Here is a 144,179-nt window from a genome sequence, read left to right as displayed (position 1 = left end):
CCTTATTGCCAGGTGTTGGGAGGGGTGCTAGCAGCGGAATGGAAAGGTCAAGGTCGGGTTGGTCAAAGCACAAGCCCAGGGATAATGGCTGGGGCGGGGGATGGGGTGGGGGAGGAGGGAAGGCAATCAAGACAGATTGTTAGGTCTACTCTTAATATGTAAAATGAATACCAGCCCAAAACAGCTTCAGGCTCCTTGGCTTATGAATCGGGCAACTGTCCACAGCTCCCTTTCCACAGATGTGTAACAGTTCTAGAGCATCTCTGCAGTGTTTCTCCAACATGCCCTTGTATAAAGGGAGGGGTTTGTATCTCGTCTGTTTTGCCGGCCTCAACCCCACTTACTACAATTTCAGAAACTGTTTTATCCTCAAGGGAGAATCATGATATTTCAGACATGCTAATGTATGTTGCACCTTTAAAGTTTGAAGAGGGGATACCGACAATGTTAGTGGTCTAAAATGAAGTCGTTGGTTCAAACAGGAATGAAGTAATTAGTTCAAACAGGAAGGAAAACAATCTACCAAGACAATGTGTGCTTCAGCTTGTTCCAGCACCAGTCTTCTGTTGATTTTGTGGTGTGTTCACTGCAAGCACAACAAACTGTTGCAACCAACAGCTTTTGCACCCGTTATCTTTTCTGCTTTCAGTACAAGCGTATTAACACCACTAAATACTGTATAGCAGTTGCACCCAGCTTTTAATGCTTTCTTCAGAGCCATAGTTTTGTGTCATCTCTCAAGCAGATCACAGTTTTGTCTCTATACCGTGTCATTTCAAGATACCAGTTACTGGTATTTTTGAAAAATCAGACATTGAATGGCTATTTCATCTTGGTTCATTCATAATCCTTCAAAGAAAATTAGTGCCTGGGAAATTGCCAGTGTGAATCTTCTCTTCTGTACCAATTTCAAATTACTGCTCCCTTTACAGACAGTATATAAGATTTTAACAAACATTTATGAAACCTGTGCTATAAGGTTGATTGACTGCTCCACTATGATAGAAAGCTGTGATGTCTGTGCTGTGGTGGTAAGACTCCACCTTATCACAAAGTTGTTCAGGGTCCATCTTCTACAGGATCCCTGCCACTCACAATATGGCCCCTTGTAATTGTGTGCACTTTTGGCTCTGTATACACACGCATTTCAAAACATTACATGCCTGTCTTCCTCCACTGCCACCTGCAGAGTCTGATTCCTGCTCATGCTTCTGTCCCAGATGAACTCTTAACTTTCAACATAATGTATTTGAGACAGCAATGCTTTTTAAAGTTTTTAGCCTTTGTCACTCATACCATCAACCCTCTCAATTACTGATGGCATTTTACATTATTTTCAGTTGCTTGTTTATTCTCTTTTTGCTTTGATTGTATGATTTATTGACAGCCTCAAAAGAAGCTGAGAAAATCTGAGCTGGCTTTGAAACTAATATACTACACTTGAAAGCAGAGCCAAAAGGTAAATCAAATTTTACAGCCTGTCACATTTATAATGAACTAGTTCTAAGGCTGACATTAATGAAGTTGTTTATTAATATGTTATTAATGAACAACATTTCATAGGTAAAAAAATCCCTTTACTTTTATGAGTTACTCAAATAATAAAAGCTTTCTTCCTGCTTAGAGGACAAACAGCTGCAATCCCATTTGAAATCTGCAGTTGTATTTACTTCTTGCCTGGGAAAAACAACTGCAGGCACAAGGTCTGATGTAGAGTAAATCAGATATAAATGATTTTCAGTGCTATAAACTGGATGTAGTTGGAGGGCTGTCACCAGGGTTGTACATATAAAATACAAAAATATCACAAATAATCCTCTAGAGACATACTATTGTTATTATAATCTGTGATCCTCAGTTCTCGTCCCACTTACACTGTTGTAAACTACAGGCAGGATTCATTTTGGCTAGTATTATCCATTCTAAGCTAGTCCTTTCAACTACTTCTAGTGCCAGTGATGAGGGATAGGCATCTCAAATGCAACTCATTCTACGCCAAAGCAGAGTGGAGGAATTGCGCTCAGAAGTACAGACAGCTCCACTCACTGCACAAGATAGTGAAGTGAATTCTATGGTAAGATGGTAAAGCTGAAAGAATGGACTTCTGCTGGCGGTGCTGAGAATAAAATCTTGTCTTGGCTCTTTCACTGATCTTTAGGAAAAATATGCAATACTTTTTCTTTTTTTTTTTTTAATGAGAAGGAAGGTCACAGGACTCCAATCTTATTTCTAAAATAAATTCTGATAATAAAGTGAACTCCACTTGCTCCAGTTAATGTTAGTCCTGTTACATTATGTTAGAGCTGGTTTACTCCCAGGAAATTACAAACTGGATTTGGTTAGCATATTATGTGTGGACAGTTGAATTCTCTGTGCCGAAAATGCTAGTTCAAAATTGTCACTACAACTTCCCTGAAGTATCAGAATAGTTTTCCAGCAGATAATTTATGCTACCCAAGTATAAATAAATTTTATTAACCTAAGCCACCCCAGCAAAAATAGCAATACAAATGCAATTGTCATATTAAGTTTTCATTGTTTAATAGAAAAATACCAAGATAGGATAAAGCATTTCAAATGTACATAAAAAACAAGTTAGGAAAAAAGTAATTCTACAATATAAGATGACTACATTTAACAAAACAGATACTTGATCCACTTGGGAATAGATCATCTATCATCTATTAAGCTTATAGTCACAGATCATCTATTTTCTCAGACCTTCAAGCTGACACGAGTTTCACCAGGAGGTATCTTTTACTGAAGACTTTTGTACAGTGAGATAGTAAGATTCTCCAGCATTGAGGAGAAGCTCTAGATACCTCTGTTTTACAAATTACTTTAGCATATTCTGATCTTTAACCCTGGCAAGAATCCATGCTAGATTGGGGCATTAGAGCAGATTATTCTCTGGAATCTTTCTTACTTCATTCAGTCTTTGGATGCAAAAGGAAGCTGCAAACAGAAGTGTCTGATGTCTATTTTCATTGTTCATTCAGTGGTTAATTAATAGTAATTTGCCTCTATCTTCCTTCTTCTGGTTACCAGATACAGGAGTTATTCAGACCGCAGTCCAAAAAGCTGGTTAGGTCCTTTTAGAACCTTTTTAAAAGTTCAGGGAGTGCCTCCACCATTTAATCAGTGGCGTCACTGGAAGAAGAAACACTCCACAGAGCAGAGTTGGTGATACAAAATTTTGCTATCACGGAATGAAGGCAAATAGAATTGGAAACAAAAGGGAGGAGCTAAAAAGGCCTGCCCGTGCAAATGTTGCTGCATGTCCACCAACTCATGCCCTAATTTTTCACCTTTTACAGATTGTCCAGAGTATTAGAGACAACGCTGAGGTAACATCCTCACCACTATGTCAGTCCCATGCCTATAAAGATGGTAAGGTAGGAGATGCTGCACATACATAGTTGTATGTATCCTGGCAGATTTTTCACACACTCAGAAAATAGTGTAAGTTTCAATTATCTTCAACAGTTTGCATAAACATATTTTACGTTTGATTTTATCATCTTTTGTTGTTCTGTGGAAGAGTCATGCACCATCTTAGCTGTCGTTTGGCTTCCCTAACAGAGGCCAATGAGCCAAAATTAGTTAACACCTTAGCTCTTCATAAAATCAGCAACAAACAGACCTCCAACTAACTAACTAACTAATGTAACTGTTGAAAGTGGCTTCACAGATAGGCAGAAGTTTTGCAGACTTGTATGTATACAAACAGCTGTTGTTTCAGTAGCTAACACATCACCAATTCCTCTGCATGTAACAAAGCCTCTGGCTGCCGACTCTGAGTGGCATTTTAGCAGCAATGAGGGCATCGATGTAGCTTTCATATTTCGCTGCTCTAATACAAAAAGGAAATAATTTAAATCCCAGCCTTTCACAACTGCTTCTGTAGTACTAGACTACATTTTGGTAAATTGGATGTCTTTTAGATTACAGTGATCACAAAGACAGACAATTTGGATACACTCTCAGTGATGTGTTGGCTTACTTCACTGGCATATAGTGCCTGCTCTTAAATCCACATGACAGTCGTGTTAAATTAGTTTAGCTGGAAAGGGCTGCTACTGGGCTAAATTAAGTTAGACTTTGACCCTTAAAGCATTAAATGTCTATCACATAACTGCAATAAAAACTAACACATCACTAATTTTAGTATAAAGAATGATAATAATGGAAAAAGTATAAAACAAGTAACTCTGCCAATGGAAATTAATTTGCATGCATTAATTCAGCTCTGCTGTTTAGCTTTTCAGAGTCTTGTTTCAGAACTGTGCTGGCAGTACAGAGTAAATGCGATTTTGCACTGTAAGACATTTATGCAAATACTACATTCAAATTTACCTCTAGCAGCATTCCATGTATTTCCTTAAGAAACCCACCCTGGACATGAAAATAAATGACAAATGGTGTGCAGTTAGTTTCCATTAACAACCCAACTGGTAAATAAAGTAATAAGCAATCAATTTTTTCTCTGATCAGTGTCATTTATAATGAAAGCATCTTGCAGAGCCATCTTATATACTTAACAGAATTCGTCCTCTAAATTAAAGGTTACAGCTCTTGAGCAGTCTTGATTTTCTGTGTTTCACTCAAGGGTATTACAACGCCATAGAGACCACAAAAGCTTTACTATTTTCGTCACTATAATGTATAGTAATTCGTTGTGGACTTCAATAATAATATATCAGCCAATTTTTTGTTTGATTTTTTTAATTTACTGCAATTCTGAACTAAAATTATATTAGTAATATAGAGTTTATTATATAATTGGTCAATATGTATAATTAATATAATAAATGTATTGATGTATTAATAGATTATATGTCATATAATCATATAAATAATAAATGCAAGTATATGTAATTATCTAAATATAATTATTAATAAAATCATATTCTAATTGTGTTATGAACATAATGTAAACATTGAAACACATTCAAAAACTATTGTATTACCAGAGAGCACCAACAAGGTTAAGAAAACTATGGAAGAGCTGTCTCTGATCATCAGAATGACACTAAAGGAAAATTGAATATTAGAACTAAACAGCACAGGCCAAAGCATCTGCAGGAAAAGCAGACTAGTAGCCATTCGTTTGATTATTACCCACTTGGGTGAGATTTATAAACTCTGCTTTCACAAGTCACATCATTCAAACTCTGTAAACATTTTCCTTCCTACTGTACTGCTGTGTCATGGCTAAGTCTGGAACAATTTTATTGTTGCATATTTTGAACAGAACCTCTCATAAATTACTTCGTTTGCTAAAAATATTGACCAGCATTTACAGTATACTGCATAAGCAGATGAATGACCTCCTGAGTACTTGTGACAAAAATCAATTAAAAATTTCTGAGTTGCAGCAACCAAATGGGCAAAGCTGAGACAACATCTGGACTACTAGAAGTCATAGGCAAACCCCGTAATCTCAGTGTGCAAAAATATTATAAGAAAAATCTCAGATGATCTCAATGAACTTGAAAAAACCCTTCCTGTTCTAGAATAGGCTTACTGGAGTACAAAATCAATGCCTGGGAGAAGAGCCAGAGATTTATGCAACCGTTGCATTTGAAACTGCACAACAATTAGGGTTAACAGCTTTGTGTATTTTGGAACCCATCCACTTCACCATAGCCAGAACATTGTGGAGATCAAGGACAGGAGAGGGTGATTTTTACCCGTCCTACCATTATTGGACAGAAGGAAGATTTTAGGAGCTGCAGCACTGGCTGGGTGCCTTTAATCAGACTCATTTCCAGTACACTACCCTTATATTTGGAGGTGGAATTGCACTGCATCAGTTTAAAAAAAAATATGCACTAAATAAATATACATTGCAAAAGGCCTGTTAAGTTCTAGGATACCCGAGACCTCTCAGCATGCTGAAACCAGGATAATTCTACCTTAATCACAAAGGCATTCCTTAGCTTCAAGCAGATAAGAGGTATGCTGACTAGAACTCCATTTAAATGGTTGATTCAATGTCTTTCTTGTGCAAGAGGTCTTCTGCAGCTCCATGCAAAAAGAGCAGCTGAAGCGCTCACCTTGTGTGTTTTTGTTAGAAAGGGTCATAGCTTTTAAGTTTCCTGGAATTCAAGTATGGTCACTTTTGCCTCTCTGTCCAAGGCCTGTTTGTATAATTTAAGGGATGCTGGACTAGCCCAAGCCCTCGCATGATGCAGCTGAGTCTGTCAAGAGCAAAGACCCAACGGCCTGGAGTATGGCTAATGGGCTGAATACGTGCAGCCTGAGAGCAGCCTGGATGACACACGCTCTGGGGGGCCGAGCATGCATTCACATGGTGGGAGGGGCTCTGGAGGCAGTGGGCTTCACCGAGGCAGAAGGGAGATGCTTGCCAGTATTTCAGGGCAGCCGTGAGGCAGCCAGAATACTGGGAGTTGGGATTGAGTGACTTGGGTGCTGTAGTCCATGAGAACAAAGCTTCTGAAAACGGTAGAGCAGGAAGGAATAAGACCAAACAAGAAATGGTAGTGAACTACTGGCCTTAGAACCAGAAAAGCCTAACATTGCAGATTCTAACAGGATATGAATTAAAATACTTCAGCGCGATTCAGGACCAAGAAAAGGAAACTGTGGCTGTAATTACTGTACTACCTGCTTGCATAGGTAAACAAGAAAAGCTGGCCAGATACAATGGTTTTTCTTCACTAAATGTTTTCTGATCAACTTCCACTTGCATTATTAAATGATGCATTATTACCTTCCATATCTTAAACAAAGGTAACTTTTACAGCTTGCTCATGCATACAATTGTAGACCTTAATTTCAGAATTATTACATCATCCGGTCCATTTTTCCACATAACATAAGCTGTAAAAAATTATGCTTTTGGGATCAAATAAGAATGGCATAAAATACGTACCCAGCCTGGATGTGAAGTCATCGAGAGGCGAAGGTCAGTCGGGGGACTGTGTGTATGCTCCCCCAGCTCCTGGTGGTTTGGCTGCTTGGGCTCCAGGCTGTTCTGTGGTGCAGCTGTCCAGACTTGAATCAGAACTGTAAGAACCCTTGGTAGTAGGTCACCCTTCTTCTCTCAAGAGATGCTTTTAAGATGAGACTCTTGCCCTTGGTCTCTGCCTAAGCTACACAGCAGCTCCACCGTGCCTAGCATGTACCAATGATCCAGACCTTGACTTGCTGTCCTGACTTTCAGGCTTGACCTCAGACCTGATTCACCACTTTGGACTTGGCGAGTGATCTGGACTGTTGGATGAACCCACCCTACTATGGGACTGCACCCCTTGTCATTGAGGTAACTGCCCTTCCCTGCCCTGTGTCACACCTCGCTCCCCTTCCTTTACTGGGCAGCTCATGTTGGTGCTTCCTGACCAGATCTTCTATTACTTCCTTGGGATTTTGCTCCAACAGGTCATCACCACTGCTAAACAAAATCAAAGAAATACACTCTTTTCTAACTAGTAACTGCTCACTTTTGCTGTTTTTCCCACTGAACTGAAGAACATCAATACCCTCTCACCATGAAGGAAGGGATTATATGTTTTGATCAAATCACCCTTTGATTGCCTGTTGAGATATAAACCAAGTTCTTGAATTTGTGCACTCTCAGACATTTTCTTTTATCTCTCAAAGAATTTACAAGCTTTTTCTACGTCGCTGGCTTTTTAACATGCTTTTAAAACATTATGAGCAGAGCTACACATCCTATTTCAGTATGCTATATACAGTACATCACACAGAGATCCTATTCTGTGTCCCATTACCTATTTCCATAAATCCTCTTTGCTCCGGTATATCAAGATTGCACATTCAGGTGCTTGTCCACTAAGGTGCCTAATCCTATTCACAGCAAACTGCTTTTGAGGATATGCTTCCTCTTCCTCTTCTTCTCCAGCTCCCACCCTGCTTCTGCAAGTTGTAATTTGCCCTCCTTGTTCTTAGGCCGAATTTAATGAAACCCAGATTATGTGACAGTGTAGGTTTCTCTCCCTGATGAGAGGGGGGAACTCGTCCTGTCCCTGTGTCATCTGCAAGGTTTGTGATCTGCGCACTGGGAATAGTGCAGCGCCCCACTGGAACATGTCTATTCAGTGATTCCAAAACAACAGCTATATTAGCTGTATTAGTGTATATTCATGATCTTGATATCGCGCAGTTACCCTCCCAATTATTTCATCGGCTATGTACTTGCCTAATGCTGTAGAAAACTAATTTCTAGTCCAAACAAAGTCTAATATCTAAAGAAAGACATGTCTATTAAATATATAGAATTACTTTTATCAAATTTGTCATCTCAGCAAAAATGAAGATCCATTTTGCTTAGCAAGGATGCTTTCCAAATCTCCTTACATTGATCCCTTCTCTTTTAACTCTTGTAAGCGTAATGCTATATCAGTTTTCCCCCTGTTATTTTGCCTAGGATCAATGTCAATCCAACAAACCTAATCAATCAAAAAGGGTAGATGAGATGTCCTAAGGCCTGACCACCATTAACACCCCATCTTTCTTTAATTTCCACCAGTATTCTCCGACATATTAGCATAAGCAATGCAAAATTCAGCTGAAATATCTCTGTGGGAAGTTACTTAGATCTGATCCATGAAAAGGTGACCATAAAGACAGCTCAATTCCACATCCTTTGGCTTCTAAAAGAGATCAGGGATTTTAATGATACCAGCAGCCCAGAGGAGCACTGGAGAGGGCGTACAGTGCAATGAGACACACACTGCTGTTGACTGGGACTGATCATATAGGCTTTATGTAGTTGAAAGGCTGGCATTTAAGTCTTCAGCCCCAAAGTGCTGAATGTACAAAGCCTGTAAGACAATGACTTCAGATAATCATTACACACCTTGTGTCTGCACCACTGACACCACCGAGCTTGGGCACAGTCTTCAAACGCTATAGGTAGGAGACTGCCAAAGACTGTGCCCCCTTCCCTGCATACATAATGAACTTAGCACACAAAGATAAATGGCTTGTGTGGTGTGGTGAAAAGATCTGGGGGTAACTCATGAGAGTTTTTTCTTCTTCATGCCAGAGATGATGGAAATGGTGTAGCTGCACTTGCTCCTCATCCATGGCATAGCAGAAAAGTACCTTACCTACTGGGTAGAGACAGGGTTAATAGAGTTATCCACATCTTTTGCCCAATATGACTTAGATTTTCACTCTTAATCATAATGAAAAATACATTTAAGTGTTTCTTCATAATGTCAGAAGCTCAGCCTATTTCCTCCACCCATCATCCTTCCAGAATCCCTTCCACTTTATCAAAACACCCACACATTTAAGCTTCAGAGTGATTTATTTCTTAATATTTCTTTCAGGATCTTTAATCTACATTTCTGGACCAATGCCAGTATCAGTTGTCTCTCTAAGGAAATGAATTTAAGTCATATCCCATCTTGTCCTCCTGCTTTTATTTCTCTATCATACTTTTCAGATACGTGTATTCATTTGGGACTGTTTTGAGAGCTCAGTGCTCTCTGAATTTAAATCTAACTATTGTTCATCTTTTCCCAGTCTTGTAACTGCAGCTATTCCCACAACAGCCTTTAAGAGTTAATAAAAAAACCCCAGCCATTTAAAATTGCAAAATTCACATTGAACATTATCCTAGTGTTTGTTAGTCTCAGCCTAAAATCATGTTTTATAGTAGATGAAGTATTCTTAATTACTGTCAACAATATCCTGTGCCTCTGAGCTGGGATGGGTAGATCCACTTTTACTATGAAAGGCAAAAGACTCGAGATGGCACCTGCTGCTCCGCTGGCTGGCTGGCTGGCAGCGTAAGCTGTCTCTAATAATGGCAAACATTTGCCCCAAAACCAGTCTGGAGCTGATTGGCCAACCTTTTTTCCCAGAAGGGGGCTCAGAAAGGGAAGGTACCTTGTTCTCTGGCTTGATGAAGCTAACGAGCTTTATCCTCACCTTTTATGAAGGGAGAGAATGGAGAGCAGCACATGGCCTGCGTTAATCCCAGCCCAGCTGCTGGGATTAACTTCATCACACTAGAGATTGAGCCAAGAAATATAATTATTGATTTACATGTAGGATACCACTGTGAGCAGGAAAACAAATGATTCAGTGTGTCTGTCAGCATTAGTCTTACTAAAATTGTTGGATTAATTCATTTTTTACCTCTGCCCTCTCAGAGATGACCAATTCCTTTTCCAGCCCAAAAAAGAAGATAATTGTTCTAGGAAGAAAAAGAAAAAAATCAGCTTCTGTTTGTACTTGCAATTTGAGGGGGGAAACGGGGGGGGAAAGGAATTATACAAATGGAACAAGCGTATCTCCCTTTTTATTTAATGCTTCAGAGCCAGCTAGGTCTCATTTCCAAGTCACCCACAATAATTTCACATGAACTGGATTTTGAGGGGGAAAGACTATTTGTGAGGAACAGGGAAAGAAAGCTTGCTTGTGTTTACAGAGATTATCCTCAAGCTTTATTTGTACAAAGAGGGAAAGGGCTATTAGAGACATGTGCTGCCTTTACCTTCCAGTCAGAAGCAGCAAGGGCCACAACCGGCTGTCCTTCCACACACCCTGGTTCCCCCATGTTCTGCTAGCAGGCACTCACCTGACTCTGCTGTTTTTAGCTTTTGCTATAAGATATATATAAGCTGTATATAGCCCCAGCCACTCAAAGGCATGTCCGTTCTCCTCAGCAGCGTCTGCTCATTTACTAAAAGTAAGCCTCCTGCAAATCCTGCTCCTCAATAGGCAAGCGAGTGCTCCAGAAGAGAATTCAGCTTCGATGTTCACTGGCAGCACAGTTCTTGAGCAGCGAGGATGCGATTGTCATTTAACCCTGCCTGCCTTTAGCCTCTCGCCTCCTCCCTGCTGCCAGTCCTCTGGGCTTCAGGGAAGGGTCTGAAGGGGACCTGGACAAATTGACACTTCCTTTCCTTAAATCTTTTCCCATTAGGCTTTAGCAATACACATATATTTGCACATAGGTTATTACTGAAGGAAGCATATATATTTGTTTCTGTCTCAGTGTCTAACTCATTAATATTTTAAGCCTTAATTCTGTAACAATACAAGTTTTCTTTAAGGCAGAAATGGCATCACAGCAATATTGCATATGGTTAAAAACTCAGTACAGGAATCTGTATCAAAAAATATGACCCTCTAACTTTAACTGGGTCCCCTTGGGTTGAGGCCAAGAATGAGGAGTTTGAGCTGAAGTGCATCATTCAGAGTTACAAGAAAGTGAAAATTATTTACCTAGCGCACATCCTAACAGTTGCATGAAAGACTGCATAGGTTTGGGGTTTTTTTTAGCACAGACTAGACCATAAGCCTCTTGCACGTTAGTGAGCACTTACACACAGTGAGTGGTAGAATTAGGAACATGTCTGTTTTCATGAAGATTACTCACAAAAGTACTGGTTAAGAGCAACAGCCTACCCAGCCTCTCCTTGAAAGACAGCGAAAGCCCTAGGAGGCAGCAGGCATCATAAAGCCCTGAAGCTCTTTTAGTAGAGGAACAAGTAGGTCCTTTGTTCTCCTCCAGACCTTTCCCTTCTCATGGACAATCTAAGAGTTCATGTCCCATCTGAACTTCCACGATGTTTCCAATACTATAGTTTCACCAGTTACGTCTTCCCCTGAATGAGAAATCATTTGAATAAATCTTACTCATTTAAGCATCAGTAGGGTAGTTGAATATAAAGTATCTAACTTATGATTGCCTTAGTCTGCATGCAATGTAAATAAAAAACTGTAGGTTCCACTTTCTTCAGATAAATACCACCCCTTAAAATAAAAGGATAGGTACAAGTTGCATTGTGTTTTGGTATGGATATTCACAGGATTAGGAACTTGGAATGTCATGGCTGTAGGACCATGCACAGTCCATGTGGAGGCTACACCTTTCTCCATGCCTCAGAGGACCATGAGTCAGCCAAGAGCAGTGATGGATTTCCCTCCTTTCTCCTGAAGTAAACAGGCCAAAGGGCTTCTGTGTGAGTCTTGTGTGTTGTAGTGGAGCAAGATCACCCACCCAGCCTCAGATCTGTTGGCAGAGCCATATTAAAAAGACTTGAAAATGTGTCCATTGAATCGTGGGGTCCCCCCCATTTCTCTGAATTCTAAAAGCTCCTCACAGTCAGTTTTTATGCTAACCAGGTGCAAGGGGACCCAAAGAAGAGTATATGGAAACTCTTTCCCATGAAGCATCGTGGCAGGCCTGCCTTTTGCAGCGACAGTTGCCCATTTTCATCCAGAGTTTCTCTCCCCATTTCATACTTGCTCCCCTCCTGCTGATTCCCTTTCTTCCCACTTTGCCAGCGAGTCTGTTCTGCTGGTCCTTCCACAGGAGTCGTGGTCCCTCCTGCCTCCCTGCCGTAAGGTCCAGCGTGACCAAAGCTCAGCAGCTGGGAGGAGGTAAACAGGCAGCCTCTCTCCCTGCTGCCCACGGACATGGCTTTGCCATAGGTATGCAACATGCTATATTCCCATGTTGAAGCATAGGCAAGTTAAAAATAATTCTGTCATGGGAATACTTGTACTCATACTGGTGTTCTCCATTTTCGTAGCCATGTAGCACAAGATTAAAATTTATCAAGACTTTTACAACTGCCAAAATCTTTCAGACACCTTTCCCTTCCTTTGCCATAAAGGAGGGGAGGAAACCTACACATGGGTGTAATCAGGCTATACAGGTACAGTAAACCACGTAGTACAGAGGTAGCCACTGGTCTACGCAAGCTGTTCTGAAATGGCTTACAAATGACATTTGTCAGGGTTTGGGGCCAGCTCTTGCCTTAGCTGCAAAGGATTTTAAATGAGTTATCTCTCTAAAAGAAATATGAAGTGTTCTTTTCAGATACACATTCAAGAACCTGTTTTTTTTCCGTATTTCACAAGAGCTGCCTGAGTATTTGTACTTTCAAGCTTTCCAACATCTTGGCCTTGAGTGAGCCATAATTTATAAAGATCTAGTTCAGTGCTGGCAAGGAAGGGGAAAGGACGCTGGAAACCAAGGGCTGCAACCCTGAGAGCTGGAAGTATTTGCCTGATGGTTTGCCACCGATTGCTTATCTTAAACATTAGATTTCCTTCACTAAGTGAATAGAAAATCATTTAAGGCATTACAGCAAGGTGTTAAATATATCACTGACGCTCTTCTCTTTAATAACCGTCCTTCCCTTTAAAATGACGGCCTACTGCCCAATAATTTAGCATAGTGCTGCTCTTCAGTGCAAGTGTGGGATTTACCAGCCCATCCTCCCATTTCCCTGGTGAGAGAGCTCCACATCGTGGGAGGAACGTGCACAGTGAACAACAAAAATAAGTGATGCTGAGAAGAGAAAGCATTACACAAAATTTACTCTGCTATTTCACTGATCAGTTTCTCATGGTGGGAGTGTCAGATGAAAACTTGGACCTCTCTTTTTCAAAGAGGATAGACTTATGATGACAACATTGTCTTACTCCACTCTTCCCAAACATGTCAATCCTGTTACAAAAAGATACAGCACAGAAATGGGGAAAGGGAGAGTCATCCTAGGTCAACCAGCTATTTAAATACATACCCAGCTAAGCTGATGGTAAGTTTAGACACCTTGGAATCATAGGCACAGATCAGCATCCAGAAACAACTAAATCTGAAGCTAGTAAATGTGTTCCTTTTGCTGAAGTGATGATTTGCTTAGAAAGTGCATGTACTAGAATTTTCTATGCTGTCATTTCATACCTGTTTAGTTTCTCAATCAATTTTAGACATTAAAATCAAAACTGGCTTCTTCTAAGGTAGATGCTTACCTCCCTTATTTTTAAGAAAAAGTAATAAAGGAGGCACTGCCTATTAGTTACCTAAAATGCAGGATAGGAGAATCAGAATGCCATGACCTTTAAAAATGAAGTTGCTCAGTGTCATGAAATATTGTGTGTGTGATTGGGTGACATTTTGTTGTGCCAATTTTGCACCTGGCAAAAACTTTAATTAAAAAAAAGTAATAAAATTCTTCCACCCTGTTAGTGACAGTGGCCAGCCTATTCCCTGTGACAGCTTTTCACTTGAGACTAATTTCTGCCACCCCTGGGTGGTGCACAATTCTTACTCTCAGAATTCACCCCCTCTCATTGCCATTGCTGACCTACACATTTTCTGGCTGGTTTTAAGTCTTGCTTCTTTGCAGTTGACAATCTAATCACCTTTCTCCTGCTCACAATACTTCCCTTACTGTTGACAAGCCAGCCATCATCTTTTTCACTGCTCTTTAATTTTCCGTGTTTATACTCTATTGAAACTTAGCGAGTGATAAGCCTCTCCCTTCTTCCCGCTCTGATACTGCAGCTTGGGCCCATCTCGTTATCAATTCCTAGTGTGTTTAGATGCTGAACACCAGATACTGAGGCAGCATCTTACAACTAATTTGAACTTTTAATGAAAGAAAAGGCTTGCGTGAGGAAGGTTTGTCTCTTCAGCTGCTTAAACCAGACATTAAATATAATGTTATGTTTTCTCCCAAAACTCTTAACAGATGATAGCTCTAAAACTATCCACAAATCAGTTCATTTTCACAGCTATTTAATTCAGTCTAATACATAGACTAGCAATCTACACAGGGATGGAGATCCCACCCTTCTTCTTGGCAAGAAATCATAGGGACCCCAGCAAGAGAGGCAGGGGGATCAATGAACCCATGTGCCAGATTGCCCTTGAGCTGTACCACTAATTCAGAGTGTGACAAGGCATAAATGTGCCCAAAGGGCACCTCTTTTCCCATGTTCGTCTCAGTGGGGCAGTTATATGAGCAATGGGGTGGCAGAGTTTCTGCCAGCACAGTGGCCCTTCTCACCCCTTCTTTCTATCTGCAGGCTGCCTCTGGGATGGGGAGTGATGCTGGATGACACCTGTAGAGGAATGAAGCTGGGTTAATTAGCATTGATAATATACAGCTGTGGGCTGGCTTCAGGGGCGGTGGGTTGGCTGGTGTAGATAAGGTGCAGCTGTGGCTGGTTAAGATATTGGGCAGCCAGTGAAGAGAGAGCAGCCAAGGAAGAGAGGGGAGGAAGAGAAGGAGAAGAGAGTGTGCATGCATACCCTCGGTGAGGAGAGACGAGGAGAAGACAGCAGAGGGACTGGCATGAAGAGTATGATGGTATAAGATGGTAAAAGACCTTGTTGCAGCTTGATAGTTTGGAGAATGCTGCAACAGCCATCTACCCCTGTGGGCTCCCCTTCTGGGGGTAGTAAGGGAGGACATGGCAGGGCTCCTCCAAGGATCTGAGTACACTCCTCTCTGGTGCAGCGATTGGCACTGCTGAGCAGCTGGTATCTATTGAGTGGGTCCCTGGGTAGGCAGTAAAGGTTAGCTGCACCTGACTAGTGAATCCTGTATCCTTATATTTTGCACCTGGAGATGCCAGTCCATGATGATACCAGTAAACAAGTCACTCAGACTCTGTAAGTGTCATATAAAATCCTATTTATTAAACTTAAACTATAAAGAGAGAGTACAGATAATCTTATGTCCCTTTAGATGGTGGAAATACTGGAAACGCCAAGTCACACAGCATTGAACAGGCCTCTGGTCCACACACAGCACATTGTGCAGACCCTCTCTGTGGAAAAGGTTATATCATGTTGGTCATTCAAGCTATTATGGGATTTTCTTACAAGAAAACAACTTTATTCATCATTGCTACTGTCCAACAGAAAGGATGGTTACATGAGGACTTTATGCTGCGCTGCTAGATAAGGGCAAGGACACAGAGGTGGTGAGATCACCAGGACTGGGTGGAAGCTGTTGCAGTGGGCTGGCAGAGGCTGTCCTGCAGCCAAGGGAGGTGCGCAGCACGGCACAAGCCTGAGGGCCAACCTGTACATGCAGCAAAGCACAGACCTGGGCTTATTCACATTGACTGTTATGTGGATCATGAACTCCTCAGTGTACAACGGTCTGCTGGTCAGGACCACCACGCCTTGCCCAACTCCAGTGGAAGGGTTCAAGGAGCTGGGGAACAGAGGTTGCTCTGGGTGCGGTGAATGTGAAAGAAACCTGACAGGCTGCTGCCTGCCTCTGCACGGCTGACCACAGCTTCCTGCAGGCTTTGGAGGTCAGCCAGGAGCAGCCGGGGGAACCACAGGAGCAAGCCACTGTGTGCAGCCTGGGAGCCAGTGTGTAAGCTTTTGGGGACAGACCCTGTCATAGCCTGGTGAACAGGCTCCATGGCACTCAGGCCCAGGCTCCGGAAGATGTGAGCTCATTGCCAGGGAGCAGCCACAGGAGAGCTACTCTAGAAGGGAAGGCAAGCCAGGAGCTGAGGGTGACCACAGAGCAGGCAGTGCCTTCAGCAACAGGGGATTAAGTCCTCTGAGCTGGGCAAGCAGGGCAGGTTGGTGACAAGTCCGGTCTCAGGTGAGTATTAAGAGATGCAAACAGTTCAGGCACACCAGGGACCTAGCTGAGAGCACACACCGCTATGACACAGCTCACACCGGCCTCGAGCTCCAGCAGAGCTCCTGCATCAATGGGCAGGGAGTGTGGGTGGGGGTCCCGGCTGAGGCTGGTCAGGGCAAGTCACACCTACAGGGCCCCGACAGCAGCACCCTCCAGCCCTCTCACACGGCATTCTGTTGTTGAAGAAAATGACAGTCCCCCTTATCTGGATGCCCAAGTGATCTGACATCTTTCAACTTCCCCAAGAAGCTGAGGACTTCTGCCTCATAGCAGCCTTCTTCCTGACTTCTACCTTTCCTGTACAAATACAATGAGTCACAGCTGTATGATACAATATTGCTATATCAGCATATACTTTCACTAGAAGGCCATATTAGAACTGCGTGGGAAGGCTGAATTTGAGCATTTTTTGTCTGAACCATCATTTTAAACTTACTTTATGTTTAACACACAACTGGCCAGACTGTCAAACTAACTGACTATAAAAATATGTGTGCTACAGTGACGTTACTGATTCAGTTTGCAAGTATTTATTATATTGAAGAAAAATAGTTTCATAGCAAGGACTTTGTTCATTTATTTCTAACATATAGGGAGGGGATTGAAGTTAATGATTGCTGTTGCATAACATTTCGAGAAATTATCTTGATTTCCTGTTGTTCCTACACTTCGTTTCAGTATAAGAGATCGATTGTAGTAATATTTAAGTGTCTGACTAGAAAGGAGATAGAAAGCACAAAACCACCTTCAAACCCCTTCAGAAACATTAGTCATTGGAACACAGGTGAGCAAGAAGAGTAGAACAGGAGAAGAGTTTGAAGTTTGAAAAAAAAAAAAATCCAGGAACAAAACACCACTAAATAAACAGCAGAGAGGGAGCTCCAGAGAAGGAGAGGAACTCTGTCAACACTCAAATACCAAGTACAAACCAGCAGCCAAAATGACAATTTTCCTAGCTGTTATGTTTTGTATGAATGATGCAGATTGTAGTTCTTGTCATGTGATGACAGGAGATAGACCTAAGGCTCTCTCTGATGGAGGGAGCACCTCTGAGCACCACCTCAAAGGAAAACCAGAGCTCATCAACAACAATGCACTGAAATGTTTACCCCTAAGTCACCGCTAGTCAGTGGACAACTGCCTAGAAGGGCCAAAGAAGATGGATGGATGCTGCCTGCAGTTTCTTCGGAGTGACCATCTGTCCCCACAGGCTCCCTAGCTCTTCCCCTGGGAGCCAGCCAGGTACTAGCATGACCTCACCCCTACAGAGACATTTCCTGTGGCAAAGGAGAAACTCCTGTCATATATGCACACCGCGCCATTTGGGCATTCAAATGTTGTCATGCTATTTTGGGGTGCAGAGAAGTGCCGCTTCCTCCTCGGCAGTGTGGGAGAAGATGCACCAAGCCAGCAGTCTTCAGATTGCTTTTCTACATCCCCCCCACCATAAGTACATTCTGGATTTGGGGCGTTCTTCCCACGTAAGAGTTGCTTTTGGTTTGGATGGGTGCAGGGGGAGTGCTGGCTGGAGTGCAGCAGGGGACATGGCAAGAAGAGGGCAGAAGGAGAAGGGGGCAAAGATGCTCCTGACAGCCAGGCTGAGAATGGACACAGAAGTCTATGACTGCTGCAAGCCACAGAGTGAAACCAGTACCCCTCAGCAGGGACACCAGGACCAGAGAAAATAGGAGAATGCTTTTCCCAGCAGCTCTCAAAGTCCGTGGATTGCCTTAGCCACAATTCTTGGTGCTGCCTGTCTCCTCATCCAGAGGGAACCTTTTAAGCACTTCACCTCCTGACTCTGTTCCCAGGCCATCTTCTTGCTTTCCTCCTTTCCCTACTCATCTCTCAGCGGCTCCCCAGGGACAGGCCACCTTCCCTCACTAGGCGTTGTATTCCCCAGGTCCCTAAAGGAGCAACCATTATCAGTTTGAGAATAGCTGTGCTAAACTGCCACATCTTCCCCAAAGACTATAAACAGTAGCCCACAGCCCAGGGTCCAATTAACTAAGTAATTTGTGTGGCTTTACTGAAGAAAATTGTTGCCAGGCAAGACAAGAAAAGCACACACACACACACATAAAAGTGGAATTGTTGATGTTGATTGATATTACTTATTTAACTCAAGGCCTCAAGAGAAAAAACACTAATGTGAAAGTTAGAAAACTGAGGAAAAAAAACAGAAGTAGTTAGAAGACAGCAATTCAACACGACAGAGGACTAACCTGCTCCAAGGAGCAACGAAGACAGGTGTTTTCCCGCATGACTGACAATGGTGTGGCCAACAAGAACATGTCACCCTGGGGTGCTGAGCCTTGCATGCTAAGTATGTTAGACCTAGCTATCTTCTGTGTCTTCACCAATGAAGAATCATTCTGTACTCAAAAGCCTGTATATTGCTGCTTGCAATCCTCTGGGCATGGAAAAAGATACCTAAACATTAGCAAATCAGTGGAGAAGACAGCTCACAGCCCAGACACTCAGGCGGTATTTAGGTGTGCCACTTCCTGCTCAGCACGCTGGTGTTAATAGATCCATGTGCTTCATCTTAACTACTGAGAAGAGCTCAGGACTGAATCTCAGCGGCTCACTTGTAATGCATTCATTTCACAGTTCAGATGAGCAAGTGTTTGCCATGTATTTGCTTTAAGCACTACTGCAAATAGCAGGCTGTTTTCTTACTTGACAGAAAAAAAAATTCCCATCTACTTTGTCTCAGCATCTCAGCAGGGTGGTCATTTTCTCAAACTACTGCATGGCTGTAGCCTATCTGCTAGCAGCAAAGCAAGCCATGGCTTTGATTCTGCTGCTACTCTTTTTCCCGTTATTTAGATCATTTGGTAAGAGTTTGTGTCACAATATAGGTGCCCAGGCTCTACAGGGAAGAACACTTTTACATCCCGCTATATTGTCATCAACCACTCAGCCACACTGTCATCACAAAGGAAGAATAAGCTGATGCTTGGTGGCCCCCCATGACTTGTACACGATGACAGCTTATATGCACAGCACTCCTTAGCCATTCCCCCAGCAGGAAGAATTGCCGTGGGTATAGGAACCTGCAGAAAGAACCAACCTCTACCCAAAATGTGTCTTCCTCCTAAGCCAGGCAATAGTCCTGGGTGCAGTGCAGTGTTAGTGAAGTATACATCTGGTTCCTGAGTCAAGTTCTCTGTTTTCCTACTTGATACTGCAGCTGGCCTATTTCCTTTTCCCTACACATCAGACTAATGGCCATCTCAAAATCCAGCTGGCCTTTTGTTTTTTGTGGAATAGGAGCTCTGACAACGGTGGTTGAAAGCCTTCCCTGCTCTAACCTGGCAGGTGTTGCTGCACTTAGCATTGTCCCTGAACTCAGAGTGGGGCAGAAGTTAAAAAGAACAAAACTAACAGACAAAACGATGATTTATTAAGGGCCAAAATAGGGAAGTCTCCCAGATACTAATTTCAGGGGTTGGCAAACTTGGTTGGCAAAGTCAGCCAAATAGAGTCCAAAAGAAACATTAAGGTAGAGAATTATTCTTTTTCAGCTACTGGCTAAATCACAGAGAGGAAGGAGGTTCAGGCACTCCTGCTGTTCTATTGCTGAAGTAGCAATTATCTTATCTGCCTTTCACAGTGCTATTATGCACTCAGCCTCATTTGAAGGAAAGATGTTCTGAGACAAAAGATTTAAAAATACTCTTTCATTCGCAAGTTCCTTTTGTAAAGTGTTGGTTTGTTCTGTTTCTTTTTTTTAAATCACATTTATTTGACATAGGAACCTCATCATTTCATTGAGTTTAGGATTAGATCATTAGACCTGAGACACTATTATTTGTTACAGCCGTCTCTGACTCTCAATCACAAGTTCTCATGTCAGCAGTGGTTAACATTAAAATCTTCATTAATATACTCTTAATCATTAAAACTAGAGATAGTATGATGTACACTAATGACCACTTTCTCTCTCTGCAGTCTGTACATAGGAGGACTTGCCCCGAATGTTGATGCTACCTACAATATCTGCTGGATATCACATATAGCCAGTAAATGGTTTTAGGCACTTCAAAGCTATTGACAGCTAAGCACAGGGGTTCCTGTTCTTGCAGCTCATTCTGACAGTGTAGCAACCCTAATGCCTTTTGTGTGCAAGTCAGTTGTCAGGGTACCAGTAATCATGATCTTTGTATACCCAGGACAAACATAACACTGTGCCAACTATCAGCGGAACTGTAAGAGGGACTGACCCCTTTGGAATAAGTATTTGAGGAGCAAACACCATGAAAGAAATCTTTAAAACAGATGCGTGCCAGAGAGACCCCGAATGTGTAAGTAGAATACCTGAAACAAGAAGAAACTCAGTAACTCAGTCTAATAGTTGTCCTGTGTCCCTGGTACCTCATCTGCCAAGGACCAGAAACATCACTTCCATTTTCACCTAAGTTAGTTAGCATTCCTGCTGACTGCTTTGTGTGAATTCACACCAAATTCAACTCAAGCCTTTTCAAGTCATCACTAAAACCCACTTTATGTTAGGATCCATGACATACAACAGGGCATTAATATTGACCTATCACATGATAGGCACCTTAACTACCAAAAATGACTTTTTAGTGTAGACATTGCCAGATTTAGAGAAGATGAATGTATTTCCCTAGAAGGTGACAATGCCTTTCTGACATTACCTGAAATCTTACTGTTACACTTAATATAAATATAGCCTTGTCTTATGAAAAGGTGCAGATTAGCATGTGTGATGATTGCGGGGTAACACCGAACATCTGCCAAACACAGTGTGACTAACCTTATGCCAATTAGTTTCCTTCCAGCTTAGCTAAGTAACTACCACAGCTGCCTTTCATTACCAGCTCTGTTTTAAATATTCAACTTGGTTTCAAATAGTAAATATTAACTACTAAGCAAGCTGGCTCTGCAGCTGCTCTGATTTGGAGCAGAGGAGCTTCATGGAAAGCCTTCTTCTACCATGCACTGCCTAGTAGACTCTCCCTAGCAATGGTTTGCATCAGCCCGTCACCATTTCTCCTGCTAGGACTCTAAGCCCATTAGCTGGGAACCCCAGCTTATCAGTACTGTTGTCCCAGAGCAGACAGGCTGTTTATTTGTACCCTCAGGGGCAATGGTGAGTGAAGTCAGAGAGGTAGCTTTGCTACTGAGAAGGCACATATTTAGTAGATAAAACATATTACTAGGATGGTGACTTATTGTAAACACCTGGAATTGAATAACTGGGTTCCTGGAGCATAATGGTTTACAGTCTGCAAATGGTTTACAGTCAGTTGAAAGTGCAGTTTCAAGAGGCAAGTAGTTAAATATGGGCTATTCTCATGGTGAAATTGGTACCCTATTGCTCAGATTGATAACAAAAAAATCCAGTTCAGATACATTGCAATGCATTTACAGTCTTCCAACAATATTGCCTTGAAACTCCATTCAAAGTGCCCATATAAAAATAAACTTTACAAGGAAACTCAGGCTTTGGTGTACAGGATGCACTCAGCCTTACAAAGATTGATCTCTGAGCTGGCAGCTGACTGCTATATGTCCTATGGCGTCTGCTGGAAAAGATTCTTTTCTGAGGAACAATGCAGTAGAAAATCCATATAGATATTGTTAGAACTACCCAGCAAATCTTATGAGAGAGTTTACTTGAATAAGAGGAGTGTCTCTGATGTTCTTCACCTGAGAGAATTGGACTTGTCCAAGTCGCCAAGGTACACCCTAAAACTTGGTCTCTACTCATTGAATTCAGCAGCTTAATGGGAAGTCACTACCACCACAGGTGATGCAATGATTATTACACCCTAGTTTGGTATGCACCTTATGAAGTGACATAGATCACCATGTCAATGCGACAACACCTGTAAGTCTGAAATACAGTCCAGAACTCCCTTTAGCTGAAGCAGAAAGTTAATGCAGCTAATTAACAGGGAAAGACAGGCAATTTCTTCGCAGGCAAGATTGTGATAGAACCTTCTTTTTTTTGAGGATGATGACCATACCTTCATCAGAAGAGTTGTTGAAAAGGTTCATGCTAAAAGACTAGTAGCATGTGCTAGGCTTTCACCATTCTTTTAAGACAAAGAGTATACATGTACTATATTTATCACATTAAGATGGTGTATTCAGCTTCTGGAAATCAGCATGGAAGAGTGTGCCCTGGTCAGAGTTCGCAGCTAATGCAGGTGGACTATATCATATGCTACAAGATTAACTGGAAAATCTGTGCTTTTTCCTGTGTTCCCTAGTCACTGAGGACCTAGAAGTGATTTCTACATAGCAAATGTGACTAGACATGTTAATTAATGTGGGTTCTCTGCAGCATGATCAGAACTAGCTGCCTAGCCTCTGCCTGCTGCGTGGACAGATTCTGTCTGAAGAGATCTGTTTTCCTCACAGGAGAGCTGAAAGTGTATGATCTGTTTGCAGTACACCTACCATGCTTTCTGTCAACAACCTAACATCAGTCTTGCACCATCTCTTCAGGAAGCATGCTGAAGTTCTCCAAAACTCCAGAATTATATGTGGCCGCTGTCATTTAGCAAGCAATTTGTTTTCCATGGGCAAAAGTGACAGTACTCATTCGGACCAGACTTTTAAGAATTGCACATCAATAACAAGCTCCACTGCATGAATCTTGGACCCTTTAACAAAAGAAACCTAACCTGCCCTCACTTTTCTGCTCCAGACTGCACTGGATTGTGCTGATTTGCAGCCTGTTGTTCTGCCCTGGAAGAGAGCTAGGTACACCTTGTAACTCAGGACAGAGACCACAGAAGCTTGTGTGACCTCTCATACTGCAGATAGGATTATAGAGCAGCATTTTGTTGCAGCTTCAGACATTCAAATTCAGACGTCAAGGCTGAGCTTGATTTTCTTAGTTCTAGCTCCAGCAGATGTTTCCAGGAGTCATGTGGCCACTGTCTATAATGCAGTAGAGCTCAGTGCTACCATTTATTTTCACAAAGGCCATTATGGACTTTAAAAGCCCAAATCTGGGCCCAAAGACTTGACACTATCTTCTCTGGTCCAGGTCGACAAAGTCCTTATTAATGGAGCAGAGAGCAAAAAATCTGGCAGGACCCATGAGTGCAGTGCAGTAGCTTTCAGCAGGTTTCCATTCATTCTCCTATCCGCCGGTATGGATGCCCACATCAAATCAAGAGCTGAATTACAACCAAGATTCAAGTCACTTCCTTGCCAAAGCAGGACCCATTCATACCAGTGATGGCCCACTTACACCAAAGCCACTTTTATACTCCAGGCAACTGCTCCTTAGAAAGGATTTTTAGGTCATCTTTAGGCCTAGATTCAGTGGACCATTGCACAAGGCTTCATATAACTGCCCTTACTGTGGTCTTTGGCTCTCAAGGGCGGGAAAAAATAGCAAGGATTGTCACTGTCTTCTTGGCGTTTTCTTTGCAGTCATAGTTCCTACGGCTTCAATTGCTGGCAAAGTGGATCTCTACGGTGCTTCTGCCAAGCAGAATTACTGCTGTTGCCTCAGGGTCTGATATAGCTGTTGGTAAACTACCACCCTGCTCTCCCAGCTATTTTGTAAGGAGCTTCAGATTATCTTCTGGGCACAACTGCTGCGTTCTCATACAGAATGATCTGATTTTCCTCTAGCCTAGATAAAACACCAACCACCACTTTAATTAAAAAAAAAAAAAAATTACGTACATAAAATAAACAGAACAGACGAAATCCAAGGCATTACAGAGGAAAAAATACAATCCTTTAGATCAGAGTTTTCTTCCCCTTCAGATCAGGGAAAACCCCATCCTAACCAGAACAGGTCCATCAGCACTGCAAAAAAAGAGTGGAACCTCTACAAATTTTGCTCACTCATTTCCAAGAGACTTACTTCAATCATTCATCCCTTCCTCTGGGTAGGAGCCCTACATAAGTCTATTAAATACTGCTCTTACTTCATGACTAATCCTGAACACCCATACTCTACCAGAGTAGAGTTGGCTACTTTGATAAAGCACCCTGTACAATTTTTATACCAGCTCTCACATATTGCTTGAATTAAGCAGTAAGTGGCCAAGAAGTGCGGAACTAGATGTGCTATCAGTGCTCAGACTGGAGTTGGGTAAGACCGATGGAGAGGAGCAGAGTTTGTTGGAGGAAATACCGCATAAATCTGAGCTTTCTCCTATGCAATTTGTGTGTTCATGAGACATCAGACTGCTGTGACATCAGTAACGCTGCAATATTACAATGTATAAGCCCAACTAACCCAAAGCATGTTGTTTTGCAATACTAAAAACACAATGACACAATTCAGCAGGAGGAATGATGCTATCACAATGAAACTCAGTCTCAGAGGACTAGATGGACTGTAGGAGTTTATATACTGTATATATGTAATGGTTTAAGAAAGGTCATCTAATTTCCATTCAAGTAATGATAGCTGTTATCTTTAAGGTACCTTTATGTTTTGGTCCAAAATGTTTGTAAACTAGCTAATGCAGATTTTTTTGCATCAAGCGATCTCGTAAGACATTAGTGAAGTCACGCTATGTTTTTCAAGATATTTGAAAATTTAATATTTATCAGTGCTGTGCTTATTAGTCTATGACTAATCCTTAAGAACACTACATCTATCATATGGCAAGTGTAATAGTAACTAACTGAATAAGGCAGATTAAGCGTATTTAGCATTACCTACCCAAATATGTACTTTAGAAAGGCATACGTAAGTTTTACAATTAGGAGATAAAAATGACATGGCTAGAGAGAAATAAACTGTTTTTTTGATTTCCCAGGCACCTGTTTTTATCTTGGTTCAGCCAGAGAAAGATTTTGAATATAACAACTGGTCAGGTTTGAGCTTTGTTTAGAAACTTGCCTGATAATTAGATGCAGAGGCCGTTAAATATATATCATTTTTCCACTGTGCAAGCACAAATTATTTCCTGTAATAAATGTCAACGTACATGTTACTAGGCTGTATATAGATCAGAAATGGATATTTATAATTAGCCTGCATTTGTCTTCACCTCTATCTTTATTTCCAAGGGTTGCTATGGATAGCTGTTCTTCCACCTCCTGTGTTCTGATTTTACAGGTCTTGTGAGTCTCACAAGGATGAATCCTCTCTTCTATAGCATTCAATATTAATACAATGACCTGATGAAGCAACCTAAGTGAAAATGTGGGCAATACTGCAATAAGTATTACATCTTGCCATTAAACTTGAACAAAAGACTCTTGCAGCCTTCCCAGGACAGCTACCTAAAGCAGCGTAGGCAAACTGAGAAACATGCTAACAAGAGAAACATTCTCAGTGGGTTGCCTCTTCTCTAAACTCCTATTCCCTGGGGATGCTAAATGTTATGCTAAGAACTATGCCCAATAGTTATAAAGACAAAAATGTCCACTTTCATTTACACCAAGCCAAGATACCATATCCCCTTTCCTTCAGTGGATATTGCCACAGTAATCCATTTATCGATTGATTTATTTCAACACTTATCTGGGAATGATAAGAACTGCAATGAAGTACATGCTACAAAATACTTCTGCCTAGCAAGGAAGATTGCTTTCAGCTCAGCACTTCATGCTTTGAGAGACTAAATTCTCTCAAAGAGAGACCAGTGGCCCCATGATGGCCCAGGGGTGTTGCTACCAGAGGGACCTCCAGCCGTTCTCCGGGGTGGCAGGACAATTTCTGTTGTGCTCTCCCAGAACCTGGAAGTTGCTGAATGATGGCTGGGAGAGGCTGGGAGATGACTCATTTTGAGCAGCCAGCCTCACCCTGTGCCATTAGGAGAGAGTGAACTTTTCCCTGGAAATAAATGTAGATTCTGGGATTTACTGCCCGACAAAACCGGAGTGATTATGGATCCCACCGCTTTCAGGCAGCGTGCACGACCCCCGGCAGCAGCCAAGCTTGCCCGGTCCGTAGCCACACGCTCCCTCGCTGTGTCCCCAGCCCTGTCCCGCACACTGACCCCGTCGGTGGCCGGGCGGATCGAGCCACAGCTCTGGGTCACGGGCGGGGGCTGCAGGTGGCCTTCGGCTCGCTCCAGCCCAGCTGCCACAAGGCGCCGTGCGCTCGGCTGGCCCCGGGAGCCGGCACCGATTTTTAAAGCCCCAGGGGAAAGGCAGAGGCGCCCCGGCCCGGCAGCGCTCCTGCAGCCCGCGTCCCTCCGCGCATCTGCTCGCACCCCCCGCACCCCCCCGGCCCACGGACGGCCGCAGCTCGCTCCCGCGGGGCCGCAGCTCCTGCCCCGCATCCCCCCGCCAGGGAGCCGCACCCGCGCCCCAAGCCGCTGCGGGCCGCCAGCAGCAGCACCGGGGCCGGCACGGCAGCGCTCCGCCCCGTGCCGCCTCGCCCCCCGCGGTGCCAGTGCGGAGAAGGGCGCCACGGAGCCGTGACGTCAGAGCGGCGGTTGAGGGGGGAGAAATGCCATTGCTATGACGTCATCCTGCTGCCGTCCCCGCGCGGGACGGGCGCCAGCAGCCGCGGCTGCCGCCGGTGCCCGCCCGGAGCCGCCCCCGGCGGGGCGGGTCGCGCAGCTCAGCTCGGCGCGGCGCAGCGCAGCGCAGCGCAGGGCGGGTCCCGGCGCAGGAGCCGCTGCCGGGTGCGCTGGGCCCGGGCAGCCGCCGTGCCAGCAGCTCTCGGCGGGGCGATGCGGATGGCGGTCGGTGCGGCAGCGGGCGAGGGGGCAGCGCAGAGCCCCGGCCCCGCCGCCGTGTCGCTGGGCTTGAGCGTGGCCGTGGTCTCCAGCCTGGTGAACGGCTCCACCTTCGTCCTGCAGAAGAAAGGGATCGTGCGGGCCCGCGGGCGAGGTAGGGGCCCGGCGCTGCGGTGGCGGCGGGCGGGAGCGCCCCCTCCTCCCCCGGGCTTCCCAGCCTCCCGCTCCCTCCGCACCGCCGCCTCTCCCCGGTCTCCGGAGAATCGCCGCCGGCACCGCGCGGGACGGGTCCCCCCGCCCGGGAGCCGCCCGCCCGCCCCGGGGACGCTCCCTCCGCTCGCCCCTGCGCAGCCCCCGCGGAAGGACCGCGGCGGCTCCGCGCTGCGGCGGCTCCGGCCCGGGCCGGCGGGAGAGAGCCGGGGTCAGCCGCCGGGCCCGTCCCGCGGAGGGCAAGCGAGGCCTCCGCGGGACAGGCTCCCTGGGTCGGGGCAGACCCTCTGCCGGGGGGGAGGCGGTGTCGCCTGGAGGGGGGGGCACCTTCCGGGCGGCAGGGCTGGGCGAGCCGGCCGTGGTGCATCACCCTAAGCGCGTTCGGCACGGCAGGCCGCCGGCTGGAGGGGGCGGCAGCGGTGTGAGGAACGGGCGCGGGGCGGCAGGTGGCGAGCCCGTTACCGCGGCCGTCAGCAACAGCTCCCGGTGCGGCCGGGGCCGGGCCGCTGTGTGTGCACACGCGTGTCGCTCCTGCGGCGCTGCCATGGGCTTGCGGGACTTTGCAACCCCTCGCTTTGGCTCCCGTAGTTTCTCGCCACCAACTGCGCCAGCACGCCTCGTCGCCTGTTTATTCTGGCTCTTCCACGGACACGGGCGATAAGTTCCATCAGTCACGTGGTGGTTTCCTTTTTGTGGGGATGGGAAGCACACCAGCAACGTGAAACCATGTCTTTCATTTTTGAGATTGAAATCCCATACCTCGTTGTTGTTTCCTGAGATTAACGGTCAGGAACTGACTGTGCAATCTGGGCAGTTTAGCCAAAACAAAGCTGTAAATTCACAGAGTATGAAGATCTGTATTTTATTCTGAAATTGGCGCTCCTCAAAGCCTGTTGCCTCTGAATAGCATTTGCTAGTTGTATCTTGATGCTTTGAATATAGGAAAATGCAATATATTTGGTTGTTCTTAAAACTGCGCTGTTACATGAGGGGAAAGTTGTAAACACAGGTTGTGTGAGGCCTCACAGGTTGCGTGAGGCCTCTGAATTGCGTATCTGTGGTCAGTAGCTGTTCTGTAGGTGATGGTGTCTGTGTATGAGCACATGTCCATAGGTTCTGGGAACTCTTTCTTACAAACAAATCCTTTTTAGTGACCAAGACGTGCTAGGTATTTTCTCTCTCTATGTGTGTGTATGTAAAGGAAAAAAATTAATATATTTATATATATATATGTACACACGCACATGTCTTTGAGATGGTTAGTATTAGGCAGCAGTGTGTTTCCAGCGGGTGCTGCATCTGGCGTGTTCAGGGTGGATGCGCTGGAGCAGAACAAGCTTGCAACTATGTTGCTACTAGCAGGCAGCCTGATCTAATGAGCTTTTTTTGCCTTCTCTGCAATAACCTTACGGTTAAGGGCCTCAGACAAATGACTGTTTTGCCAGCACAGTCTCCCTTTCCCTCCAAGATGGCTGTAATACACTTTTATGGTCCTCAGAGAGATCGTGTTTGCATCATAAATACAAACCTTTTTTTTTTTTTTTTTTGTAAGGGAAACAATGAGGGAATGTGAGAGAAAGGAATGACTTTCCATCCCAGGGCAGTTGGAGGAAGTTTCTGGTTTGCAGTTTAGCGGAGTCTAATTACTCCTGAAGAGTTTTCAGTGGAGCAGTGGGTTAAGTGGGTGAAGGCCGTGTGCCTGCTCTGGCAGCTGTAAAACATCCTGTTTTGAAGATATCGCTGGTGTTTATTTGCATGTCTTGCCGAGCAATTTGTAGTATTTCCTATTGCCGTGCTCAGTGTGCAGACATCCAGGGAAATACCCTAGGCTTCTCTCTGTTTAATGGTGTGAACCAGCACGGTTCTGTCTTGAATCTAGCAGTCGGAGCTGTGAGCCCGAGATAGTGTCAGATGATGTCTTTTTTTCCATTGGTTTCAGTAGGTGTTGTATAATTAACAAGGAGGTACATGGAGTCTTTTTTGTCTTCTCTCTTGAATCAATAATATAGTATCAATGCAATTAGTAATCCTTGCTTCGACAGAAACAGCCACGGATGACAAATATTTTGCAAAGTTGTCTTTCTTGAGTCAATATTTTCTGTAATTTGTGCCCCCAACAGTGGTTTTGTTTTATATGCAATAACAAAAGTCTAAAAAATGATTGCACCCACTCTAAAGCTGGCCATTTTCATTAGTCATTTTCTATCTCATTTCAATTATATAGTGTGATTTCCAAGTGCTTAATATTTTATACATCTCCAGACTTATAGATTATTGTGGTTTTCTTTCATTTGGGATTTCAGCATAGGTACAGTACTGCATATAGCTTCAGCAGCTGTTGAGAGAGCATCTTTCCAAATAAATGCATAGCTGAATTGCTAGAAAGAGGAGCAGAACATAAGAGCAGAACATGGTGCCAAGGTCATGCTTGGTGAAGGCTGGGCTTTAGGTTGGTAAGCAGTCATTAGCCTTGATGTTCGACAGAAGCAGGACTTATAAAACATGGTGCACAGGTTCCCTTGGTGCATCTCATGGCAAGAGCCTATAACCTGACAGTGAAAATAATAATCCTGGAGCTTGGGAGGCACTAAAGGACAATCCAGAGTTTTCACGCCTCTCTTTGAAACAGGGCAGTACGTCAGGAATTCAGAAGTTTCAGTCGTAGCACTTTCCAGTGCTCAAATACAGGAGGATCGCTTCACACTGTGGTACTGCCAAAACTGCATGCCAAAACAATTTCTCTGCTACAGTTTCACTGAGGTGATATTAGCAACCTAATTGGTGCAAATCATGTTTTGTTTCCATAGGTTTCCCATTCTTCTAGCAGTGGTTCTAATCTGTATGTTTAAATGTTAGATGTCATCCTCAAGTGCATTTGGTGGCATTTTGGATGCTCTTCTATGTAATACTGCATTAGCATCACATAGGTACTTCAAATTGGAAATCAGAACTTCTGACTAATAAGTTGCCTTAAGATCTAACTTGGACACTTAGGCCAAATCTGAGCATCCTCTCTTTTTTCCTCTCACTCCATTGCCTTGAAGAACAGGGTTAAGATGAAGGTTCTCAATAGTTGAGACTGTTGAAATTGTTCTGGTTTGTAGTTCCAATATTGCAATTTTATATTTTTCTAATATGTCTTCCTATACTTCCTCTTCCAGGTACTTCGTACTTAACAGATATAGTATGGTGGTCTGGCACTATTGCAAGTAAGTATCTTAAAAGGTTTGATTTTTATTGAAGGGAGAAATTGCACTTAGATGGTGAAATGAGACATCGGGAAATTGAGGTTCTCATCTTGAATCTCACGCTCGCTTGTCACAAAATTCTCATCCCTCAGAAATACCCCACCTTTAGTAAACTCTTACTCTGGCTACTGTGTCTGATAGTGTTTGAGAAGGCAAAGAGCTGGGACAAACCTGAGTCGGACATCTTTCTGCATTTCCAAACCATCTGGTACTTGCAGCCTCTGGAAGCCACACGCTGCTCTGACTCTGGGTTCCTGCGCTGTTTGTGTCTCTGGATTGCACTGGTCTGCTCAGTTTTTAATAAAACTCAAAGCTGAATAAGAGATTGTGACTCTGCCCAAAAGGGCTTGTTGAGCACATGTTATTTTTTAGATCAGAAAGCACTTAGCCAGCCTCAATCAAAAAAAAAAATCTTTTTGATTTCTCATCTGACAGATACAGTTTCAGTTTTGCTTTTAATCTACAAGATTAATATGAAGCCTGGTGTGGTGCTGATATGGGATCAGTGTAATTTTACTCTTAGTATCTTTGTAAACTCTGCTCACACTAAATTCCCTCTCTGATGTGAATCCAGAGCATGGGGAGCAGCTGGCTTTCTCCTCTTGCAGTTCAGCCCTAGTTAACTCATGAGCTTAAAATCATACTCCACAGCCCACCTTGAAAACCTAATCTAGCCTCTTGCGAATTATTTTGAAACATCCTGATGCTGTTTGAGAAGTACGTGAGTCTAGTTGTGCCCCTTGTTTCTTGACAGCAAGGTAACTTTCTGATTTTGTTGTCCTCAAGCTATGCAAAAGGAAAGAAAACTGGTAGATCTATTGAAGGATAAAGTTCACAGCACGTGTAGGAGCCAACAGACTTCAGAGGAAAGTCCTCGGCTAATTTAACCTGCGTTTAGCTAGTTCTGTGTCAGCTTCCTCCTCTGCTGGGATCAATACTGCCTAAGTAGCAATAAATCTGTGCGTTAATCGCTGTCATTTATCACTCGTGAGGCTCCCATCTTGGACCTCCAAGCAGAAGGAGTTAAAATCAGAGAGGTTATAATTACAGGAGTTTATCTTGGTGAATCAGAGAAAACTATTTCATGCTTAAAAGAGCTGACCAAATTGAATGAAGGCAGAACAGCCGAAGGGAATGATATCAGTTGGCTTTTGTCCAGTAGCTAGGTGCAGATATTTCAAAAACAAAGTCTCAGCAAGTTTACAGAGGAACAAGGGAAGAATTGCTTGGAGGTATTATAGATTCAGAGCTGCAAAAATGTCACAAACAGCGATAGCAAGGGCCAGGTAGGCACCTGTGGGATGCAGAGAAAGGCGATGTTTGCGGAATTAGCGATTTCCCCAGTTATCTGGGTGAGATTGTAACAGCTGACATAATTCTCTCCAGCAGGGCATTTGGAGTTTGGATGACTAACAAAACCCACATAAACTCTATCAACTTATTTTCACGATATTTGTTCAGATGGTGAACAAGCAGTTCTGTGTTGGCATGCTGACTCAGCATAACACTGCCTAACCATTCTGGGGCCTTGGGATGATCCACTGGATTACTGAAGACTTCAAAGGAAGGGCTACAGATTCTGCTGAGGGACTTTTTCTTACACTGTAGTCAAAAGAGTGATTGCAGCATGTGTACAGGTATTTCAACAAGCATTAAACTAATTAATTGGCTAATTAATTAGTTTCAGTGCAGGTTTTGACAGCAGTGTAGATGCGGCTGGCTTTTATAGTGGATACATCTATGTTAGTGCTTTATTGCAGGTGGGGAAATACACTTGTGAAGTGCATCTCCTGTTTGTCTCCACAGACTGGGATTTTGTTACATTGTTGAGCAGTCTTGTAGCTCCTGAACTGGACTTCTAAGATGAAACTAGGCTGGAAGATGCACTCTAGGAACATGCCTAATGCACACCAGCTGCAAACAGACTTTCAGTCCATGGGAGCAGGCTGAAGTTAGTCTGAAATAAAACCCCTGACATTCATAGAGCAGACGTCTTTGCTGTACAGGTCTACTGCTGGTCTCCTTGCTAATGTAGACATACCAGTGTGCATGAAGTTTTGTGTTGCAATAACTTTGGGGATATTGGTATTCCTTTAGCAAATTTACAGCTTGGTGTGCCTTCAGGAACTGAAGCAGAGTCTTGACTTAGAGCACTGAGGTATCTAGAGAGGAATTTCTGTCCAGAGAGGACTGGATAGGTGTGCAGCAAAAGTCCTCAACATCAGCTAGATGGTAACAATTACTGAGATTCCTTTTTTAATCGGTCTTAATTCAGTCCTGGTCTGTCATTTGTGGTAGTAAGAGACTTACTATTACTCCATGGTGATACTGAAAACCTCTGGTAAGTTCAGTTGCCTTACAATATGTGCAGTTTGACTGAAGCTTCAGAGACCTAATTTATGGGTTGGTGTTGGTACCATCTGTTAGGACTCTTCCAACAGAAAGCTAAAGTGCCTGACCTCCAAAAAAAGCAACCTTCTGTCAGTCAATTAGAAATGTATTGTAACCTGCAGAAACACAGTGTGCCAGCAGTGACCTGTCCTCTGTGCAAGATCTGCCCCAGTGCCTTCAGATGCCTTGAAGATAATGCCAAAGCTGCCACATATATCTACGGAAAACAAGCCTGAGCCTGATAGCTGATTTACTCTGTTCCTGGGGCAGGAAGACCATCACCAATTCTTGTGCTCCAGAAATGCTGCTCATTAACTTCTCTGGCTCACTCCTGCACGTAGGGAAAGCCTCAGTGAATTGAATTAGTATAATTTTGCCATACTCTGCAGTTTTGTAAGTTTGTTTGTCCCCTTCATGTTTCCTGTAGGTTACACAGGTCTTCAGCTCTACTGCTAATGTGAGCTAATTTGGTAAATTAATTAATGTTTGCACAGTGCTTTGCAGGCGTAAAGAACAGGATGATGGTAATGATATTTGATAGTCAAGGGCAATGACAGCCTGAGCATAAAGACAGCTTGGATTCTTGAAATGTTTTGAAATACAGATAATGGCTTTTAACATCAGCTGGAAATTTGAGCTGTATGTAGTTTGTGTTCAGTCTCAAGGTTCTTGCCAGTTACCACAGACCCTGTAACTATGCAAGCATCGCATTGCCCTGTTATGAACTTGCCAGCACTTGCAAAATCATCCATCTTTTCTTCTTTAACTGAAAACTTGAACACACGAACTGTTTATCAAAGCTGTGGTGTGCAATAGTGTGGTACCTCTTGGAATTTGCTTTTATTGGGGGAAAGAAAAGAATATGACACTGAGGCTGTTACTATGAATTGTCAGGGATCTCTTCTTTTTACCGTGGTTCAGAATGACTTTTGATGTTATATAGTGGTGTGAAAATTTAATGTGGCCTACTGTGTGTTAAAAAGCCCTCACGCATGTGCTTAGTATTTCATTAGTAGATGCCTTTCCTCAGCACTGTCCTTATTTCTGCCATGTGCTCACCCCCCCCCCCCGCCCCCAAGGTAACGCTGCTGTTAGGAACTGTAACCAAGTTACATGTATGCACATTGTAAAGATGAAATCATGGGTTATTTGTACTTTTAGCCTTCCTTATGTAAATATGTGAGTGCAATCCATGAGTGTTTCTAAGTCATAGTCTTATTTATAAGTTAAATGAGATTTACTGTGCTCTCTTGGATCTTCTTGTGTGGCAAATATAAATCTTATATTTAAAAATAATTTTAAAATATAGAAAAATTCCAGTCATTTTGTTTAAGTGCAAAATTAACAGAGCTAAGCAAATCTGTAACATCTGTTTTCTAGTTAGGTCAGTCTTTCCCAAACAGTATTGGGTAAATTTTCATTGCTGCTTTTTACAAAGGGATTTAAAGGCTTATTTCTGGTTCTCTTGGCAGTGGCCCTGGGTCAAATAGGGAATTTCTTGGCCTACACTGCAGTCCCAACTGTGCTAGTGACGCCCTTGGGAGCTCTTGGCGTTCCATTTGGGTAAGAGTTTGCTTTTCTTGTTCTTATCTGAATGTTGTTACTATTTAATAAAATGTCAGATAGATTCAGTGATCACTGGAGGTCCACTGAGAAGATAACAGGCTTACAGCTGTTAATGATGTGTTACAATGTCCTATTTTCCTATTTACCCCAGCAAAGCGGTGGGATGGGAAGCTGGGGGAGGCAATAGTGAAGAAGGTGTTCCTGAGTATCTTCTGGTTTAACTAACACTATGATCTGGAACAGATAAACTTTTTTTTTCTCTTCACTGTGGTTATTCTGGACTCTTCTGCCTATTCTCTTACTCGCAGTTCCCTTACTATGTAGATCTTTCCTTTTGTCTCACGTTCTTTCTCTCCCCTGCTTTCCACAGCCCACGTGATTATTGATGCTGATTCCCATTTAATTGGATTTGGCCTCTTTCCTGAAGCAAGGGAGTCCCTTGCATATGCATGCCCCCAGCTTCTTGAGTGTTATATTCATGGGGTCGGTGGGGGGAACAAAAAATGCAGTGAGTGTTCCTTAAAAGGAGTTTAATTATGCAACTAAACGTTTTGTGAATAGCTAGACTTACAGCTGTGAAACTACTGCAGTGTAGAAGTACAATTCTTCAGAAACAAAGCTGTGCGCTGCCTCGAGATTTTTCTGTTGGCTGCTGTTGGCTGCTGAACTGTGCATCTGACTGCACTGGTCATCTGTTTCAGAGTGTAGATTGCTTTCTATGGGCTTCGTGCTGTCTTTAGTTTCATACACTAAGCAGCATATTGATGGTGCTCTACTTACCACCCACTATTTTGTCCTAAGCCACATAATTTTGTGTATTTTGGTCAGCTGGGTGTCTAAGCAGAGTCTTGTGTTCTTTGTAACCAAAGGTCACTTTTATCTCATGACTGCTCAGCACCTGGAAAATGGGGCTTCATGACAGCTTACCAAATTGTTAATGGGTAGATATCTGTCTCGGGTGTCAGATGCCTGGTTTGGGGGGTTGAGTTCTTTTTGGAGGAGGTGATGTGCTGGTGTTCTTTGGGGTGTTGTGCCTGGGCTTTTTGTTGTGTTTTGGGGGGGGTTGTTGTTGTTTTTCCTGACAGGAGGCATCAAGGATTGAGTAGGACTGCGACTACATAAATCTTTCTTAAAATAACTCAGAAATGCATTTTGAGGATCCACCAACATTTGGTCAAGATCCATCAACATTTGATACTATCCCTTTAAGAGGGAAATTCATGTGGTGCATCACTGTTGGAGCATTATTAACAGAATGTAGTCAAACTTTTAATTTTCTTCCTCTTTGTGAAAGGTCCATTTTAGCTTCTTACTTACTGAAAGAGAAACTGAACATTCTTGGCAAGCTGGGATGTTTGCTGAGCTGCGCTGGGTCTGTTGTTCTCATCATCCATTCCCCAAAGTCCGAGAGTGTAACGACTCAGGCTGAGCTTGAAGAGAAGCTTACAAATCCAGGTACTTTGTTCTTTTATTAACTCATAATGATTTTGTGAGTTTAATCAAGAGCACTTGAGATGAAGGGGCTTACCACTTCTATCAGTCAGGAAAATTGACTTGTGAAGAAACCATGACCTGACAGAGACAGACCAGTACAGCTTTTGTGCAGGAAAATGATGCCTTGCTGTACTTGGAGCATCGCTGGGATACGTGTGCGCAGAAAGGAAAATGTGGGTACTTTTGAAAGCATTATCCTGTGCAGCAAGCTCAGAACAATGGCCATTTGAACTTGAACTTTCTAAAATGATGAAAAAGTGTATCTTGCTACTTAGAGATGAAGGGTACAGTTCTAGGATCTCAATTTAAGCTATCTTATGCAAAACAAAAATGCTGATTGTCTTTTGTTCTTTAATTCTGCATTATTTTTTTTTATTAAAAGTTTATGCTAGATACCAGTTATGTTCCAAGCAGACTTCTTTGCACAATAAAGGTGTGTAGAAATAGACTGTTGAGACATATGCTGAAATGCCTGTTCTTTCTCACAGAGAATGTGAAGCCCCACTAGTTGCTGGAGGACACATACTAGTGCTAATATGTGCCAAATCCACTTTTATTTTTCTTGCATAAGAGCTAAACTGCCAACTATTGTTATTTCCTTTAATTGCTTTAGGTGAGAGAAACTCAAACCTAGTAACGTCAACTATTCAAAAAATCTGCAAACAAAGAAAAGAAAACAAATACCTTTATCTAAATTTACCATTTCAATCTGACCAAAATTAATTGGAAATTAATTTCTTTAAAACTGTAAAGCATGAATTGTTTTTCATCAGTCTAATCTGTATACTGATGCTATAATGTAAATGATAGGGCCTTCCAGTTTGTCCGTACTCATCTTGCTCACTTCAATGGGTTCTTAACTTTATGTTTAAGTTTTTTGCTGGATCCACCTACCATGCATGCTCTGTTGCACTGGTTATGAATGAGGTGTTATCACTGCTGTCTCTCATAGGGGGCTTTAAGGAGTATAGTCCTGATGCAAGAGAGAATAAAATTTAAAAAGCCATCTTAAATCCAGTTCAAATCTGCAACAGTGTGTATTTTACTACATGATGATCTGTTTTACCCAAAGAACAGAACATCATCTTCAGTTGCAGGTGCCCACGACAACTCTTAAAAGCTCGGTGATCTGGAATGGACCTCTGTTCGATAGCAAATCTTAATCCTGTTGTATATATGAAGTTTGCTGGTACAACATGATTTGCCTGTTAAAATCTTTAGAAGGCTAAGAGTTTTCACCTTGCTATTATCTTGTTTTCTTTTTGTTTTCCAGTTTTCGTGGGTTATCTCTGCATAGTGCTGCTAATGCTTCTCCTGCTTATCTTCTGGATAGCTCCAGCTCATGGACCTACTAATATCATGGTTTACATCAGTATTTGTTCTCTGTTGGGCAGTTTCACTGTTCCCAGCACAAAAGGCATTGGGCTGGCGGCTCAAGACATCTTTCATAATAACCCATCAAGTCAAAGGGCTCTGTACCTATGTCTGGTACTTCTGGCAGTATTAGGATGTAGCATTATCATTCAGTTCAGATACATCAATAAGGCACTGGAATGTTTTGACTCCTCTGTGTTTGGTGCCATCTACTATGTTGTGTTTACCACCCTAGTCCTGTTGGCTTCAGCCATCCTTTTCAGAGAATGGAGTAATGTAGGAGTGGTAGATTTCTTGGGAATGGCTTGTGGTTTCACCACAGTATCTATTGGAATTGTTCTTATACAAGTCTTCAAGGAATTCAACTTCAATATTGGGGATTTAAATAAACCTAACATGAAGACAGATTAAAATAATTTTTGAGGGGAAACTGGATGGCTCAGGGAAGGATGCAGAGCCTTTCATTTCTAGGTCACTGATTCAAATATGATTCAGGTTGGTAGTTACCCTGTGAATATTTGGTGGCCTACGTGAAATGAATTGGAGGCTCCATCCAGTTTCAAAGGAACAGTTGTCCATGTACCCCAGTCAACACAATAAATGACCTTAATTGGAACCACTGATTGAGTCAGCATAGAGACCAATGTATTTCCTTACTGTAAAAGGTAATCCAGTAAAAAAGATCTGGGGATATTCTGACAGACCTGTTTGTGAAAGCTTGCATTGTGGCTTGTGAGGTACTGTTTCTGTGGGCAGAGAACATCAGTTTCTAATGCACTCAATCTGACACCTTTCATGAGTGATATATACCTTAAAATATAGTGGGGGGGGGAAAATTGAGTGGGACAAGTTGTTAATCTCAATATAGCAATGTGTTCACCATCAAGGCTGTGAATTCTGAGGCAGTTGTTGGTTGAACCGTGGACTGCAAACTTGTCCCTTTTAGTGACTGTTTTGGCAAGTTGGTCTGTTATGCGGTGAAGACACTGGGGAGTTTCAAATTGAATTCTTTACACAGAGCAGTGGACCCTTAAAAATCTTTCACTAATTACTTATCAGCTGATAGTAGTGTCCAGGTATGCATTTTTCTTTGTAATTCACGTGCATTAAGACATACTGCATTCATCTGAGAGTTTTTAATTGGGAGCAGACAGGAAGACTGTGAAGGATGTGGAAATGATGCACAGACCCATTGCCTATATGGTGGCTCAGAACTATTTCAGTGCCTTTGTAATCCAAAATTACTGCATAAATGTGAATGTATTTTTTTTCAGATAGCCTATACTGGTTTAATAATTCAATTTCACTGTCTATAATATTGGACTGTATTCAAATTCTAAACATATAAAGCATCCAGAAGGAGCCACACGTTTTTGGAAGAATTTACAAACCTGAACTGAAACCCTTAGATGCCTTGACAGCTTCTGAAAAACCCATCACCCTAAAGGGAAGAAATAATCTACAGGGGGACTGTTTAAAGCAGTCCAGCATACCCTTATTTTAGTTAAGTGACTAAATACAGGAAACCATTTTGTGAAGTAGCTAATAAGCAGGGACCACAAAAAATTAAATTTGAGAGAGAAGAGCACGAGTTTTCTCATAGCTCCAAAAAAGCTGGTCCAATCCTCTCGTAATGTAGGAAAAGGCGGTTAAAGACTGGAAAAGCGTAGGGAGCTGACCTTCAGAAAACCAACAGGGGTATACATTCAGATCCAGTAATTTACAGACTTCTGTGAACAGTTCAGCCATAATATTTTTACAAGTAGCACAGCTTAAGCTATGATTGGAATGATTCTGAACTCTTCGGTGTAAACCATTTAGAGAATATTGATCTGTCAAAGAAAGAAATAGTTAATTTTCATGTTCTACTTATATTTGGTTTTTAAAACATCATGAGACAAATACTTGTAAGGAAAGCTCGAAAAGTAATGAATGTTATCTCCATTTAAATACAAAATGGAAGAGTACAGTGGAACTCAGCATCTCTAGTTCAGAAGGTCTCTTGAGACAAATAAAAACCGCAACATGATTACAAGACAGTATTTGAAAAAGTTCATGACACTATCGAGAAATTGTGAATGTAGCTTTGTGTCTGGGTGACAGGAATGCAGAAGTTAGTTAATGCGAAGTAATACTGTTCACTCTCGTGATGTCTTTTGTTGACCTGAATTAATGTTACCTTAAAACTCAGCCTCTGTTTTCATTTAAAAGCAATGTTATAAGCCCTTCTCATGACAGCAATAATTGTGAACAGTGAATCCTAAAGATTTAGTAATCTGAAGGGACTGTTCTGAGGGAGTAAGAGCCCCACTATGTTATTTGGAAGCTTGTTTTATAACTCCAAATTGCAGCTGAATGACTCTTGAGTTGCCAGAAACACGTTGTTATAGGTCAGCACAGAAGCTAGGTATCTTGGTGAAATGAAACAGCCCTCACAGAGAAAAGGCCATCTCCTTTACATGTTATGTATGGTTTCCAGAAAGTTTGAGGATTGTAGATGAGGTGGATTGGACTGTGAAAGCTGGTTAAAACTAGCCTGTTCCATTATTGATTGGAAGATGGTATCTTGGTTTTCAGTAGACAGTTACGTTTTGTCATATTAATTCCCTTTTTTCTGATTGAAACTGAAATTGTACATAGGTTATGAGACCTGTTGTGACCCACTCTTTAAAACAGTATTAGCTGTTTTCTGAAGCAGTCAAGTTGTCATTTCAAATTCAGAGTTCATGAGTTGCCTGTTGGTTTGGTACTAGCCTTTAATTGCTGAAGACTTCTGTGCAAATCTTTAGATCAGAATGGAAATGATTGTGGTCTCATCTTAGTCCTCCTTTGGCCATATTTGTTCGTCTTGTTTTAAAATTCACTCCTATTTATTTAGAAAGTGCCTATCTTAGTATGTTAGGTGCATATGCAAGTTAGTAGTAAATATTAGATCCAAAATAATTTTGACTGCCCTGTCTAAACCTTGCCGTCTTCTACACCACACACACACGTTTACTTGATAAGCGCTCACTATGCAGAGTAAGAATAAAGTAGCAGCCATGTTCTGTGGTCCTCTGACCATCCTTACAGCTGATAAATGTCTGCATAGGTTCCTTCGCTTCTCCCCAGCTGCTCCTCATCTGTGATAAGCTTTCTGGAAAAGTCTAGTTAACTTCATTGTTTAAAACAGAAATGTCAAAAGCCAGCACATAACGTGAAAAAAATTCTCGTGGCCTTGCACATCATTTATATCTGCAGCCTTTTACATCATGAATGCTAAAAAATGGAAACCTTTAATTTTGCTACCTTTGTTCAGTATATAGCAGCGCTCTTTTCAGTTCTGCTGTACCTGGATCTGGTTAATTTCTAACTTTAGAAAAATATTACCATTTTCTGTTGTCACTGTTGGTATGATTCTTCCCTCCTCCATCCCATGCCCTCCTCGTTCTAGGTGTCCTACCTTTTTAGTCCCGTTGCTTTTCTGATTTAAAAGGAGGCACTGTTGAAGTTGAATTTTAGCCATTCCCTCTGGTGGTTGGTTTTTTTTTTTTCACCCCTCTGGCAAGTAAGCACTTTGAATAAGATAGCAGAGTTCCATCATCTCAGGGAGCAAATGTGCATAGTTGTCTCCTGAGCTTTGGTGTCCTTCATGGGTCTGCCCTTTTCATGTTCTCTTTGCATTATGTCTGTTGATAGCTGTGAGCCAGATGACTTCAGTTCTGATTCCAAAGTAGGAGTGGGAGAGGCTACACATACAAAAAGTGGACTCATGACAATGGTGGGATGTATTTGAATTAAATTCAAATCCATACGAAAGGCGTTTCACTCCGTATTTCTGGCTTCTGTTCTATTTGTCAAACATATTTACTTGGTACTCACTTGAAGATAGATTTTTGATCATTATCCCTTCAGTGTATGGAGGATTTACATGTGTCAGTCACAATCTTTATTAGGTGTCAAACACACAAATCTCTCAAAAGTTCAGTAGGAAAGTAGAAACCTTTTTGATACAACCAAAAAAAAAAAGTTTGTTACACCTTAAATACTTATGTAAAGAAGAAAAAATATCTAAACAAATTATCTGCTGTACTGACTTTCCAGGACTCTGTATGTGTAAATAGAACCTATTTATTAGCGAGCTGCAACTAACATTAATAAGAACCTGTCATATCACAGTTTGGCAAGTGACGCTTCCTATTAATTATCTTGGTTTATATTGAACATACATGTTTCTCTGAAGTGACTAGCACTGAAAAATGAAAACACTGGATTAATCTGTTGGAACACTAGAACCTGAGGCTTAGGTTTCCATTTTATTTTAAAAATAGAGGGTTTATATTTGAAGAAAGATTTGGGATTAATAAATATGGGGTGCTTTAAATGGGCAGTTATTTCCATGTTCTACCCCTCTCACCTTTCTGTTTCATAAAGATAAAACATCAAGGATTCTACCAATCTTCCTTGGTTGTCTTGAGATCGCATAACTGCTGAAGTTTTACTGTTAAATCAAATGTTATCAAATGTTTATCTATTACCTGTTATCTTATCCGTTACAGAGATTAGTCTTTGTAAAACTCTTTGGTGCTACTGAATATGGGCTTAAGTGATGCAGATTAGTGTGTACTGCATTAGGCACCAATGATGTCAACAGTTATTATTGCTAGTGCCCAAGTATTTCAGACAGTAGTGTTGAAATGTTACAGATTAAGAAATCTTTTCTAAAAGCTGCAAATAAGTTTGGGGGTTTTATTGTTATTGTTGAGTTGGGTTGCCCCCCCCCCCCCCCCGCCCCCAACATTTGCTCTACAGAGTGGAAAATATCACACAAAAGGGGTATTTTTAGGTTAAATCCTTTTTCAACTGTGGAACTTTTGCTGTTTTTATTTATTTACTTTTATTCTTTTCCTGGAATGTAAAAAATAGGTCTAATGGGATGTGGGGAAAAGGTGGATGGCAACAAACATACAGTGTTACGTTTGGTTGCTTCAATGCTATTACAATATAGTTACTACAGATTACATAAAAATGGTTTATTTTATTAGCTTCCAAATAATGTATATATAGATTTGTTAATGGCTTACAAGTCAAGCTTACTCTTTGCTTTTTAAATAATAGTTATAGGCATGTTGTATTTGCCTTGTGTAAATTATAAAAGGCTATTTATTAAGTTTTCTGATAACTAATCTATTTATTAACCTGTATTGTTTTAAAATAAATGATTTATTTCTAGCTCAATGCTTGTTTTGTGGTGACTCTATATCGCATGGGGTGGGGTGCTGTGTGAAGTCTTTCCCACACACCCACCTGCCGTACAGCCTAATTCATAAGCCCAAACTATTTCCTTTACCCTTTCATAAAATAGCAGCCTTGTTTTTACAGAGAGTAGCAGATTCTTTCATGGGTACAGATCAGTTGCCACACAAAGGGCTCAGCTGTCATTTAGTGGTGTCCACCGGTAAGGGATAGTCTTAATGTCTTCATTGTACTGAAGTTTGTTCACCGGTAAAATGAATGCTGCTCTCTCAGAAATGTTTCTTGGGGCCTGAGTCACTTCAAACTGTGTGGTAGGGGTTCTCATGTGCTCTGTTCCTGCATTGCTGTACCTTGGCTATTTGCTAGAGCTTTTGTTTCAAGATCTACTACTCCACAGCTGGGTGTGCATCGAGTGGCAACAGCTGTAAGGAGGTCTGTGTCACCGGTCTGATTTACTGTCACAAGAGCTTCCTGTAGAAAGAATCACTTGAAGAATTATGGTGGTTGCCCAACTAATCCTTCATCTGAAATTCCTAGCTCCTTGTTTCAGGTACTGGCAAATATGTGACTTTCGGGCATGGGTTGTTCTGTTATATTTTTTTTTAATGGTAGCATTTAGGATTAAGAACTGTTTCAGTCTTTGTACTTGCGTTTTGGGGGATGCATCAGTATTACTGCTGGTCAAAGTTGAAAGTAATTTTTAAACAAGGAACTTAGCTCCTCTCCAACATAAAATGTTTTATGCAGTGGAAAAGATTGGCATGGAATCTTTACTGGGTATGCCACTGCAATTTTATTTTTGATGATATTAATGCTACGTACAAAGGCAGACCAGAAAACTAGAGAGGCTTTCCCTTCTACATGCAGCATCTCTGATTTTTAAATAAATACGTATTTTGAGAACATGCTTTTAGCAGGAAAATTCAGTGCTCTCATCTCATCAGTGCATCCCTGGAGTTAGGCCTCCAAGGCAGCATTGTGGTAAAGGCAAGTATGCCATTTACACCGCTGTTACTGTTGAAAGTCTGGGACATGACCAATCCTGAGCATACATCTCTCAGCAACACAGTTCGTATGGGAAGAGTGTTAAAGACCGACATCCCCCCCCAAAAGGGGGAAAAAAAAAAAGCCCCGTGGATTTTTCTGAGGTTTGTTCTAAGAGCTTAAGTGTTAAGTGGAGTTCGTTAAGTTCCTTGTATGTGACAGTGCAACTGTTGTATGAGTAGACTTGCAGACATGGCTTTTTGTTCTGCTCAGCTGTCTTTGTGAAATGCAGCAGGGATGTGGCCACCGGAGACCCTGTTACAGCTGCCCGATTCCCTCATCAGTTTTCTGCCAGGTGCAGACCTCACTGGATTCACCACCCTGGTAGGAGTTTCAAAACTGCCAGCTGGCACCTTTCTGCCCAGGGAGTGTGTACCAGAGAGCAGCTCCAGGCAGCTGGTGCGTGGTGGCTTTCATCTCACCCCCTTCGTGATGTGTGCGCAGCTGGAAATTGCTGCACTGGGGTCAGTTGGTATGCACACGCGAGTGAGACTGCCTGCTAACCTGGTAATGTTTCCCGAGGTTGTATGGGTGGCATTTTTGCTCTTTGTCCTTTTAAACCTTTTGAGATGTTTAAAGCCTGTCGGTAGCCTTGCAAAAGTACCTGTGCTAGCTGTCCTCTCTTGTGGAATCCGTTGAGCACAAAGATGGCTTGTGCTGCTGAGTTACCCCCCAAGAATGGGTTAGGTTTGCGTCCTGGTTTTGGCTGGGATAGAGTTAATTTTCTTTCTCGTAGCTGGTGCAATGCTGTGTTTTGGATTTGTTGTGAGAATAATATTGATAACATCCTTTTAGTCATTGCTAAGTAATGTTTATGCAAAGTCAAGGACTTCTCAGTTTCTCAGGCCCTGCCAGTGAGGGGGCTGGAGGGGCACGGGAAACTGGGAGGGGACACAGCCAGGACAGCTGACCTGAACCAGCCAAAGGGATATTCCATAACATGGGACGTCATGCTGAGTATATAAGCTGGGGGAAGGAGGAGGAAGGTGGGGGGATGTTCAGGGTGATGGCGTTTGTCTTCCCAAGTAACCATTTCATATGACAGAGCCCGGTTTTCCTGAAGATGGCTGAACACCTGCCTGCCAACGGGAAGCGGTGAATGAATTCCTTGCTTTGCTTTGCTTGAGTGCGTGGCTTTTGCTTTACCTGTTAAACTGTCTTTATCTCAACCCACGAGTTTTCTCACTTTTACCCTTCCGATTCTCTGCCCCATCCCATTGCGGGGGAGTGAGCTGAGCGGCTGTGTGGGCTGAGCTGCTGGCTGGGGTTAAACCATGACACTTTGGCAGGTTACCACCATTCTGATAGTTGGAGTTCTTTCCAGATACTCAGCAAACGTGTCTGAAATACCATGCTGTTGTAAATTACTCAGAGGTACTTTGAGTACTTTCTACTACTAAGCACAACCCCTGGCTTTGAAGTAAAGGCTTAATGATTTGTGCCAAAGTGAGAGCGCTGAAAAAAAGAAGTGTTATTTTGTGTGAGCAGGTGACAGTATGTTAAGCGGAACTAGCAGCCGAAGAAACATGAGGAAGAGGGTTTAACAGAGTGACTGAAATACCAGTCTAATGCTTAAAGGAGTCTAGTTAATATTTTCAGGTGTTTATTACCTTCATTCTTGTTTTAGGTTGGTTGAGAGGTGGTTTTGAAGAGGGGAGAGTAGGAGGAGGAGAGTGGAAGGAGAAGACTAAATCCACTTGCTTCAGACATGGTTGCTGTTTAACTCAGTAATGTTAACTGTTTCTAGCATTTGGCATGATCACAGGCACATTAATTTCTTTAAACTTTGAACTGTCTTAGATATCAGTACTTACCCTGTTTATACTGTACAGTTTGGCTGGTATGGTTGTTAATTTTTTTAAAAAAAAAATCCATTTGAGGAACCCTTTTCACCAGCTGTTGAACTTTTTCAAAGACATGACAGTTTTGTTATCTTCTACAACACAAAAAAGCCAGCCTCCTACTGTGTAATTACGTAGGTAATAACTGCATATTTCTTAGTGGGTTTTATATAATAAAACAATATTTTTATACAAACACACACACATGTATATATAAACTACTTCACAAGTGCAAAGTTCATGTCATGAATACCAGATGAGTTTTAAATTGGGGAATGGAATGCTGCCTTAGAGAATAACACAGGCCTAAAATATATCCATTTGCTTTGGGTGGTGCAGAAATTTTTATTTTTGTGACAGGGCAAGGGACCATTTTTAATGAGAAAGAACACAGCAGGTGCTGCGACGAGCAGCAGCTTTATTATGGACATCCTGTGAGGGAAAGCCAAGACTCCTGCTCCGGTTTTGTTTCCACGTTTAGCAAAAGTGAAGCAGCTGCTTGTGCAGGCTACGGTAACATCAAATCCTGAGGTATGAATGATGGGGAAGCAGGGCCTGCTGTCACTAAGGGATATGACAAAACAGTCTTGTTCCCTTTGAAAACGCAGTTGCATCTTCCAGGTAGAGCTACCACAGGTATTTTGGCAGTGCCAGTTACCCAGACCTAGTTACAGGGCGGCTGCAGAAAGCCTGTTTAAATAGTTCTGGAGAAACCTGGAGTCTGAAGCTTGTTATGGTTGTTTCAAAGACTCTTCGCTATAAGCTGAGGAGAAATACTTGCCTGAGGAGAAATATCAGTCTAGCCATATGTATCAATCCTGCTTCATGTGAGATTAAAGTATGTTTGGTTGTCAAGGGTGCGGCAGGAGGACGGGACCTGGATTTAATGGGTTAATAAGCGCAGCCATGCCCCCAGCCTTCTGAACAGTCTCTTTCCCTCATTGCTTAAGGCGGGAAAGTGTGTTTCTTTCCGCGGAAGCGTAAGAACTGGGCTAAGGGGATGTTAGCGGGCGCGCCTGGGGTGAGACACGGGAATAACGCGGCCCGGCTGCAGGACAGGGACAAGGACGGCGCCGCCGCGCCCCGCCCCGCCCTCAGCCGCAGCCGCCCCGACGCTCGCCCGTGGGCGGCGGGGCCCAGGCGGGCCGCCAGGGGGAGCCGCGGAGAGACTGCTGCCGGCCGTACGCGGCGGTGGCGCCCCCGGGGAAAGGAGGGGGCGGGGCTACGGCGAGGGGCACGTGACCCCAGGGCGGGCGGGGCGCGCGGCCCCGCCGCTGCCTCGCTCTGGGCCGGGCCGCGCCCCTTCCGGCGGGCGCTGCCGGAATCAGCGGGGAGGGGGCGGCCGAGCCCAGGACGCCTCCCGCTGCCGTAGCCAGCCTCGCCCCGCTGCCGCTCCCCCCTCCCCTCATGGCGGTGGAGCGCCCGGGCACCGGCCCCTCCCACCGCCCGCTCCGGCCTCCCCCGCCTCCTCCTCTTCGTTCGCGCGCGGCGGCGGCGGCCGCGGGGCCCCTCTCGGCGGGGATGTGAGGGGCGGAGGCCGCAGGTAACCGGGGAGAGGGGGGCGGGCCCGCCGCGGGGAGCAGGCCCAGCGCGGCCCGGCTGAGGGGCGGGGGCGGTGGGGGACCCGGCCGGCCCCTCGGAGGGCGGGGGGAGGCGGTGGTTGGGGGCGCCCGCGGCGGGGGGGGCGGTGCCTGCGCACGCGAGGCGCGTCCCCGCCCCCACGTGCGGCCCCGGGCCCCGCTACGGGAAGGGCCGTGCCCGCGCCTCTGCTCTCCGGCTGGCCCCGCCGCGCAGGGCCCCGGCTGCCGCCTGCCTTCCCCATGCCGCCCGGGGAGCGGTGAGGGGCGAGCGGGCCGGGCCGGGCGGGGGGCGCTGAGCCTGGCTGCAGAAGCCCGAGGAGACCCTCGGCGTGTTGGTTTCTCCGTAGCGGGAGATTTGCTGTGGTTTGGGCTCAGGAGGGCAAGACTGAAAAAAAATAAGTACAGGCTGGGCGCTAGGCGTCCTAACCGGGCAGAATTGGCAGGTTACAGTACGCAGGTTCTGCCCGAGCCCCTGAGCTGCTGTGCCTCTTGCTGTCGGGGAGCTGAACCAGTTTGTCTTCGGGTTGCGTTTAGCTGAGGTCGAGGGCTGGGCAGTTTGGTTTCGGATCGACTTCAGCAGGACCGAAGATCCCTGGTAGCGCTTTAGTTTGCGGTGGAAACAAATTAACTTCAGCTTTGCGTTGTAGTTCGGAATGATGATTTGTGTTCATTCTTACACTCTGAAGACATAGGCTGGGTCTGACTGTCTAGTCCTTGATTACTTTTTTTTCCTGATCTTTTTCAACCAGTCAACCTTCTCCATTTTCCAGCAATATCTTTTAACGTTACTTTTAATTAAAACATAATAAATGTAAGCCGTCGTGCCTCTTCCTGAACGCTTTGATGTGCCTCATTGTGTAGAGTTAGTTTGGTTTTTTTCCCCTGAAAGGTAGCAAGTTCGTTGATAGAAAATTATTGCATAAGTTTTCATCACTATCATTGTATTTAGGACTAGTGTCATACCAGTTCTGCCTTGATTAGAGTTTTTAATTCTTAGGATAAAATCCCAGCAAATAAAAAGCAGGTTATAACAGATTATCAGTCACGTTAAAGGACTGCGTTACCTTAAATTTGAAACTGCCTGTCATAAATATGAAAGGTAAAATTTCAGTGAACCTGAGCTGGTGACTCATTCTGCTGAGAGTGGAGCTGGTGTACTAGGTACAGCAAAGATGAAGCAGGTCACGTCATCTACTCTTAGCTTGAGTCTACTTTGATAGACCTCTAGGAAACAAGCCAATGTGGTATCAGCTATAAAACATCGTCTGTAGTTTGTTAATGTAGTTAATGAATAGCACTGTTTTAGTGTGGATACTTTTTAGTTTTATGTGAAAATGCTTTAATTGAAGGTTTTTATGGAAGAAGCTTTTTATAGAAGGGAATAATGACAAATAGCAAATACGAAGAGTAAGATGTACAAAAATTTTTAGTGTGGTATTTTTCTTGTTTTCTCCCAGTTTCTTAAAATGGAATGCTTGTTTTTGCTTTGTTAATAGAAATCTGCTATAAAGGATGTTTCCCCACAATTTAAAACTTTTAAAATATTCTAAATATAAAAAGTTTTAAAAACAGCTAGAACTGTTAGCATACGTTTTGCTTTCTGAGTACTTGTGCTAGTGCCTCTAACATTATATTATATATATAAAACATTTTAAACAATTTTTTTTACCTTGCCTATATAATAAGTAAATAATTATGTGTAAAAGTTTGCACACTCATTTAATTTTGACGAAGCTGGAAAACTATATCTGTGTTGGGACAGATGTACAGTGCAAAATTCAAGGTACTCTTTCCTAAATAATGCGCACAGAATCTTTGGGTACTATATGTGTGTATCTTGGCCCTTTAAACATGCACATGATAATTTTTGAACGAGCAGCTCTTATATCTTAATGCTATGTCATATCTGTCCTTTCAGTGTTCTCTCTGTGCCTGTGTTTAAAAGATATGTTCACAAGGGAACAGAGCATAACTGAGGAAGAGGAAGATTTGGATTAAGGAGTTAGGTATATTTTAGGGATTTTAGTAATCTTACGGGGAATATTTCTGTGCTTGTACTCCCCACCGCCCCAGAGTTCTCTATATAAACATCCTTTGAAAACTCACCATACCAAAGCCAGTAATTAAACCTTTATATTAGTTTTTGTAATAAAAGTGCCTTAGCGCTTAAGTTACAGAACAAAACTGAAAGGGCTAGGATAGTATTTCAGTAAACTTTAGCATGTTACCTTCTAAAGAATAGGCTAGATCATAAGTTACTTTATTTGATTAGTGAGTTGAAAAGCAAAGGGACGAAATGCTTCAGGTGAGACATACAGGAAGATCAAATGTAAAGTCACACTACTTTGTTATTCAGCTGGTTTTAAAACAAAAATCCTGTCCCTTTTTAAAGCATAGATGAGAAAATGTACAGTATTGTGTGTTGTGCATGCAAGTAAAATTAACTTGAAATTATGGACGTAATTTTTTTTGCTGAATTTCTAAAATGCAAATTAATGTTATTTTTAATTTTGTATTTTAGCAACCTAACACTGAAATATTTAAGAAGTTAATGCTTCTGGATTTTGGAACAAAATTGGTATGTATTATGAGCCTTTGAAAGGCTGATCACTGAACATTGGGATTTCTGTTGTTAGGGAGTGTTTCTGTTCCCTGTGGTTTTACGCCTGTGGAAAGGAGGAAGGGAACACGTAATAGTCAATGTGTATTTGTTAAAAGCAACTTGTTGATTCAACCCCTTTTTCTTCCCTGAAAATTTGTATGGCTAGGAGGGCATTAAATAGGTGCTGTATTTCAACATTACAAACATAAAACTTCCCCTGGAGGTTTTCTAAATAAGCAGAGTTGAAAATAAAGTACCACAGAACAGTTCAAAAGATGCTGAATGGCTGTACCTGGAGTAACTATTGTTAACGTCTTGTCAAAACGGACCTTTGTTTAAAAACCTTCCTCTGTGAGTCATGTTTGTTTAATATTAGTGATCTGGCTGAAAGGACGAAGGAAGAATTAATGGCATTGAGCAGGGAAGGGTTGCCAGTGTGTAAATTCAGATGAGTATTTTCAGGAAACATTTCTGAAAAAAAAAAAGATGCTTTTTGTAGGAGTAAGTGGAAGTTAGTAGTAGTAGTTCTGTAGAAACTAGTTCAGAGGCTATACTAATAGGGAAGTTGATGTGTCAACAGTAGATGACTTCTCAGGAAGAGCTAGGAAACCCACCCGTTTTGGATTGCATGAAAAGTAGTCTTTCGCTGTATTGCAGAAGTAATAGTAACTCAGCTAAAATACTGTATGCAGCTCTGGAAGTTGCATTTTCGTTTCAAAAAAAAAAGTGAGCTGTTGGGAAAGGACCCAGAGGGTGGCACAGCAGGAGGTACCAAGCACCTAACTTGCAGAGTAATTTTAAGATGTGAGTGCAGAGACAAAGAGAGTTGTGTCTTTTCCAAGTCCAGAGTGGACAAACATAATGGGCTTTGGTACTGAAAGTGAAGATCTAGATGAAGATCATTAGATAGTGAGAGTTCCTAACAGCATCAAAGCATGGCTGCGGTGTTTATGAATTTTCCTTCCTAAGTATTTCCTGGGAGAAGCTTGGCAGAAGGGGCAGCAGTGAACGATGCTGTATGTGGCAAAGGGTTGAAGTAAATAGCCTGTTAAAGTCCTTTTTAGCTTAGTGGCATCATCCCGTTCACAGTTAAGAAGATCAGGTTTTAGATAAGAAAAATGTGGAATCTACCATTTAAATACTTTTAGCATACATTTAGATTATTTCTAGGAGAAAAGACTGTCTACTGAACTCTTGAGGGCTGCTGGCAAAGTAGGCAAAGCTGGAACAATCCACAACTTACAGCTTGTGGAAGTGATGCTAATTTTCTTTGGCTAATAATTCCCTCATCCTTACTTAAGCTTATCTGCTTTTAAATGTAAAATATTTTACTTCATCTCATGACACGACTTCTAGTGTTTAGAACTTACTTGCTACAATAAACATATAACATCATTGGAGCGCTGTGTATGTGCTGTTTTTGGGATAAAAAGACTTTCGAGCAAAGAGAGAAAGAAGTGTTACCTTGTGGTTTAGACCAGAGAGTCTGTATCTCATCAGCATTTGTGATACTTCATGGTTACATCTTCAAAATAAGAAAACAAACTTTGTGGCTAATCTGGGCTTGCTTATGTCCCACAGTTTATTTCAAAATGTTTTTTCTCCGTCTCTCCCCATCTGATAACCTTCAAACTCAGTGTATGTTCCCTGTGTTGTCTATCATGGCATTGTTGCCTACAGAGTTGTGACTCTTGATGCTAGAAGATCCGCACAGTTCATAAATGGGTGGGTTTTGGAGGCACTGTGAATGCTGTAGCTTCTGTGGATAAGGATAGTGTTATCCCCTCGTTACATCTTTGAAATCAGAGCAGCAAACTAATATTCCTCCATGAAACTGCTAGTTTCATACATTACAGCTGAAATATTCTCTGTGTTAAAATCAGCTGTGAACTTGATTAAAGAACCTTTGCCAGAGCTACATCAAATACAGCTAAAACCCCTGCCAGCTTTAACTCTTTGTGTTTTTTCTGGCTTCTCTCCTGTTTATAACTTGGTAGTGGCCCTGGCTGCTGGAATGAGACAGCTTTGGCGTGTCCTGAAGCTGAAATGCGAGAGGAGCGTGTATTCTAGAAACTGCTCATTTCATAGCATTTTCTTTTCATATTTGCAAAGACAGTCATTTTTCTTGATGAAGTTTATAAGGACGCATTAGTTCCTCCTTTACTAAGTCTTAGGGTTAGAATTAAACCACTGATTTCCTGAAGTGTAAAACTTCCCATGTCTGCTATTGCTTTGACTTTGCATCTATGCATGTAATTTGCATGTGTAGAACTGACATCTGGCCTGTATGCAAAGGTGAACCAGGGGTTCACCATGACTGTGCGGCAGAAATGGTCAGCAAATGTCAACATCTGTATAAACCTCAGATGGAAGTAGGGCAGTCCAGCCCAAGCAGAAATGGGACTGTTTTCCTATACTTCTTCACCACCTAACTGGATGCAAGTGAGAGGATCTGTGTTCAGTTTTAATGTTAACCTACCTGTAGCTCTCTGCTAGGTTTTTCCTAGAAGTTCAGCAAGTTAATCAAAGTTGGAAGGAAGAAAGTACAGGGAAGAGTACTACTGGAAGAAAACATGTTTTGAAGAAACAGGGGCAGGAATTGAAATGGTGAACTGTCATGGAGACTGGAATATGATGTTATCTAGTGCTGGGCTCAGTGGGTGCATCCATCCCTCACTGGGCATGAGACAGGGTGCTTGACACCAGTGTTGTACTCCTGCCTGGGGAAGGTGCTGCCTGGATCTCAACATTAAAGCTGTGGAACCCAGATTCCAGTAAGCACTGAAATGGAAACATTTTATTCCATCCTTTTCTTTCCTCTCTTTTAAATCAGAAGCTTGTTAGTGCAGCTTACGTCATATGCCACGCTTCTGAATATCTGTAAAATAATTTCTTAGGGAACCAAATGCTAGTCTTGGCACATCTGTCGGTGTTCCTAGGAAATAACTTTTTTTTTTTTTTTAATCTATATGTGATGTTTTCCTTTAGAACAGTTCTATATACTACGGTAATTATCAGTTCTCTTGAAATCACAGCCTAACAATAATTTCATTTTCCTTCATATTATAGAGAGGTTAATCACCTTGAATCTACTTGGAGGTTTTTTTTTCCTCCAGTTTAAGTGTTATTTATAGAAATATCTTTACATTCAAAATCTTTTGTGTTAAATGGAATCTAGAATATCCTCATTGCAGCATGTAACAGGAGATGTACTAAATTTTCTTGTTAAGCTAGGGACTGAGCATGTAAAATCTTTTGTCTTCTACTTAATTATTGTTGAAGGTCTTAACTAATTAAATTTGGAGCCTTAGCAGGCTAGGTGAAAGCCTTTCAATGTAAACTCTGAATTGTTACTGTAGCTAAGGTGAAAAGATGCTTCATAAGGTGTGGGAAACTTTTTGTAGAATACATCAACAAACAGATATTTCTGTGCCAGACTTCCCTGTTTGTTAGAGAATAAGCACGTGTGTACATCTCAAGCTTGTTTGTGTTACAGAAATTACTGTATGATTAAACATTCATTCTAATCCTTCCTTTCATTTTTCTAGTGAGTTTATATGGAAGAAATGCTGTGGCTGTTCTCAAACACCTTTACAAACTGATTTCAATGTAAGTGTTTGATCAGTATCATCAGTTACATGGTGTGCTGGACATAGATCTGTGTATTTAATGAAAAGAAAAATAAATCACACTTCTTCTAAGTTTTTCTTCACATTTCTCACAGAACTTTTATTTGTTAGGGTTTCAGTTTTCATATGCCAGCTCAGAAACCCTTCCTTCTGCGTGTTCAGACTTTTTAGTCACTCATCCATGGTTCAAGCTTACACATCCTTCAAAGATGGCCTTTTTTTAAAGGCACTCATAGCAGAGACCGTTCACAGAAGAACCAGTCATATGAACTGTTGAGGATTTTTCTGTACAGTATGTGTTTCTACCAATTTAATCCTGACGTGTTTGTTTTGCTCAGGTTTCAGTGTTGCATCATCTTGTGTTGAGTAACAGAAGTTCTGCAGTTCATTGATCAATGTGACAGGCTTTAGTAGATTACGAGATGAGCGAAACTCGTGGGAGATATGACTTCTGTATTGGTCTGGTGTTGGCTATGAGTTCCAGTATTTTCATCGGAGGAAGTTTCATCCTGAAAAAGAAAGGCCTTCTCCGGTTAGCTAGGAAAGGCTCCATGAGAGCAGGTAAATACCCGTTTAAGAAATATGCGGACATTTACATTTTGCTGTTTAACAAAAGGTTGCTAAATTTATGATCTTGTTTTGACTTTATTACAGGAATATGAAACCTGAAACATATAGCTGATAATGTGTTTTTCTCTGGTGTCAGATACACCTAACTGTGTGATACATACTATTTAATTTGCATCTAATGCCCTCTAGGGACACTTGTTGAAGGATTCCTTTGCATGTCAGTTAAGTCTAAGTTGCACTTGCAAATTGAACTTGGAAGCAGCACTCTTAACCACCTACATCTGTGCTCCTTAATGAGTGAATTTAGGAGAATGTTAACTGCGTTTGAGTGTCGGGAGATTTTTTTGGAAAACTAAAAATCACATTGTGTGTAGCGAGCGGTGTCCCTCAAGGGTTCATATATTTATGAAGCAATACTATTTAATATCTTCATCAGTGCTGTAGGCACTGGGATTGTGTGCACCTTCAGCGAGTCTGTGGATGACACCAAGCTGAGCGGGGCAGTGGGGCAGTTGACACACTAGAGGGAAGGGATGCTATCCAGAGGGACCTTAACAGGCTTGAGGAGTGGGCCCATGCAAACCTCATGAAGTTCAACAAGGTCAAGTGCAAGGTCCTCCACATGGGTCAGGGCAGTCCCCAGTATCAGTACTGGCTGGGGGATTAAGGGGTTGAGAGCAGCCCTGTGGAGAAGGACTTGGGGTTACTGGTGGATGAAAAGCCGGGCATGAGCTGGCAATGTGCACTCGCAGCCCAGAAAGCCAACCGCATCCTGGGGTGGCCAGCAGGTCGAGGGTGGTAATTCTGCCCCTCTGCTCTGCTCTGGTGAGACCCCACCTGCAGTGCTGCATCCAGCTGTGGGGCCCCCAGCGCAGGAAGGACATGGACCTGTTGGAGCGGGTCCAGAGAGCCATGAAGATGATCAGGGGGCTGGAGCACCTCTCCTGTGGAGACAGGTTGAGAGAGTTGGGGCTGTTCAGCCTGGAGAAGAGAAGGCTCCAGGGAGACCTTATTGTGGTCTTCAATACATAAAGGGGGCTTGAAAGAAAGACAGAGATTTTTTTACCAGGGCCTGTAGTGACAGTAAAAGGGGGCAGTGGTTTTAAGCTGAAAGAGGATCAATTTAGGTAGGATGTTTGCAGCATCCTCAGATAATATAGAAGGTAGAATCTGTATTTTTAATTCAGTACCTGTCACCTCTGCTTCTAAAAGATGGTTGATCTTGAGATACGTAATTCATACTTTGTGGTTTGGAATGAGAAAGTGTGACTACATTTCACATGTTTGTACATGTACAATACCACGTAATCCTCACTTGACTTCCACAAAGCAGCTCTTTTGTAAGACACACGTAACTTGGCTTTTTGTGTCATTACAGTGACTGGAAAGAACTTTTTCAGGGTGATGCAGATATGGTCATCAGTGCTGTTTCTAATATAAAAGAAATAAAATAGAACTGATTTTCAAAGTAGGCTGTAGGAGGTATGTGCACATCAGAAACTGAAGATGCTTTGATTTCAACCTCTCTAGCTATAAAGCCTAAGTATCAAACAAAAGGCTGCCCATGTTTTTAAGGGCATAGGCTGCAAAACAATATATTACGGTGATGTTACCAGTGATGAGTTACTGTTTGTCTGTGTATATTTTTAATGGAGTTGCTTAGCAAACATTCTTTTAATTTTAGGTCAGGGTGGTCATGCATACCTCAAGGAGTGGCTGTGGTGGGCTGGACTTCTTTCAAGTAAGTATTAAAAATATATTAAAGTATCAAAAATATAATCTGCATTATATAATCAAAGTAAATAGCTATGCCAGAGATGGCAGCAATGGTTACAAAAAAGGAGCAAGATGGGTATTCTACAGTGCATGGTAATGCTATCTGGTGATTTGAATTTGATTAGTACAGCTCTAATGATTTTAATATAACTTCTCTCACACCAGAAGTTCTTTCATTAATTTAACTGCCCTTTGGACAGTGGAACTAGGCAAACATTGGTCTTCCTGTATCTCTCCGCTAGCATATGGGTTCTGGCTTTTGTCTTAGCAAAGAAGTGCTTATATGTACAGGATTCTTTAGAGGAGGGCATATTTTGGGATGATGTCCATTTTATGAACTTTTTTTTTTTTCGTTGCTTAAACTCTCAACTTATTGGCTGTGTTCAGGTAACTGGGGCTTAATGTATGCATCGCCCTGTATCCTGCTATTGCAGATTCCTCCATGCAGAAGTTCCTGAGTCAAGTTGGCAGGCTGGGGAGCTACAACATAGACACCAAAATAAAACACCTTCTAATTTTGCTGAATTAATTTTAATACCTGTTGTAGTCCTCCAGACTGTTTTTTAAAATAGTGGGGGGGCGAGGTGTATTCTACTAGTACTGTTAGCTGAACGCTGTAATTAGAATTTTCCATTTTCCCCTTACTGCGTGTTTGTGTCTACAGGAACACATGCTGCACTGATTCACAGGTTTGTTGCATAAGACAGCCTAACTCTTGTTTTTTTTGTTGTTTTTTTTTAATTATTATTACTCTGCAGTGGGAGCTGGTGAAGTAGCTAACTTTGCTGCCTATGCTTTTGCACCAGCTACGTTAGTGACTCCTTTAGGAGCTCTCAGTGTTCTTGTAAGGTAAGAAACACTAACAGAAAGCAGTTGGTTTCAGAAAGAAAAGTAAAATATTTATTTAGAAATATGTCACAAAACATGCTGTAATAAATGTGGTTTGTTCTTAACAATAAATAGAGTGCTTATAAACATCAGGAGTAACTTTTAAGTTTCTCCAAATGTGAATTGACTATGGTTCTATCATAAAAGGGGTTCTATCAATGCATCTACACCTCAACCTGTGAAAAGCTATCATCTCCTGCATTTCAAAAACATGTTGTATACAACAGTATACATTTTCGTTCCGAAGTAGAGTTAAGATTTTTGTCTTCTAACAATTATTTTTACAAGTGCTTAGATACAGAAATTTTTGGGAGGCAACACAGAAAAGGGGTTCTAGGAGAGATGCCAGATATCAACAGGTAATTCTGTCCATAGCAAGTACCTTGAGATAGAAAACTGACTATGCAGCTATTTTAAAGCTGCACATTGTGTATGCAAGTGACCTGTAAGTTTATGACCAAATGAATGCTAGTACTAATACCATGTTTGCTGGTGTATTTTTTTCTTTTTAGTGCCATTCTTTCATCCTTCTTTTTAAATGAAAAACTTAATCTACACGGAAAAATAGGGTGTTTGCTAAGTATACTGGGATCAACTGTAATGGTAATTCACGCTCCACAAGAGGAGGAGGTAGAAACATTGAATGAAATGTCCCACAAACTAGGTGATCCAGGTAAGAAAAACAGTGGCTTGATATGCATGCAGCCCATGATTTATTTACTGTAGTTTCATTCCTGGAACTTAAAAGCAGCAGTAAGATAGCCTGTGTCTGCTTCATATTGTCCAAATGAAGCGGAGATCAGGGAGCTTTTCATGATGCCAGTGAACTTGTCTGGCCTTGAACAGAGTATCTTCATGTGAACCACTGAGATGACAGTTTAAACAAATGCAGCAGCACAGCTGGATAAATACAACTTCTATACATTTTGATTGACGTGTCAGTCTCTAAGCCCAACTTTGAGCTATCCTTAAAATGATAAAGTAAGTGCGGTGGTGTCTGCTGAGAAGCGTCATCATGGAGACTAGCTCCTGTGCTGACGTAGAAGATGAGGTACACACAATTACACATCTGCAAAATACTATGTATGCAAAGACAGTTTCCATTTTTAAACGCAAGGCAATAACCAGCACAGAGACCAAAAAGCTGATCTTAACAACCTGGTTATTGGAAATCTGCTGATGAATGTAGCAGCCTGCCAAAAGTTACCTCCCTAAAGCACATTCAGACACAAGCAAGTATCCAGTGGCATCTACAGCTGAATGAGTCTGTGTGAGAAGTGACTGAGCAGTCTAATTCTGTAGTCATCTTACCGATGGGGCAGTACAAGTAACACAGCATGTCTGAGCGTCCTTCTTTCATTTTAGCTAGCTCACTCTAAAATCGCTTAAACTTTGGTGTTGAAGGAGTAGTAAGAAACATTGTGAACTCTTCTGTTTAAGCTGAGCTGATTGCATTGTTAACAAGTGTTTTCTCAGTACCTCTAAGCCACTTCTGATCGTGTACATAAATAACACTGGTTTTTTTCCCCCCAACCACAGGGTTTTTGGTCTTCGCAACTCTTGTTGTCATTGTGTCTTTAATTCTAATATTTGTGGTGGGACCTCGCCATGGACAGACCAACATTCTCGTGTACATAACAATTTGCTCTGTAATTGGAGCATTATCAGTCTCCTGTGTAAAAGGTTTGGGCATCGCTATGAAGGAGCTTTTTGCAGGAAAACCAGTGCTGAAACATCCCTTGTCTTGGATTCTGCTGCTAAGCCTTATTGTCTGTGTGAGCACGCAGATCAACTATTTAAACAGGGCTCTGGATATATTCAACACTTCAATAGTGACTCCGATATATTATGTAATCTTTACAACATCTGTTTTAACTTGTTCCGCCATCCTTTTCAAGGAATGGCAACACATGGCGGCTGATGACATTATTGGCACCTTCAGTGGCTTCCTGACTATTATTGTGGGGATCTTTTTATTGCATGCCTTCAAAGATGTTAATTTCACCCTAGCAAATCTGCCCCTCTCTTTGCGGAAAGACGACAGAGCAGCAAATGGTACTTTGCTGAGCACGTACGACTGCTTTAATCATGATGAAGAAAGTTCTGCCTGTCTCGGTGAAATACAGTCCACTGAGAGTCTCTCAGCCAGGAGAAATGGAAGTCTGTCGGCCTTCTGAAAATATCTATGTGTTACTTATGAAAAGAACAATTCTGTAACTCTGGACTTTTTTTCTGCTGTGAGATGTCTGAGCTTGTCTGGAAACAGTCATGTACTTTTTTTAACAGTATGTATAGACAATCGTTAATTTTTAAGTTTGATTAGTTTGGATAAAGAACACTGAAGGGGTTTTTATTTGCCTTATTTTTACTTTAAAAAAAATACTAAAATGACCTCAGTCCACAGCTGGTTTTGTTGCTTAAGTTATGTGTAAATACTTTCATTTCATTCTTCTGTTTTAAGATGTATTGCACTAATGACAATTTTATCAAAAATAAATCGCTTTATTTCTGCATTGGTGGTAAAAAGATTACAGTGAACCTGGATCCTTTGTACTTGTGGCCTGACTGAACACTGAGTGACTGTGAACACGCCGAAACAGGAGCTGCAGTAACTACTCTTGTCCCAGTTTGTAGAAGAGGAAAGGGAAAGCTACAACCTAGCACGACTAATCCTTGACAAATACTGCTTAACTAAAACTGCGTGCTAAACTTGCAGGACTTGCATCCAAAAAAAACCCCCAGTCTTACCAAATCAGAGAGTAACTGTCGGGCAGCAACAAGAAGGCAGGAGCTTCTGCTCGGATAGCTGAGGCTGTAGCTCCTGCTGTGCCAGTTCATGCAGGAGGAAGGATTTGAGTCATCAACAGGAGCCAAAAAAAGCTACTCCCTCTTCTGCAAAGGAGACCAGATTCTGGCTGGTTGCTGCCCCTGCGCTGTAGAGCTGCTCTGTGTTTTTAATGTTACAGCTTGAACTCACAAAATTGCAGTTTTATTTGCAGTAATACAATTTTTTGGCCCTTTTTAAAAAAAAACTTGTCACAGCCAGTAACTGTAACGTAATGTTATTACTTTAAAAAGAGGTGAGGCAGGTAGGTGGTAATTCAAGTTTGCAAAGGCAGAAAATAAAATTTAGTCATATGGGTTTTATAAGAACACTTCTATCATAGATGCGAAGGTTAGATTTTATTTGGCACAGAGACAATTAGTTACTGCTGTGAGTTGTCAGTTTTAGTGCTTACCGTTTTAAGAGTATAATTTAAGATTATTATTAGGACAAAAAAACCCAGTTCCCACCTGTGAAACTAACTCTGCGGCCTTCCTTTGGTATATGTCATACATGCCAGAGGCGCAAAGGTGTCAAGCACAAACATTTTGGTTGAAGAGCAGGATTTGAACTTCCACCTAATTCTAAGGGACGTCACGGTCAGCAGCACGCAGTCCCGGCAACATGCCCCTCCAACCCTTACACAACGGGGAGCGGCAGGGAAGCACTCTAACCCCTGAGCAGTCACTGAACTCTGGGGTGCTGCTTCTAGTACCAAAGCAGGGCCTGTCCAAAGAGCAGGTTACAGTCTCTTGGTTTATGTTGTGGTAGGCACCCTGGCCTCCAGCCTCACTGGTTTTGATAAAAATAATTAAAAATGGAAAAAGTTACACCTTTTGTGCACCTCGCTGCATTTTTCCTTTCACATAGGAGAAGCAGTTACACCAAGTGAAGAGGTTTTAGTTCCCATCAAGTATTAATAATCCTGTCGGAAAAAAAAGTAACCCACCTTTGAAAAACTGGAACCAAACATCTCATGCGGTTAATGTCCAAATTCCCTATACTGAAGGGAAAAATACCAATCATAAAATTTAATTAATGGTAGTAGTTTAAGATGTTAGAGACCAATTCTCTTACTGCTGAAAGTTAACTGGAAAGAATTAGAACTTACTTTACTCACAGCATCATTAGTTACTTTTAAATAGTTCTTAAGACAAAAAACCCCAGGCTTATTAATTAACCATTCCTGCACCACAATGTCAAGCCAAACCCCCAGTTGCGTAAGTCTTAGCCCTAAACCAGTTACTATCTCAACAAATTAAGGAAGTCGTTCATTTCCTTAATTGAAGCCTGAAGCACAGGGAAGCATTTGGTCGACTAGAAATGTTTCTTAAAGAAAGCTGTCTGTTAAGCACCTTGTAAAAAAAATCCTGCAACAAGCTGCCATAACAGAGCACAAGCATTTCCTACTTCGTCTGCCACGCACTGGGCAGCCTGGTGTGTGCTCTCACCACAACAGAGCACTCCGGAATGGCAGCTTGCAAGCACAGATGTCCTGGGAAAACCTGCGGTAGTGGAAATTTGCTTACAGATTGCCTGGCAAATTTCGGTCCTCTTTTGCTGAGGATTTTCAGTTAATTTCATTTCTTCCCTCAAAATCCAGTTCTCTGTGCCACCCCATTTACCTGCACAATCCTCACCTCCCGCACGCCGCCTCTGTCAGACACTACCCATTACCGGACCGGATTCCATTGCTGTGAAACAGCCGACAAAACCTGAGCAGGAGAAAAGACGTGCTGTAACCTAACCTGGAACTAGCCAGAGGGATGGGAGAAAAACAGGTTGTCAAAGGGATGCATTCTTGGTTTCATATTAGGGGTGGGAAACATTAACCAAATAATGTCTCAGAAATCCATATCCTGGGTAAAACGAGTGGTTATCCTGATGGTGTCTGCTCCACCCATCTTAACTCACGTTTGTTTGGGGCCGATCCTAACAGCCAACTGAAAAGCTCTGTCAGGATCCTGCAGAAAGCAAGCAGGAATGGATTACTACTTTTGGCTGAACGTGTTGCTTTAAAATTCAACTTTTACAGTTTCAAAGCTTTACAAACAATTTTACTGATGCGGTGTTTGCATAATACAGTGAATGTAATTTAAACAAATACTTTCCATAAGTAAATCATGATTAACATCATTAGAGCTTATGTACTGGGATAGATTACACCTGATCACTGTAGTCAAGATTCCTGTAAACAAGAATTCCTCATCACTTTGGTATGCTGGCATGTAACACCAACCAAAATATAAATTGTGTTAGAACCTCTCATTAGGAAAGAAGTAAGCGGTCCTCATTCGAATTAATCAAACTACTGCCTTTTAAAAAGATCAGAATACTATCAGTCACCTCCACGTTAAATAACTTTGAAACAGTCACCTTAATTAGCCTTCATTTCCGTGATTACTGATCTCCGAGAATAGTTTTGCAAAGAGGAAAAATAATCAGCAGACTAGAAAAATTATTCACAAAGCACCAGCAGAGTTTGTTGGGTTTTGTTCTTTTTTTTTAATAAAGGCTAATTAAGCAATTAATGCTGTAATACAAACAATTAGGAATCGATTTCTAAAAATTTTTTTTCTACAGAACCCAGTTTCTTGCCCCCCACCCCCAGCTATTATTTTGATAGCTTTGGGGGAAAATTATGCCAGTCCAGTCTGAAATGACCACCTCAGTACAGGAATGCAAAGAGATTTCAAAAAATCTTTTACAGTCGCAGGTTTTTAATCAAAGTGTATAAAATTTTAGTCTAGAAAAATAAGTATGGATTGTATACAGTTACTGTGCTTGCAGACTGAAGAGGACAGCACACCACTCAAATGGCACAGGCATACTGAAAAAAAGTATTCCTTAAAACTGTCGCTGTGGTTTTTGCTTCTTGGGGTTTTTTCCTCATACTTTTAGCCTAAAGAGGTGCAAAAAGTATTGTTAGGTGGGAAGTCTAGTTGCTGGCAAGGGACTGATGAATGGGTGGCTGGAAGCAGCGCACGTGTTCCACGGGTGTGCTCTCTCCATCGCCGGACTTCAAATACTTGTCCAAAATAGCAATTATTTCATCATTCAGAATCTGGAACTTGCGAATTCTCTCAACCATTTTCTTCAAAGGCTGCAAACATCAAAAAAACCAGACACAAGGGAATTAGCTGTGGAGATAAAAAGCCTTAGATGCAGAAGCAGCAAATGCTGTTACCTCACCTCTTTCAGGAACGTTACAAATCTTTTTCCCTTCCACTGCTAATCCAGTGAAAATCCAAGATGCGTTCTGGTTTTTGACAGTGCTGCTTCTTGTACAAAAAAGGGAAATTTACAGCAGCCTTTTTGTAATGTGAACACACGTACATGAGATGGAAAGCATTAAGAAAATCCCGTGTATTCAAGAAATCAGAACTCGACCAGTCTTCAAACTCCTGCACTAATGCCTTAATCTTTTGTTCCTAAAAACCCTGGTGCCCTCATTTTCAGCATTTCATTTTAAAAAGCGATTGCGATAGCTACACTGCTTCCGAGTACAAATAGCTCTGATTTATTGTTGTCTTTGTTACCACAATGAATAAGAACAGATGGTTTCAACTCACCACATTCTTTATAACCTCGTCTTTGCCATCGTGTTTTTGGACTTTCAACAGGTGGTAGCAGAAATCCAACACATCAAAGCGACGCTGCTGTCCCAAAAGGACAATGATCATACAGCCAGCCCAGTGCAAGCCGTCTCCGAAGCACTGCCTGAAAGGGCAAATACACCACAAAGTACAGTTCACCTAAATCTTCAGCAATGTATCCACAACAAATGCTCTGTTATCAGCCATTATACTAAATAATGATTATGTTGGACATTAATCCAGAAAATACTGCAAAAGCTGCTGTATATTAAGTTCTCTTTCCAGATGCCACAAGTGATGCAAATGGATGCTTAAAAAACTGGAAGCCTCCCCTCCTCCAATTTTACGCGAAGTAGAGTTACTCCAAAAACATTTACTCCCCATTAGAATTCAACAGCATTGCATTTCATTTTCAAAGAAAACAGAGTGGGAATTCAACACTGCTCTGTTCCTTTGGGCAGTGTGCATGAAAGGGAGCAAGCGTCCTATGCTGCGGCCTCCATAATTGCTCGGTGAAACACACGCTACAGCTCAGCAGTTTTTCAAACTAAGAATATAATCAAAATTAACAAAACCAAGAACAACAGTCCCTGGTTAACTCTTCATGTTAACTTCCAAGTGCTCATTCTTGTTCAGATTTCAGAGAAGAAATACTTGTTCGAAATACACGCACAAATTTGAAGTTCAGCATCCGTAGGGGTACGACCACTATTGAAAAAGGCATGCTAGGGCCTGTTTGCCATGGGATCATTCATTACACACTGGCAATAAATACTAAAATAGAGGGTTATTTTCATTAAAGATACAATAATAACTGTGTTCATGGATTATGAGCCCCTCCCAGTGACAGCAGCACTTTTCCTTGTTTTCACACTGAGCTCTTGCATGCAGACAGGCGAACAAACGCCTTCATTCTGGGGCCCCCTGCCAGTTACAGGCAGGACAAGCAAAGTACTGTTGCCTGCAGGTGGACAGCTGGCAGCTGGTACATACTCCACTGTGAACTCGTGTGTTCCCACGGGGATGCAGTAGACAAACTGCATTGCGCTCCAGAGGCGATGGAATTCCACGCACTCGTCCACGTGCATCACCCCATTGCTGGGCAGGGGCCCACGCCAGATGGGATCGTCCAGGAAGGAGCGGATCCTCGTCAGGATAACCTCAAACATGGACAGGCCGCAGCAGAGGCGTTCTTTGGTCAGCAGGTCCCCTTCCCTTGCGATTGCTATTTGCTGAGGTGGAGAGAAAGAAAGTGCAAAATCCTGGTAAAAGCCACTTGACCACAAGACTTTAAACAAACTGAAAAATAAAATGCACCGCATTTTTCAGTCTCACTTGGTTTATTCTAGGAGAAATATCTCCTGACTTTAAGTGAGGGCAGAGGCCACTAACCTGGGGTTCAGTTCAGTGGAAAAAACATTCGGAGAAAATTGTAAAAGCCTTTTCAAGCGGACAGGCTTGAAAGTAACGCTAACTGCAGTAATGCTAATCCTGGACTGGTCTCAGGGAAGTTCAAAGAATTCTCCGCCTGAACGGAGGCAGAAAGCAAAACCAAAGAGCTCAGCGCTCCACTGCTCATACAGGCAGCAGCTCCTGCCTGCACTCTTCTGCGCATCTCCCTCGGCTGCTGCTGTTAGAGAGGGGAAAGCTCAAAAGACAGCACAAACAGGCTCAGACAAAACCCTCGGAAGCAATGCCGGTTAGGGCTTGTCCCAGCGCGTGCTGTCACATTGAGAGCTCTCTCCTACTGCAGCAGCACCTGCTGAACTGCAGCACCTGTGATGACAAAAGCAGCCTGACATCTGCTTCAGAGCACTCTGCTCTTAGTTTCTACTATTCACATCTCAATTGCTTGTAAACGGCTAAGGTTAGCAGAAAATTAATGTACCCCTCACACAGAGAAAAGAAAATAGTGCTGAAGCTGCAAAGGCAGTTCAAAAACATTCTCTTTGGCTACTGATTCCAGGAGAGGTCAACTCAAATGACAGCTCATTTTCCAAGAGTTTCTAATCATCTGGCTGAAAGAGGACTAAATTGTTTAAAAATTACAGATATATATATACACATACACATGAAAACTGATTGCTTTCGGTGGCATTCGCAGTAGGACCTCCCAGGCTGGCCCTTGTATTGAGAGGGTATCACATAGCAACATACATAGAAATTAGCATTTTCCCCTACAACGCGTTACCTCCACCCCAGCCTCAAATGTTTTAAAATTCTGAGCTTTAACAGGTTTACCAAAAATCCATGGAGCTAAAAAAAATCCAGTTGAATGAACAAGCCAGATGTGCACGTTGGAAGTTCTGACAGAGTTATCAGCGTGTGTGAAAGGATAGGCTTCTTTCTGATGCTCAGAAATTTCTTGAATTGCCTCTGACACAAGTGAGACAGATTACCTGAGGTGTGCCTAGTCTTTCAATAAGAGGAACCAAATGTAGTGGAGCATATTTTGATTCCAGTCTTTTCATTTTAGCATCAAGTCTTTCGCCCTCTGAAAGGAAAAATAAAAATAAATAAATTGGGAAAAAAAAGAGAGCGCACTGATGAATTGCAATCAACCAAGAAAATTCTTATTTTCATACAATCTTTATTCAGTACAGAAGAAAACTGGTTATGTTATTTTCATAGGTAATTTCAGCTCTAAAATAGCTGGTTAACCTTCAATATGCTCTTAGAAAAATATATATATTTTCAAATGTTACATTGCGTGTGTGCAAACAGAAAGAAGGATTTGTTGTAGAATACATTTGATTAACTAACTAAATTCAAGACAGAATATAAGGCTCTATTGTGCTGCTGCTGCTGCTAACATATTTGACTCCCACTTGTACTAAGCCAACAAAATTGTCCTTATCATACACAAAATGCTTGACTCTAGAAGATGTGGTATAATGAGGGTGGAATCTTGTGCATGGGAAGGCTTAAAAAAGCAGCTGGCACCCCCTCATCCCTGGCAAGTAGGACATGTTCTCTGGAAAAATGGGAAAATGCTGTTTACAGTGGTCTGGTTAGTTTTATGCAGGGATGCAAGTAGCTACGGTGAGTCTGGAAATATTGTCATAGATTTTTAGTTGATGAGATTTCTCTGAACAGAACAAATCAGCTGCTGTGCCAGCGAGAAACTGAGAGGAAAGGACACAGAGGAGTAACACTGAAAGAAGAGAAGCATGAGAGGAAAAAAAAAAGCTCACTTGCTGAAGATGAAGGATGAGGAAAGCATATACCGAAGGAAGCAATCCTGCAACATTCACTATTGCATGCCTAGTTTAGTTAAAAGGCATGTAAAAAGTCTACTGGGATCAGGGACCACTTGTATTTACTTACTTGCCGACAGACCTCCCATACTCTGAATGATCAAGCCGACCCCACTTAACTGACAATTGTAGAAACTAGACAGCACCTTTGGAAAAGCCTCTCGCCATATCCACGCACAGGGGTAACATTGCCCTGGCTGTCCATCCCACCTTCCCCTACCACAGCATTCCTCCTCCTCCTCTTGTAATTTCACTGAGCCTCGCTAGGCAGCATGTATTTTCCAGCCAGGCAGCCAGGCCTGAATCCGTCCCCTCTGTCTGGTAATTGACAGTGCTGTTGTGCAGGATGGCTGGGGATGGTCACCGAAACCGCAGAAGCAGGCAAGAAAAGTGGAAGGCGTTACCCAAGGAAGGTATTTTCATTTAGCTGATACCTTTGACGTGAACTCTGGGCAGGATATTTTGGAATGGCGCCGCGTGCAACAGGTCACACACTTCCTCTAGGGACTGGAACGAAAAGGAAATGAGAGGCATTTAGGACTGAAGAATCCCCAGGTCACACCAGATCCCAAAAAACGGGCTTTCCAAAAGCACGCCAACGCCATCGCGGAAACACCAGAGGGCAGCCAGCCTCCATCGCCACTGCACGGAGCCACTCCAAGTTCTCCTCTCCTCACGGGATCGCTCTCAAAGATGATTCGATTTCACCAGGTTGCCTTGGATTCCCAAATAAACTCCAGCAGCTCTCCTCCCACCCTCAGCTGGCAGTTTGTAAAGGACAGGGTATTTATTAAAAAGACTAATGCAGAATGAGTAATTTTGGTGTGAAAGCGGCAGACGGCTCCTGCGCAGACAAACAGAGGGGTGAAGATGATTCACTGCTTGGTTATTTTTACCAATGCTATTCCCACAACCCGTTACTGTGGTGGGAGCGTATCCCCACCATCCAGGCTGAGATGCACGACAGCAGCAGTGAACCACCTCTCAGGAATTATTTCACACCTTTAGGGAGGGGGGAAAAGACGACAGATGTCTCCTGGTTCTTGCCTGCTGTATGCATGTGCAGAGAAAATGCAGAGATGACCAGAAGAAGCCGCATGACTTTACTAAGCTCCTCTCCTCGCTTTTGGAGCGGCGGCCCTGCGCATTTGTAATCCCTGAGCACTAGTATTGGAAGAGATGTTCATCAGCCATACTCTTGGCAAGGTCGGGGTACTGGGGCTCATGTGCCTTTCCCAGGTTTAATTCCTTGATGCCAACACCATGAAGATGCATGTGCTAGGTCGCCAAGATTAACAAGACCCACCCAGCAGCAGAGAAGCACTACGGACCTACATTTTGCACTGGGGTAAAGTCTAGTTTACTTACGATGGACAACCACAATGGAAAAATACTGAAATACGTGACAAGACACTGGGACATCACCAAGGACAAAAACAAGAGAAGGAGCAGTAAGCAGGGGTGTATGACTAGTGTCGCCAAGGTGGCATCCCAAAGAACATACCCACTGCTGGCGTCACTTTGGCACACCCTCAAGCAACCCTCCCAGGAGGCAGTGAGGGCCCTCACCTGCCTGGCCTTTCACCACATACCCTCTTAGCCCGAATCCAAAGTAATCCAGGTTCTCATTTTGTTTCAGCTATTCCATTACTGACTACGGGTTCGCTGCTTGTCAACTGGCCAGTTACTCTCCACCATGAGGAAGGGATCCTCTTAACACCATGAGCAGGACTCTGAGGAGCAGCATGTCTTCATTACCTTATCTAACATCAACAGCTTTACTACGCCCTAGAGAAGGAGTCTTACGTGACGATTTATTTTTGTTCAACGGCAGGCCCCCAGCCAACTTGCTGAGGAAATGACATAGCTGGTTTGCAGTCAGCAAAGATCTCTAGATGATGGGCAGCCCAGCCTGAGCAGCACCGTGTGCTTGCACAGCGTGGGCAGAGTGCCCTGTATGCAGGGTGGAGAAAAGCCTCCCCACCCAGGTCTCAGAGGCACAATGCAAGTAAAGGAAGAGGAGACAGCACACCTGTTGCTTTTCTGGTCCGTAAGCAATGCCCCTGTTTCCCTCCGAAGCACCCAAAAGTATGAAGAAAAGGAAATCAGATGTCTGACCATTTTGTTTGAACGGAAGATAGTAATAGCGTGGAAGAAGGGTGAGAAAAGTAGAGGGTAGAGGTAGGGATAAATAGCAATTGTAGGACCGTGCCCTCAGCAGCAGGAGCTTTGCATGCTGTAATGCAGAGTCTAGGCATATAGGAAGCAGCCAAAACACTGGACGTGTTTCCCAGCTTTGTTCAAACCAGGACAGATGAACATCTGGCAGAGCAGGCACCACTGTCAGCCATTCAAGCAGCAAGAAGGGTGTCCAAGGATGTCCGTTTTAACTTTGTGATGTTTCAGATGACAACGGGAATAACGAGCAGGAAAGGAAAATAACAGTACCAGATGCACAACTCATTGACATAAAGAAAGTAGCTAGCCTGTGACCAACTGCAGGAATACCACACGTGATCATAATTTATCATGAAGGTCATGATATTTGATCGTCAGGTACCATACGCAAGGCAACATCTCTCATCCAGCAAGGTGAGGCGTCACCGCTATCTTGTAGACATGAAAGCCCCTGCAAGACTGTAAGAGATCAGAGCAGGGAACTGTTTCTACCCACCTGCCCACCAGCAACAGCAAACTCGCAGATTTCAACCTTGTTATTTACGACGTTAGTAACAAAAATTCAAGAGTACATTTTGAGAGACAGATGGGTTTTAAACTAGCACAGCAGGCACCTACCAGACTCTGTTCAATAAGGAGGCAAAACAGGACGGCATTTCCCACTTCCCGCAAATTCTGGAAGCAGACAGTCTTCAGTTCTGCGTATTCAACGATGTCCTTCAACTGATGGTGAAAGAACTCCAAGATACCTGAAATCAAAAGAGAAGAAAAAAAATTCCATCTCAGGAGATAGGATGAAATCTAGTGATGATCATGCAGGCACACCTTGGGAAAGCAGGCAAAAAATCCTGGACACATAGATAAGAGTCATACAGATCAGGACTAATTTTCCTTTTTGCCTCAGAAGCACTTCAATTTTCTAACCAATTTGCCTATTCAAAGGTTGCACTGAATGGGCACACATACACTGTATCAGCACAACTAACTGAGGGTGCAAATTTAGAGTTCTCTCTGGAGCATCAGCACAAGAGATTTTTTTATCTCCAGACGTGCAGCCTAGGGGAAACTGAAAGGAGCAGTATTTAAACACATTAAAAATCAGAGGTGAAGAAGTGTTAAGGCAGCGGTGTGCTTTTTAACTGGAGAAATCATGCGCAATGAATAATATTTAAGTGAATAAATCATGAGGTTCTAACTCCTGGAAAAAGGAGCCAGTATAAGAGGTAAGAAAAGCATTTCCAGGAACAGGAAATTCTCAAGTGCTATTAGTCCTGTTCCAGCCTCTGTCCCCCAACCTGCCACTCCGTCCGACACGTTCAGGTCACAGCTGTTATATTCAAGGGTGACAGAGCCAGCAAGGAGCTGAGTGCTAAAGGTACAGGGAACAGGGGTGCTGTCAAGCTATGACTCTAACAGTGCCACCGGCAGCCAGAGGTGATCTGCAACCTCACAAAACAAATACAGAAGTAACAGGTCCAGCTCTGCTGGCAAGGGTACACAGGATCCTTCTGACAAGGGTACACAGGATCCTGCTGACAAGCACCATCAGAACATGGTTTTTGTCAAAGTTTTGCCAAAAGCTGTTAAAAAACAGCTAGAGTTATGATTTTCAAAGCCACGTAAATGACATAAACGTATGTCTTTTCCACTAAGCCTCTCCCAAGCAACGGTGATGTGTAATATGCTGGTGGATTTCCAGTTCCTTCCCCGCCAGCCCCAGAAAGGTTGTGCAGCCCCTTGATTAGAGACAAGCCAAAGGAAGTCTGGGCTCAGCAGCTTCTGCAGAGACCCGATCTGCTTAGCACTGCGGAGGTTAAAGCGATGTGCAGGATGGGCGAGGAAGAGCTGAGAAGGTCAGACAGCTCTCTGGCTTTTTACAACTTAATTTTTACCAACATTTTTCCATCTGTCTCTCCAAGCCTGGCCCTTTTAAAAAGCTACCAAAACCCTCGACTGATAACAGAAGAAAGAAAATATATTGTGCAAAGCTTTTGAATTGCATGCTATATACAGCAGTTCATTTCCATTACACTGAATTAAATCAGACAGTTAAATCTCCACCCAATCACATCTAAAGCAATTGAGAGGAGACAAGGAAAGAGAACACAGATGCTTCCCACCACTTTCCCATGTGTTCCTTGGACGCAGCTGATGAACACTTCCCATGCAGGAAATTAGACTTTGGTATTTAGCCAGGCAATGGCTGAGAGGGGAGCGCACAAACATAAAATACAGCCTGGAGTTTATCTATTCCGAGGAAACCCCTCAAATTCAGCAGAGGAACTTGAAAGCATACAGTGAAGGAGGGAACTGTGTAGCTAACCCACACACTTCTACAAAAAGCCTCACATCATTAAAATCAGTAACATGGGACATCAACATGGTAAAATCAGTATATGGCAAGGGGATGCAGAGCTGGCTCTGTTACATCTCACAGAACTGTTTGTCAATAGAAAATCTGCAGTAAATGAGTGTTCCCATGTGCATTCAGATCTAACTTCAGTAGTTCAGCAACTTAATAGAAAAACAACTGAAAAGCTAATGGAGAAAGGTCAGATGCAGCGAGTGGTTACTAAGCTTGATTTATTCAAAGGAAACACATTTAATCTAGCTAAAAAGCAAAAAAGTAATGCCAGTGCATCACCAACTCCCTCCTTCGCATAACATGGGAACTATGTGATGAAAAAGGTCTGGAAAACACTGCTGGTGTTCATTCAATGCTGCGATATAAAGGCCAGTGGTAATTCTCAGGTGTCTGAGCTGCAGTGAGCACTTGTTTAAACAACCCCACCTGCCACGGCAATGGGATGCTGCAGTGCTGAACACTGGGACTCCTATTTTATAGGGGAAGTTGAAAAGGCAGACTGATACGACAGAAAATTTTTCACAAAAAAAATTTAATGTTTGGAAAAAAAATGCAAACTCAGGGAACTGAAGCAAGCTTTACCACAAGTCTACATTGTGTTTTAGTTACACGCCCTACTATTTCCTTTGTGGTTTTCTCTGTTAATGAAAGGGCTTCCATGCCTAGCAAGAAAGGTCTTCCAAGGATCAACTGCTAGAAACCAAGTCAAATACTTTCCTCATAGCAAAATTCTCTGGCAACAAAAGTCCATTGTGTTATCCTGGACTTAGGTCTGTGCCACAGAGGAAATCAAACTACAGTATCTACCAACGCTTCTGGTCTTAGTATCCATGGCACGTACACAGAGATTGATAGTGAACCAAGAAAAGGGATGGAAGAGTCCCCAAAACACAGTGAGTTACTGTAGATTTCTCCACATAGTCACCATGACAAGAAAGCACTATCTGAGCAAGTAGGACACCGGCAACAAGGACACGACATGGGAACGTTTTTTTCTTTTAGCTTGTATGGCGAGTCGGAGCAACTTGGTGACAAATACAAGCTGAGCAGAGCAGCAAAGACTATTCTGCTACTGCAACATGGAAACAACCATCAGTCATGACAGGGATGGAAAAAGAGGGTTTTTAGACGCCCCTCAACCACCTGCCCAGCCTATGGATTTTGTGAGGAGTTGAAGTCCAGAAAGACAATGAGAAAATTTTATCAGTTAATATGGGCAGTGAAACCCTGAGAATAACCTGTGTCACCTACAGCAAATATAAAGGAGCAGGATGGCACAGAGTGAAACCAGAGTAGCACAGAGGACTGTGACTGGTAACTAGAAACTGATACTGAAGGTGCAACTGAAACCAAAACAAGATATTTAGTCCACCCAAAAGCAGCACGATAGCAGAAGTCAGAGGCTTGAGGTCCATCCTATAAAAATTACATTCTCTTTTACAATCATCCCAGGTGACAGAGTCCCTCTCAAAGTCCTTAAAAGAGATCCTTATTTCTTTACCCAAAGCCCCAGTCTCCATATACAGATACATAAGTACACACACACTCATGAACAAATCACGTCACTACTTTGAAAACCTGACATCTGTTATTTAGCACGCAGTTGTTCCAAATGCTGCTATCAATGGTGTACTGCTGCTATCAATGGTATACTGCTTCCCCTTAGATGAGGGGCTTGATTTACTGGCAAAACAGACAAAAGTTTACAGAGCTACATAGGCTATTTCTGATGGAACAGAACTGACACTGAAAGCACGATCTGCTCCCCAGTGGAGTCCTGTGGCAGAAATATATCATCGTGTTTTCTTTAATGTTTGAGCAATGGCATTCCTGATTACATTTCCTTATACTGTACAGTACAGAGAGCTGTATTTTTGTGAATGACTACACGTGCATACTGAAGCCCTGGAAAAAGAACAAGCGTCTTCGGAAAGTTAGTTTCCCTTAACTGCATGCAATCTTCCTCCTTCCCCTAGTTTTATTTGTGGGTACAGTTCATAAGTTACTGCATTAGTTACACATACACAGCATTTTGCAAGGCAAATGAATCAAGGTTTTTTGCTCCTTGACTCCAAGAAAGCAATCTTAATTAAACCCCTCTATTCCTGCGGATGGGATGATGTTAGGTGTCATAATAATCGATTTTATAATCCTAGTTTCCGATTTACACAGATCTCAACAGAAGCAAAGGCTGTTGATATAAAACAGATCCAGTAAAGTACAGAAGATCAGTAAAGGATTAGGTTCCATCTCTGCTTCAAAAATCCCATCTCAACAGCACTCAAACAGCAGATGCCAAGCTTCAGCTGTGCAGTCTGTACACTAATTAATTTAGGAAGTCAGACCAAATTAACACAGGCAACACAAAGTTGGTTGGATTTCTTCACTTTGGTCATTTGCTATAAAACAATCTCAATTCACACCTAGAAACTGAAATCAAACACGTTCCAGCATCTGCAGCAATACTGGTATCTAAAAGATTAGGACAAAAATTAGCTATTAATCCTAGAACTGAATTGCTGACTAACAACAAACTAGATCTCAGATGTAATTCTTGGTCTAGTTGTGTTTTGGGCTATTTTCTGCTGAGTACCAACTTGACTATCCTCCAGTAAAATCTGCAATAGCAAAACTGTTCCCAAGAAACTGGGTGCTGTAATGACCTTTAATTTATTTCACTTTCACAGACTTCCAAATGCGGGCTACAAATTCCTTCTTTGGCTCACAAGAGACATGTTTAACTCCGCATGTCTGCAGTCATGCCACTCCTTTCAACAGAAATGTCTGTAAGGTTTAAACATATACCTGTATTGGGAGTTATGATCACAGAGCCTGTGCACTGTGCTTATTTTGCTAGAAAGAAACATCCCATTGTTCTGCATCTCTAATGAGTCTTTACTGCCCTCTCACAATCACCTAGGTGATTTGGGTTGCCCCCAAAGTCTTTCAAATAGTCTGCAATTCCCTCCCTGCACCAGCTTTGGGTGTTTTGTTTATTTTATTCCACCCGCCCACCCCCCCAAGAAGAAACATGGAAATGCTATGCTTAGGAAAAAATACACATTTAAGCTACTTTCTCACCAACTTTGTATCTTGCTAAGCTCATCAATTATTAAAAAAAACCAAACAAACAACCGTCTTTTGGAGGGGTGATACACCAATGACAAAAATCCAAGCCTCATCTCATGGCAGAGCTGACGAACTGCTCTCCTCATTGTGTCCAATGACAGGACAGAGTGGCAGGACATGAAATACTCATCTCTCCAAAGCAAGAATGCCATATTTAAATAAAAAAATGGCAGGAGATAATATTACCTCCAAGACGAAATTACAAGTTTAAACTCTTACAGGAAAATATTCCTCTAAGAGCTTTAGCGACTTTAAAAGGTCCCTTTAAAAATCCTTATGCTTAATGTATTTTTAGACAAATATTTTTATGAGTACAAGATGAGCAAGTTCCCCACTGCTTTAGACTGTTCCTATGGAAACAAACCCATTGGCAAACAGGAGTCCTGAACAACTCTGATGCCACTCTCTGTACCCTGCTCCTTTTAGCAGGAAGAAATCACCATTTAGAAATCCAGAAGTCTAGAGGGCCAATTACACAGGCATCAAGGAACTGCAATCAACAGAATCCAAACAAAGCTCTCCAAATCCTGAAGTGTATGAAATAGCAGGAGGCTTACTTACTGAGCATACTTAAGTCACTTTGCGCATGGAGAATGGACTCACAAAATTAATTCTGAATTGATAAATGCATGTCACATCAAGACAGCTGAGAATCCACATATTTAATCTGTAGACTGGAATCACAGTTTTGGTCTGTATGTGTAGGTAGTGCCAATTTTAAAGATTAAGATGTGATTAAATGATTTGTTATGAAAGAATAGATGCAGCATAGAGATGTGCTCCATAGTACTCAGACTTACTACTACAACTACTACCTTCTGCCGGAAGCTTCTGGAGGCAGATAGGGAACAGACAGCTGTTGACATGTATTAGCTTGCATTTGGTGTGGCGAACTAAGTAAACAGGGTGGGGCAAAGACTGCTACAGAGGAGAATTTAGCACAGAAAGATGACAGTGATTCAAATCAAGCACAGTCTGAGCCTGCCCTTCTACAATCTGGCACTTCCTCCCAAGACGCCAGATGAGGGCTAAAGTCTACAGCGTGTCATCATCGCAGAGCACATTTTCCTTTATCAGTCAGAGCTGCCCAAGGGCCGACGGCTCCATGACAGGGAGGTGTCAGAGAGCAAAATGCGATTCTTCAGTGATGTGAGAGAGGGATGGAGGTGCCCTGAGATTCCATATGCCTGTTATGCCCAGTGTCCTCCAAAGTAAAGGGAAAGGCAGCATGACAGTGCTGCAAAGGCTGTCACTGTCATTTCTTGGAAGAGACTCTCCAGGAGGCCATTAAGTGTCCCCCGCTAGAAATAGTTCAGAACAGGAAAAATACACGTCAAGACAAAACCTGTCAGGAACAGGACAGTGAAGGAGTGAAGAATCAGGTGGGTTTTTGAGATCTAGTTCCATTCCAGTTGCTATGATCTTCCAGCATAAACCCCAAAATTACTCTGATCTTTTGGTACAATAGGCATCTAAACCTATGGGATTTCTTTTGCAGGAGTAAATACGAGGTCAAAGCAGTTTGTGGTATCTACAAAACAGGAAAGTGATGAAGAACTTTAAAGTACTTCAATCAATGCTGTGAAGTTTAACATTGCACCAGTGAAGTTTTACCTTTCCTACAGGATGGATTGCCTTTTAACCTCAAGAGAAAGTTTCTGCTTAACTCCCTGGGTATTTCCTCCCAAATACTTACTCCTTACAGGTGAGGATTTCTGGAAAGAGACTATGAGCTTCCTAATGTCACCTGTAGCATCACAGACCCTGGTGGTGCATAATCTATATGTGAGAATACCTACTGCTTTTGTGGTCAGACCTTGGTGAGTGGCTAAAAACCTCAGATACGTTATTTTTATACTGCTAACTACCATGATTCATCGATTTCTATGCTCCAGGGAGAAAAACAGCAAGGAAACACTTAGTAAGTCCTCAATTTCATTTAACATCGGTAATGAGCGTCAAGCAAGCTGTGGGAAGCACAAAAACCCAACCTCATTCCAGTTGGAGTGGCATTTAATAAACCTAAGCAACTCTGGAAAAATAAAGATTCTCAGGAGGTGGGTGGCACATGGAAAGATTAATTTGTGTTAATTAGAAGTTGTGGAGGAGGAATATTTTGAAGGGGGGGAAGCAGTTTCAAAATTTCAGTGATCAATGTGATAAATACTAATTAGCCAATTATTTCTGCATGGTGGCAAGCAGCTTTCAAAATCATTTCTTCTGCAACTGTCACACCTCCTGTTAAGTGGCTAAGACGTGCCCCACACAAGCCTAAGACATAACTATTCCAAGCAGGACCAGTCTGCCTCTCAGCAATACCACTCCTTTTATCTTACATCCGGTAAGGGCAAACGAAGAGGGAACCGAGGCTCTTCCAGAGAATCAGTGTTATCTCAATTGGACATTCAAACAGAACAAGTGAGATTGCCTCTGCAAGTTAGTCTAAAGCTTGACATGCTAATGAGAAAGACTAGAAACAGAAACTACTGTGAACATCCCAGCTCAATATCAGTTATGTCGTAAGGCTGTTTATATACAGACTGCCATCCTCTTGCCCTAAGCACACAAGTCTTAAAACTCTGTGAAGTACTAAGCCCAGGATTCAATTATTCTTGTTATGAAAAAAAAAAAAAAAAATTCACATCCCAGACTAAGTGCTGATGATCAGGAAAGAGAAGAGAGGGAGGGAAAGACAGAGGCACACATGATCCAGAAGACAGTGACTACTATCATCTTGTTAAGGCTTCTATGGTATCATCAAACATGAACTAACCTGGAGAACCATACTCATGTCTTGGTAACCTACAGATCTTAGGCATCACTTCCATTAGGGTCTTGACATACTGAAGAATCGTCCCTTGTAACTATGAGAAAACAGACGTGTGTAAACATGTCAATGTTATTGAACTAAGAAACTTTACAACAAATTGCATTCAAACTACACATGAATTGAACAATCTCTAAAAATCTTGCATTTAATTCTGTCAGTAATCATCCTCAAAAAGGCAGCTTTCTCAAATGCATGCAGCTGCACTTCCCTTCATATGGCATTAGCCACCTTTTGCTGCTACAGGAAGAGTGGCACAACAGCTAAGGCCAGGAAGGTAAAAGAAAGAGGAAATAATGTTCTTCTCCTACAGACCGTTTCTATTGTCTAAACAACTTTTAGATTTTTGGTTAAAAAGTTGCATTTGAATGCTTTCAAAAGCAACAAGAGAAAAATCCTTTGCATTAGGTATGCCTGGAACAGCTCAAACTGGCTATTCTGGACATACCAGTTAAGACACACCCAGACTACAGCCAACCTGCCCTCCCTCCCACGAGAACCCTATCTCATATCTGACTTCCTCATATCTGTCTCCCTGCACCTGAACATCTGCATCAGACATCACCAGGATACCTCCCTCCAGGACTTTTAACCTTCTTTATAAATGCCCAAACATTCAATGCCACCTTTAATAAACTGAGATGATTTACCACCCAAAAAAATGCCCCCAAAACTAACAAACCAAGACTCGACCCCAAACCACAAAAAGTATCTGTTTCCCTTTTTCCCTGAAGATTACACCACAGCACCCCTTCAAGCAGGTTCCAGCACTTCTAGAACATCAAAAACATCCTTGAAATATTGTGGGAATTAGCGTAAACAAACTGCCGAATGTGTCCCATGTCTGAAGGGAGATGAATGCTACAGCTGCTCTCTGGTACAGCTGCATTATTTCAGCAGCATGTTCCTTACAGGCAACAGAGAGAAGGAGGAAAAGGCAATTTCTTTGACTTAAACTTATCTGCAATGCTTTGTGACTGTATACACAGATACTAATAATACAGCGAACAGCCAGTCCCTCAGCATTCCCCTAGTTACAGAAAAGGCCTTTTCCCACACAAGATACCCTGGCTGTATGGATAACTTCTGGTCTGAGCATTCTTTTGAACATGCTTGACGCGATCCATTGCTCAGATCAAGCACAGAGATTAAACCTTCTTTGTTACGAAGGCATCATCTATCAAAGATGTTATTAACGAAAGTCCTGAAAAAGTAAGGCAGAAAGCACACTCCAGTTGTTCTCAAAAAATATTGACAAAGTGAATTTACAGTACAATCTGCAAATTGAAATCAACTAATCTGAAACATTCATACTTTCCCAGAGCTTACCCAGGACCTGACTGCATAGGTCTCCACAAATTAAATTCATCTCCAATGAAGAGTCCAAGTGTTTCAAAACATTGCTCAGGCTACCAAGGCACATCTTCTAGTGCTCTCAAGACACTGAGTGCTCTCAAACACAGTTTATACTGAATTTCAATGGAAGCAATGTTTTAATTAGTCTTATCTGAGATCTTACTTTCACTTTGTTGTTCTCAGGACTTTCCTGCCAGAAACCATTTGTAATAGCAGAAAATGAAAGACAATTGGCATACCAGGCTCTTGACAACTTTCAGCAACTCCTCCATCACCACAGCAATACCCTGATACCCAAGAAGTCTACAGATGACTTTAAAGTGAGGGGGGCCAACAAAATTCCTGTAGTTGCTGTAAATGCTGGAATATGCCAAATTCAGCGCCTAAAACAAGAGAATAGATATGATTAATTTCTGCTGACTGCATCTTTATAATAATCTCATTTAAACAGCTTTTTAAAGCATACTAAAAATAACTTGGTATCTCTCTCTCTCTCTCTCTCCAAGAAGTTAAATGCAAAGCTTCCCTTTTCTAAGGCAGGAACTCCAACCAAAATGTCTGTAGTAGCAAGAAAACCTTCTAAATACTGGTTTTTTCCACTTACCATTTATAAAGCCATGAACATTTCTTCTTTTGTATTTTTCTATTTACACAGGTATAAAAGGATATGAGTACTCAATGCCAATGTTCAGATCCCTGAATTTAAAGCACAGCTTCTATTCCTCGATCATCCATTTTACGTACAAAACATCTTGAGAGAAGTTACTTCATTTTTCAGTTCCTAATAGGTGTTTTAAGTCTCTGAGGACTCAACTACAAAAAAAGCACCTTCTGCAGTTACTGCTCTCTGCAACTAATTAATAAGGATCTCTCTTTTTCAAATCCCTTAGCTGTACACAAGATCAAAGCAAATCTAAGCCTGAGATGCAACCTCACGGAAATTCTTCTGGAGTTGTATAAATACGACCAGGTGCTTTACCGTATTAATGACTATTTCTTCAAAGTGAACACAACTGTACAGACTGATGTTGTGTAGGGATTTAGGAGCTGTTTGCTGAACCTGCAGATCAAAGAGGAGTTAGCCAACGTAACATCCTCCATTTCTGTAAGTGTACTGTTCTCCTAACATCCTGAAATTTAATTTTAAAAGGGAATCTTGTTAACCATTCTCGCAGAAAGTTCTGTTGTGTTTCCTTTTCTTTTATACAGTTTTCATTCTAATATATGCATGAAAGACAGAACACTTAGACTTTCAACTCCACACGCACCAGCTGTAACAGAAAATTTTCCTTCACCAGTATCCAGGAAGAACACTGACCTTCCCTTCAGTGCAGCTCCTACTCCAATTAACCATGCAAGTCAATACCAGATGCTGTAATACATGGCACTGCACAAAGAAACCACTAGGATTCAAGTCATGAAACTTTATCAAGCTCTTGGAGGATTTTGGTCTCATAAAAGAGCTTACAAATCACCTATCAGAAGAGGTCAGGATAGAAGATACACATTCTTATTTATGTTGTAAATCTCTATATATCCAACATGTTTTGAACCGTGGTCTTAGAAATGTAAAAATTAGATTCTAGACTGATATATAGCAAACGCAAATTTGGCAACAGGTTCTTGACCATCTTTTGTGGATGCCCTAGATGTACTTCACAAGCCCTCATGGGTCAAAAATCGTTGCACTGTGAAAGAAATACATGAAAGTACAGGCTCAGAGGAGACCATCTAAGTCAGAACAAGAGAGAACTAGAAATTCAAAACCAACTTTTTGAATCAGGCAACTCCTGACCTAAGTGAGAAACTTCCCATATGTTATCAAAACACACATAAAAACATCACATTAATTTTACCATGCTTCAACAACCACAAAGTTATAACCAGCAATTTATTTCTCAATGTGAAAATCCAAGCAGCTGCCAGTACTGAAATTTAAAGATTTAGTTATATTTCTTGCAGGCCTGAACTTCTGCCTCCATCTGTGTGATGAAACTATACAGCAAGACCGCCTGACCTACAGAAGGTGGGTTTTGGGGGTATTTTTTTTTTCTCACTTTGAGGGTCCTGGTGAGCAAGAGGCTGACCACAAGCCAGGTATGTCCTCATGGCAAAGGCAGCCAACAGCCAGCAAAGCTGCGTTAAGCAGAGCACTGCCAGCAGGGCAAGGGAGGCGATCTGTCACCTCTACTCAGCATGGGTGAGACACACCTGAAATACTGGGTCCAGCGGCAGGCTCCTCAGTACAAAAGGGACAACAGGAGAGGCCAGCGGTGGGCCTCGAAGATGATTAAGGGATTGGAGCATCTCTCCTGTGAGGAAAGGCTGAGAGAGCTGGGACTATACAGCCTGGAGAAGGCTCAGGGGGATCACATACATCCACATGCCTAAGTGACTGATGTGGGCAGTACAGGCAATGGAGCCAACTTTGCTGCGCGGTGCCCAGTGACCAGACAAGGGACAACGGGCACAAACAGGAAATCCTCAGAAAAAACTTCACTATTGTGAGGGTGGTCAAACAGAGAGACTGTGGAGTGTCTGTCCTCGAAGATATTCAAGATCCAACCAGACACATCCCTGAGCAACCTGCTGCAGGTCACCCTGCCCTGGAGAGTCCCCTGACCTCAGCCACCCGTCAGTCCAGGAAGTTCTGTTCTAAGGACTGTGGCCTTGTGCTGATTTTGTGGAGGAGGGCCATTTCCAAATGAAACACTTTTCTGGGAACACAAACTAAAATAGACACTTGGTTAATTATTAGACTCCTAATACACGATGCAGTCCTGCTACTACATCAGAGCCGGCTAAAAGACTGAACCCTCAACACACCCCACCACACGGACAGCATAAAGCTGCACCCCTCTAGTACAACATGTGCATTTCCATAGCTCTCCACAGGCACAAGAGGTTTCTGGGGCATCAACAGGGGATAGAACTGGTAAAACCTTAGGAAAATTTGTACCGATGAATGTCCCCATCCACTAAGCACTTAAACAATTGTCCCTAAAAAGGGAGATTTAATCTTTTGCTTTCCAGTCAGGTAGGTCTCCACAATAAATATGCCCACGCTATCTATTTAACTATAGCACAAGAAGAATTTTACAGAATTTTACTTCAGTAGGTTAAAGTGTTTTACTGCTATAAGGTTAAGGGGAAGGAAATCTTCCTCACAGAGAAGAAATTTGTCATAGAAAAGCAAGCCCTAAAAACTTGATTTCAGCATTTAAAAACTCACTAATACATAACAATAAGAAGCCAGCCAATCTAAAAATACATCTTTCTTTAATGTAACCCTCATGGGGAAAGTACCTAAAATGGTCCACCTGTAAATGCTGGATTAGCGGAGCGTTATGAACCGTGACAAGGGATTTAGAAAACACCATCACACACCACCACTGCTTCCCCCCCATGACGCACAAAAGCATAAAATGCTTAGGGAAGGAGCCACTAACAAAGGGGGGTGTGGGTGGAGAGGGAGGGAAGGAAAGGAGGAGTTCATTATTTTATAAGCTATGCTTGCTCCCTCCCCTACTTAAAATAAATAAATAAATAAATAAAAGAGTTGCTAGTTGCTGATGTCATCAAAGTGCTAACATTAATCACTCACAGCATCACTGGTACAGGCACAAGAGCATATAACAGAGATGTTCAGGCAGTACACTGTCCAAGGAGAGGCAAGCAAGAGAGGGGGGAAAAGACATTTTTCTCCTGTATGTTCTTTGAAAAGCAAGGCAACAGCATCTTTAGACAAGATGTGCTCTTGCATGAATTTAAGTGGAAGAGACAAAGAAACCATGCTACCAGCAGCACCGCAGAAAAAAAACTGAAAGCACGAAGCAATGAGCATTCAGTCCAGGGAATCCGAGGGGAAGAAAAAGCTAACTGGCAAGCAGAGATCAGGCAGGAAATAACTCATGTGAAAAGGGATACAGAGAACTTAGTGTTTATATCATTTCCACAGCAGCAACACCGTATGAAAATTCTATTCTGAAATTTCCATCAGGAAGTGACGGTAAGTACTGACATTTTAATCCATAAAACATCAGACGGGTTTTCCAACATTTACATGTCAGTAGTTATGTGTCTTCCAGTAACTGGCGTTTTGTAATAACATAAATGTATTATTGGTGTTTAATTAAAATCCAAACATTCTACATACAAAATCCCGTGAGGATGAAACTATTGTCTCTAGACTGTGTTAGGAAGAGTTCTATAGAAAATAAATTATAATTTTAAGTAATTGGGATCTATCAGCTAAAGAGAAGACAACTGAGCAAGTAAAAGCTCTCATCTTACTAATGCGCCCGATTTTAGTATTGGTAGAAGCTGGGTAGATGCCAAAATGTGTCTGCCTAACAAGTTTATTTGAAAGCAAACTCAGATCCTTTATATTGTTGCTGTATCAGAAAGGGTTCACTTATCACATGATTAGAAGCGCAGCGTCTACCCAGATCGGTCATACCTAAGGTTTTACATTATAATGAAAATAAATGTACATCTTTTTCTTCCCACTTCCCAAAAAGTTTAATCCAAAAGCCATGAGCAGCAATTTTCGTACATAAACAGTCATAGAATTCTTACTATTAATGTAATATAACTACCAAAATCTCACTAAAATAATTCATATTTTGCCAGGTCCCTATATTGTATAAAATAAAAGTATTACAGAATAATTTCAGAATGTTATGAACAAATCTTACAAGCTTTCTTCAACAGGAGAATTTTCAATAGCTAATTTAGTCAGTGACTTTGCATTTTAAATATGATCATAAAAAAAATAAATTGATTTTTACAATGAAGTCATAAATAATTAAATACAGTGTTACCATCACGGGCATTTATCTTCATTTAAAACGTAAGAGACTTTCACAGTGGAAAAAACTTTCACGACTACCACTAGAAACTGACTATTAACTAATATGATCAGATTAAATTGCTGAGGTAGGCCCTTTTTCAAAAGTTACCCTACAACAGGAAAAAAAAACCCAACATGCCAAACAAATGAAAACACCCAATGGCTGTTATTATAATATATTCTCTAATAGCCGTGTTTAGAAAATTGCAGAAAAGAGATGTTTTCCTTTCACTGTTTACTGTGGTAACACAATGAATCTCAAAATATTGGAAGTTTTTTTAATTTTGATTTTATTGTGAGGAGTATAAGTTCAGTGCAGCCAGCCTATGGAATTACATTCAACCACTTAAGAACAGAAAAGAGTATTAGTAATTTTTTTAAAACCCATTATTTACCCAAAAGGTATGCTATAGTGAAAGTTGTATTTCACTAGCTAAGCTTAGCTTGAGAAAGCTTTTCCAAGAGGCTGACTAGCATCAAGACTAAATATTGTGATACTGATGCCACTGACGTACAGTCATCACAGCCACTACAGTGGCTACAGATGTGCTAACTCACCAGCAAAAAGTGGAGAATATTGGCAAATAAGAAACTAATGTAGAATTATACTGGAGACAAAATAGTATCTGGTGATGCTTCCACATACTGTTTTGTTTTTCAATTGATTGTGACTGGCAAAAATGAAGCCTTGCGGATGGTAGAGGAATTCATCCCTCATTATCCACTCCTGCCACTCCTCTCTTGCCACTTAATGTAAGAAAATTCATTACTCAAAAAAGCAAGATTTGAGATTATATAAACCACCAAGTAAATAAAATGCAAGATACTCCAACTAGAGCAAAAAACAACTGCTGCATTTCTTTTTCAGACATTGAAAAACAAAAAAACTGTGAGAGGATGTAGTACCCCAGTTGCAAATTCTGCAAAACATACTGTCTCTCATGGAGACAAGATACAACTGATCACCTGTACAGGCAGCAGCTCTGGCTAAATTTCTATAAGCATATGTTTATTCTTTCACTTGAGAAAGAAATACATAGGTTAAAATACCTCTCTCAAACTTCATGAACTCCCCACTCCCACTTTTACACAGCAGTACCAATGATAAGAGCATAGTTTCCTAATAAACTCCTTTCCTAAATTACAGAGCACTACGATTAAGATCCTCACGACATCCCCAGTGCTGCAGCTTCTCAAGTCACCTCCCTGGGAAATAAACATCTTCCCTTTCCACAGCAAGGTCAGCACCAGGCAAGAAAAAAGCCCACCCCAGCAACATCCCAATGGGAATAACCGTCCAAAACATCACAGGAAACACAGCGATGGTGATTTGGCCAAAAATGGCCGGTTGTGTCGACAGCTTTTATAGCATCATGTACCACCCTAACTGGAACAGCATGCTATCCAGTTACTCAAGAAAGAGCTTTCAGAAGGAAGAGAGGGTGCCCACCAGTCTCTCCTCCTATGTTGTTGAAAACCTAACTCCACTAACAACATACATTGTGTGTGTGACCTGCCAGTCCGCAAACCCCTCCAGTGACCAATGCAGAGTTTTTAACACGCTGGAACAAGACCCGGCATCTGCGAGCAACACCAAGAAAGAGCTGGCACTGGGCATCTGGCTCACCAGCAGCATCCTGCTCCTCATCATCGCTGCAATCCTCCTCTATGGCTGCCTGCACCTCCTGTGCCGCAGGAGACAGGAGTGCTTGCAAGGGCGAAACAGGACCTCCAAACAAGACCACAGGAAGGTGTGGACCAGAAGTGCAGCATATGACCCAGAGGAGCTCAGCCGGCAGAGCCAACTGATGCAGGACATTGAGGAAAAGCATCCAGGTGGCATCCAGCTGGCCACAATCATAGGGAATCCCTCAGCGTGCAAGGAGCCCATCACAGCAGCTTCCAAAAGCTGGGAACAAGTGCCAGCGACAGGACAGTGCTCTGCTACAAATTAAGAGACCTTTTGTCAGGGAGATTTTAACTACATACAACATTCCAACTGCTTCAAATGCATCACGTGCACAGCTGGCACTCACAACGGGGAGCTCCAACCGCTCACTGCACTCCTGGCTGCCCCTCTGGTGTCACGTCCCTTTCCAACAGCCTATACGCAGCCAGAGGTACTCGGAGGCAAAGGTTCAGATTCCCAAGAAATGAGCACTCCATTACTCAAAAATGAAGCATGGAGCAGACAACTGGTTTACATGTCAAGGTGATTTTTTGGTTGCTTTTCTTTAGCCTGAAACAGCAAACAAATATAAAAAAGAATCACAAGTGACCAAGAAACTTTTTTTTTTTTTTTTAACTAGCATAAATAAAACTGAGTAGAAGTTTTCAGACCACAACCCAGGCTGCTGTGCCACAGGCAAGTGGAACATACACCCCGAGTGCAGTGGTTTGCCAGCGTGACTTTTACCCCCACAATCCCAACTGCTTCTCAGACTACACACGGCAAACTACCACACTCAGACCACACACTTTGCCGACCACGGTGCTCTCCCATAGCTCCCATCTGAATGAGGTCAGTCTCAGCATGTAAGCTAAACTCACCAGGATTTTAAGAGTATCTTCCTCTATCTTTGAAATTTTGCCTGTCTAAAACATAAGCAAGATAGTGACTCTGTAAGGACACTTCCAACGAAACTAAGTAAATACCCTCGGCTACCGTATTTCGCACACTTCTGCGCCCACCACCAGCCACCTTCTGCGCCACTCCCTGAAGAAGAAATGGAGTTCAGAGCAACAACTCCTGGCTCTTCCTTTTCTCTTTCCATTTCAATTCTAATGATAAAACACATTCACCAGCTGCAAATTTCTATACAGCCACATAGTACATTTTGTGTAATGAAGGGGCAAGGAAGTAAAACATGCCAAAACATGTTTTATTTTTGTAACAAGAAAATCTGCCGATCATCACGCTCTGCCTCGAGCTTCATGGGGCAAAGTGCCAAGAAGGACCCACTGGACAGAAATCTGTTCACCCTCACAACATGGCAAGTCTTGCCTGGCTTACGTGTAGAAGTCACCCTGTTTTAAATCTCTTAAGTGCATTTGCATTCCATAAAAACATATTAAATCTTAGTATTGCTGTATAGTAAGGTATGTCTAAAAAACAAAAATACACTGTGACTGCAGGCATTTTAAACTGGCATTGATATGAACATATGTGTAAAGTCAGCTCTTGTTGACACTGCCTGGTTGTACCAGTAAAGGCTGGAGAACTGCTAGCTGGGCAGCTGCCATCCCTTCCCACCGTGCCCTGGAAGCCAAGGGGTTGTAAAATTTTGGCGAGAGAATGCCTGCTGAACATTTCACAGCAGGCAGCGAGTCTTTTCAGCTACTGTATTTTGACAACATTTCCCACAACTTGTGAAAGATACCGACTCTCGTGCTGCTAGGAAGACACCAGCTGGCTAAGGTCGATGCATCTTCTTTACTTCTTTTCTACTAGGATAGGTAGGATAGACAGGAACGCGCACTGAATGGAGGCGAGTATTACTTTTAGAAAACACTTCAAAAGGTGTCTTTATTGTGGTGTTAGCAATAATGTGTTCTCCACCTCCTACATAGCATTTCTTCCAGCTGACATGTTTTTCTTTGTCTTACACATCAGTCTTAAATAAACTGTGATGATGACAAGTTTACTGCTGTTTTAAATGAAGGCATTTCATGAAACAGACACAGAAAAACTATCTTCAGAGCATGAAGCCAACACTACAGGTGCATTACCAAAAAGAGGCAGCTGGGTAGCAGGGACAGAAAAAAATGCTTTAAAATGATCTTGTAATCAAATTAACAGTAACACTTCTCTCACTAGGATTTCATCAAAGAGAAAAAAAATATTTTAAAGGGATGGAGCCAAAAGACATATATTCTCATCTCTGCCTGTGTCTGGGGCCCTTGAAAACCTTTTTATTTCTCGGCATCTCTGTTTCTTTATTTGGGTTTTAAGGGAGTCCAACACATGTTTTTATATGTTATACACACATGTATATACTATACCAAGAACAAGGAGCAGTTCAGTCTTGAAGCAGTGTTGAGGCAATTCACCTACTGAATTGTGTTATTTATACACAAACACATATATACAAAAAGACATATGTATATATCAGATTGAGAAGGCAAGGAGCTACTATGGAAGTGCTCCCAGAATGGGATTTCTCTCACCTAAATATGAAATCGTTTCACCCAAGGAGTTTACCGTGTACTACTTAGACAAACATTCATAACACCCCACGAGCAACAGACCATCTCAACTGTTGCAAATGAGCAACGCATAAGGAATGCCATCTGACTTCTGCACTAGCATTGAAGAACTCGTGTCCCCACACACTCACAGAGCTACACAACTCTTCAACTCTTGGTCAGAAAGTTTTATTACACATTTGTTCAGGTTGATTCTGGCAATTCTGTGTTTTAGTAGTTCACTGTCCAGTTTTAACAGTGATCTAGTAAGTGGCAAGCGTTCTAAGAGATTACTAAACTGGTAACAAGATGCAACACAGTGCAAATTGGTTTCAATTTGGGCACCAGCAATAGATAAAAAACATTATATTCATACAGAGAAGTATTTTCCAAAAGGGGTCCTTTTTCACAAAACAAATGAGTTAGCATCTAAAACACGTGGAAGACATACAAGAATTAAAATCTCTGGAAAATGTTGTATAAGCCAGAAAGGAAGCTCTTAAAATTCTGTTCTACACAACCTCTATAAAACCAGGTATTTCATCAACATGTAAATTTAGTATCAAATCCCCAGAAAAGACTCTTTAGTATATAGTATACTATATACTAAATACACTATAAAGTATTTTATGCATCCAGCCCATGTTGCCAAATGTCAATCTGCTAACGTTCATTTTATTAAGCTCACACACTTCACCTGAGTAAGGGGATCTCAACGACCACGCTCAATGAGTTTTTAAAATACTGCAGCTCACTTAAAAGGCTGCTGAACTTTTGCAGGTTGGCTTCTTCCCACCTGACAGCTTTGCTCCCATGTCAGACAGGAGAACTAAGTTGTATCTGTGGGCTTCTGTTTTGTTAATTGGATGAAGATACCACTCAGAAAACTTTAGACGCAACAAAGAATGTGGACACACCTGTATATGCTAAGCATCCATACATAAATATAGGTCAAATGCTTTGATCCATTTAGAAATATGTGAACACTCTGAGATCAAAACTAAACTTTTCTTTAATTACTCTTAAGCAAGCACATTGCTTGTGCAAAGCTTCTGCACATGAAGTATTTCACCACTACAGTCCAATACATGTATGTATGAGTGTACAAATGCACAAGAAACCACAATGCTCTTGTCTTGACCTAAATAAACACCACGCATTGCTAAAAAAAAAAAACAAAAAAAAAAAAACCCAAAAACAAATCACAAAGAACCCAACCTCCCAAACCCCACCAAAAAGCTCAAAACTAACCACCACCACCAAAGTCCAATAAGCAAAATAAAAAGTCATATCCTTTGGCTATATGATCAATGTGAAGTGCTCACCTGAATATCTTCAGTTGTTCAAGAACTCAAAAAAGACAATGAAATAAAAAATACATAGCTACTCCATACTTCACTATTATCCAGGAGGCAATTCAACGATACAACCATTAAAGGACCCAAACAGGGATACGCTCTGTGACAAGCCTAGCTATATAGTACACAGAATAACAGAATGCAATTATATCACATGATAGAATGTGTAGCCTCTATCATAAAAGAATTCCTATCTGTTTGTTACTTGCTATGTACAGTAGAAATATCCCGCTGAAATTCTATTCAAATATCCTCAATTCCAAAATACATTAGATTCAATAATAAAACCATACTCCTTTAAAAATTTAAAACTAGTCATATTTGCTAATATCTGCATATCTGGTTATGATATCTAGTTATGAAACTTGCTCCAGAAATGCATCTAAGAATCCTCTTGATTGCTCCTGCTCCTATAGAAAAATAATCAGATTTCTGAAAATGTATAGCGCTCAGAGTAAAGATTACTAAACTCATTTTAATAATGTAACCTGACTGATAAAAAAAAAAAGGGTTCCCCAGTTAATCCACTGTCACCCACCCCACTGTATCATCATTTAGATAAATTAAGTTAGCAATCTCTACTAAATTTGGGGGAGGGGTTGCTCTTTAGACCGCATCTGGCGAATTCCTAAAATAGTAAGGAGCACAATAACTCTAATGTAAGAAAATCCCACTTTCCTATAATTTACTTTTCCTGTTGGAAGTACAATTATATAAAAATATTCATAGTACCAGACAATCAGCTGTTACATTCCACATTAAAGACACATGAACCTTTTTCCACCTTCTTTACATTTCAAAAGCATGAAAGTTTTACAAATGCAGCAGATATATTAGGACTGAAATTTGTAACTCCTGAGCTATCTCTTCAGTTCTCAAAACCTAGCTGGCTGGGCAAACCACTACACAAAGATTGCACCGTATAACTAGGATATGATGTGCAGAAAATAATAGTAAGAGAAGGACTAATTATGCTCATGTTTAAGGAGGAGCTAGATAATGAAAGTAGCTAGACATGAAAATGACACAGCGCACTTGTATAATCTACAAGGATAATTGAGTACATAACTGCAAAAGTTTTTTTTAGCCAACAACCTATAATTTGGTCCTTGTATTTTTATTGATCTTTTCCATACTTTCATTTTGCCTCCCTGATACGCAAAAAGACAACGCAAAATTAAGAGTGACATCCTGTTAAATATTCTCAACCGATTTGCTGAAGATAGCACTGCTGGTTTTTACTGCTGTTGGAAGCAGATCAGTATTTTTCACTGGATATTAAAGATGCAGATATATGTTCATGTGCTATGCCTTTAACTGTCATTAAGACTCAGGTCGTAATTCTGAAGTGTAATTAAATAAATGTGCAGGGATCAGGGAGAATAAATCTATCCCTCCAACATACGATACTGCACACATGAGCACAGCATCTCATCCTCTAAATACAGGCCAACATTCCTCACTTGGGTAGCTCCATGAAAGCCCATGACTATCGTCTTGCACCAAGCACTGTCTCAACTTGTCACCCACGTAAGCTCTTTTCCAACCTCAGCATTGGGCATTGCCTTAAGGCATAGAGTACACTACTGCGTACCATGTACAGCTCTACTGAAAACTTGCATAAACCTTCTAGACACTCGTAATCTGCAACATAAGAAAGACGACGCTAAGACAAGAGTTGAGATGGCCAGAGGGCCAAGTTCATCACAACTTTAAGGTCCTTGGGTTGAAAATGCTAAAGAAATGTTACACTTTAAAAAAAATTAAGCAGTTTCGTATCTGATAGTTTAGGATGGTCAGAATTCATATTCCTTTTAAGGCAAACAACATCTGAAGCAGTTTTTCCTATCTGTTCCCTTTTCTCCTGCTGTCACAGTCTTTATTGCTGTAACAAGGGAGCAGCTGCACCCAAGATGGGCTCTTGTTCTCACTTCACCAGATGACTAATTAATTTTTTCTTTGAGTCTGCTCTGCCACTATAAGCAACTGCGCAATGCAGGTGGTTGAGAGAAGGACTTATTTTTAGCTGTGTCAGATAAGACTAACCATCCAACTAATCACTTGCACTTTGGCTGAAACATATGGCAAGCTTCACAGCAAAGTCTGAAAAATAGGTGTAAGTTGAAATTAAAATACTCACAAAATGCATTTGAGTCCATTTTTAATAACTTTCATATTCCATAATTCCTATAATTAAAAAAGATACCTTTAAACATTAGCAAACCTTAAACATAAAGAGAATTAAATCCCACCTTCGATCCGTAGAGATACTGTGGCTGTGCATTAGGCTGCTTATCTCTCTGGAACTCCTGAGAAAACGGTAGCACGGTCCGAACAAATCTATAAAAAACAAATTAAAGAATTCATTAATTATACTTAGGTTAGTAAGTCTGTGCCTAATGCACCTTACCCTGTATAATACTACTTTTCTCTACACATAAAGCCAAAGCCAGACTTTCAGCCCACATTGAAACTGGGGAAGCATGTCGCCTGCATTGCCCAAAAGCCTGGACACAAATCATGAGGCAATCCTCCATCGCTTACTGGGACCCTGTTCTTCCAGTGGTGCGTAGGGTCCCAGCATTTTTCTCACCTCTACTCTAGCCCAGCCCAGCAAAAAGAGAAGCAGCCAACAAAGTAGCAATAGCCTCTCAGAGACAGTAAGGAAGTTCCTTGCGCTTCCCTTCCAAAATTAAGTTCCTGAGACCAAACTACACCTTCAAAGAAGAACGTGGCATTTCTACTTAGTGTTTCGGAGCTCTTCCCCTCAAAGAAACTCACAGCAGGAGAAATACTTTAGGTTAATACCTTTAAAAAAGGGAGGAAGGCCATATAAAAATAACAAAACTCATAGCAAAGGTAACGTTTCAAAAGTTTGATCCTACTTTAGCGTGAGCATGTACCAACACAAACCATATGTACCTTTACCTTTTGCCCGCTGTTAAGAGGATGACAAGAGAACTACAGATGGAGTACTGCCAATGATAGGATCAAACAGCCCGCTCCAAACTGAGGGCCCCAGAGTCAAAGAACAGTGCTTGGGCAGAACTTGGCAGCCATGAGTCCCCTGGTGAACAGGCAGCACCGACCCACTCCCCTGGTGTTGCCTGTTGACTGGTTAACGTGGTTAACGCACGTTTTGCAGCACTACAGTTTTAGTACAGAAGGAAATTAATCAACATCTACTATAATTCTGATTCCACTTAACTTTACTAAACCGAGCAAAATTATGGTACGTGTGTTTACATGTTGGATGGGTACTTTATTTTTTAACTCGATAAAAAGGATTTATTGGTAAATGGTGCAAAGCTGGACATACACAAGAGGAAAAACAGCTATAAGAAGTGTACATCAAATGTTTTTTGTACCAGATCAGGCTGTTCTGAGAGATATTAGAGTGAAATAAATGCTTCTAGGAAAAGGTTTGAGGAAAGGAACTTTGCAGTACATTATAGTATCGCAAGATACAATTATATTGATCTGGTTTTGTTTAAAATACGTTTGAATTTAGTCAGCAGACAAAATAAATGCTTCATCAATAAATTTTCCTAGAAAGAACATATAATTTCTGGGTTTAATACATCCATTTTCTAGCTGAAAGTAAAACCAGTGTGCTAATAAAAAATTATTTCACCAAACATGTATAAATTGCACAATGTTGCCTACAATTACTTCCACTGTGTTTACTTCTGAGTAACCTGAAACATTCTTATGAGAATCTATAACTTCAGGACAAGATTTTCCGTATTTTTTTAACCTACTAAAAAACAAGTATGCCCACATTTTCAGCCACTTGTTCAAATATATTTTTAGCTCTGTCTTTCCAAAAGTACTTGTACTTGAAGTCCAGAAAGTCCTTGCATTTAGAGCTTTTGAGGAAAAAACCAGATAATTTGTGTGTATTATTTTTGATACTCTACATATATACAATTTAAATCTTATATTTACATTTCCTCAGTTTACAAGATTCCCCCCTTCTCTCCCATTTACATAGCAACTGGAAACTTGAGATTACTTGAATCTGTTCTCTGCATAGATACTTCATTAATGAGCTTACCAGAGATGATGTAAACATTTGATAGAATTCAAAGTAATCTGCAACATATGTCAGTCCCAGAGATTACTCTATACCCCTTCTTTCTCTTCATCTCTCCAAATCCTATTCCTTTTTAAACTGACATCAATTTTCAAGCCCTAAGACAATTTCTAAAATTAAAGAAATTGAAAGAGATACCATGTCATTTGAGATAAGACTAGATTTCAGCATGTAGATGCATTGGGCCAGAGATGATCTGTTACCACTAAATTAAAACCCTCACAAGGAAGAGTGTTTCAGAATCTAAATCTGGGTGTGTCCCCTGACTTTGGAAGTTGTAAATGTAATTCTTAGTCTTTTTAAAAAGGTATTATGAATATATTTGAATTACAATGTCATTAGTGTCTAGAAGCAAACCAGTCAGCCTCTATTTGTATTGAGAAGCAATCACAGCCTCAGAAATTAAATACTGGAGAAAAACTTCTGATGCACAGTCCCCGCGTTTCACCAGCTCTGTACAAGCCCATGTAACTCTTGTGTGTTCCTCGGTGTTCCTCTACATTCTTGGGGGGGTTCTCCATCTCTAATGTTCTAGAGTAGCAGCAAAATAGTCTCAAAGCTTTCTTAGAGACTCAGAGCAAGCACCAATTTTACACTTTCTTGGGTGAAAGCTGCCAAGAGAGGAAGACAGAGGTTAAGCAAAGGAAGCAGGAGGGCCTATGGCTATGACTGAGGATACAACAGGCTAAAGAGAGTGCATAATTCTAGGTGGTATGTGACTAATCCAAATAGATCATTGAGATTAATATTAGAGATTTCTTCCCTCAAAACTAAGGGCTATACAGAAACCTTTACAGTTCAGCATGATCTGCTATTCTTCAAACTTTTTGTGTATGTTTGGGGGTGTGGGGGTGCGTGGGGTGTGTGTGTTCGTTCTTTCTCTCTGACATCCTGTTGGTTGGCTTCTTCCTGCTCCTCCTCCAAGAAACAGAAACATCTCTTTGAAGGACTGAAGCTCTTTGAATATCAATGCTAAGGCCAGGCAAATTTTTACTTTCTCTCAGATACTGCTGGATGCAGATTTTGGCACACTCCAAGATAATCAGGTCTTTTAGTTTTTAATCAGTGTTGATGATCTTACAGAGTACATCCATTTTAATCAATGCAGGTTGTAAGCAGTCGAATTACATTAAGCAGATGAAAAGCTTGCTGGCTTACCAAAGCTTTGTGACAGTGATTGCTGATGGACAACATAAGCCCCAAAGTATTTTAGGGATCAAATAATTTTATATTGGTGTTTCTGTAATACCTACCAGGATGGAGTTCATAGTAACCACTTTACAAACTAAATGATTCTATTATTCTGTGATTCTAATCACAATATCTATTTAAGACAATAAGGGGAAACCTACAAGAGACCACTTTGGTCAGTGAGCCTGCTGCCTTGCTACTGCAGGTACCAGATCAGACAATCAATCTCATTCATGAACTTTCTGAGCTTCATCTCAGAAGTAATAAGAGATCACAGTCCTCCCTCCTAGCTCGTACAGAAAGTGTTCTTCTGCACCTCCCTGTCTAATCAGTATGAACACTTATTAACTTCCAGTCTTCTCAAATTAGTTTGTTCTCTCTCCCAGATGTAAGGGTAGCCCTACACCTCCTCTCTTACGGAATGCTGTATCTAACCTGTCACTCTTGAACATGCATGTCAAGACAGAACAGGAGGCTACAAACTGAAGGGTGAGGAAACAGAGCATGAATGAGTAACAGATATCTGCCACTCCATTGCTATCACTTTTCCTTTTGGCAGAAAGACTTTTTTTGGGTTTTCTGCTGTTTTTTTAGGTGGAGGAAGGTACTTGACTACAGTCTCCCCTACTTTGCACAAGCTTATATCCCTGCACCATTTGGCTCTTTGTAGCCGAAACTAGGCAGTTTTCACTGCCAGTGCTACTTTTCAGGTTTGCTCCAGCAGTGTCCGAGAGGGCTGAAATTTTTTCTGAACAGTGACTATGCCAGTACATGTAAGACAAGAAGACACAGCTGTTCTCTTATGAAAACTAGTCTCAAAAGCAGTATGAGAGAGACAGAGAGCTCAAAAAAGGACAGGGGAGAGGCATACAGGTAGGAAGACTGAAAAATAAAAAGCTTAGTTTTTGTTCATTCTTTGAAAAATCTGTATCCTCAGATGAAACATGTCATGCTGCATTTAGAAAAATGCTATACACATGAATTTTTAGCAGAGAATACAGATTTGGATAGTCTGTTGAGAGGAGATGAAGCTACAAGTCTGGCTACTGCCTCCAGAATCTCGTGTCGTTCGTGTCAAGAAAGCACAGAAAATCCTCAATCCAACTAAATGTCTAGGCTATCTCACACTTGCTCCTCTGTTAGCCCTCAATACAAAACAACCTATCATGGGAGAAGACCCAGCTTAGAATTAGTAAAGAAAACGAGGCAAAAAAAGGAATACACAAATAGTGGAAAAGGAACAAAGGACAAAAACCTGGAAGTTGCCCTTGTGTCATCTGAACCCTATGGACAGCCCTAGTCCTCTTAACTCCATGAAGATACAGCGGAATGAAAATAACACAGATGTAAGCATAAGTGTGACAAAGATTCCTGGTGTGGAAAGTCCTTTAGCTTGGAAAAACATGTAACTGAGGGCCAATACAAGAGAGGGCTCTTAAAAAAAAAAAATCCCAAGCAGCACAGAAAACACAAGTGGGAAATGGCTGTTCATGGTTATTTTCAGTATAAGAACTGGCAGGCAACTGCTTGAGATCAAACTAAGAGAGGGGGTTTTTTTGTACAGCACAGCACTGCAGACTCTTCATTATAGCACACATGAATGCCAAAACCTCACATAGCTTTAAAAAAAGGACTGGACAAAGCAATGGGGGAAGAAAAACAACCTGTAAAGGGCCAGAAATGCACTAACTTTGCACCATTTTTTTTTTACAGAAACACCTGATCATTGCTAGATGTTGGCACATATCCTGGGAGAAAAATGACCACAAGCCTCCTCTGTTCTCATAACTGGCCTCTGCACGGCTGCTGCTGGCATCAGGACACTGGACTAGAGAGAGCCCTGACCTCACCTACAGTTCATATGTTCATGCCATTATCCAAACATTTGTTCTCTTTCTTTCATGATTGATAGCAGGTGGATTAAAAACACCCTTGGATTTCACTGCTAATGCCCATCTGCAGAGGTCCCCTCACTTATCTCCCCTATTTCTTCTCCACAAACTGTTGTGTCCAAGTCTGGACACAGCTGTGCAGCTGGCCAGCATTAATGAGACTAAATTTCAGAAAATCGGCAACTGCAATTATTAAATTGCTAAATCTTTTAATAGCAGCCTCACTGTTTAATCTCAGTACATTATCAGATATATAAAAAAAAAAATCTTAAGTCTGAAATAATTAAACATGCAATGTGTTTCAACACTTCTATGTGCATAGCCTTAGCCTTTGAACCAAACATCAGGGTTTCTAAACACTTGAACTCCCTGACAAATGTTTGAAATTATCACATTCAAGCACTCTTGGGAAAAGAGCTTCAAAAGGGTCTGGATACAATCTGACCAAAACACTAACTTTAAAAGAAGAAGCCTTACACCTAGGCTGTGGTCAAATTAATAAAAGGCAAGCCACAGGTATTACATATTTCCCAGGAGCTCTACCTCCGACTCCCCCCCACCAATAACCTCTGCTTTTCATCATGTTTATTTCTCTTTCTTCCATGCTTTAGTTGTTATTTTTCTTCCCTTGTTTACATGTAGCTTTCATGCAAGACATTACATGACCTATCAAGAGTCAAGAATTAATCTAGCAGCTCTGACAGAGCTCCTCACTGTACGCTCCTGTATTTGCACACAATAACCTATACAGTTGAATGCAGAGAAAGTTCATAAATTTAAAATTCATACTAACAGCAAGGCGGTAATAGACATAATGAATGGGCTTAGGAACTACAAAAGGGCTAGAAACTCTCTGTTCCCTCTCCCAGCACAAATATCAATGGGCACTGTGTAGCATGGCAACACACACATTAATTCTCTCCACAATGCTGTTTTTGACCAAAACCAAAGTAATTTTTGATGAAATTGGACACATGGTACCCATACTGCCTAAGATCTAGCTCCCTTTACCGTCTCTCTTAAATTAATCATCCTGAATTAATTACCCCACAACCCTGAGGATCAGCCTAACTCAATTTGTGTATACATTTTTTAAACAGACAAACAACAGTCCCACAGGATCCTGCTAGTATCCTCTGGCATTCCTGCTCGCTTTCCAAACATTGTGGTCTGCGCTACGTCAGTCCTTATAGCCAGGATGAAAACAGACTGAACTGTTACAGGAGGTATTAAATGCCTTCCACTGAGGCCGACAAGCGAAGGATCAGCATTTCATCAAGATTTTCTTTTAATATTATGCTTATATGATTCTTAATACATCACACTGAATATTCCAGTATTGACCTCCAGATTTATCAACTGCACAGTAGCTTCCTCAGGAATACATTGAACTCTCAAATGTAAACAGACAAATGTAACAGGATTTTCTTGGCTACAACTTAACCACCACAAAAGCATTTCCCTTTCTGCCCTGGCCAGAACCCTGGATCTGAGATGCAACATAATCACCACAAAAGGTATCAGACAGGGAAAGCTCTCCAAGCAGACAGTGAGTGAAAGATGAGAACAGGCTTCATCTTCCTACAGATCAATATTCAGTGTCACTTTACTGTCACTTCAGAGTACTTTAACCAAAACCTGAGTAAAGGCTATAAAAGCAACACAAATCCTAAAAATAGCGAACAAGCAAGAAGCCCAGAAATGCAAAGTGTCAAGCACTTACTCAAATTTTAGATCCTATCTTCCTCTTCCTATTTCCATTACTCAGTCTCCTTAGAGGCTGCAACTGTAGCTGCAGCGAACACGGAACTCTTCCCTTCTTGAGTAAACAATCCTTTTCTTCACATTAATGCAGAATCAGGAATATAATTTTATTTCCTTTACCTCATAGTTGAGGACCCTGTTTACCAAAGTATCTTCCTGATACACACTTTGCAATATTTTTGGACACAGTATATTTTTCAGTATATCATAGCTAAGCCATTAAAATGTCAGAATTTGGATGCTGCGGTTACATTTGGTTTCTGTTGCAGGCAAATCACAGGCTTTCATACATTTGACAATACTCAGTAAAATGATTCATGCTGCTTCATTTCAAGTAAAGCATTAGAAATGGAAAACACACTAAATGAATGGAGATGGACTTGTCAGCATTTGCTGGGAAAGAAGCTGCAGGAGAGTGGTAGAACTGTTGCAAACAAAAGGCTGCCAGGCTAACCTGTTAGTGGATCCATTGTAGCAGTAGTTTGGAAGGAAATCATAATTGAGTTCCCAAAAGACATGAAGAGTTATTCTTCCGTAAGGGGCTGACACATTGTGATTGGCTTCTCTGAACATGGCATCAAAGCTGTCCAAGGTCATATATCTACTCAGAAGCTTGTGAGTCATCTTGTTTATCTCTATCAAGCCATCCAGCTCCTACAAAAAACAAGAGGAAAGAAAGGAAGTAGTGCATTTAATAAAGTGGATAAACTCAACAAGTATATAAATAACCTTGAGCAAATAGAAAACTAGAAAGAAGTCAAAATGAACAACTGAGCCTCCCCCAGTCTCTAATGATGAGCTGGAAAGAAGTGTCTTGGGATTGTTTTGTAACTATCTCCCACCAAAAACCTCTGAGACTTTAAAGGTATTCATTAAAATTGGTCCATACTGCAGATGGGTCTCAAACACAGATCTGTGCTAACTCCGCTTCCACTGAGCAAAAGTTAAAGCCACAACATTATTTAAAAGGGGTCATACAGGACAAGAAGCATCTTCTGCATTTCCTTCTTTGCAAGCTATCACAAAATAATTTCTGCTCAGTAGGGCAACTGGTGAACTAACTTCTGTAGCAGTACTGGTAGCGATAACATCACATTTGCCATAAATCCCTCTCATGCTTTACTCCAGTGAAGAATCTACTAAGATGCAATGAAAGACCAGACCAGACATTTACAAATGTGACTACACGTGCTGCAGCCTACACTGAGCACTGCTTCCTGGTATGGTTTCTGGCACTTTCTTTAAAATAAAAAAATAAAAAAAAATATTAAAAAAAGAATCCATCTCTGATATCAGACACTGAAAACACCAAACACAAAGAACACAACCTCCCACTGAATAAAAAAGCCCAAGCCACTGCTTTTAAAGATTGCTGTGCAATGACCTAGTGAAGGAATGTCCAGTGGCTTTGTTTAGCTGTGCATCAAACTCCTTGACATCTTCCCGTACCATGCTGTCAGACTTAAATGCTCCATGTTTTCAAAGGATTTTCAAACCTGTGAATAACAGTTAATTTAAGGAAAAACAACCACTATGCTTGTTATTACAGTATTGAGTCCAATCTGAGGGAAAAAACTAGCTCAGTCTTTTAACCACCTTCATTTAATTTAATTGTCTTGAAAAATTGCAGAAACTACTGATTAGTTAAGCTATTAGATCTGTTTCTCACTGAGGAAACCAAGCAGTTTTCAGCAGAAATCATTTTGCAGAAAATGAAAACAAGGAGGGGCGGGGGGGGTGGGGGGGGGAGGTGGGGAGGAGCACCTTAGGTCTGCCACTTTCCAACTCAAGAAAGAGTAAGAACCTGTGACCTGGTTGCAGCAGGTTTATTTCTTTTCTGGACAAGGAAAGAGCAAGATTCTCAGTCTCAACAGGATTGGGACTTGCACAGTCCCATGTATGGCAGCATATTCCAGAGTACTGTGTCAGGTCAGGCCAAAGCATGGTTTGAACAGAGATGCAGGTTAAGGCATGGGAAGAAAAAAAATCACAGCACATCAGAATTAATAAAGTACACTATATACTACAATGGCAACAGAGGATTTGCCAGTATAATCTATGATGTAGCTGGAGGTGACAGAAAGAATGTCTTTTGCAAAACTAAGCTGGTTCTGGTAGGAAGGTTGTGTCAATCTAGATGCAGTAAACCAGACAGACTTCAACCACAGCACTGTATGATTTCACACTTACAGAAAAATTAAATCAAAACATCAGAGGTTTCTCTGATTTATTTCTAGTAAGACTGCTTAAAGTATTTCCCATTATATATATTTAACTAAGGTTTAGGATAAAACAGGTTTGTCTGTTAGTCATTCAGCCTCTTCTTTCAGGAGTGACTGTACAACTGTTTGCTGAGAGAATACTTACAGGACTTCCAGCAAAGCTGGAGAAAACATTTTTTGCTTCTACCATTAAAAAACAAATACAGATTTATAACGGAGGGAAAAAAAGAAAAAAAGGGAAGACTAGACGTCTATCATTGTCAATGCAAATAAAAGAAACAAAAATTAAATTACATTAAAACAATAAAACAAAACAAAACTAGCATCTAGACCCCAACTGCAGTGTTAGCATTCTGGCAAAACTGCAACACACCACTCACCACAATCGAAGTCAAATCCTCACTTTCAAATCGACCAATTGCCAGTTCCATTGACCTGTACATGGCTGCCGAAATTCGCTGAGTGATCAGTCGGTTCAGGTCTATTGACCTACCAAGAAGCTAAAGAAAAAAATGCTATGAAGTTTTGAACTGAAAGTCAAATTACGAGACAAGCTGTACAAGGACTATGAGACTCCACAGATTAAGACTGTCACATGGTGAACTTGCGTTCCAAACACACAGAAACAAAGCAGATGGACAAAATTTATAATTTCATGAACAAATGAGGTACTACAATTTGCATCCCAATTCTCACAAAAATAAGTAAAATCACATGTTGCATTCACATCTGAGTATTTATATCAGCATTTTATGCTTCCATGACATTAAGCCAACAACATACTGAAAACTGGTAAGATATTACTAGCAAGACAACACTACCACAGCTGACATTCCTATTTGGCTTGTGTTTGGCTTAACTGCCACAGATATTTGTATGAAGTTGTTTTTTTTTTTATTTACTCCTTGTATGACAAAAAAGCTGATCTCAAATGTCAGTTATGCCACTTAAGATGACAGAACATAAAGTTTTATATACCTACACAAAGCCACACTGTTGGAAAATTGCCAAATATCTCCAACACAACACAGCATGAGTTAACTCACTTGGACATGTCTCTGTTTCAGCAGTGTCTCATAACGGTTGGACTGCAGCAGCTGAATGGTTGCTCCCTGATTCTTGCATTCTGAACGTAATCGTTTATCCAGAAGGAGGCTATTAAGAAAGGAAGAAAACACTTCAAGTATATTAGGCAGCAAATCAGAGCAGAAATGCATGAATAAAAGTTCTCACTACTGGAATAGGTACCTGCCAGCCATTGCCTTGTAGTATGCAAATATCTGGTCTGCCAGCTTGTAGACAAATTGGTCAAAACATAGGTTCACCTTAGGGAGGAGAAAAAATTGTGCATTTAGAGATACTTAAAAGTAAAAGAGGGGAGTTTATCCAAGACTTCACACTGTTCATCAAACATAACTAAGAAAGTTAATGCATCCAAATTTCCCAGTACAAGAGAAGATGACATTCACTTTTCAGCATTAATCCGAGACGTTTTGCACAGGTTTACAGGTTTCCTCACAACATATCACCCAAACAGCTACCCATCTTTTTGGTCTTTCTCCTCTGTTTATTATCTCCAGCTGTTCCGAATCTCTTGTAATAAGTCTTAGCCGCCTTTAACATAATTTTCCCATTCAGGTACAGACTATTTCTCTCTAGTAGGTAAGGTTACTTTACCTCTGCCTCAATCTCATCATAGAGGAACTGCTTCTTAAATTTAGTAAGTGCGTAATGAGCACTGTCATTATAAAGGTCCAAAGAATACAGAACATACCTGAATGAAAAAAAAAAAAAAAAAAAAAAGTTACATGTTTACAGAAATTATGATCCTTTAGGATGGTGCAGTCAAAGTGTTGTAAGCCGGTCAATATTGTAATCTACACGGGGTTCATGAAAACAGGATTATTTTTTTTCATTTGATTTTTTATATAAAGTATCACAATTTCTCCTTTGTGGAAGTCTTTTGTTAGTTCAACAAACTCTATAGGTAAGTTTTCAGTGTGAAACTTGTTTTCTAGATGTAGCTTTCCATCAAAAAGGAATGCTTTTACCACTATGAATGCTATTTGACAGCTTTGAGGAGTAAGTACAGAGAACTTAGGGAACAACGTATTTGGCTGGTGCAATGATACTTTTATAAAAGGTTTTGTATTTCGATTATTCACCTCAAAAAGAAAATTTTGAGAATCTGGAAATTGGCAAATGTAAGAGGAAAATTTTGTAAAGGTTTAGAATACCTTCTCTGTGACTGCTTATTAAAAGCAATTAAAGCAGTAACATTATAATAAGGAATGGCAATCATTAAGAATTATCATTCAGTGGAAGAGCACCAGTAGGTCTTACTCCATCATTGACGCCTCTTTGGTCTCCAAAATATGGTCCGTCAGAATCCAAGGCATGGACATCTCAATGGGAAACTGGATTCTTCTGCCCATGGTCAGCTCTAAGAAGAATTCCCTGAACCACAGTTGGGACAGATCACAGCATTGCTGCAGGGTTTCTTTCAGAATAAATAAGGAAGAATTATGCTTCTTATAGAAATACATCAGGAACAATACAACTGTGATTCTGATGATGCGATGTGAAACAAAAAAAGCAGGCGTGAGTCACTACAGCTATACATAGGCCAGATACGTAAACCAAAGTCAAAATATAAAGCCCATGACTTTTTCAAAGAGTTTTGAACTCCACATTGGCCCCCAAAGTGGTGCCTTATTACAGACAAAAGCATGGAAGTGGAGCGGACTACCAGTTAAACAGAAAAACTATGCACACGAGTAAAGGGGGATTCCTCAGCTGAGGGCTGAGAAACCTGTACACTGAACTTGGGAAGCAGTAGGTGAAGGAGACAGAATTGTACCGGATCCACCAGTACCATCTCTCCCTCTGGAGGACTGAATCGCTCCGTATGTTCCTGTTGATTAGATGGTCAGGAAATGACAGACACACACATGAAGGAGGGATTAAAACAGTTTCTGAGGCTGCTGCCAAGGGTGCAGAGGTGTGCTTCCCTCCTCTCCAGAAAACATTCATCACAAGCTTTCTTTTGCAGAAGGCTTGAGAACCAAAACGGGAGTGAACTTTTTACACTAAGATCTTCTGAAGACCTTTTGAAGTGCTGTTCCCCGGTGGCATTATGACTGACATTAACAGACTCCTCCTCCTCTGAGGGTAAAGGAGTCCAGCAGCAAAACAAAAATGAAAGACAACACAGCATGGTGATGACAAAGACTAGATACATTCAATGTCAGTAAGTGAAATCTTTAGGACAGCATGTTTCCGATTACAATTAACTGAATAGTAAGAGTAGTGAAATGACATCAAATTTACCACAACAGAGAATTTGTTTCCTCTGTACTTAAAACAAAAACAAAAAAGATCCCCAAAACCCCAAAACACAAAAACTACTTCCTTTTTATAATTTCAATGTGTATAAGGCTTATCTGTCCCTTGTTTATATAAATAATACATACATTAAAAAAAAATAGAAAAGGGAGGTAACTATGAAATTTGATGTATTATAAACAAATGTGTAACAGGTCAAAATAAAAATCCCACCTCAATACTGAATATCAAGTCTCAGAAAAAATTTGGACAGACAAGGGCTTTTGATAAATAAACCAAAAATAAGTTGACTTAGGCAATCGGAAACATTTTCCAGGTCGTGTTAGAGGTGTTAGGACATGCTAAGCTGGACACTGATCATCTACGTATCTTACCACTGAAATTTATCAAATGAGTGTAGAAGAAAGACTCGCGATGGAATTTTTCTATGTCCAATATGGTGGGCCCCTCAAGGCTACTTCTCAAGGTTTTCTTGGAACCACTTTTGTCAGCAATGAGGGACTCTAACATAGTTCTCACCATGTAAAGCTGTATCATTAAAGGAAACAATTATGGTGGAAGGGGGGGGAAAAAAGGAAAATACACAGGGTACATTAGTCGAGCAACACTGAGAATTACTATCAGTAAGCGACTGCTCCACTTCAAATTGAAAACCAGCACTGTGTGTGTAAAAAGCCTTTCAGGCAAGAGGAACAGACGCAACGCTAGCCTACGCACCAGCACAAATGCCTACCCATGCCAAGGGGACCTCCACTGACACTTAGCAGCAGACCATTTGCAGTGGAACAGTTCATGTCACCACAAAAAGTAAAAGTAATAAGCAATGTCTTACCACCAAAGTTTAAAAGAGGCGGATAGATGTAGGACTGCCTCAGAAACTTGTGTGTCACATGCAATAGCTTTTCCAATCCCAGAGACTTGAGCTGCTTCAACAGCTCAGCAGAGTTTAAGGACTCTGTCATAGTGCGAACCATGTAGAGCTAAAAACCAACAGACAGGGGCAGGCAGGGGAGAGAGAATCCGTTAATAAAAACACACGGGTAAATAAGGAAGGGGAAACAGAAGCAGAGAAAATGTGTTAGTTTGTTACAAACGAAAAGCAGCACAGTAAGCATGCAGAGGAGGACATACAGAAAGGTTTCTTCATTCAGAATAATCACTACAATCTGGTACTCCCTCAAGCAAAGGGAGAAGTTTCCATTCATTTCAGAGGATGCTCAAAGAGCCATTAGCTTCTCAAATTATTTTTGCAAAGATTTCCAAGTATTACCAATCCATACATAGCCATTTTGGAGCTGCATGAAACTGAGAAAAACTTATCTGAAATCCATATATTTGACCTCCCTTCCTGCTGTCAGCTGAGACAGACAAGTGTGCCAGCCCAAGAGCAGAAAAAGCAGACAGAACCATGTACTCTAAACAGCCTGTTGCAGCCAGTGAAACAAAGGCCTTAAACATACCAAGCACAGGAGCACACTGGTGGTGACATTTCAATTTTTTTCCCCCCAGAAAATCAGAAACCAAAACATTTTTTTACAATTCCCAAAACAAAATCTTCATTAAACCCATCTCACCACAATTTAAGCAACTTCTTAGTACCCAAGATCATTATCCATACATGCTCTAATCCCCACAGATTTCAGGTATTGAAACACCGTCTTTACAAACCGCAGTTGCCTTCAATTTTTCACCCAAAGTGCTCAGTACCTCATTTTCTTAGATGAGCTATGTATACCAGACCATACACTCTCCAAACAAATCCACAAAGAAAATAAAAAAAGAGAATTATATGGAGGTAACAAGAATGAGCATTTAGGTATGGGATTTCAATGACTAGCACAGAAAACCCATTTGAAATACCTCGTTTTAGCGGCAGCAGCAGATCAAATGGATTTTAGGGAGTAGTTTTATCATGCATTACTGAACAGTAAGAGGGATCCTGTCAGAAGTCAAACGCTCTCCTAATTTTACAGGCAATCATTTATATTTTAAACATATTTTAAACCTACATAGACATCTACTGAATGATGGGATTTAACAAAAAGAAAAATTAATAATAATCCACCAGCCATACCAGAGATGGGAGTCAGTCAAGAAATAATGCAAATAGCTCAAAAATATTATTTAAAAAACATTATGAGCTCAATGAGAAAATATTTCTTCCCAGGAAGTCAAATTAAAGAGATTGAACACTTGGAAAAATTATGCAGAGTAGAGAGTGACAATAACCCAGACAGAAATTTTGGTTAAATATATGTAATTTTGTAAACATAAATTTAATCAGAGAAGATTTTTAGCACTAAACCCCCCCCCACACACAAAAAAAAACCCCAAACCAGCAATTTTTAAGTCATTCAGGCCAGAGAGAAAACATTTCATGCAGTAATTGTTGACAGATTTCACAACCACCAGACAGGAAAATACCTGAGTGCTGGAGGGTCCCACTGCACGCCTTGGGACTTTGATGTCAAAACCACTTTTGGGGTCCTTCTCCCCCCTTAGAGCTGGGTCATTGAACGGCTCATGACCCGCTTCCCAGTCACAGACTGTCTTTCTTATGGCCTGCAAAACACTGAACACAATTCACACCACTTCAGACCAGTACGCAGGCAAGTGCATTGATGAGAACATATTTTTTTTTTTTAAAGCATTCTTCCACAAGCACAGAAACTTTGCAACAGCATTCAGGAGCTCAGGGTAACTCAGAGCAACTGCAAATGATTTTGCCAACAACTTCAAGAATGCCACATTTATGAAAGAAATACTCCATGCTGTTTATCATAACAGACAGTCCAGAGCCGCCCTCCTCCGTCAGAAGGAAGCTGACCTCTGGAACTGGTTCATCAGAGACAAAAGCCACTTGTCAAGAATTCACCTCTGGGATCCTTAGCAAGTGCATCAAGCCATTTTGTTCTAAACCACAAAAAAGCAAATTATTCAATTCAAGTAAAGCAGATTAACCAAATTAAAGAGACACAAATCTGGCTTGAAATTAAAAGAAGCAGCAGAATTCCTGTTTCCAGCAGGACTCCAGAATTCAGCTGGAATTGATACAAACAGTTTCATCCTCTAATTCCAAATACTGAACTGGACTCCACTCAGATACTCGTCAGAAACACAGTCAGTCGTTATCCTGTGGCATGCTGAATGATGAAGCAAATGCCGCCTCCCAAATCTGAGCAGGTACGCAAGTATCACTGTTTCATGAAAATCTCTGGGCAAAAAGAAATTAGCCAAAGACTTTCAACTCTTAAGAGCTTTGCAGTGAAATGTGGGAGTAAACAAATGGTAAACAAGTCAAGATTAAAAGCAAATAATTAGGCATTAAACAATAAGGTCAGGAAATGTCACCAATCCGTGGGCAGATGAAGCCCTTGGAAAAGAAGTGTAAGGCTAATAAGCCAAAAGCAGCAGAAGCTGAGAAAGAAGGCAGGATGCTAAGAAGGCAAAGGAAAGACTATGGGGTCAGATGTAAACATGAGACAAAAGGAGAGGAAACACTGGAATCATAAGGAAGGTGGACAAGAACACCTTTCTTCACAATAAAAATACTAGTCCTGCTTTCATTATTGCAGTACTTACCTTTCCTTAAAATAAAAATTAAAAAAAAATAAACTACAGGGAACACAGAACTTCCTACGGTAGTCTTAAGTGGCTCAAGACAGCCTGGGCTCTTACTGTAGCCACGCTGGCAGCCATTCATTTTTGACTTCAGACTTCTTCAACTTCCAAAGCACATTCAACAAAGCTCTCTTTGAATACCATACAGACTAGTAGGGGAGTACTGACTTAAAGAGCAGAACTTAACAGCTGTGCAATTCTGCAACAAATTTAGCAACATTTGGGGGAAAGAATACAGGAGAAGAAGGCAAGTATGCTACCTCTGAATGACATTTTTCTTCTTTTTAATGGCTTGTCTTAATGGCTCTCTAAGTGTGACCTGGGCAAAATCCTGTAGAGCTGCATAAATGGTATGGCGAATGGCATGATTGAAAACACTTTCCATCCTTCCCATCAGCACCTGAAGACCTTTGATCATGGCAATCACCTGGAAGGGGGAAAAAAAACCAAAAGGTGTATATTCCTTATTTTGTTCGTATAGTTGTTCCAAAAGCCCCTTTTTAAATACAGAAAATGAGAAAAGGGGAATTAACAAGTTCCAAAACATAAAGGAGATTTTACCTGTGCACCTCCTACATATTGAATGGAGAAAAACATGCTCTTTCAGAGTCGATACAGGGCATGCTTGTCTTTTTGCAATGAGTATAGAAAATGCTTATAGAGAATGTTCTCCTTTGTATAGAATTAAATCTTTGGGAAATCCATGTAAAAAAATATTTATCTTACCTCAACCAAAGCAAACTTCTCCTCACTAGTATAATTGTATCTTGTTGCTCTTTCATACTCTTCTGCATTGTCAGGACAATCTTTATTAGAGTATTTGTCCGTTGGGTGTACCAGCTTCCATGAATACTGCAGTTCACACAGCAGAATAGCGAGAAAAAAAGATGGAAAAACAAAACAACAAAGGCCTGAGAAACACAAAATATAGCTGAACACAAACAACAGGCTTTAAGAAACAAGCCAGTGTTTTCAAGAGTATCTGAAAAGTATTACTGACGCTATTCTCAAAACCTGCACAAATTCAGAAACTACTGTCTAGTGGAAATGCCAAACAATAATTTGCCTAACAAATTTTCTCGAAAGCTAGTGATCCTGTATTAGCTCAAAAAATGCAATTCACACTCAGCAGGTAACATGCTTCAGGGTATTTTTTACTGAGCAAATGGTAGCATAGGTGAAAGTTTCCTCTCCACTTCAGACACAAGAAACAGAAAGACCTTAGAGCATTAATTTAAAAAAAAAAAAAATCCATCACACTCGCACACAAAAAGAGGAGCCTCCAACTTGCCCAAATATTCACATTTAGAATTCAAAATACACCTGGAAAACTATACAGTTTAGGGGTGGGGGTGGGTGGGCGTTATGTTTACTAGGCTTAAAGGTGTGAAAATAGCTGTATTATCTGTGACATCATCTGCACAGCATGTATTTCTCTTAAATACTGTCTTTTCAGTCACTGCAGAGACAAAAATGTTCCTGACTAGTGTCAGGCTGATCTAATATCCATCAGGGTACATACAGTGAAAAATCCTAGTCCCATTTGAATACAGTTTTCTCACAGTTTGACTTCAGTGAATAGTGAACAGATTACAAAGCAATACAAATTTGCCTACTATAACGGATTAATATTTGCACCAATTTACCTATGGCAAAGAGAAGCATCACACCCTGCAACCTAAGTGCAACAAAGAGGACGTGGGAAATCATTAAACAAAGATGGAGCATCTTGCGGGCATTCAGTTAACGGGGTTAAGTTGGACATCAAATGCATGATGAAATTTTTTTATCTGAACATGATGTATGTAACAAGGTTTATGGATACTGAGTGACTGCAGAAGACAGGTAAATAAGTAGGATACTTAAGGTAAGAATAAACTCTCAACAGGAGTACAGGGAGAAGGTAAACACGAATTTACATGAGAATTACTTAAGGGAATCCATACAAATCAGAAAGACAAAGAAAAGCAGTGATGATAGGAAAAAAAACCAAAGGACTGTGGTCCTCAGAGAGTTTGTCCTGGAACTCGGGAGGATAAAACCAGCTCTAAGAAGAAAGCCTAAATGCAGCAGTTTGCAATGACAGAAATAAAGGCAGCAAGGCTGGGAGTTGCAGAGGCCAGAAATAGATGATAGCAACCTCTCTTAAGAGGGAGAAAAGGAGAACAAAATTTTTACCATAAAATACAATGTTGATTTAAATACGAATAGGATAATACAGGAAAAAGCATGACTCATCTACTGGCTTTTGAAAGAGGCAGTTAAAAAAACAGAAAAAAAGAAAACTGGGTCTTTAGCTATGCCCATTCTGACTGCACTGGATTCAAGCAGTACAAATGGCTTGATGTTCCCTCTCAGAGGCAGAGGAGAAGCAAGTCTGGCTTCTCTCATACAATATGTCATCTCTTTCAACATTTCCTAGAACATGCTTTGGTGCAGGTGAGACGTGTGGCTTTTATCTAAGTGTCTGCAGCAATAAAAAGGACTCCTACATCCTCCTCTTCAATTTCTGTCTTGTGCGGTTTCTTATCAGAAAAAGCACAGTCACTTTTCTAACTAGCATCTGTTTTTAAAATAGATTATTAAAACATAGAGAAACAACTCTGCAGGTTATTTCCCCTCCCTCACCTCCTCTCAAATTTTCCCTTCCCCACATTTACCTTCCTTTTGACTAAAAGCCTAATATAAAGCCAATGGGAGCCTTTCCATCCATTTTTGTGTCCTTGGTTAAGACCTTACGTGCTTCAATTTACCAAGTGATGACGTCTAAATATAGCCAGCTGAAGCTGTTCTATCACATCCTGTGTGACTGCACATTGGTATGGATATTTCTATCAGAATACAATTTTAAACAATGTTTAGAGGAAAATAATGAAGTCTTGGTCTACAAAAGGTATGTATCAAGAGCAACGTGAAAACATCTGGTTAAGGCTTACTGGTGATCCCCTATCCATTAAATATAACAATTTGAACGTACTGTATGAGATTGTACAAGCTACTGGATCTTCAAAGCAGCAACATTACTCCTAAGCTCTGAGAACTTCATGTGCCTGCCTCTGCGAATGTGGTTTGGAGCAGGAGAAGAAAAGGAGTGAAGGAAGAAGGAAGAGGGGAATTAAGGGATCAAAACACAACACACATTTTTCATTCTGTTGAAGTAAAGTCTGTCCAACCTCACCAAGCCACCTCTTTTTCATCTGGTTTTATTTCCCAGACAACATACCACTTCCATAACATGTGCACTCCACTGGGAGAGAAGCTGCAGGCCTTGGAGAGAGAGATCAAAGAGTTTCCGATACTCTGCATCTGTTTTCTGAGCTTCCTGTCGACCAGACCCAGTCACCACCTAGCACATTATTAAACAACAACAAAACAAGAAAACCACAAACCCACATCAAAACGTGCTGTATCCACCATCCATAGCCAAATTTCTACACAGATTTCTTTTAAGCATTAAACCAGCATTATGGACCAACACCTGCATTAATATCAGCCTTTTCTTCTACACTTACACAGCTAAACTTCAGATTTTAGTCAAGACGTATTGTTGCAGATGAATTAAAGACGTAAGTCATATATATATTTATATATGCTCTATTTTTATATATGTATACATGTGTGTGTATACATGTGCGGGGTTTTTTTGGGGTTTTTTGGGGTTTTTTTTTTTGGGGGGGGGGGTTAACTAATCTCTTAACTTTTAGTTTCATTTAAACTGTTATGGGCACCCATTTGGAGTCAGGGTTAGACAATCTATTCCAAAGAAGACATGCCAAAATTTCTAGGATAGGGGTGGGGCAGAATAATACTGCAGTTTGTGAGATGTATCATTACTATTTTAAATTTAAATAGCACAAATATCATGCAGAGATTGGGTACTAGGCCCTGCAGCCAGCTTTTCTTGATCCAAGTCAGCAAGCTTTGTCAATTGTCTAGCCTAAGGTTTACCTGCTCTTCAGATACTTAACAATAACTGTTAATCAGTGACATGAAATTTGCACATATAGCTCTAATCCCACAAACCTCACTGTTGCTGTAACGAGCCAGTTCTGATATGAAACGCATATGGTCTTCTCTGATTTGGATCATCTGCTCACAAATATTGTATTGGGGACTGCTGCTGGAAGACGTGCACGTCCATCTGTTTCAGAAGACAAAAAAAACCCACCTAAATCAGTTTAGGCAATAAACAATACAACTGATACTGCAAAGAAAGATCCGTAACGTGTGACCTTTTTTAAAAAATCTTCCTTCTCCTCTACTTGAGGCCTTTCCCCTTTTCACACCTCTACTTCTGACCCTGCACAATCCATTAGGGATGGACTACCCTTCTGAGTTCAAATAGCACTTCTTCAAAGACTTAAAAGCCCAACTTTTTTCTTTTTGTGTTTGTTTGTCTGTTTGTTTTAAAGGATGTTGCTATTAAATACAAATCAGCATCTCTCTCCAGGAGCATACACTTAGGGACAGGCCTGCAAAGGATTGAAAAGCAGGGCAGAAGTATAGGTATAGGCTGTAAGATACATTTAGTTGCCTTCAGATTGTTTTTCATTACACTTGCTTAACCATGAAGAGCCTACAATATGCTCCCAACTATAAAAAAAGCATTATTAAATACTATTAACATGTTAACAAGAGGGACACAAAAGACATGCTACCAAGAATGTCATGTTAAGTAGCCTCATATTTTTAGTAGTTTGACAGGCCCACTGTCATTCATTTTCTCTTAGCAATTACATGCAGGTTATAGGTTTTTTCTGCAGGAATTAAAACACAAAGCACTGCATTTTAAATTCATGTAACTGCATGGAGGGAAGGTCTTGGAGGAGCACAGAAATGTTCACTAAAAGAAAGCAATAACCATAAACTGTGGAACCATTTATGTAAAAACTGGCTGCATTTTCCAGTCATTTTGCTGTGCTGCACACCTAGCCAAAAAAAAGAGGGGAGACAAGCTAAGTTGCTGCTTCGTATACAATATACACATGCCTATTTACCCATGCACTACTACTGCTCACCTTGCTTAGCAAATTCCTTCATTTCTTTTAAAGAAAGTTTCATATTTAAAGGAAAAAATAAAAATTAAATTAGTGTAAGATGAAATTCATTTCTCCCAACCCAGGTGATAAGAAATGCCACAGATAAAAGAATAAGCTCAGCAGCATAGAAAGGTCTTTAAACAACTTGTTTCTTTAGTTGTAGTTATTACATGAACTACATTAATAGTGAAATACCCACACCAAAAAGTAGACCAAGATAAAAATCCTATTGAAGTCATTATCACAGACATACAGACTAATGGGTGATTATGAAAATCTACTCCAAGGATCTGACTTTCTGCAGCCCAGATGCTCCCCTCTTTGTTTCCTTCTCCCTCTTACCTGGATTTATTTTCTTCGTAATGGGCACTGGTCTTAATGTATCTTGCAAGTTCAATCTGCATGTCACCAAACAGCGGGACAACCTGCAACTGCTGTACACAGGGAATAAATCAGATTAGATAAATTATTAAACACAAATCTTAGTGAAAGAAAACCTTTATCTACCCATATTATAGTCCAAAGTGATCTTTATTCTATTTGATTATATTTAAAATGCAAGGGCAATTACCTTGAAGATCACATCTTAACCAACCTTAAAGAACTTGTCTATCTTGGCTAAGTTTATCCTTTTCTTTGCGTCCAGCTTATAGATGTTACTGACACTTCCATCCATCAGGTACAATCCAAAGCCCATAACCTGAAATAGAAAAAAAAAAAAAAAAATCAAACCTCTCTGTAAAAGGACCTCAGAGGTAAATAAATACCTGCTACACTAAGACCGTTCTTCATATCATTAAAATAAAAAAGTAGTATTTTAAAAACAGTCCTGAAACACCACCTTCCTTCAAAGAGAAGTATTTTCAAATACACACATTTAGTATTCTTTTCCTATATGTACATTAGTAGTTTCTACACTAACATTAGCCTGATCAGTTATCCTTAAAAGATGCTGCTTGTTTGTATAAAGGTTTAGCACACAAAAGAAGCCAGACTGTAGTTTCAGTGAGGTTATTTTTACACAGGGTTTTTTTCATTTCCATTTTATTAAAATTCTGTGCATGTAAAATGATCTGTAACAGAAGTTTAGATCTAACGCCTCTGAGTGATTGCCTTTTATGGCTTTCAGCACATCTCTGCATTTTTCACACAAGAGCTCAGAAGCATCAAAAAAAAAATCTAATAACATTTTGCCCAAATTATTCATTAACATGAAGTTACAATTCAGTATTTACAATAGCAGGAGCTGAGCATTAGCCACTTAATGTGTTCTAAGCAGAAGTCCTAAATATGAAAGACACATTGGACATCCCTGCAGACAGAACACAAATTCTCTAGCATTTGTATGCGGTTTCAGGATGCTTCCATTTGGTCCTAGAAAACAGAGCTCTTCAGAAGTTAAACACTGAAGTGATTCAAAACATTTGTCATGAGGCAAATTTTCTGTTCTTACTCTATACCTTTTCTTCCACTGCAAGATATGCAGCTGGTATCAGCCACACTTCACATTGCCCAGCAGCCTCTTATTACATGTACATATTCTAGTTAACTAAACTTATCTACTTACCAACCCTAATTTTAAGTTACTTGTTCCCCAAAATAGGTAATATACAGCTTCACTTCCAAAAGCTTTCTATAGAAACTTGCCACATATCTAAAAATACAATGTAGTAGTTCCTTTCTGTTGTCATTAAACTTCATAGACACAATTCCATAGAACTGGTTTCCTAGCAAGGCTACAGTTCAATTGGGTCAACTTCAATTTATGAAAAACAAAAATGATTACGAACTTTCTAAACACAGTTAGCATGTAATGTAATAAAAAGACAGTGGGGGGATGGGGAGAAAAAGGAATAATTTGTGTTATTTGGTTAACTGGTCCCTTTTAAAAAAAATTACAAACAATCAGGAATTCAAACATCTGTGACTTGCCTCAACCATTCTTTTTTAATTTTATACCTAAAGGAAACCTACTTTCAAAAGCATATGTTTCTCACTGGGCGTTAGATACATTTTGTTTTCATAGTAGTCCATGCACAAATTCACAATATCTGCAAGAAGCTCTTCATAGCCAACAATCACCTCCAACTGCTGCTGTAAAGACTGGGAAAAAAGAAGAAAAGGATATTAATCAACTAGTTATACTCCCTGGCAAACAATAATTACTACCAAACTGGAAGAGTTTTATTTTGCTAGTTTTGTAAAGCATTAGGTAAAAGACAATTCTGCAAAAAGACACTTAAAGCTTACTTGTGTTATCTTGTTGTGGTTGGCAAGGAACATGGAGAGGTTCTGGGATTCTTGAATAGACTGAGGATCTGCCATTTTCCGCAGGAACTGAGCAGCTCTTTGAAAACAGAAGAAAAACCAGTATATCCCTTCAGCAGGATGCTTGTAGCAAATCCATCCCCTCTCGTTAGAAACACACCTGCCTCCAAATCTGCCAGGGGAACTCTAAGCTGTGTAAGTGCCATTCTGTAAGTGCCAGTACAACGGCGTATCATTCACTGCTCGTACAAGACTCAATCTCAGTACATCTCCCACTTCCAAACTTCTGAATCAAGCAAAAAGAGAACTTGGCAGATGTGGTCAGTACTTGTTTGCTACAGCTTAATAAAAGTGAGTTATCCAAACATATACTGTGGATTCAACAAAGCCGTCAAGAGCCTGTTTCATCAAGGATGAAGGGAAGACTTTTTAAGAAAACAGTTAAAAAGAAAGGCGAAATTTTACTATAAGAGAAATATGGACTTAATTTATCTCAAATGAACTGTTTTACAATCCCAAATCACTCCCTGCACCCTAGTTAAAAGGCCAAATCCAACCCAAGCCAAGAATCATTGGATATATCCCTCAACTGACAGGGACAGCAGTGGCTCTATAGACCCAAGACACGCAACAAGCCAGGAAAAGTCAGTCTTCCAGAAAACAGTTTGTCCTCCAGAAGCACGCCTCCAAAGAAAAAGAAAGGCAAAACAAGTTTAAGAGGTCTTCAGGCACAACTACAAAAGGCAACTACTGGCAGAGGTAGAAATTAAATCTCATGAAAGTGGAAGCAGGACAAATAAAATTGGCTAGTCGTTGGCTGAATGGTTTTCTTTATGAATGACCACAGATGATACAGCTGGCAGAAAGACTTTTCTCTACTGCTCTGACCACTGTATTTGACAAAAGATACCTGATACCATCTGGCAGCTCAAGCATAAAACTTGGTCACTGGTATCCCATCCTTCTCCCCTCCCTGCTACACCTGCGGTCACGACAACCTTGAAGGGCAAAGCTGAAATGTGTTAAGAGTAAGTGTAACAACTCTCAGTTACAAATGTCGAAAGTGGATACCAAAAATAGAACAGATTAGAAATAGAATAGAACAGAAGTAGCACAAGCGACCAGCAAGCCATGTTCCTCTCAAACTTAAAAAGAAAAGCTTTACTGAGCAAAGTATACTCATCGCGTTTCGCATACACCAAGACAGAGGTGTTAGACAGCTTGGCAGTAAAAAGCAGAACAACCTTTTGCTGCTGGAAGAACAGCATAAAATAACCCAGGTTTACTCAACTGCCTAACTGCAGTCAGCGCATCCCCACTTCCCAGGTAACTGACCCCCCGTTTTTGAAGAGCGAGCTGTTGGCAAAAGAGCAGCTGCTGCCATCTCGTGGGACGCCTGTACCCCGCAGCAGAACCGCCAGCCCTGCGGCTCCTCGCCACTCACCGCTTGTAGGCGGAATGGTCGTTCTTCACGCTGCACTTCATATTTTTCAACTCATCCAATACCGCGAACATGTTGATGAATTTGCCCAGTGTGATCAGATACGCTTCAGACACAAAGTCCTTCCTCCTCTCCGCATGGCACAAACGTCTCACCTCTCCACAAAATCGTTCAATGGCGTTTCTCTAATGGGGGAAAAAAGAAGAAACTGGGGGTAAAAGCCATGATGTTTCCAGGAAAAAAGTTCCATTGCCTAACTGGAACTGGTCCAGTGAAAAGCACCACTGAAGCACAAAAATGTTTAAAGCCTGCAAGGCTAACAAGGCATCAGCACAGGCTTTTCAGCTCCACCCCTGTGTACTTGCAGTGACTTTTGCCACAGAGCTTGCCTGGCACAAGAGCCAAGGTTGTTCTTTACAGATTGAAGTCATAAAAGTTTAAAACCCCTTTGAAACAAGTGATTTAATGCTCTTCAGTGAGGAAGTGTATATGCATTAAAAGGCAGACTATAGGTATGTACCCTTAAAACAAAAAAACCCCACAGCACACTGTACATGCCAAATCCCAAAATCATCCTGGCACGTGTTTATTTCAGGGCTCATTTCCAAGCATATGTCAAGGTCATTTCAGATAGAGCCTACAAGTACAAAAACCCCAGTAACTTCGAATGTAAAGAGGAATCTGTACTGACTTTACAGCGCTGATCTGCTTGAATGAAAGGAGACTGTTTGTACTCAGTAAGATCCGCCAGTTGGGGAAGACAACAGGAAATACTACATTTCATTCTGTCTCCTCTTCCTGTGTGCTCCAGGGCTCACAGGCTCTAGCTGCTCCAGCTCCTTCCAAATAATGCCTGGAAACATCCTCAGTCCATTGAACCAAATGGCAAGCTGCCAGCACGGGAAGAGAAAGCAAGACAGACTGCTATTCTCCAGAGCCCGTGTAGCTCGGGTGGCTGGAGGGTCACAACAACTGGGTTAGTTCGTCTCAGTTAAAAATTTCCATAGCAAAGTTGCACCTGCTGCTCTGGTGTCCAGACTTGTGGATCACTCACTCCCCAACAAATGTTTTTTGTGTCGAGATTCTTTTAAGTATACATGTGAAATGTGTTATATTTCCATTTCCTTTCTTCCTAAAGTGCCAGATCTCTGTCCCCATGTGCTACGTAGGCACCATACGCAATTACCTTTGATTTTATGCTCAAAGTCTTAATAGAGATTGTCTGAAGTTTTTAAGATAGTCATTAGAAATTCTGCCCTTCTGTGAGACACTAAAGGGTTGGGTTTTTTCCCAAAGTATAATGACTAGGTTCAGTATCTGAGCACACAATATAAAGCATACAAAATAGGAATATAAAAATACAAGCCTACTGACAAATTTTGTTTCCGTTCCTTTTACCTGAAAATACATAAAATTCATCAGTTTTGTGACTTCTGGCTCCAGAACTTCCACAGTTTTCTCATAAATTTCTACTCTGTTAGGCTGCTCGTTGCACTTGACCTGAGGATAATTAAAAACACCATTACACTTGAAACCTTCCCTGAGAAAGCCTCAGAAACTAAGATCCTGAGAAAATGCATTATCATCCCAAACAGACAAACTTGAGGCGTAAATTTCTGGATTTGGTAATTGTATGCTAGTCTTCTAAACTTAACTGTGTGTAAAAAAAATAAATTTAAAAAAATCTAAGATATTTCTATTACCTCACAGCAAATAATTTAGTTGTCAAACACCTCTTTACAGTTAGGACAATCCTCTTCCCACATTAAGCCACTTGCTCAAAATCAAGCATTAAAATATGGCCAGAACTACAAATTAAAATAGATTGTCTGACTTCCACCCTAAATCTTTAAATCACAGGATAAGCTTTCTTTGCATTTCAGTACAAAATTAATCACATTACAAACTCCTTACAAAGCAGGCAGATGTCAACTCATGGTTATAATTCTGTTTCATTTTTCTGCTGCATCTTAGTATTTTTCCCACCTCACAGCTGTACAACCATTCCTAGATACTTCAGGCTGACTTGTCACTATTCACAGGCTTTTTTTTTTGTATACAGATCAAAAAAACAGTACATAGCTCTGACATTCAGAAAACTACTACTTAGGATGTCAAGAAACTTAAATGTTCAACCCAAACCTTAATTGTTACATGCCATGCTACTTGTAAAACCTGTTCTGCATTTAAGTATTGAGTTGGGGAGTAGGAAGGGTCTATTCTCTTGAAAGAAATTTTGACCTCAAACAGATCCAACAGTCAAAGGTTTTCCTTCTAGAGCATATTACCCCTACACTACTCTTGAACCAATCAGTCAAGCTGACACAAAGCCCATGAGGTATTGCTAAGATGCCTTATAAAAAAAAAAAAGTCCAACTGGTCCCCAAGTGCTAAACCACTATTCTATGGCATGCCCAACTTAAGAATTCAGGAGTCAAAGTAAACTACATTTTGGCACTTATTGACAAAGTTCTACCTGCATCTCCACTCCAAAACAAGACCAAGACAGAAGTTTACATTTTGCATGACACGTTAATTTTCATCCTTTACCTGAGGAATGGCTCTTGAGCAGCTTCTCCATGTGTACAACATGACTGCATACTCCTGACCTTCTTCTAGCATTTCATTCTGTAAGACAATACAATTAGCCATTGTAATACAAAAGGGTTAAATACACTTGTCTTCCATTATTCCAAACCCTCATCCAAACAAACCACAAAATGTGTGTGTACAAAAACACACGTATTACAAGCTGAATGATACATCATCCTGTATGCATAAAAAAATATTACCATAATTCATAGGCTCAGCTGGCATATTACATCTATCAGAGCTGACCAGCTACTGATGTCCATCTTAGCTATAATCCAACAGCTAAAAAAAAAAAGATCCATTTATTCTCAATCACCTGGTTTAGCACCCAATCAATTCTGAGAGAATTCACATCATCATCTTTGTACCACTTCAGCCAGCGAATACCTATGAGATCACTAATCAACAACTGCAGCAATTATGCTTGCTCCCCAGATCAGATTGGGTTTTGTGTTGCTCTTTCTTCCCTAAACTAAAGACATCGTGATCTATAAATATAAATAAAAATGCTAATCTGAGGGGGGAGGGTGGTGGGGTGGTGGCTGTTTTTCTTCTTAAACCTGGATGCTGCAGGTGGAATGGTCAAGGATGAAAGAGTCAGCACATACAAAGCAATATCCTTTTTCACTTGTCAAAGGAGAGGTCCAACAACATCCAACCAATCAGAACAGGTTAAGGAGTTGCTAGATTAAGTAGATTAGTGTAAATTTACATAATTTTCAGTAGCATGTCATCAGGTGCTGGATCTGCCCACTCCACTGTTTGTGAACTGACCTCTAGAATTAACAGGACATATTTACAGAGTGCCATGAAATGACAAGTTCAGTACAGACCAGCATTTGCAGCCTGCAAGTTCTTTTGTATCCCAAAACAGCTACACCATCAGCAGACATGGGAGTTACTAGCATGAAGACTTATCTTCTATTGTGGACCTGTTAAAAACCACAGAATACCTAACACAAAAAGCATGTAGTAAACCACTAACACACACACTCCTCAGTGAGGAAGCCAACAAAAACCCTTCAACACCACTAAACTGACAGATAGTGGAAATTTGGCAGGATGGAAAGTAATTTTTCACTCAAGTTATGGCAGCAAGCTGTCAATACAGCTAACTCACTTCAAAACACTGGAAATTCCACGCACAACAAAAGCAGGAAACTTCTGAGCAACATTGGTTGATCAAGAAGAAAGATAATTTTAAAATTATCAATAAGTACATGTGTGAAAAAAGAAAATCTATGGACTTTTTTATCTTACTGCCTCCCAGAATTGTTGGAGATAACTTGGTTTCTGGTTTTCTGTGACCACAATTCTTAAAATGAACTGCAAGAGGACACGTGCCTCCCCTTTTATTCCAGGTAATACAAAAGTATATATCTGAACATCTACTTACCATGCTAGAATGGACTGTAGCTTGCTCAATGTATCTTGCAATGCCAGTGACAAAGGCATTTCTGTCTTCAAAATTAGTGTTGAAGTTTGGCTGCAGAGAAAGCAAAATACAGAATTAAATCTTTGGTAGGGGAAAGCATTTATATATATATATACACACAAACACACACATATATAAAATATAAACATAGTTTGGTTTTGTTCTTTTGTTTTTTAAAGCACATACTCTTCTTAACAGCAACAGGAAATGGAAAAACTTTTTCCTACGATGACAACATACCTGGTAAAGCAGGGATGATGGTGGGGGTTCAATACACGGTTGCTGATCTGGCAGTGGTAATTCTTCCAAGAGATCCACATTGGACAAGGCATCTTCCAGTGTTACTTGAGCAGTCATTTTGCACCTGGTTAAAAAATACATACATACATACATCTAGATACGTATGCACACATACATGTAACTTTCTATGTGTTACTATATACACAGAAAACAAATGAGTAACATGAAAAGCAGGCAACTCCTTATGTTGTGGGAAATGTGAAGCTTCCTTTCAACCATAATGGAAGGGAAACAGTCAAACTGAAACCCATCTGGTTTTAGTATACAAGTTTAAAAAAGGCTTTTAGGACTAACATCCTCCTTACTTTTACGAGTTGAGAAATGCTTCTTCTCCCCCACTGCTACACACCAGAAGTACACTAAAAATAGAGGAAAGGATGACATCTAATGCTCGGTTTTGAATCGATGTGTCCTCAAACCCTTATGCACAGATCCTACTACCAGCTCATCTTCAGGAGACCCGGCTGTCAAAAGGTGCCAGCAGTCTCCGGTGTTTCATGTCCTAGGACACCCAGATCTGCTTTGTGTAGTTAAAGAGGCCTAAACCCCCTCAGGATCATGACGATCTCCATATACCTCCAACTGCTGCCACTGCATGGGGTTTTGAACCAAGAACAGCAATGAAAAGCAATTTTGCAAAGAAAGCGTGGGGTGGAACAACTCATCATCCACTTTTGCATAATGATCTATTCATCCTCCTTGGTGGAGTGAAAGATTCCTCATTTTGGAGGTAACACCTCTAATCAAGCTGTCTCTTTTTGTCTGTAAGGCTTTGCAAGCTATTTTCCTCCACTTGCCAGAGCGCAACCACGCACCTACTGTGAAAGGAGTGGCTGAGCACTGACTGCCCTCAGCTCTAAGCAGGAGGGCAAGAACACCGAGCACCCGCAGCCCAGAGGAGCCGGTCCCTGCCAGGCAAGGGGGGAACAAGCAGATCTTGCCGCAGCTCACCACGAGAGCCAGGACGGGCTGGTTGTTCCACCAACTCTCTGCACCTTCAGTGGCCTGGCAGAAAAACCTCCTCACTTCCTCTAACCTAGTTATGTTCTCCTGGGGAAAGCCCCACAGAAACAGCAGCTTTATCTCCAAGGAATGGCTCAGCTGACAAAAAAATCCCAACAAAACAACAGACCAACTCCAAAACCCAAAGCAAAGAGAAGGAAGCAGCCAGAAGCGATTACCTATCCACCTTCAGAGACCAGCCCTGCATCCCAAGCCATTGCCATGAAGCTAACACACCAAATACAGAGAGAGCTCACCAACAACTTTAAACAACCCATCAGAAAGCTCCAGAGGCGTTTTGCTTCTTGAAACCCCAGCACAAACCTTGCTTCAAGCCTGAGCATACGAGTTTCTGTTAGAATAAATAAACAAACGCCCAGACTGCGCAACTTGTGATCCCTGCCATAAAACAAGGAAGGACTGGACTGACAGGAGTGCTGGCTGGCAGACCTGCACTGGGACACTTGCCTAACACCTGCCTACACCCAGCTCAAGCTCCATCACAAGAACCACAGTTATTCTCAAATTAGAGACTGGCAAAAACCACAGCGTCCTCCCTTTGATAAATAAACAAATGCCAAAAAAAAAAATTTCACATTTGGGTGAAAGTCCTCCCAAGAGGTCAGACTCAACAGTTTTACCCTAGAGGAAATGGAAGAGAGTTGCCAATAAATCAGATAAGCAATATTCTAATTTTTGGTCTGAGTATCTATAGATCAAGCTTTAGCTAAAAAAGGAAACAATGCTTCACATAGGTTTGTTTAACTGAGAGACTCCTGCCAACATGAAATGTTTCCTCTCCTGATCCCCCCTATCAAAGCAGACACACCTGGCTGTGTGGCTGCTGTGGGACATGCCGGGAGTGGGACCCATGGCCCATAGCCCTCTCTCCCACTGCACCACACGACAGGTGAATGGCCACAAAGCACTGGCTCCAAGGAAGCACAGCAGGGGCATACTACAAAACACTTCTCCACCCATGCTCCAAAAACCATAGTGAAAAACGGCTGCCTGTTCTACACCAAAAATTACTGCACCTATCCAGGTAAAGGGGAGCTGACATTGAGTACAAGGAAAGTATCAACACCCTCTCCCCAATCCACACATCTTCCTTCTTTCTCCTAAAACACAGTCCATCAATGACTTGGGTCCCTGCTTCAGGAGAGCCCCAGGTGTTCACAAAAGCCAGGCTCCACAGCACTACAAACACACCTTCTGAAGGCACGGCCCTTAGTCCCTGTACATGCCATTTCAGAAAGCACACCTGCAAGCTTTTGGCCTCAATATTTATAACAGCACAGGAGTAATCCTCCAGCATCAGCCTTCTATCTTCAGACTATTAGACATTAGACCATCCGTGGATTTTTTTTTTAATACTTGGAAAGTAATTTAAAAATAGAAATGAAAGCGTAAGCAAAACCAGAATCCCATCTCACTTACTCTGTCATTTATTTAATAGCACAAGTGTGGGAAAGCCCCATCACCAGGCCAGAGGCACAATCTAAGAAACAAAAGCTTCCTGCTGCCCTCTGGGTTGTGAAAAGAAATACAGGAAGATGCATTATTCCAAGCCCTTCGGCATGACTTCCCAAAGACAGATCAGCATTTTTCGAACCGGGAAAACAAGCAATTGGGCACAGACTGTTACAAAAGGCTTCTTGTTTTAAGGTCTCTCACCGACTGCTCCACTTTGTAATTTTGCCAAAGGTATCTACACTCCTGGTGTTCCATTGGCCAAATTCAGCGCTCCTGTTCTCCAGCTTTTTACTCCGGTACCTAGCAAGACGGGAAAGAGGAAGCAGCTCCTTCGTGCCCAGCTCTGACACACTTCCAAATGTCGGAAAGCCATGATTCATGCTTCCCCTCTGCCCACTGAGAAGCAAGCAGCGGAGGTTTGATAACAGCAGTGGCAGCAGAGGGACGGCTGGAGCTCTGCTACACTCACACTGTGTTAGCCTGGAGACAACGTCCCACAGCCAGGTGACACCACCATATGGTACATGCCACCCCCTTGCCTGATGCGGCAGCCCTGTGACAAGGACAAAAGATTTCCTTTAAGTTTGAGGCGGTTTCGCCTATCTTTTCTACTGTTGTTGATAAAACAAGCTCCAAAAGACAACGGCTGTTTCTAATGTACAATGATGGAGGGTTGGCAAAACCAGAAATTCCATGTGTGTTGTCCATGTGTCCCATCCCTAAGTCTCAGAAAAATTAAATCAAGAAAACTAAAAGACACAAAATCGGATAGTCTTGCCACCTTTACAGTCATTCACTATGAGTACTTACAGCTGAAACTGCTGGACAGGAGAGCTAATACTTTAACATATTCCTTTTTGGCAGAGAACACAAACTTCAAAGACCTACTTAAAAAAAGTGTGCTTAGGAGTTTACCTAAATGAGAACAGATTAAAATGCCATAGTCATACTGATAATTATAGCTATACCAGTAAATTTACCCAAGCTGGGAGCACAACTTTCTTACTAAACTCCTACAACATTGTGTTTTCAGCTTTGTACCTACCTGAGATTTTCCAGGATGGATTCTCTCAGGTTGAAAACGTGTAAGAATTACTTCTGAAATAATCCTCTTTTTGTTATCTTTGTATCATGACCCATCATTACAGCACTAAAGTCAAGATGCACTCAATGAACATGTTTTCCTGGACATACAAAGTTTAATTAAAAAACATTGATTATCTGACATCCTCCTTCCAGGAGAAAGAATCACATACACCAGCAAGCTGTTTTCCTCAGTTCTGGTGTTTGATGAGCACGCCCATCCTTCGAAGCAGGAGACAGCACCGTCTGCGCCAGTTCTCAGCTCCCTTTTCTGGATTTCAAAGTAAGAAAATCCCTGTCTCCTGCACAGACAAGGTTCAGCCTTACAATGCCAAGTTCCACCGTGTCCATGGATCAAGAGCTATCAGTCAGAGGGTTTTTTAGGGAAACTCTGGGTATGTTAGTGCAAGGCCACTGACTAGCTTAAATTAAGATATTCTTCTTTTCCTCCAGTTCTGAAGCAGATGAGCACTGGGTGAGCCTTGTGCTGTGGAGAAGCTTGCTGAGCCGCCTCTGTCACATTTTGACCACAAGAAAAAACAACCCAAAAGAAAGGCACCAGAACTTGATGCTCCTTTAGTGTTGTTTATACTTTGATTTAACTTCTGAGCTGGATTATTATTGAAACATATTCAGACAAAAGATTTGCCAGTATTTTAAAAAGTCATAATTCTGTACTGTTGTTCTCAGCTGTGCAACTGTGTGGCAAGGAGTGTCCTGCTCACAACATCCCTTTGGTATTTAGAGGAGATGAATGTTAATCCTAGTAGGGACACTGCTTCCACAACTCCATCCTTACAGAATAACATCCAAGTCTTTGCAAAAGATGTACATACTTAATTCCAAGCATATCAGAAAACACCCAGCATGCATCTCTCAGCCTTGCTCTTTTAGGCCTCCTGAGGCTCCAGACTCTTTGGAAAAAAAAATAAATATGAATAGGAGCAAATTAGGGGAAAAAGTCTTTGGGGGAAAAAACCCCAACCAACCAACCAAAACCAAAAAAAACCAAAAACAAACATAAACCAAAAACCAACCAACCAACCAAACAAAAAAAAAAAACAAACCCAAACCGAACATGAAAAGTGACCAGAAGAAAGAATAGAAACCCAGAAGGTAAGGACAGAGAAAGCAGAAAGTAGAGAAAAGAGCATTAACTTCAGAATCACTGTGAGAGTGCTGTTGAATTACTGCTGTAACACTATTCAGCTCTCAAGTTCAAATGTAAAAAAAAAAATTCCCCCAAATTCTGCAGAGTTAAGCAGTTATGAAAAAATGTTGAGTTTGTAAGATTTCTTCCCGTGACAGCGTTAAGCAGGTCAGATTATTTACCAAAGGGAAGTTCAAAAGACTCAGGCACTCAATCTATAAATAGCTAGTACAGGAAAATGATACTTGATGGTAGGAGATAGTTCTTACACGTTTTCAGCAACAGCACACACAATCCAACAGATGTGACCTGTAGCTAGCAACCAAGTTTAAAAAAAAAATATATATGGGTAAAGCAAATGAACTTACGTAACTGTAGGCTTCTTGAGACCTTGTTATAAATGTAGAAATACCACACAGCTCCCCTTTAACCTCTGCCACAATCATGTGGCCACTACTTCTCCAGAAACAGCCTCTAATGGCCTTAAGAATCTATCCAGCTGAGATTTAAAAAGACACTGATTCCCAACATTAAAAGTTCAGCCTCAACTGGGTTTGATGATACCTAATTACAGATGAAAAATAAAGCCCTTCACCACAAAAATTATCAGATGAAATTCTATAGCTATGTCAGACAAGATCAGGAGATGACAACAATGGTAACATGTAATTGCAAAACATTTAAAAATATCAAAAAGTATATTGAGTATCCTGAAAATATATTAGGAAAGAATGGAAAGTAAATCCTTGGAGAGGTACAAATACCTGTGCTGTTTAAATTACTTGGAAACTGGCATTTGCACCTGGACTAAGGTTGTCAAGTTCCTACAGAAAACAGATAAACAGTATAATTCAGTCATTTGGTAACCAAAAAAAAAAAACCAAAAAAACAACCAAAAGAAGTAGAGAGTATCAAGCTACAGTGAAAGCAACTCTTCCTCAGAAGGCACTTTAGACTATTTTACAGCATTTTACAGATTTAGACTATTATACAGCAAGCAGAGGCATTCATTTTATCATTTTATGGCAAACCTGGCTCTCCTTTTTGGAAAAAGTAGTAACAAGGTTAAACTTCCCTCAAATAAAAATAATTAATTACTAAATCCCATAGCTGACAGGCATCCTTTGCACCACCCACTCAAAGATTTGATACCCTGAGAACACCTAAGCACCCTCACCTTGAAATCTTTTAAGGATTTAACCTCACACAATCATCAAAGCAGTAAGCCAGCAGTCTTTCCACTTGAAATGTGGGGGATTGCAGCAGGTAACAGTCTGGACACAGTGACAATTTCCAGGTTTTTTTTGCTGTCAGCTTCTTACAGCACATCTTTTGCCATACTGCTGCATACTGGAAAGACCAGGCAATGGACACAACTGGGTCTATTGCTACCACATGCTCGTCTCATGCCCTGGATACCACGGCAAGGGAAAGATGTGGATTAAGCAGGCAATGCCACAGAGCGGGAACCTCCGATATCACACATGGAGCCACAGCAGCCAACCTCACCACCCAGGGCACTCCAGCTGGTAAGATGAGCAACAGAGCATCTCACTTATGCAACAGCTCAGCTGTTCATGGACAGTGATTTCCTTTTATCATTAATCTGCAATTAAAAAAAAGTATGAAAGAGACAATGATGTAAAAGAAAGCACTTTCTTCTTCCTAGGCTGTCCCCACAGCAGAGCCAGCAGCACAATATTCTCCTGAGGTCCTATCCTCTTCAGAGCAGCCCATCTACTGCTGCTTTCTCTTCTGACAGACCCTCTCCCTCCCTGCCCCAAACACAGATACCCCCACCTCTGGCCACGCTTGGCCAGGCAGGCAGGAAGAGCTACCTGGGCAAAGACTGGAGCCAGGGTGGGAAGAGTCAGAGAAGGAGCAGCACTGGCTAAGCTCCTGCTGAAATTAACGAAAAGGAACAGGGTGCACAGGGAAATAGAAGAGTGCAAGTGCTCTTCCAGGAACAAAACATAAAACAAAGTCACCATTCAGATGGAAAAGAGAGGGCTGAGCACTGAAATTGTCACAAACTTTATTTTTACAAACTGTACAAGCCAGACCACAGGAAGTCATTCACTTCACATTGTTGGACACCAGTATCTTAAATACACATCTCAAAAAACAAAATTAAGAATTCCAAGCCTGTATTTTCAGTCATTTAACCAACAAGCTCCAATAAAACTTGGAAGTTTAAAATAAGCATGAATCCATTCAAAATGCAGGTAGTTACATACACTTCAAACAGCCTGAAACAGTTAAGAAAAAACATATCCCGTGGCCACCATAAATGCAGGACAAGTTCCCATTGTTCGAGAGGAGAAGTCGGGGGGCCCAGTCACAAAAGGCTGGATCAGCAGTTCTGGGCTGCAGCTGGCAGCCAGGGGCTGCACACCTCGCTTTGAGCTGGGATCAGCAAAGCCTGACCCACTCAAGCACAGTTTCTCTTTCTCCTCTGCAGCAGAAGTCACCACGGTATGTTCAGCAACACGCTAGTGCAATTGCCCAAGTGGGGCAAGAAGAGATGCTGCAGCACACCCTGCCTCCCAGTGCACAGAACGGGCCACAGGCGCACTCAGTAAAACAAACGCTTGAAACCAGCATACACCCAACACCAACAAAACATATGCAAATATTAGTGTGAGAATACAGCCCAAGAAAGCAGAGGTGTTTTGGGACGTTCAGGGACTGTGTTTGGTAAGACTGTGCTCTAAGTAACCCCAAAAGATCTCAAATGTGAAATTTGTAAGTTGAAAAAATTACTTCATATCCAAAAAAACGGAGAAGGATAATGCCAAAGAGTGAGATAATTAAGGTGGAGTTTAAATGACTAACAAAAACCTGCTGGGTTACAGACATTTCAGAATATTTTATGACTTTGCAGATGAGAATGCCATTTCATTTGACTGAAAACAGGTGTCAGAAAGGATGCTCTGTATCTTTTTGCAGCACTGGACACATTTCTTAATTTTGCTTTTAAATAGATGCATTTGATCTCCAAGTGCTTGTACATGTTCCCAAGCCCAAAATAAGACAAAGAGGAAGTATGTCTGCACTTTAAATAGTACTTCCTTTGACACTGCCTCTCTTCTTTCCTAAGCCTGCAAAAGCACCTTTGAATCAAATTAAAACAGAATCTCAAGGCTGGCACATACACTGAAGATTACAATTGCTGTGCAATCCATTAATTGAAACAATTACCCAAATGAGTTGTTTTGTTTCTTTAAAATAGGCATAAACACATAAATAAAGCAAGCAACGCTTACCCTACTTTACAGGACAGAATACCTTTATGAAAATCAGGAAAATTCTATTCAGAACAGTTAAAGAGGGAAAAGAGGAGCATATCCTTCAAAAAGGAAGAACAAAGGCATTCCACAGTCCATGTGTAGGACAGAAACTAAAACAGAGATTAATTTTACAAGATGACTGAATGGCCTGCTGAACCAGGGTCTGTGGGACCAATCTCAGTGAACTCCATGGGAGCGAACGACAACATTCCCACAGGAATAGGCTTGGTCTGCACAGCAGCAGAAGTCAAGTTTTATCCCTATAGCTACACATTTTCAGATTTCTTCTGTCGCATTACGCCATTCTTCTAAGTTACTGGCTTGCAGAAAATCAATTAAATCCTTTTTCTATGGAGAAAATTTGATCCAATATTCTATGTAATGTTCCTACTCAAGTTAAACTGTGAGACTCTGATCACAAAAGGCCCTGTGAAGGGAAGAGCTAACAAAAGGAACAGATTTTCTCTTCCAAGAACAGCACAGTGATTACTGTAATATTACTTTTCTTTCAAACCTCCAAGATTGGTCTCAAAAATTCCCTTTTAGTTCCATTTTAATTAAACTTCAAAAGCGTCAGCTGTTCAACAGCATACCTATAAATCCAGACCAAGCAGAAAACATTTTAACAGACTGATAACTAAAGTGCTTCAGAGAACAGCAATGTGCTGGATCTTCACTGGCTGATTGCTCTTTTTCCCTGTGCTCTGGACAGCACAATCTGTCTTTTTGCCAAGGGAACCAGCCTAAGATGTTCCTTTTGGGACTGGAGCTCCTCTTCGTTCCTAAGCAACAGATTTGCATAAGCTGAAGGAGCAAAGAAAAATGCTTTTCACATCATTTAGTGGCCTGCCTGATTAAAGTAAAAGACAGAAGATAGCAAACAGCAGCTGACAGTTCTGTGTGTCACAGATTTGACATACTGTTAAGCTTTCAAAAATACATCTGTGATTGGAATAAAAAAAGGCTCAATAGGTGCAAAAGAGAAAACAAAAATTCTGGCATTGAATTATCCCATCCCAGCACCATAGCAATTCCCAGAACACCCACATAATGTAAACAATGAATTTAGTATTAGACATCTACAGGGCCGTGTGGCTCACATTAACTGCTTTGCCCTGCCACTGTAGGGGCGCAGAGGGGGAAGCAGGCTTCCAGGCACAGCCACAGGTTTGAGGGAAAATGTAAGGCTAAAGCACAGAGGTTTTATGTTTGGTGGGGTTTTTTGAAAACCTCAACTGTCCAAACTAAAAGCTCCTTGTGTTCAGTCGTGTATGTTTCTTTCATGCAACCTTCTTCATTAAGGTAGCCTACATTGCTACCTGTCCAGCTTCTGTTCCCTGCAGGGAAACATCATGACAAGCAGTCCCGGTCTCTTTACACAATACTTAAACTATGACTGTGCAAACAAGGTTCAAGCGCTCAGTGATACACCACTCTTACCGCCTCGAAAACCAAATTCTGTGTGATACTGAGCACTTTGGCAAGCAATGGCAGCACCATCAGTGCAACCTGAAAGCCACACTTCCATGAGTCAGTACTGTTCCTCCCTCCCTCCCACAAGATAATTAAGGTCAGGAGGACACCGCTGCTAAGGATGCTGTCATTTAGCTGAAATGGCTTGCTGACACACTGACCACCAGCACTCAGATGATGATCAGTCATGCTTGTCAAGTAACTATAGGCTTTCTCTTCCAATGTCCTGGATGAATTCAAGCACATTTCCAATGACAGGAAGGCCTGACACTCAGTATCATCAGGTTATAAATGGGAATTCTCAGGCTCTTTGGACAAAGCCTACACCAAGCCTGGTGAGCCACGGTAGGACAGAATTGCCTTTCTTGGTGCCTGCCACCAGCTGCAGGTCTACTAGCTACTCCCTTTTAAAGCATCAGTAAAAAAACTCGCACAATTAGAGGACATCATGCAACCCTAGCACTCCCATATCACAGCACAAGGCTGGAGTCACCATGTTCTTGCTAGCAAGTCAGCACAAGAGCAGATTTATTTTTTCCTGCTCTGTTAGCAGCCGGCAGTAGCACATAGATGAGTACATACAAATTCTACAGCAGCAGCACCTGCAGCAGACAGCAAGTCATCACCAGGTATTCCAACAGAAAGCCTGGCTAGTACTACGCATCTGCAGCATCCTTCCGTATCTTGAAGCTCTGGAGGAGGGATGCAACTTGCTAATGATAAAATACAGGGTCAAATGCTATCCCCATGCAGGAATCTCAAGTGCAGTGTGATGCACACACTTCAGAAATGGGCAACTGGTTCTCCTCATCCCCACTCATTTTATTTGAGAATCCAGTGCAATGATATGGGAGAAGCTTAACCCTGTAAAGTTTGCTCCAAAGTCATCCCACACATGCGAACAAGGAGAGAGGGCCTGTCGCTGCAGCTTGGTCTGCAGCACGCAACTCCCTCTGCAATGGCACTTGCACTACAGGAATTCACAGAGGGCTTTGGTTTGGTTTGGTTTATCTGTGTACATAAGCCAATATAAACTAAAAAAATCGCTGTTGGTGGGGCTAGATGGCTGATGGGGTTTGTGCTGATTTACTGATTAATCCTTAGAGAGCTGAGTTAGTTCTGAGTGAACATGGAAAAAAAATCATTAATCCTAAACTTACGTACAGATTAAAAACCCTTCTGCAATACTTGGTCTCTCTTCAGGCTAGACTGGAAGATTTAACTGTTGTCTCATTCTAGGTTAGGTGTGCCGAGATCCATTTTGCCACACTTACTTTAACTTACTTTTAACTTTAACACTCCCTGACATTACATCTTTGAGTTGCACCAACTGCAACTTACATTTTGCTTGTCCTTCAACTTCCAGTTCTCTTATTGCTTCTTGACTAACTTCCTCTCCTTCTCTTTTTCATATTCTTTTCCTCTCACTGAGTTCACTCCTCCCCTCCCCTTTCGTTTAATCTTGTTTTTCTGCTTTGGCCATTTTACTGTGACACTGCTGTTAACTCCTGCAGCTGTCCTCAGCGCACATTTCTTCCATACTTCTGTTTCTGATTCTTACTGGTGCTGCAAGGGTGTGTAAGGAAGCAATGCTGCACAGCATTGCTTTGGGCAAGACTAAAGTTTAGCACAGAAGCTAAGCACTGAAGCACAGAGCTTATGGCACGTTCAGCAGCTGTGAAAAGCTCTCTCGAACAAGGAAGAAAGCAGCAAGAGCAATAACCACCCCAGAAAGCACAGGAGAAAGCACGTGCACACGGAGTTAGCCTGGCATTGCTCAGACACAGCACCCTTCATCCTGCAGAAAGAGCACCATCACAAATTGCTCATGCTCATACCTATGCAACATGGGTTTGGTTGGTTGTCCTTTATATTTGGTGTGGAGGAACTGCTGTTACTTTAATCAAAAAAGGGCACACCTGTGTGCACACACTGAAAGGAGCAGTGGACAGTGGGCTGAACAACAGTCTGTCACATACAGGCGAGGGGGATGAGCCACAAAGATGGAAAGACAGGAGTCTGGAATCTTCAGATTTCCATCTAAGCAACAACACAACCCCTCAGCCTTACGCAAACTGTTCATTTAAGCACGTGAGTTCTGGAACTGTACTTTGATTTCACAAAACTGGGGAGAAATAAAGAACAAAACATGGTTTTCTCAAGGGAGGGGAGGACAGCACTCTCTTCCTGAGCCGAGTTCCAGACATGGTTGCTCCAGGACCAGCCTTACCCCTTCCCAGCAGAGCCTGCTGGGCAGTAGCCCCTTCCTCCATGGAGGCCACCTGCCACAGCACCACTGGGGGCAACTGCCCACCTAGGGGCAGCCCCCCAAATCTCCCTTCCATAGCGTTTGTGTTATGCATCCAGCTCCGTCTTACAGCATATGCCCCCCAATCACGACAGGCATTAATTATACCCAGTGGGAAGTTTAAAAAGCCAATGAAGGCTTCAATAAAACTTACTCTTTAAAACAAAGGCTGTGTGCTATCATTCCCACTCCTTCCCTCTACCTGTAAATACTTAGTGAATCAACAATATAACTCTCTCAACTTTCATTTAACAAAAAAAAATAATTACACCACTTTATCTGAAAAATAGGTTGGAAGATATGTTAGGCAAATTTGTACTATTTGTGCTTAAAAGTAGCTTTTCATTTAATATCCAACATAAGAATAACGTGCAATTTTGCAAAAATTATGGTATTTAACTAGAACAGGCTTCAAAAACTGTTAAGAAAAAAAAAATGTACCACTGTGATCACTATGGGAAAGAGGGGGAGAATTAAACAAGAAGCAAGTTATAATTTAATAGTTCTCTTTAAAAATTAAGGAAATACTGCAGGACAGGGTGGAGGAGAAAACAGAAATAAGCAATAAGCAAATAGCTTTTAATTTCTTAAGCTTTCTTCTTCCTCTAAAAAAGCTCATCATCTGTAACATTTTATACTTTCACTTTTATACAATGCATGAAAATATGCAGTTTCAGTGAAAATTCATCAAAAGCTTTACTTCTGATACCACCTAATAAGCATCCACATCTGTTTTACCTTACAGTTTACCTGAACTTTAAACTCAGAATGTATAATTCAGTGTACTCTCCTTATCGATTTAATATATGTCAGTGAGCCCACTTAAAATAATTAGAGCTATACTGAAAGACTATAAATCAAGTTCAGGTCTACAACATTTTTATTTCCTGCCAACAAAGTGTCCATGTCCCTATGAGAATTAAAGTATTTTAAAGTGACATACAGCACTACAATATTTTTACCTAAACCCTGGAAACAAATATACCTGTAGTGCATAAATTAAGCGCCTCCAAAAGTTCCTTGTACCATTTACACAGCTGGAATCACACTACTCAGCACATCAACTCTTGAAACTCATGTCCAAACATAATACCACAGTACTGATTTTGAAATCTGAGTATTTGTTTCTAAAACCAAAATGACCATTTATTTTTTTCTTTGACTTAATATTTTATTCACTCATAAGAACATTACTGATGCTCAACCTGCTAATCATTTGTAGAGAATGTCTTACTAGATAAGCATAAGTCTAGATCCTGCCTGAAGTCTTAAGATGCCTTTCAGTGGAGGGAGAGGAATGGGAATGGCATTTTTTGCTCCAAATGAGTAATTCTTGGCTTTAAAAAGTTGCTTGATCATTCTATTACCTCCTGGCCAATATTGCTGAAAAGCAGACCAGCAGAAACCAGCCCTGTGAGAGGCTTGCTGGGACACATCCCATTAAACTGAGAAAATCTCCCACATCTGGTCCAAGCATGGAGAAAACATGCAATTTCGCGCTCACAAACCAGGTGGAAAGGAGGGCACCACAGCCTGCTGCCCTGGCGTTTACCTCTAATGAAAGCAAGAACAGAAGCATCAGTTCCTCTCGTGTTACCCGATAACTGGAAATAAGAAAAGCTTTATTAAAGTCCACAGGTAGAGCCTCCCTCCCCTCTTGCAGAGGACATTCGCTTTAAGCTGTGCCTATGCTAGGGCACAGTCCTGGCAATGCACACACAGAACCACAGAGCAACCACACAACTGAAGGACCACCATGTCCACCTTTACTTCTCTCTGGTTATCAAGAAGAGTTTAACGGGGACCTCACAGCATGACTTGGAGGGTTGCAAATCCACACCTGGCAGACCACAGCTGGGTAAATGCCACACAGGGAGTGCCCAGCAAGCAGCTCATTCAGGTACCATGGGAGCCCTCCCTGAGCTCAGTGCCTCACCAGGCCGTGAGACCAATGCCCCACTGGGGTCCCTGCCAGCAGAAGCAGAGGTCTGGCACAATGGAACAACCACAGAAAATGTGGGGAAGGGATACAGCAGCAGGGCACAAGCACTGCTCCTGGCTATCCCCAGAAGCAGGAACCACCACCTCCCAGCCAGGAAAGCTTGGAGAGCTGGGCTCCTTGCCCAGTACCCCCAGCCAGATCTGCTCGCAACTCTGCTGCCCACAATCTGAAATCATCTCTCCCACAACGGTCTTTCTGTAGAAAGGCTACACAGCTATAAATCCATTTGCTGTCCTGCTGACCGTCAGCCTGAGGGGAACAGGATTTCTACTGAGGTGGCAAATGCCTGACAATCATGTGTCACACCCACCTTCACCGCGACCCTGCTTTTTCCAGTTAGAAGTCTGAGACGGCCACTTTTCACAAAAAACACTGAACTGTTTGAAGATGGGATTTTCTCTACAACGCACACGTTTATGAATGCACATATACTTACAGACATAACAGAGAGCAAACAGTACATGCTGACACAGAGAAAATCTCTTAAGTTCTATGAAGAAAACGAGCTTCAGAGGTTTTTGCCAGCATGTTTACAAGAGATAAGGAGCTACCCAAAATATGAGTTACAGCATTTCTAGTGCCAAGATACAGAAATATTATCTGTTATTTTGCACCCTCTGCCTTCCTGTAGCAAGTCTCATCAATGCATCATACCTATATTTTACCACTGGAAAGGGAGGTGATGTGGATTAAAGGCACTATACTTACACCATGCAAATCAGTACACACTCTCAGTTATGAGTATTACACAGCAAAGCATATGCTTGACCCCCACAAACATCAGCTTCTAAGGGCATATGTATAGTAAAGAAGCATCCTAAACCAATGTCAATAGCTTAAAATACCACTAAGTTCTCAGGTTTTGTAGGTATATAACCCTATTTCACAAGGTTGAAACATCCTCCTTTCACTTTACTGTGTCAGTTTCACACACATGCGCACAAAAAAAAGGACAAGCACAGGTGGCTTTCACATGTTATATACTCAAATAATAATGTAGCCATACTAACAAAATGCCTTGCAAGAATAAGGTCTGTCAGAAGCCACTTGTAACAAGGTATATGTTCTAAATATCAATATTTTCCAGATATTCCTTAAATTTACTGTTCCCTCTCTGTGTGATCTGAAAGCGTGTCCAAATGGAAGCTCAGGATTGTTGAAACGAATCACTTTCCTACCATCTGAACCACTTCACTGGCCATTCACGCCTGGGTTGTGTCAAGCTCCTGCAGCATCCCTAGGTAAACAAGCACTTAATTTGGTTCAAGAATAATTGCTCATGAAGTTGGGGCTTGCCATAGTAACTACAGCTATTTAAAATATATATAAAAAACAAAAATTCAGAAATGCACACTGTCACTGTTTCAAGAGAAGCAAAGTCAATCATATGGCTGAGTTCCAATTCACTATGGTATAACACACTGCCCGACATTAAAGTTTACTTTACTTGTTGGTACAGCAAAGGAATCACATGAAGAACTTGCCCTGAGAATGCAAAGGAACGCCTGTAGGATGAAACTGTCTTGTTGTGTGCATAAATACGTGTGGAAATCATGGTAAAATCAATTTGCTCTTGTATAGCATTGCGAGCAATTTAGCAGCTTTTGGGCCAAAGGATGAATAAAACTCAATCCAAGAAAAGAAGTTTTGTGGAGATTTTTTGTTCCAACTTTGCAGCTCAAATCCAACCGCCCTGAAGCTTCTACCTCAGCCTGAATATCTTGGATATCTTTGAGAAATGAAACAAAAAATAAAAATCATATGATTCTGGGAAGAGAGTTATGACAAGATTGTGAAACCTACCCTCGGGAACGAGCCACCTTCCAAGACATCTCTCTTGCAGCATGAATAAACAAAGCACTAAGCAAAACTTAAGGAAAGTATCAAACAAACCTCTAACATAAAACATCAAACACATAGCTGGAACAGATATCTGTTAGCTACTTAACTACACTTTGAAGTCGTGTAATGGGTCAAGAGAATTCACGGGTTCAAGCCCAGGGGCTCATTTCCACCTAAGGCAAACTGAAGAAACAAGGACCTTTTTAATGAACACTTTGGATAATACAGGTATATCACTAAAGGACCACAGCTTTTGAAAGTCACACATTCAGAAGTTAAAAACTGAGAAGTCTGGATTGTCGGTGGAACATCCCCTTTCCTATAACAGAGATCATTTTTTTTAAACACCTATTCATATATTCATATAAACAGTAATTCAGCTCCACTTAGACTAAAATATTGTGATATTTATTAAGTTATAAGTTAACACGCCAAAACACATTTCAAACACCACTCTGCTCTCCTTTATCATGACCCTCAATGGGAACTGACCAAACCCAAGGTCTGTAAACAAAACACACAAAGTCTTAGTCATCTTCAGCAGGGCAGTTTGGGGGGGGGGGGGGGGGGCGGTGTTACTTCTCAAGATTCCAAGATCCTTCTTCTCTAAAAAAATAAATAAACGAGGCGTAGCAATCTAAAACCCACAGAGTACAACAGAGATATTTCACCAAACACATAACCCTTTTAAATAACTAAACAAAAAAGAAATCTAAGCTACTGCAGAGGAATACTACTGCACGTTTCTTAGAGGGCAAAGCCAGGAAGCTTTAACGACACTGGAACTCAGCCTTCCTGCTGTACCCCAGTGCTATACAGGCTGTTTCTGAATCCCTCCTCCTCCCTCCTGGCAGCTACAGAGACAACTGGCTGCCTACACCAGCTCGACTCCACAGACCAGTTGTCTGGGAATGCTTAAAGAGCCTTTTACATTAGACCAGGAAAAAACATGTTTGCAAATGCAAAAAAGAGTTTTTAGAAGGTAAAAAACCCCAGGACTTAAAGCCAAGAACCAGAACACTTAAATAAGGACTAGGGATGCAATTTCTAGCATATAGCTCAGAGACACTCAGTCTGAGCATAAAACAGTTCGTTTAAGTGCAATTAATACAAATGTAATCCAAAGATCACAGAACTGCATTACAGCATTATTAGAAGTTCCACTTTGAAAAACACGCTAACCAGCACCACTGCAGGTGTACGTGTTCAGTGAGTTTATTATAATAAAGTTATGGCAAATAAGTAACTGGAACGCAATAAGGACTGGAGTTGCTCATTAGCCTAGGCTTTCCATTTCCCACAGTTTACAGCAAAGCGTGGTATGACCTTCTAATTAAGGAGAAATTCCTCCAGACAGCTTTCCTCCCCCTCCAGTACATGCTCTCCAGCCACCACTTCAGGCAGACTGGCTACATCCCACAAAAACAACTTCTTCCTAACAGCCTCCCTGGCGCAACCAACTATTTACATGTGTAAGTGCTACTCAAACCTGTCATCAAAAGGCACAGGAATAAAAATCAAGGCAATGAGAGCCTACTGCAAGGCAGAGCCGATTAGCAAGAGTTGCTGATGAACTGCACGCACGGAGTGCGATGAACTACACACACACATCACACACATCAGATGAAGTGCGTGCGTGTTTTCATCTCCTTGCTCGGAAGGACAGGCAGTGGAGGGATGGGGCACCAGACCATCCATCCGGGGAGTTCGGCGCTTATGTTGCTGCTCTCGCTACAGCAGAGTTATTTTCACTGGATACAATTCAGCTTCCTGAAGAGGAAGCCGCTTCATGTCCTTACACGGACGCCAGACCACCGCCTTCATCGGAAGGGCAGGACAAGCTTGCACAGGGCTTTTTATTTTTATTTTTTACCCACCTAACCCGCTCCCGGCGAGCCTAGGAAGCGGAGCTCCGACCACCCCCGTGTGACAGACACAGGGGCTACGCACAAGAGAACGCGTCGCCCCCACGCCCAGGCGCGGCCAACACCGGCTTGTAGGTGACTGCCCCCGGGGCCTCACCCGCTGGCGGGGCATGGCCACCTGCCCCCCCGCCCCCCGGCCCGCCGCGGCTCTGAGGCGACGCCCGGCACCCCGGGGCCCGGCTCCGCCCGAGCACCGGGAACCCCGCGGCGCCACCGGCCCCGCCAAGCCGGCAGCCCCGGGGAGGCCCCGCGGCGGGGCGGGCCCAGCCCGCTGCCAGGGGTCAGCCCTCGGGAGCGCCAGAAACAGACCGGGGGGTACATACATCGATCGGAAATAAGCGCCCGGGGCTCACGGCCGCCGGCCAGCGGGGCGCGGAGCTGCCCGGCGCCTCAGATAAAGCGCCGGTACGCGGGGGAGGGGGGCGAAGCCGCCCCCGACGCGGCGGATCCGCCGCCGGAACGGCCGCACCCCGCGGGCAGGCCGCTCCGGGCCCGAGGAAGCGCTGCTCACCCGCTCGCCGCCGGCTCCCGGGAACGGCGCTGCCCGGCCCGTCTGTCCGCCCGCCCGGAGGCTCCGCTGGGCCGGGCCCGGCCCGTCCGCCGCCGCCAAGGGTCGCGTCGGCCCGGCGGCTCCGCTCCTGGGCCGCGCCTGGCGGGGAGTTTCCTGTCTGAGTCACTTCAACCGGGAGCTGCGCAGGGAAACACCCTTCCTGCCGCTCCAGCTCCTCCTCCTCCCGCCTCATCCCAAACCTGCCGCCCCTTCCCCCCCGCCGCCGGCGGCTCCGGCTCCTCCTCCTCCCGGGGCGCCGGCAGCCGTCCCGGGGCTACCGCAGGCGGCAGAGCGGCGTGCCCGGCTCCGCGGCCTCAGCCGCCTCCTGAACGAAAGCCCTTTGCTGGGCCATACGCACAGGGAAATCTCTCCCTATATACGATGACAACTACATGGAAGAGGACGGCACCCCCCTCGTACATGTATACAAAGCAGAGAAAGTCCCACTCGGCGCCCGGGTGCCCCCAGCATCACCGTGAGAGCCCCCCGTAGGGAACACCGGCCGTAACAGGTCACTCGCTTATTCCCACTCCCCCGCTTCGGCGGGGTGGCGAGGGAAGGAGCCCGGCCGCAGGGACGCAGCACCCAGCCTTACCGGGGCACCGAGGGGCAGCCCCTGCGAAACACTGCCCCGTGCCCTCTAGAGGGCGCCCCTGCCTGCTTTTTCCCCACCCCATACGCCGCTGTTCAACGGGAACTAAACAGAGCAAACAAGAGCTGTTTTCCACTGCCTTCGACAACCTCCCGCCTTTATTTTTTCCGTAAAGCCCAAGAAACACGTATCTAACCGCTCATTTTAAACCTTGCTTACCTTTTTCCATCTAATGTTCTCCCATTTCAAGTTCTGTTTTTATTTCTTCATCTAATGAACTTGATGCTGCACCACAACAGCAAACTGCCCACTCTTTTTCACTGAAGTTTGTCAAGATTGTTCTTTCCATCCATTATTTTATGGCAGAATTCAAAAACCTTCTTATGCAGGGGTTACGCTACATTGAGAGCATGGAAACTTCCTAAAATTTTTTTTAAAGCCTATCTGCTTGCATTTGACTGCTCCAAGTTGCAGCCAACATTTTATCTACTCTTGAAAATCCCCTCTAATCATCAGCAAACCACAAAACTACTGCTGTAGCAAGCAATTTTAGGTCTCCGTTTTCAATATCTGTTAGTGGGGCACTATTAATGATTTTTGTGCTGAGAACTGAATAAATAGTCCTTTATTTTGTGTAATTTTTTTTCAAAGAAGTTTCTAATGTATTAACTTTCCTCAAATAGCCTTTCTGTAATAGCATCTACAAGAAAGCCTTTGGAAGAGGGGTAAGTTGCTAAACCCCTTAGTTCTCATTATTTCAAGTACTCTAAATCCGATTATTCCACCCATTCCATATCATCGAGAATTCCCACAGCCTGTGGAGAACTTACGCATCGCTGCAAAATACTATTGCTACCATTTCATCGTATCACTGACACATCTTCAGTCCTATTTTTTTCAGTGCTGCAATAGTCTTTTCTATGAAACAATTTCTTTTCTAGGATGTGGCTGCTTACTTTGTTTGTATAAATTCATAAGCATTTTGAATACATACAGCAAATGAATGAATTTCACCCGTCACAGCTCCTTATCAGCCTAGCTTCTAAACCCAGCTCGGTCAAAACTGTAGAACACAACCAGAGCTGGATGCTTCAGTTTCTAAAATGACAGCTGATACTGTCTGGTGCAATCTATCCCATGCCCTTTTCCATAAACCCTGCTTGGGGCAATGAGCTCGCGGAATTAAAGAATAACTCACTTTCATAACGCAGGACTGGCTTTGTTTCCTTGTCCTGAGTGAGTGAAAATTCAGAACAGCCTTGTCTTAATACAGCCACTTGGCCTACATCAGCAGTGAGACCTCTTATCAAGCCACCATGCAGCAGCAAGGACAAGGGAACTTGCTCCAAGCAAAGCCAAAAGCTCCCTGCGAGATCTGATCAAGACAAGCTTGCCCCTAGATGGGTGACACTTCACGGTGCTCCTGTGCAAGACTGCTACTGCAGCTCCCATGCTTGCCGAAAGCTTCCCGATGCCAGGAACAGCTGCTTTGCATGATAGCAAGATGCTGCCAACCAGCACCATACTGTCCTGGCAATAACAGCTTGTCCTAAGGATTGGCTGATGCCCTTGGTCTTGCCATCCTCCTTCTAAAGAATCTGAGCGAGTGAAGGAGCTACTTCCCCACTGCTGAAGCAACGTGCTCTTTATCAGCATTCTCATACTCAAGTTCACAGCTACCCATAAGGTCAGATAAAATAATACTGATGATTATACGCAACTAGTCAAGATTTGTGTTGCTTTTCTATTACTTGACATCGGAATATGGAGGACAATCAACATTTCACCATCTGGATGTCTATGTTCTCATGCAACATGAGGCATGCCTATCAGAACCATTTTAAAAGAGTCTACATCACACCATTCCATCTGCCTGATTTAATTCTGTAATGCCCCTGTGACTCCCCTGTTCTTTCCACTTCGGTGAAATTTAAGAACTGCAATGACAGCACTTGATTAAAGGTGTCCCGTGCGTCTCCATGACCTGCATCTTCCTCTACCGTATCCATCATTCTTAATTATTCTTGCCACACTGAACATGGGACTTCTGAGCATAGCTAAAGACGTATGTATCTACATATTCCTCACCAAGCCGTTAACTCATCTCCTATCCACTGGAAGTTAGGTGTGGTTTTTATAAGACGAATGGCTAGACTTTGGAACTCAAACAGCCCTTTCCTGGGTGGCATTTAAACCTGATATTTAACCCATGCCTGTCAATGACCTTTAGTGAATTCTCTAACACTTAATGTATCACACTCCTGGCAATTTGTGTACCCTACAACTAAACCAGATGAACATCGATAATATGGTAGGAACAAGCCAAATGTGATCATGTGAAGACTAAATAAAGCCTTTGCTCAAGGTCCTATGCTAGCCACAGACACCCACAACTCTACTGCCTGAATTCCAGCTATTTTATAATTTCTTTTTGGAGGCTTTATAGTATTTACCCAAAGTCAATGAAAATCTTCCACAGGAGCCACAGGAATCCATGGAAGAGTTCCATTCTACAGCAGTCTGAGAGCTTCAACAGGAATCTTCTGGTCCTGCCATGAGGTGTCTGCTGTGTCTAAAATGTTGATACACTCTCTGGTTTTGCACCTTTTCACTCACATATTTTAAAAGCTTAATAGCATACCTAGCTATTTTTTAACCTGCTGAGTCCACAGAGATCTTTTCATCCTCAGAAAGGAGGCAAAGCAACACAGGAAACTGCCATGACCCGACACAGAAAGGCATTTATGAAGCCACAACGGGCAACGGCCGCAGTGACCCCAAGAACAGGGCATCACACAAAACTAGAAAGAAATAAAATGGGTCATTGTCTGTAAATCAGTTAAAAAAATTATATCCAACCTCCGACAACTTATCAGCCACCTTCTTCATACTCTAAAGGACCGGACAAGATTTTTCACACAAGAAGTCAGCAGACTTCATTCTGTGCCAGACGTGGCAAACAGTTCAAAGCATAGCAAGACTACAAAAAGATTATATGCTTCCACACTTGTCATTTTCAGCTCTCAGAATAAGACAGAAACCTACATAAAGGGCACAGCACTTGGGAAAGTTTAAGCAGAAGAGACAAGCAGAAAGCAGCAGCCAGCTCAGAAAGTGAGAGTCTGCCCACAGGAGGAAGCCCGGCCAGCTACGTAAAGACGTAACTCCTACCACCACTCCTACCAGGGGCTCTCCACTTCACAAGGCCTTACGCAAATGCAGAGTGATCTGGTCACCCACACCTACCTCTGACTCCAGGAAAAGCCTTGACTTTTTTCTCCTGTCCAGGAAAACCCCTGAGAGCACACGTGCTGCCAAGAGCACAGCGGACAACAGCAAGCATGCTGCATATCCATAAATACTCATTAGCACGTGATGACACCTGCAGCGCTCTGGTTCCGATTTCCTTCCTAGTACTGAATGCCACTATCTCAAATGGATCTGAGCAAGCAGGGTTTCCTAGTTCTGCTTTCCAGCTCCCTGAAATGCTAGACAGAAGTTCTGTTGCTGACTCAAAGGGATTTAACTCTTTATCAGTATAATAGGCCCATGTCCCCCCAACTCTGCCTCCCAACAACGCTGCATGCTGTGCTGCCAGCCACGCCAGAGTCCACCTACCAACTCCCTAACAGACATGAACAAGCACTAAATCCCTTCTTGGTTCTATTATGAGTTAGATTTATTTTGCCCATGCAGGACATCAGTACAGAAACTAGGGCGTGTGTGTTAGCCAATTCATCCCGCCTCCTCTTCACCCCAGCCCTGCCCCTCTAATGCAGGTAACTTCACTAGCTAGCTAGACCCCACAACCTGTGATCTCCTACAGCCTTCCCAGCAATAAATGCACAGTGCAGCAACAAGTCACTGAGCACTCCAATAAATATTAATTGTATCAGTGAGGAAATGTTTTTCTGTACAAGAGTATAGAAGGAAAGCTGGAAAATTTGTAATCTCTACAGTTAGTAAGATTAAAAAGCACGTCAGAGGAATTTTTTTTGTTGTACTTATAATCAGCCTGCAATTTAGAGATGCTATCTTTAATCCATGCTACCATGGAAACCATGCAATCAACAACTGATTGCTAACTTTTTGGGTATCAGTAGCTTGACACAAGCAAGTGGTTTAATAGGGATTATTAAAACTAAACAGCAAAGCAAGCACTACAGAATTTACTGAATCTCTGCTGAGATGTGACCTAGAGATTGTGGAAGCCCACATGAAAAAAAACCCAGGGGAAGTACTGAGACAGACAGGTAAGGGCTTCTATGCCGTAACTTTTATGAGTGCACCCAGAAGTTAACAAGAACAATTACAGATGGAAAAAAATATAAATGAAACTGTGACAGCATCCAATAATGCAGTGTGTTCTTTTCCAAAGAATTTTAGACCCCCTTATAAGCTTAGTTCAGTTTCTACATGCTTTGCTGGGTATACTTTTTGTGCTTTCCTTTAGCTAGACTTGACAATTTACAAAACAGTTGACTATGACAGAACCCCCTTAAATCTATACACACATGCAGTAAATTAGGCCTTGTTTTTCTAACATTTCTGCAGTTGCTTACTTGAAATTCCAGAAGTGCAAGCAAAGCATACTGAAATGCAAGGTCTCTTCCATCAAAGAGGAATTGTATCCAACAGTTAAAATTCAAATCAGATATAACAGATAAAAACAGGAATTTGGAAAGAGAGTCAAAAAATGTCCAGAAGGAATGGACCAGGATAGAATCCAAGTAACAACACTGTTCTGTAAAAAAAGGTTACAAGGAAATACGAGCAGATAAATAGCTAAAATACCCCAAATCTCACTGAAAGCTCTTTTTTTTTTTCTCAAACAGCTAAACAGCCATTTTAACTACTGCCAGGGGACTGATGAAAAGGTCCTGGTGGCATCACCAGGCATGCACATTAAAAGAAAGGACTTATTTTTCTGTGGTTCTAAAGAAAGAGAAAGGAATGTCAAAAGACAGACTCATTCAAGGGGATTTGTTGGCTGAATATTACTGACACACAAAAAGCTAAGCATGGAGGATGTCTGTGGCTAGAACTGGCCAACATGGCCAAAGCTAAGATTTTTACTGTGGTTTTGTGACAACAAAAGAGCAAACAAATATTGGAAGTTGGCTGAAAAAATGGCATGCAGGCATCGCTCACCTCCAAAGTGCACAAAAGTCTGCAGAATGCAAGGTTAATCCCTAAGCAGAAAATCAGGTGAAACAGCAAAATCCTTCACTTGTATGGGGTCTTTCAAATAAAATAAGTAAAATCTGCAAAGGGATTTACTAGGAATTATTGTTTCAACAACATGAAGGACTGAAGGATTTTTTTCTCCCACATCTAGCTAACGTTACCCAAGGCAAGTCTATGAAAAACAGTAATTTCACTGAAGGTAACCACTGCATAGAAAGAAGAAATAAAGCAATCACTTGTTAGAATTTTTAAAAGCACTGAATACAAGATGTACATACACTCAGAAAGTAATGAACCCGTGCATACAAGTGCTGAACTTTGTAGTATAAGTTTGCCTTTTAAAATCATTAGTATGCCATTCAGTTTTACTGCGAGTGAGCAAGAAACAGTTAATAAAGAACTTACACTGTCTCTGCATGCAGTAAGTAACATGGAATCTCAAATGAGAACCAGTCATGGTAAACTGGAAGTACGAATTACTTATGTTAATAGGTGTCCATCTACCACAGAAAACATCCACTTGGAAAAGCGTGTCATGTGGTAGCAGAGGATATTACAAACATAATGTTCTCTAAACCAAAACTTCTGCTCAAAGAACATGCTATGGGCAGCATACAGTTTCCCATTGTTATACTTAAAAAAATAATATTCTTT

At 41.7% G+C, this 144,179-nt stretch overlaps 4 protein-coding genes across 7 annotated transcripts; 3 read left to right on the top strand and 1 right to left on the bottom strand.

The window, feature by feature from the left end:
* The first annotated feature begins 26,781 nt into the window (after positions 1 to 26,781).
* Positions 26,782 to 42,564, top strand: NIPA1 (NIPA magnesium transporter 1). The gene is made up of 5 exons (XM_055802510.1): positions 26,782 to 27,218; positions 30,436 to 30,483; positions 34,386 to 34,476; positions 35,774 to 35,934; positions 37,247 to 42,564. Exons 1-5 carry the CDS (start codon positions 27,059 to 27,061, stop codon positions 37,756 to 37,758), a joined length of 972 nt encoding a protein of 323 aa, XP_055658485.1. The 5' UTR covers positions 26,782 to 27,058; the 3' UTR covers positions 37,759 to 42,564.
* Positions 42,565 to 46,747: 4,183 nt separating this feature from the next.
* Positions 46,748 to 59,040, top strand: NIPA2 (NIPA magnesium transporter 2). Of its 2 annotated transcripts, XM_055801113.1 has the most exons (8): positions 46,748 to 47,010; positions 49,569 to 49,625; positions 53,198 to 53,258; positions 53,617 to 53,839; positions 55,533 to 55,589; positions 56,383 to 56,473; positions 57,025 to 57,185; positions 58,052 to 59,040. In XM_055801113.1, exons 4-8 carry the CDS (start codon positions 53,701 to 53,703, stop codon positions 58,687 to 58,689), a joined length of 1,086 nt encoding a protein of 361 aa, XP_055657088.1. In that variant the 5' UTR covers positions 46,748 to 47,010; positions 49,569 to 49,625; positions 53,198 to 53,258; positions 53,617 to 53,700; the 3' UTR covers positions 58,690 to 59,040. The 2 variants fall into 2 exon arrangements, with proteins under 2 accessions (XP_055657088.1, XP_055657089.1); XM_055801114.1 differs by lacking the exon at positions 49,569 to 49,625.
* Positions 59,041 to 61,371: 2,331 nt separating this feature from the next.
* CYFIP1 (cytoplasmic FMR1 interacting protein 1) lies at positions 61,372 to 137,905 on the bottom strand. 2 transcript variants are annotated; one of them, XM_005228695.4, is made up of 30 exons: positions 119,586 to 119,709; positions 119,307 to 119,396; positions 117,869 to 117,946; positions 116,717 to 116,818; positions 115,322 to 115,503; positions 113,860 to 113,956; positions 113,584 to 113,712; positions 112,205 to 112,309; positions 111,952 to 112,043; positions 110,594 to 110,711; positions 109,794 to 109,916; positions 107,297 to 107,422; positions 106,831 to 106,997; positions 105,374 to 105,521; positions 103,324 to 103,477; positions 101,948 to 102,104; positions 101,282 to 101,378; positions 100,853 to 100,929; positions 100,651 to 100,759; positions 99,985 to 100,104; positions 97,837 to 98,036; positions 90,692 to 90,779; positions 78,284 to 78,427; positions 76,635 to 76,725; positions 68,986 to 69,116; positions 66,624 to 66,696; positions 65,332 to 65,426; positions 63,926 to 64,164; positions 62,909 to 63,056; positions 61,372 to 62,439 (listed from the first exon to the last, which is right to left on the bottom strand). In XM_005228695.4, exons 1-30 carry the CDS (start codon positions 119,700 to 119,702, stop codon positions 62,275 to 62,277), a joined length of 3,762 nt encoding a protein of 1,253 aa, XP_005228752.1. In that variant the 5' UTR covers positions 119,703 to 119,709; the 3' UTR covers positions 61,372 to 62,274. The 2 variants fall into 2 exon arrangements, with proteins under 2 accessions (XP_005228752.1, XP_055657086.1); XM_055801111.1 differs by lacking the exons at positions 61,372 to 62,439; positions 62,909 to 63,056; positions 63,926 to 64,164 and adding an exon at positions 137,708 to 137,905 and having other exon boundaries at positions 64,179 to 65,426.
* On the top strand, positions 78,450 to 90,565 carry LOC114012726 (fibronectin type III domain-containing protein 9-like). 2 transcript variants are annotated; one of them, XM_027789590.2, is made up of 2 exons: positions 78,450 to 82,053; positions 84,133 to 90,565. In XM_027789590.2, the coding sequence occupies exon 2, from the start codon at positions 84,180 to 84,182 to the stop codon at positions 84,849 to 84,851; it is 672 nt and encodes a 223-aa protein (XP_027645391.2). In that variant the 5' UTR covers positions 78,450 to 82,053; positions 84,133 to 84,179; the 3' UTR covers positions 84,852 to 90,565. The 2 variants fall into 2 exon arrangements, with proteins under 2 accessions (XP_027645391.2, XP_027645334.2); XM_027789533.2 differs by having other exon boundaries at positions 78,451 to 82,053; positions 84,044 to 90,565.
* Positions 137,906 to 144,179: the final 6,274 nt, after the last annotated feature.

The sequence above is a fragment of the Falco peregrinus genome, chromosome 4 (assembly GCF_023634155.1).
Source record: "Falco peregrinus isolate bFalPer1 chromosome 4, bFalPer1.pri, whole genome shotgun sequence".
Classification (NCBI taxonomy): Eukaryota; Metazoa; Chordata; class Aves; order Falconiformes; family Falconidae; genus Falco; species Falco peregrinus.
Note: the sequence above shows the minus strand (reverse complement) of the source record. Positions and strands in the feature narration are given on the sequence as shown.

What these genes read in the sequence shown, in the direction of transcription:
- NIPA1 (XM_055802510.1), top strand. Translation starts at nt 27,059, where the DNA reads ATGCGGATGGCGGTCGGTGCGGCAGCGGGCGAGGGGGCAGCGCAGAGC. An exon ending in GTGGTCTGGCACTATTGCAA is followed by an intron (nt 30,484 to 34,385) that starts GTAAGTATCTTA and finishes TTCTCTTGGCAG; the next exon opens with TGGCCCTGGGTCAAATAGGG. An exon ending in GCTCTTGGCGTTCCATTTGG is followed by an intron (nt 34,477 to 35,773) that starts GTAAGAGTTTGC and finishes TCTTTGTGAAAG; the next exon opens with GTCCATTTTAGCTTCTTACT.
- NIPA2 (XM_055801114.1), top strand. Translation starts at nt 53,701, where the DNA reads ATGAGCGAAACTCGTGGGAGATATGACTTCTGTATTGGTCTGGTGTTG. An exon ending in GTGGGCTGGACTTCTTTCAA is followed by an intron (nt 55,590 to 56,382) that starts GTAAGTATTAAA and finishes ATTACTCTGCAG; the next exon opens with TGGGAGCTGGTGAAGTAGCT. An exon ending in GCTCTCAGTGTTCTTGTAAG is followed by an intron (nt 56,474 to 57,024) that starts GTAAGAAACACT and finishes TTTTCTTTTTAG; the next exon opens with TGCCATTCTTTCATCCTTCT.
- LOC114012726 (XM_027789590.2), top strand. Translation starts at nt 84,180, where the DNA reads ATGGGAATAACCGTCCAAAACATCACAGGAAACACAGCGATGGTGATT.
- CYFIP1 (XM_005228695.4), bottom strand. Translation starts at nt 119,702, where the DNA reads ATGACTGCTCAAGTAACACTGGAAGATGCCTTGTCCAATGTGGATCTC. An exon ending in ACATGAGTATGGTTCTCCAG is followed by an intron (nt 69,117 to 76,634) that starts GTTAGTTCATGT and finishes TTTTGATTTCAG; the next exon opens with GTATCTTGGAGTTCTTTCAC. An exon ending in GCCCAGAGTTCACGTCAAAG is followed by an intron (nt 65,427 to 66,623) that starts GTATCAGCTAAA and finishes TTTTCCTTTCAG; the next exon opens with AGGGCGAAAGACTTGATGCT.